Source organism: Rattus rattus, chromosome 1, assembly GCF_011064425.1.
Source record: "Rattus rattus isolate New Zealand chromosome 1, Rrattus_CSIRO_v1, whole genome shotgun sequence".
Lineage (NCBI taxonomy): Eukaryota > Metazoa > Chordata > Mammalia > Rodentia > Muridae > Rattus > Rattus rattus.
This window is the reverse complement of record NC_046154.1, coordinates 28,889,518-29,019,377: the sequence shown is the minus strand read 5'-3', so window position 1 is coordinate 29,019,377 and position 129,860 is coordinate 28,889,518. Positions and strand designations below refer to the sequence as shown.

Below are 129,860 nucleotides of genomic sequence, written 5' to 3'. Positions count from 1 at the left end.
GGAGCCAGATGAACTGGGGGCTCTCTAGGGAGGAGGGAGAGCCTATGCCTCAGTTCCAAGGTCTTCCAGGGGCCAGACACGCCCCCTGCTACCTCCGCCGCAGAGAGCCCGACCCCCTTTCCTGCCTACTACACTGAATGTCATCCCCCAGTCCCTCTAAGAATTAATCCCACCTCCCACCATCCATGTACCTAGCTCTTCCCAGTACTCCTCCAGGCAAGGTACTGTATCCTCTCTTCCTGTAGCCTAGGCGAATGCAGGCCAGTACAGAAGCATGTCTCCACCTTGGGAGGTGGGGGTTCTCAGGTGGGTATGCCTCTGGTCTACACTAAAGACAGCTGCTCTTAGAGGCGCTGATGGGGTCACAACTCCTCCTGCCTGCAAGGGGGCTACACCCTCCCTCCTCCAGCTCTGGGAACAATCAATCAGTCGCTACATCCTGAGCTTTAATGCTACCCTTCCCTTCTCTAGGATGTGGACTATGTATTGTGTTCGACACTGCAGAGAAGGAAACTGAGCCCTAGAAGGGTCGAGTGCTTTTTCCAGCGTCTGACAGCTAGTGAGTTACTTGAACTCAGGAGGGTTCGTCCGTTTCAAAAATACTTCTCAAGCATTGCTTCCGCACGTGGCACGGCTTCAGACGGGAGCTGCAACCATGCAGAAGAAAACAATGAATGACATAACAACATGCAGAAGAATGTAACACGCATAGTCAGTACTGGAGTGTGTTAGGTAAGCAACTTGGAGAAAGGTTGGAACAGTGGTAGAGCGATGGGCCCTTCAGATGGCATTCCAGGTGAGACCGGAAGCCTTTATCGTCTTGAATAGAGAGTCTGACTTCCGTGCAGCAACTCACTGGAACATTCGGTTAAGAAAAGAGAGACAGACTCTGCCCGGTTTCTGAACCTCCTTAGAAGATGGAATTGACTGTTTGCCACTCCCTGGACAGCTCTTCCCTGTGTGATTTCTTTACCTGTAGTACACATTATCCTGGTTGCTCAAGATACAAAACGAGAAGCTCCCCTCTAGGGGTCTAGACCAGGTCTCTTAGGTCATCAGTCTAGCCTTCACCTCTTGTGCTTGGAGGAAAAGTGGGGTGCACAGTGACAGAGCTGGAGAGCCAGACCCGGATGGAAGAAGGACAGCTGGGCTCCCGGGAACACCGGCTCCACTGCGAACACCGGCTCCACTGCGTGCCTTGGCTCCTGTGTTGGGACCCCCTGTGGAGGCGTGAGAGACGCCAGACGAACGTGGGTGGTTCCCAGCTGCCTTCTTCAGGAAGACCTGCAGGCTGTGTAGGGAGTACCGATCTGCTGAGCCCCCGACTCAGACCCCTCGGATGACAGCCTCCTTCCTCTCTTCCCGATGGGTCCAGAAGGACAGCCATGCTTGGGACATGGAAAAGAGCCAATTTCAGAGTCACTCCCTGCCCCCCACCACCTCTTACCCCTCTCTCTTCCTTGAGGCAATCTTCCCCCTCTCCATCCTTGGGTGGAGGGTCTCAGTGTATCCTACATCCTCTAGACTGACTCTTGGCTGAGGCACAAGTTTGGTTGCCTATGGTGCTTCTCTTCTTTGGGAGGGTGATTCTGGAGACTTCCCTCAGGACCCCTGTCTCCATCCTGCCTCCACAGTAGTGTGTTTGGGAGTGGGGGGCTGTGTCTCCTCCCTCAGCCAAGGCACCTGATTTCTTAGTTTCTGCACATCAATCAAGCAGAGTCTGGGCCCTCAGGGGCTCCTCGGTTTCTCCCATCAGCCACCTCTACCTTCCCAAGGGCCTTAGAAGCGCTGCGGAGGCTCTCGAGCCAAAGAGGAGGCCCAGAGGCTCCCCGCACTCTATAATAAAACCCTGCATCCAGGACAATACCCTGCAATGTAGCTCAGAAAAGGCAGGAGAGGGTTTGCTGCTCTGGAAGCCTGGTTCCTCCTGAAGCAAATCTCTTCCCCTTGTTGAGCAGGTGACATGGCAAAGACAGCCGAGGCAGGGGTGTCCCTGGGCCCCGGGTTGCCTGTTGTGTGTCTGATCTGGTGTTTGCTGCTGATGCCTCATCCTCTGTCATCCCAGAGGGAGGTGTCCAAGAGGGATGGAGAGTCTCAGCCTGAGGTAAAGTAGGGCCGGGAGAGGTGGAACAGAACAACAGGCAGCCCATGGAAGAAGGAGCGTGTGTCTCCAGAGCAGAGAAGTGAGTCAGGGGCTTCAGAAACCTGGGTAGCAACCAGGTGGGGATCCCAGGCCGAGGGAAGGGTGGGTAGATCTCTGAGTTCGAGGCCAGCCTGGTCTACAGAGTGAGTTTCAGGGCAGCCCAGGCTACACAGAGAAACCCTGTCTCAAAAAATTAATTAATTAATTCTTTCAATTAATCAATTGAAAGAAACGAGCCCCATCCTATTCTCCCACGATGCCGGGACATCGCTTATCGCCTGCATACCTACTGTGTGTAGAGTGCCCTACCTAGACAACTCTATCTCGTGACCCAGCTCCCTGAGTCTCTATAATCCTGCCACCATTTTACAGATGTGGAGCCTGAGGCTCAGAGAGTTGAAGGCTCTACCCTGAGATACAGCGGCAATAAGACAGATCTGAGCCCAGCATTGTGTGACTCTCGGGAGCTGCTGGTCCTGAGGTCTGCCCCTTCTCTCACCCACTCAGAAGACCAACCCAACCCCCGTTCGTTCCGTGTCTCTTGGGTCTCCAACGGTTTGGAAAATCCTGATGAAAGCAGATGGTGGGGACAGATGGAGGGGAAAGCATCTTGGGGGCGGAGTCACACAAACAAACATTGATAAAGTGATTAAAACCTCAAGCCACCCCTTTCCAGAGAGTTCTACCCACCCAGCCTGGAGCACGGTGAGCTGTGAAGTGGGGCTTGGGAAGGGGTCTCCCGAACGCCCTGGGTCTCGGCTCATTAATCCCAGTTTCTGCCAGCTTCCCTTGACGCCAGGGACCACCCCCGGACCAGAGCCCAGGGTGGCAGAGCTGCCAGGAGCACAGCCCGGGAGGGGGCGGGGCAGGCCTGGCAGTTCCCCAGGGAGCTGGCCATGAGGAGGGAATGGCTGGGGAGGGGTGGGAAGTCTGGGGCTCTGAGCTGCAGGCCTGAAATCAGGGCCAGCAGGGTAGGTGCATGAATACTGGGGCTGGGGTCTCTCTGGGGAAGCCATGTGGGACCCAGTCTTTTCCAGCTCACAGAGCAGCCAAGCTGCCCACAGAGCAAACTGAACCCTGAGCCTCTTCACGGCTTGAGCTGGTTCCCCTCTTACATGGAAACAATGTCTGTACCAGCCCTGGAATGGAGACTATAAGATGAGGAGAAGCGGCCTAGACACGCTGCCTGTGTACACACAGTCCCAGCACCTAGTTAACAAGAGGCTGGACTGCCCGGTGCAGCTCCCTACAGAGCAGAGGTCTGGGCATGAATGCCTCCTGCAGCACCCTGTAGCTGGTGGGCTCAGTAGTAGAGAAACAACGGCTGCATTTGCCCTCAGGAAGAACAAGGTTTCTGGACCAAGGCTGCTAATCCATTTCAGGGTCTGAGTGACAGTGTTAACCCATCCAGACCCGCATTCCAATCCTGCTTTGGCTCCTCTTCTAGCTATGGAAAGCTGACAGACATCACCCCTCTAAGCTTCTGGTTCCTCCTTTGTAAAGCCAACATGCCCAGCGGCTTGCTGGACTTGCTCCCAGAAGCCCCCCCAAACACCTCTGACTCAAGCCAGTGAGTAACCAGTTCATGGCCTTTGAGTCCTCCTCCCGCCAGCAAGCCTGAGACTCCACCGTACCCCGGACCCTCCTTCCTGCTGGTCTAGCATCTGCCACCTCCCCAAGTTCAGCTCATTCTACAAGAGTGGGTGGGGTCTCAGCCTGCCCCTCCAGCTCATTCCCCCTCACTTCCGGTCAGGTCTGCTTCTGATCCCACAGCTCCTCCTGGCGAGATCAGTTTCTCTGATCTGATTAGAATCCTCACTGCTAAACAGACTCCCATGGCTCCCACTGTCTTCCACAGTAAGGAGAGCTGAAGCTCACAGGTCCAGCACCCTCTCACCCGACTTTGTGACTCCTCAACATAACCTCCGTACCACGTGACCAGCCCCAACCCCACAGAGGGAAGCTGTTCCTGGCCCTCTCCCAACCCTAATCTCTCCACATGGGCTTGAATCTAGATGGGGGTGGGCAGAGTGACTCTGGCAGCTGGAGACCCATCATCCCAGCCAACTCTTGGCCAATACAATAATTGCTCTTCCCTCTGCCGAGAGAAGCTGCTCTCAGCCAGAAGCCAGAGGGGACAGTCCTTTGCCTGAGGCCACTCAGCTGGGCCTGCTGACCTCTAGTCACAGTTTCAGATGGCGGAAACACTGGGATCACTCTTAGGCCGTTCATGACCTGGGCACGCCATCTTCCTGTCTTTGGGTCTGACTGGTCTGTCTCAGGTCAGCTCCTCACTGTCTTCCTGGGGTCACAGCAAAGGCAATGGTCACTTTATGAAAAGTGGGGAGGGGACAGGGAGATGTTTTCTTTAGTAACTTTTTCCTCCTTGAGACAGGGTCTCGCTATGTAGGCCAGACTGAACTCATTGTAATTCCCCTGCCTCAGCATCTTAAATCCTGGGATTATTAGCACGTGCCACCACATCCAACCTTTTCTACTACTTGTAAATGGATACACATTTCTGCATGCATGCATTACATACAACCCACGTGTAGATCATGGGAGATCAGAGTCGAGATCTAAGGGGTTGTTGCTGTTGCTGGTTTGACACAGGGGCTCATTAGTTAGCCCTGGCTGTCCTGAAAGGAACTGTAGAGACCGGGCACACAGTCATCAGAATCAGTGTGATCCACCATCCTCTGCCTCCCACTGCCTCCCAAGTGCTGGGATTAACAGTGTGCCCTAGGGCTGGAGAGATGGCTCAGTGGTTAAGAGCACTGACTGCTCTTCCAGAGGTCCTGAGTTCAATTCCCAGCAATCACATGGTGGCTCACAACCATCTGTAATGGAATCTGATGCCTTCTTCTGGTGTGTCTGAAAACAGCTACAGTGTACTCAAATAATAAATAATTCTTAAAAAAAGAGAAAACTGTAAAGGTGTGTCCTATTCCCGACTGGGGTTTGTGTGGTTCTCATTGTTTGTTTTTAAGTTTTAAATTTTTAAGTGGTATATACCTGGTCACGGTGGCAGACGCTTTTAATCCCAGCACTCAGGAGGCAGAGGCAGGTGGATCTCTGTGAGTTCTAGGCCAGCCTGGTCTACAGAGTAAGTTCCAGGACAGCCACGGCTACACAGAGAAACCATCTCAAAAGAAAAAAATTTTTTTTTTTTCTATTCTTTTTTTTTTTTGGAGCTGGGGACCGACCCAGGCCTTGCGCTTGCTGGCAAGCGCTCTACCACTGAGCCAAATCCCCAACCCCGAAAAAGAATTTTTTAATGTGTCAAGTGTGTGTGTGGGTGTGTGTGGGATGTGTAGTATGTGTGTGTGTGTTATGTGTAGTGTGTGTTGTGTGTAGTGTGTGTGAGTGCATATGTGTGTATTATGTGTAGTGTGTGTATGATGTGTAGTGTATGTGTATATGATATGTAGTGTGTGTGTTATGTGTTGTGTGTTTGTATAATGTGTAGTGTGTGTGTGATGTGTAGTGTGTGATGTGTGTATATGATGTGTAGTGTGTGTGTGTTATGTGTAGTGTGTGTGTGTGTTATGTGTCGTGTGTGTACAGATGCATATGGACTAATGTGCTTGTGGAAGCCAGAGGACAACTTTGTGAGCCTGGTTCTCCCCGTACATGGGTTCCAGGAATTCCCAGCAGGCTTGTGCAACAAGTGATTTATCTGCGGAGTAGTCTTATTAGCCTGAGTCACGATTCTACAGGTATAATGGTGTTTGTTGTAACTGCAGCATTCGAGAGGAAGAGGCAGGAAAGAGTCTCCTTGACTATGTAGTAAGTTCGAGCCCAAGCTGAAATATTGAGACCTTGATTCAAGTAACAGTTAAGATAGTGGCTGGGGGAGAATGCTCAACTAATAAGCTTGAGATCCATCCTAGGTTCAAACTCTGATATGGGGTGTGTGTGTGTGTGTGTGTGTGTGTGTGTGTGTATATGCGCACACGCACACACATGAAAACATCAAGCTTTTTTTTTTCTTTAAAAGTCGATACTTTGAAGAGAAAACCCCTCCTGAGCTAGAGCCTGCCTCCCAAGCAGCAGCTCTGCCTTGGGGCCTGGCCAAAGCTGAATGCTTTTTCCATGTGGCTGGTCCCGGTGACCATCTTCCTGGCCAGCTCCACATTTAAAATCCCCAGCTGCCTCTATGGCTGACTCTGTGGAGAGGGCAGACTCAGGCTCACACTGAGCAGCTGCGCCTCAGCTCTCTGTGGACTGTCCTCTTTCTAGAGCCTCGAGGCACCTGCAAGACACGCAGGGAGGGGGTGCGTGCGAAGGGGCTGCTGGGTGACTGAAGTGTCACCACAGGCCTAGGAATGACCACAAAGGCCAGAGGAGGGTGTCTCAGAGAGGGGACAGTGCACACCCCTCCTCAGGACTTGCTTCTGCAGCCACTTGCTAGACTCTCCAGTTTCACAGAAGTGGAAACTGAGGCATAAACAGGTCACGTTCTCGGCCTGAGACTTGACTGGAGTCAGAGTAAGATCCAAGGTGAGCTCTAGCTAGCTCTGCCTCTGGGAGCCAGGGAGCCAGGTTTCCAAAGGAATGAAGGTCTCCCAGGAATTCTAGAGGCACCCAGAACCCCAGACCCCTGACTCAGGAATCTCCTAAGCTGTGTCTTTCTGGGAAAACCCAGCCAGATCTCAATTCTAGCACCTCAAGTTCTCTGGAGGCAGGCCTGGGATTGCCTCCTTGTTTCCATAGTAACGGGGAACAGAGAGCCTCCTGCAGCAGTGTGGGGATACCACAGACAGCAGTACCTGCAAGTCCACACGTGCCCTGGGAATCCTTGGAATGGGGCAGCCTCTAGCTCGTGTCCATGCACGTGCGTGCCTTTGCACAGCATGCACATCCGGGGCTGTGAATGCACGCTCCTCCGTGATACACGAACACTCTTGCATATGCAGATACACACACAGTGACCCAGGCCTTGGCATGCTCATCCACAAATGGCACGGGGATCACGCTGCAGGATGTGACCCACTCCCACAAACCACCCAGTCCACCCTGGTGCAGAAAAGGTTTGAGGAAGGAGAAGATTCCATTTTGCAACACCCACTGCAACACAGTTAGCTGATCACGTGTTGGGGATCGCAGGTGGCGTCTCCTGCAATTCTTGCACCACCACGGGGATAAGAACCAGATAAGGAAACAGACTCAGAGAGGCAGGGTAATTTGCCTGTGGTCACCCAGCGAGGGTGGATTGCATCATGGTTTTAAAAAGCGCAGGACTGTTGGGTTGCAAGCATTTGGAGTCTTTCTTTCATCAGAAGACCTCCCCTCAGTGTCAGAGTCAGGAGCACTCATCTTAAAACACACACACACACACACACACACACACACACACACACACACACACACAGGGCGGGGTAAGTTATAGTCAAAGGCAGGACAAGAGAGGAGACTTCCCTTCCCAATCAAAACGCCAGTAATAATGAGCTCTTCGCTCCCAGTCATCCCTCGCTTCTGTGGCCTTTGGCTGTTCCTGGAATGAAGAGTGTGGGAGTCCAGGTTATATCACAGGGCTCTCCAGTTCTACCAAGTCAGCTGAAAGGAATTGAAACAGCGAGACCTGTGAAGCTACCGGGGTCACTAGTCAGTTCCCGGTTACTGTTCCCACTTTGGCAAATCCAAAGCAATGCCTGAATCCATCCCTGCACTTGTCTCTGTCACAATAGCTACCACAGACTGGACGCCGCGGTCACATACAGCAGGCGCCTTCAGGTGCCTTAACTGGGCTAGGGTGTGGCTAAGTGGCAGAGCAAGCACCTGATGGTGTTACGTACAAGGACTTGGGGGCTGGAGAGATGGCTCAGTGGTTAAGAACACTGACTGCTCTTCCAGAGGTCCCGAGTTCAAATCCCAGCAACCACATGGTGGCTCACAACCATCTGTAATGAGTTTTGATGCCCTCTTCTGCTGTGTCTGAAGACAGCTACAATGTATTTATACAAACAAACAAAACAAAACCTTAGGTACAAGGACTTGGGTTCCATTCCCAGCCGAACAAGTAACAACAATTAGCTTGCATGGGGTGGGGCGCAGGCCTGTGATCTCAGCACGTAAAAGAGGCAGGAGGACCTGGAATTCAAGGCCAGCTACATACAAGCCTGTCTCAAAATAACAAAATACATAAACAACGATAACAAATCGAAGACCCATGTACCCCAACAGCCTCTACGGCCAATACTTGGATAGCTTCCACGTCACCTTTACTTCACGTTGAACCCTCACAGCACTGCCTGAGGCTGATGTTATGGAGAGGCCCTTTTATTGACAGGAAAACTGAGGCTTGATGACTTATTCACAAGACCTTCCCTGGGACTAGTGACTGAGTCTTTAATGGGTTCCCTGAGGACTGCCATGACCCAGCCAGCTCAGTCAGTCAGCAGGTTCTCCAGGGCAGGCGTGAGGATTGAGAAGAAAAAATGATAATTAGACAAAACTATAACATGACACCAGCCAGTGCTGAGGCCGAAGCAGATGTTTTATTTTCCAATCTGCTTTTATCCCACTTTAATTACATGCAGAATGATACGATCAGGAAGAGCAAGGTGATAATCAAAATCCTGTAAACACCTTTCTGCGGGCTGGTCAGGATGACCCAGACAAAAGGACTGCCACACCGGCTTCCTGAGCCTGCTCTGAGCTTTGCATTAACTCAAATGTAAATGTTCTTAACCAAGGCCCATTTCCTGAGCCCAAGCCCAAAGCCAGATTCCTGCCCTGGGCTTCTTTCTTTTGTCCTGTTAAGGTCAGATTCCTGCCATGTGTCTAGAAGCTAAGCAAGTGGCCCCGAAAGGCTCTCTACAGTGGCATCCTGGATGGTGGCCGCCAGTTTCACCCGGGTCTCTTGTTCTCTGGGGTCTTCCTGTTTAGAAGAAAGCGTGGATTCACTATGGCCCGAGTGGGCACCCTCTGCTGGCCATACCCTCGCTCTGCAGGGCCATCTTCCCTTGCGGGGAGGGGGAGTACCCTCAGAGTAGGCCATGTGAGAGGAGGGGGGTTTCTGGAGCCTCAGATCCTCACTCTGTGCGGCCCTACTTGGTCGGTGAAAACAGTTGAGGTGAACCAGACAGAGGCTCCGCTGAGGAGAGGACAAAGGGTGCTGTCCTCCCCATCCCTGTTAGGAACAGGGCCTTATCCCTGAACCCGGACTCCAGCACTGCAGTACGTCTTATGATAGGGCCTCTGGCCCACACTCGAGAGATCTGGGTAACTGTGATGCGTGGCAGAGAAACTGTATCCAGAGGTAATGCTAGAGCAGAGGTTTGAGGCACAGAGCAAACAGGAACTGGCTTTGTGAGCCTAGGGCAAGATGGCCTTTGTCCCAGAGCACCGTGAAATGGTAAAAAAGATCTGAGGAGTTCGAAGGATTCCTTCACCTAATTACAAGGCTCCTCCTTCTCCTCCTCTTCCTGCCTCCGTTCCTCCCTCTCTCCTTCCCTTCCTTCCTCCCTCTCCCTCCTCTTCGCCCCAATTGTCAGATTCCAACCTGCGGCCTAAGTACTTATTATCCTTCTCTAAGAGACTACATTGGTGGCTCAGAGAGGAGGAGTCACAGACCCAGCATCACCCAACCAGGTGGACTGGGACAGCGGAGCCCCGCCCAGTTTCCTGTCCCTCCTCCCCACTTTTTTTGCTCACGGCTCCTTTGAGTCCCATCCACCCGCTCCTCCAACAAAAAATAGAAAGAAAGTCTCGGCTACTTCCCTACTGAAAGTCCCTGTCAGTTCGGCCACGCTCAGAACCAGACGGTCATTTCTCGTACAGCACCAGCCTCCTTGGCTCTTTACAGGTCACCTGGTCCCAACCCTGTTTTCTGTGGTCTGGACTGCCGGCACCAGGAGCCTTCTAATGTGTAAATCCATCACACCACAGCTGGACTTCCAGCTGTGAGGCTTCCGGTTGCTAGAGAGCCAACGAAACCTTTCTCCCATACCCTGCCCTCCCCTGCCCCCGCCCCACTTCCTCTCACTTTGCGAGTAAGGCCCCTTTCCATCTTCCTGGTTCTTTTAGTCTTCTGAACATGCCAAGCACACTGCTGTCCTTTGCACTTGCTGTCCCTACAGCTGGAACACTACTGTGGTTGGCTATACCTGCCTCCCGCCTTAGCTCTTGGGTCAAATGCCACCCCTTAAGCCACGTTAGCTAATCTTACCAACTCGGCCACCTCTACCACATCATCCCATAGCCCCTGTCAGCCTCATATGTGGGTATGTGAGTTTGAGATCGTCTCAGGAACCCAGGCTGGCCTCAAGCTCATTATGTACTCACGGCTGATCTTAACTCTCAAACTTGTCCCTCTACCTCCCTAGTGCTGACATCATAGGAACTGACAATCACATCCAGTTTGTATAGTGCTGGGGACTGGGCCCAGGGCCTCGTGGGTGCAAGGCAGACACTACCAACTGAGCTACATGTGTAGCCCAGCCTTGGGGTGTGTGTGTGTGTGTGTGTACCTCTGTGTGTATGTGTATATGTGTGTGTGTATGGGTATGCCTGTGAGTGTGTGTGTGTGTGTGTGTGTGCTTGTGTGCCTCTGCGTCCCTGTGTTTGCATCTGTGTGCCTGCATGTGTGTGTGTGTGTGTGTGTGTGTACCTCTGTGTGTATGTGTATATGTGTGTGTGTATGGGTATGCCTGTGAGTGTGTGTGTGTGTGCTTGTGTGCCTCTGTGTCCCTGTGTTTGCATCTGTGTGCCTGCGTGTGTGTGTGTGTGTGTGTGTGTGTGAGAGAGAGAGAGTGTGTGTGTGTGTGTGAGAGAGAGAGAGTATGTGTGTATATGTGTGTGTGTGAGAGAGAGAGTGTGTGTGTGTGTGTACCTCGGTGTGTGAGTATGTGTATATGTGTGCCTGTGTGTATGGGTGTGCCTGTGTGTATATGTGTGCCTGTGTGTATGAGTGTGCCTGTGTGTATGGGTGTGCCTGTGTGCCCTGTGTGTATGCATCTGTGTGTGTGCCTGTGTGTGTGTGAGAATGTGTGTGGCATGTATAGATGTTTTCTCTGCCTGTATGTCTGTGCACCATGTGCATGTCTTGTGTCTTGTGCCTGAGGAGGCCAGAAGAGGGCATTGGATCTGTGTCTCCTGGAATTGGAATTCACATGTTTGAGGGCTGCTAAAAGATTGCTGGGGACGGAATCCGGGTCCCCTGAAAGAGCAGCCAGTGCTTTTCCTGCTGTGCCGCCTCCCCTGACTCTCAGAGGTACTTAGTCATTAGTGCTCGCTTAGCCTGTCTTCCTGAAGTGTGAGGCCCGGGGAGAGCCGGCCTTGTTCACAGTATCTACTAGGTTCTCGGCAAGTGTTGAATGAATGAAGCTTCCGTAGCGCCATTTTCTCTTGCACGCTGCTCAGAACGGTCTCTATTTTAGCCCAGTGCCAGTAACTCTCCTGCCCCTCACGTGCACCTCTCCACACTATGCTCTACCCCTGCCTCCCCTCCACACTATGCTCTACCCCTTCCCCTCCCCCTTCCTTTGTGTTCTAGCTCCCAGTTGGCATCAGTGCTCATTAAGCACACACATTGCCCCCTCCTGGAAGCCCTCCTTGCTAGGACCTCAGGAAATATGAACCTGACCTAGCCTCGCCATAATGAGGACATCAGAGACAATCTCAGAGACAAGACAGACCAGTGTCTCCTGGCTGTACAACTCACAGCAAACCATTTTCTCTTTTTGAGCATCAGTTTCTTCAGCAATAACATGGGCGTAATGTTCTCAACCATCAGTGTTGTGAGGACAATGGGATGTGGAAACCACTGGTAAATGATTGGTCCCTGGGTTTCACCACTGCCCTGGGAGCATTGAGCCCCTTGTGTCCTCCAGAGAAGAGTGCCCTGATCTGTAGAGGAATATTAATCCAGCAATATGGCTGCTCTGATCTCATCCAAAGACCTTCTAGGTCTGTGTGATCTAGAGGGAATGCAGACAACCCCTTAGTACACACTTTTAATCCCAAACAATGTAGGTAAAGTTAGTTTGTAAAAGGAAGCAGCCATGTTTGAAATTGATGTCTAATTGAGTGTCAGACAAGGTGACAAATCAGAGAAAGATCTGACAGAATAGGATACGCCCAACTCTCTGGAGAAGAGAGGGAAGAGAGGCTACTTAAGAGGGAGCTGTGCAGAGAGAGAAGAGGAGAAGGAGGCGGTTTTACCAGGACAGTTATAGAGACAGATTGAAGAGAACGAGCTAAACACAGGTGAACACAGAATGAGTCAGAGAACGAGGAGCTAGAAGATAAAAGAGATTGCCAAAGTTAGTATGAGGTCAAGCAGAGCAATTCAGTCAGAGGATGAGAGAGAGGTCAGATTGAACCAGTCAGCTGGGAGAGGAGTTTGAGCCAGAGCAGTTGAGCTGAGCCAGCCAGGCAGAGCTCAGAAAGAACCAGGAAGGGCGAGCTGATTCAGCGGCAAGTCTCAGAGGCCTAGGGTAGACTGCACGGAGGCTGGAAGCTTCCAGGACTAGGCCTGGGTTAGCAGATGGCGGCCGTAAACCTTGGAGATTACTTACATCAATCAAATAAAAAATATGTTTACACCGATCCCTGTCCTGAAAGGTCCCTAGGGGAAAAGGGAAAGGTCACGTCAGGTCCTGAACTTGAAGCCAAGAATTTTAAACACAGCTCCGTAGTTCACTGTCTGTGTGGTTGCAGCCACGCCCCTCGCTTCTCTGAGAACTAGAACGGAGGTAAACAGTGCACATCAACCTTAAACTCCCAGTAATGCAGGCCAAGGATGAGCTCTCCCTTACTGTACTTCAAAGCAGTCTTCTGCCTTCTCCTGAGTCTCGAGTCTTCCTGTGACTTGGGGCTGTGCCTACAGACCACGCTGGCTGAGCAGTGTTGGCACAGGCCTTTAATCCCAGCACTCAGGAGGCAGATGCAGGGGGATCTCTGAGTTAGAAGACAGCTTGGTCTCTACAGAGTAAGTCCCAGGACAGCCAGGGCTACACAGAAAAACCCTGTTTCAAAACACCAAAACCAAAACAAACATAGATCAGAGTAGACTCGAGCCAAGTCTGCTCCAAGATCGGATAAAGAACCTTCTAGATGGCAAACTGTGACCTGGTATGGGGGACCTGCGGCCTAAGACAGGCTCTGAGACTCCGGACAGCTTTGACACCAACCGGGGTCCAAATGTTGGTGAGTCCCCAGGCGTCAGTGACTTCAGAGGTCACTTCCTTCCCTCCAGACTCCCCGTTCCTCTTTCCAGTTCGGCTGTTTGTGAGTTCTTTCAGAATGTTGCCTGGAACCGGGTACATAGTAGGTGTTCAATAAATATGTGCTAGAAGAATGAATTTGTTCCACACAGTCAGCAAACATCACTGAATACCGACTGTGTGTCTGGCTCAGGTAGAAAGCCCTGGATAGCGTGTGTAAAAACGAATGGTGCTGACAAACCCTTTCCCTGGCGCCTCAGGGCACCTCCAGGTCCTGCCAGTTCTTCCTGCTTCTAACCAGCATCTATTCGGTGCTAGATTCCAGGTTAGGGCTTCTTCCAGAACTGAGATAATGCCCAAGTACCTCATGAATCTTAGGAAGGCTACACCCCATGGCCACAACTCTCCAAATTCGCCTTTCCTCCTTGCTCCCAGACGGTGAACACGCACTGCCCTTTCCCCCTCCTAACGCCCTACATCCGCCTGGGGTTTTTCCCAGAACTGCCAGCAGGTGGCGCAGAGGCTCTCCTTCACCCATCACTGGACTATAGGCCAGACCCCACTAGGACCCTCTCCTTTTTCTTCAGCCAGGATAAAATTGGATCCTATGACCTCTATCTGACCCCTCTTTTTCCTGCCGCTCCTGCGATAGCCAACTGAAAAGATTCCAGTTGCTCCTGCCGGCCCCCTGGTAGTCTGGGGAAGGCAAGGAGGTCCTTGGGGGTTAAGCTGCAGCTGGTAGGGTGGGGCTGGTAGGGCAGAGCAGGCAGCAGCTACCAAAAGAGAAAGAGAAAAAGAAGGGAGAAGGTGCCCTGGCTGGGCTTCCATCCGGGAAGGTCCAAGTCCTAACAAGGCCCTCCAGGACAAGGTATGTGGCCAAGGAAACAGATGGTGCCGGGTGGTAGGGGCTCAGCCTGCCTATCATGGGAGTTCTGGGGATACAGAAGGCTGGGTGTTGTGATTGGATAGAAGAAACCCTGAGCCCCTTCCCATCTCATTCTTCCCCCTGGACCAGGTAGAAACATGGGGGGAAAGAATCCTTGGGTGAGCATTAGTACAGGAGAGTTCTGTGTTTGTTTTTGCCTCACGGCAGGGGGGTGGGGGAGGGGTCGCACCAAGCCCTGGTTTCTCTATCCCTGTGCCTCAGTTTCTTATTCTAAAGCCTGGGGAAGGATAGAAGATCTCGGAGGCTTCTATGAGTGCCTTCTCCGGGAAGGGAGCCGCTGGTCAGGATCTCTAGAAAACCTTTGAAATGAGTACCCCACCCAAGGGTGAACTTTCAGAAGGGGGGGTGTTTAGTATGACCAAGCATGGCCCTCTCTGTGTCGCAAAGCCAAAGGGCTCTCTCTGGTCAAGCCTCGATCCTCAACCTTGGCTCTCTGACTGGGACTCCAGCCAAAGAAAGGAAGAGGCTGGGATTGAGGAAACTCCTGCTGCCCTGTAGTGATTCTTCTTAGGGGAAGGATAGTGCGTGTGGGTCGAAGGCTCCTCTCTGCCTCTAAGACCATCAAAGGAGCAGACAGAAGAGTGTATGAGGACAGGCTGGCATCTGGCTGCTCCCAAGGTGACCAAGAAAGGGTTATCAACGTGCACTAATTAGCTGGCGCTATCTGCTACATCGCCCAGCCCCTACTGCTTTAGAGCCATTAGCTAAATCACTCCTCAGCCAGGCTGGAATGGGCATAGTGGTCCCGGAAGCCTCCAGAAACCACAGCCTCCGCCCCTCTGATCTCAGAGAAACATGGTTCCAGATTGTTCTTTTAATAATCTAGAAGGTGCCAGTTCTATAGAGAGAGATCCTAGGTGCTGAGGTGTTAAAGTCACTCTGGGTGAGGAGTCTGTTGAGTCAAGCCCAGCTTTGGAAATCGGACACCTTGAATTCAAATCCTGTCTGTGCTGGCTCAAAACTATTCAAAACTGCAGTGTTCACCTCCACGAAATGCCCGCAGCCGAGTGGACCTTAAGGGGCTGCAGTGAGAACGAAGTCCCAAACCCAGGCCAGGCCTGTGGAGTGTCTGCGCCTGGCAGATGTTCGCAGTGCTCTCGAGGGGATTAAAAATAGGCACAAGAAAAAGCCAAGACTGGTCTGAGGTCTCAGCTAGACCTCCGGAGAGGCAGAGGAGAGCCTTTTCAGCCCCAATGCACACATGCTCCCCAGAGTACCGGGTCTGTACCCCCTCCCCCTTACACTCTACAGCTCGTGTGTGTGTGTGTGTGTGTGTGTGTGTGTGTGTGTGTGTGTGTGTGTGTGTGTGTGTGGTGTGTGTGTCTGTGTCTGGGGTGTGGGCTGGAGTGAGAGATGGGGCACAGATGGACATCTCCCAGGCACTTGTCCTCCCTCTCCCCTGGAGAAGGGCCAGACCGGGCCAGGTCAGGGTTGAGGCTGGGATCGACCAAGGCGCGCTGCTGCGGCTCCTGTACCGGTCAGAGAGTGTGAGCCGCGGGCTCCCCGAAGCCCCTGGCTTCCTGGTAGCGGACAGACAGGGAAGCGGGGACAGGAGTGGGGGCGCCCTCGGTCCTCACCCCGCCCCCGCCCTCTCCCCTGCAGCGGGGGGCGCCCCGCCCCCAGGCGCCTGACGTGGACGCGGCCGCTGCTGCCGCCGCCGCCACCACTGCCGCCGCCGCCGCCGCCGCCGCCGCGCGGGAGTCACTGTCCGCGGAGCCGATATGCAGGCGGCGCGGGGCGGCGGGGCGGCCCGGCCGGGAGGGGGCCGCAGGCTGGAGCGAGAGTGCGAGCGGTCACCGGGCGCAGGAGCCGCCATGCCCCCAGGGCCGTGCGCCTGGCCGCCCCGCGCCGCGCTCCGGCTGTGGCTGGGCTGCGTGTGCTTCGCGCTGGTGCAGGCGGGTAAGGGGGCCCGGGGCCGGGGACAGGGGAGGGGGGCAGTTCCCCTCCCACGCTGCCACCGGGGAGTCCTCGATTCCCTTCCTGCTCCCTGAAGACCTTCTGTGTCACCTGGTCCCGACTCTCCTAACCTGACCCTAGCGCCTCCGAACCTTCTTGACCCCTAGACCCGTCCTTCAGCTCCCAAACCTCTTCTAGTCACCTCAGCCCTGAGTTTTTAAAGCATTTGCGTCTCCTGCTCCCTTCAGGCCATCCCCCAACCCTGAGTCTTTGCCTCAGCCACCTTTTCTGGCCCTGAGAGCAGCTGAGGACACTAGTGCCCCACCTTGGGCCTCCGTGTCCCCAAAGATCTCTCAGGGACCCGCACGCAGCTGCACCTCGCTGTGCAGGAGCCACTATGAAGAGAACTGGAACCTGAGGTTGAAGGGTGTGGGTGGGGGCGCGCTAAGCCTACTGCAGTCAGTGTCTGGCCCACCCCACGGGGCCCTGCCTCCCCAGATCACCCCAATCTTCTCTCTCCTGGCGGTTGCTGGCTGCTTCACTATCTCTTTCTCACCCTGCTTCTGTCTCCGTGTCAGTCTCTACTGCTCTACTTGTCTGATCTCTGGTTCTGTGACCTCAGCCACCTGTCTGTGTCCTTCTGTCCCTTTCCATCTGCATGTCTGGCATAATCCTGGGGCCTTGAGTCCACTCATCTGAGGCGTGTGGTGTATGGCGTTACTGCTCAGGGCCAGGGCTTCCAATCACAGCACCTACTCTCTTGAGAGACAGAACCCCGTGTGACTCTATGCCCCTCTCCTGAGAGGTCCTTTTTGCCTGCTCCCCCGCTGCTCTCCCACTTATCTCTGACGTTTCCCCATTCATCTTCTTCCTTCGTCTAGAAGGTCTCGCGCTATCTCCGTGTCTCTCCACCAAGGGACCCTGTTCTGAGTGCCCCCTCTTCTCTAACTTCCTCCATCCCTAGCAAGGGAGGACACACGGAGCGTGGAGAGGCTCGAATAGACCCTTTCCTTTAGGTGCCCTTTGCCCAGCTCACTATGTGAGGCTGCCTCTCATTCCCAGGACAGGGCTCAGCTCCTCCTGGCTCTTCACCTCGGGGTCTGTCTCCTTCCTTCAAGGTCACTCACTTGACATCGTGAGGCTATAGAAAGAGCAATGGACCAGGAGTCCTTGTGACTGTTCTTTTTATCAGACTAATCAGTTCCTGCAGTTCCATGCCTAACCACCTATCTGCTAGCTCTTCCCCTGGTTCAAGCCCAGGTCCCTCCATTTTATTTTAGGGCCCTTGGTTTGGCCAGTTGATTAGCCACAACAGTTGATTAGGAGTCACAAGAGCCTGGGGCCTCTCAACTGAGGAGCTGAGAATCATGTGGCCCAGCTGAAGCCTTGGTTCCTTTGCCCTCTCCACATAGCCTCCCCCAGCTTTCTCTTCATTATATACGGTGGGTCTGGGCCTCACAGCGGGGCATACATGCTCATGCTCAGACACCTCCTTGCCCTGCAGACAGCCCCTCGGCCCCCGTGAACGTAACCGTCAGGCACCTCAAGGCCAACTCGGCAGTGGTCAGCTGGGATGTCCTGGAGGACGAGGTTGTCATCGGCTTTGCCATCTCTCAGCAGGTAACCCTTGAGGGTGCTTGAGGGGAGAGGGCATATATATCAAGGCAGCGGCTGGAAACTGGGTGCATATGGTATTCCATGCTGTAATCCCAGAACTCAGGACTTCGAGGTCAAGGTCAGCCAGGCAACACAGCGAGACCCTATCTTAAAAGAGAAAGAAAGAAAAAAACCTCGGAAAAGACAGGGTCTGGATGGGGATGACAGTAGAGAATCAGAAAAGGAAAAGAAACACAAGGCAAGAGAGAAGGTGGCAAGTCGTACAGTTAGCTTAGGATTAGGGTCACAGAAGGTCCTTAGTCCATGGACAAGGGCTCAGGAGGTCTTGGCTGGGGCGTGGCAACTCAGAGAGCATGGGTTTGACCTCAGATATGCAGGAGTTTAGGATATACTTGCATCCTCAGAAGATGTGTGTCCCTGGGCAACATCCTGACCTCTCTGAACCTGTTTCCTTAGCTGGACTGTGACAATAAAGACGCCCGGGGGTTGGGATGGTACTAGGCATGAGGAGGACTTATCACTGTGAAGGCGGCAGAAGTGGGCCTGCATGCTAACACACCACGCTCTCCCCTTTAGAAGAAGGATGTGAGGATGCTGCGCTTCATTCAGGAGGTGAACACCACCACCCGATCCTGCGCTCTCTGGGACCTGGAGGAGGACACAGAGTACATTGTCCACGTGCAGGCCATCTCCATCCAGGGCCAGAGCCCAGCCAGTGAGCCCGTGCTCTTTAAGACCCCACGTGAGGCCGAGAAGATGGCCTCTAAGAACAAAGGCAAGCCCCGGCCGGCCGGCTGGCATGCTAGAGTCCTGGGGTGAGGGAGGCTGGGCAGAGCAGGAGGAAAGACCGGCAACTCGAGAGATGGAGAAGGTTTGCTTTGGGCCCCCAGAAGGAACTGGCCCGCACTTTCTCCTTTGGATTCAGCCCAAATGCTGCCACCCCATACAGCCTTTGCCTTGTTCCTGGATCTCTTGTTGGGTGTGTTGGCCCTGACAGAGACACTTCTTGTTGTGGGCTTGGCCCTGGAGGACTGGTTAGGGAGGAAAGGAGCCCCGGACTAGCTTATCTCTCCCTGCAGATGAGGTGACCATGAAGGAGATGGGGAGGAACCAGCAGCTGCGGACGGGCGAGGTGCTGATCATCGTCGTGGTCCTCTTCATGTGGGCAGGTGAGTCAGGTCTGCAGGTCCCCCTTGACTCACCCTTGAGGAAGCGCGAACCTTAACCAAGCCAACCGTCACCAAGGGTAAGGGGCTTGGAGATGTCGAGGAGCCGGTGAGATTCCTAAGACCAGCCTGTGGTGGCTCTGGGGACTAAATGTAAGCCCTTCTCTAATCCCCTACACCCCAAACACAGCATGTTACTACCATCTTGTATGCTGTGGGCACTTGCCTTTTTCCTCTTGGAAGTGGTCCAGCCTTCCAGGGTAGCCATGGCTACACTCTATGTACTTTTTGGCCACAGTTTCCTCCTCTCCTGGGATGCTGGACCTCCAAGGGTTTTCCAGTCTGGGAAGCTCAGGGGCAGACACTGCCTGACTTCAGGCTTGGAGCACTCTTCAAGATGCAGCTGAGCTGCAGCCATGCACATCCCCCATGCACTCATAGGCATGGCCTTCCTGCCTTTGTGGACCCACAGTGCACTGTCCCGCCTTTAATCTTTGTGTAATTCGGGTGGGCTTATGACCTAGGGGGATCCAACACTTCTGGTCTCTGTGGGTATCTGCACCTACATCACACACACACACTTAAAAATAAACCTAAAATAGTATATTATGAAAACAGAGGAGGGGGTTGGGGATTTAGCTCAGCGGTAGAGCGTTTGCCTAGCAAGCGCAAGGCCCTGGGTTCGGTCCCCAGCTCTGAAAAAAAAATTAAATTAAAGAAAACAGAGGAGATGAGATCAATTCTGGAGCTAGAAGTAGGGGAAAAATGACCAAGGGCTGGAGTGAAGGTGTGGGTCAGTGGTAGAGTGCTTGCCCACCATCCATGAAGTCTTAGGTTTGATTTCCAGCACTGAAAACACAGGACCAAAGACCCAGGACAGAGGTAACGTGAGGGCTGAGCTGTGAAGGCTGAATAGACGCTCACCAGGCAGGTTGTTCGGGGTAAGAGGTTCCAGAAACAGCAAGTGATGCTCACAGACTCACTCAGTAGCTGCAGCCTAGGGGAGACGGTGGACAGGTCAGGAAGAAATGGAGGGGAGGCCGAAGCCTAGAGTCTTTTGAGAGATTGGAGCGTCATGCTCAAGCCTCGTTAGCATGGTGTTTAAAGGCAGACTCTGTTGAAGAAGCATTTTGAGGGGTGGGGAAGGGTTTCTTAGGCACATAGGAAAACAGGCCCCTGAGGAAAGGCAGGACGGCAAGGGCTATGTGGAAAGGGAGTTTAAGTATGGTACACTATTAGACTCGGCACAGACAGTGTTTATGTAATCATGACGAGATAAACAGAATTAACCCAAACCTGTGGCAGGAATCTGTTAGGATGTTAGAGAGAGAGAGGTGGGGGCTGTAGGGCTTTATCCACTGTGCTAGGAAGCTGAGAGCTATCCAGCCAGGACCAAGAGAGAACATTACAGTGGTACACACCTCGAACTGGAGTTAGCAGTGGGCAACACTATCCACGCTGTTAGTAGACAGAGAGCCGGCTCTGCGTAACACCTCCTAGCCGCACCATGGTGTGACCTTGAGTTACGTACGGCAACCGCCTCACCACTGTGCTCCCTTGTACCCTGGGACTGATAATAATAGGTTGGAGTTGTGAGGATTAAGTGAGATTGGCTACGGCAGTGCAGAGCACAGGGCCTGGCATGTGCTCAATAAATGCTGTTCCGATTTCTGTGGTAGCTGTCAGAGGCTTAAAGAAAGGGTAGCATGATCAGATCCGTGCTGTTGGGGAACCAGCCCTGCAGCAGTGAGACGGATGGATGGCTGAGGGCCGGGTAGGTGGGAGGAGGAGCCGGAGGCCGGAGGGAAGCTACAGCACCAGTGCAGAGGTCATTTGGGGATGGCAGCAAGCACAGGCAAGAACTCAGACTGCTCCTGCCTGACTTCCTAGGTGTCATAGCTCTCTTCTGCCGCCAGTACGACATCATCAAGGACAACGAGCCCAATAACAACAAGGAAAAAACCAAGAGTGCATCAGAGACCAGCACCCCAGAGCACCAGGGTGGGGGTCTCCTCCGAAGCAAGGTGAGGGTGACACCTTGGCGTGGTGGGCGGCCTTGTGCCCTAAACCTCCGTAGTCCCTAGACTGCAGAAGGGAAGGGGTCAGCTCAGGGCCTGGCATGGCAGCTCTGGGCAAAGCCAAGCTTGGCTGCTGCCTGTGTGACACAGGGGACACTGCAAATTGATTTTGGATCCTTGCTTTTGCAGGGTGCCAAGGGCCAGGTTTTTGGTTTTTTTTTTTTTTTTTTTTTTTTTTTTTTTTAGACAGCCAACGGAAAAGACAGAGCTCCTGGCTTGTGTGGTTGGGATGGCAGGAGTAGGGTGCTGTGCCTGGGGCGGTGTTTTACCTCTGTACCTTCACTTCCTCAGATATGAAACCCTTTCAGTGCTTGCTCTGAGCAGCTCAGAAGTAGAATGCGAGAGGACCTCACTGTTCTGACGATGATTGTCCAACACACATCCGGCCCTCTCCGCGTCTCCTCCCACCTCCATCTTCTCCTATCACCGGGCTTACTATCTTCTCTCCTGGCTTTCCTCTATCTGATGGCGGTTCCTGAAGCCTCCAATTAACCCCTAACTCGGGGAGCACCTCGACAGTGTCCGTGGCTGAGGCTACACTCAGAGACAGAGCTGCAGAATGAGGGAGACCCAGCCCGAGGGACGCCATTGCTGGGAGGTAGACTGGGTGCGAGGGCCCTTGGCACAGGACTCACATCTGGGCCGTTCAGCTTGACCGAAGGCTGTGTGTGAAAGGGGAAAAAGACAAGACTGCCAGGCGGGGCTGTTGTTTTTGTGGCTTCGAGGGACAAGAACCTGGCTAAAAGGCAGCAGCCCTGCTGTTCTTTTTCTCCTGTTTCCTACCTTACAAGAAGTCCATGCAACCAACCGGGGCTCTGGCATTTTTCTTGTTTATTTCCCTCCTGGCTTCCAAACAAGCCCTCTGTGGACATCATCAAAGCATGGATAACCCCCTCTGCAGGGGTGGGCTTCATTCTCCGCTGGTCCCTGTATCCTTCCTGGACACAGGGTGAAAGCTGTAAAAGTGGTAGGAGTGCAGCTAGCCACAGGTTCTCCTTTTCCCCATCTCAGTCTGACGAAGGAGGCTGAACTACGAACCCAAATTCAGCAAAAAAAAAAAAAAAAAGTCACAAAGTTATTTGCACAAGGCTGCACCCCATTCTGAAGAAGGCACAAGTCCGTGAGACAGAGCCCTGCCTTACCTCCCCTGGACTGGCTTCCTCTTTGAGAAAAGGCACAAAGCCCTGGGAGAGAGCAAGCACCAAGACTGGCTGGAGCTGTGTCTGTCAGACTCATGGCACTAGGGAGGCTGCAGGGCCACCTGCTTTTCAGGGTCCCGACTCCATCAAGCACTTCCCGGACTCAGCCATCGAGGGCATCTGTGGTATGAGGTCCCCTTTGCAAATGTGGATGATGCCGGTCATTTGACTCTTAGAAAACACAACCGGAGGGCTGCTCTCCAGAACGCAGACGGCTCTGCCAAGGCCTGAGACGGCTGCTTGCATCTGTCTCGCACAAAGATAGATCTTTGTGGTGAGATCATCAGTGTGGAGTTTTGAGAAGATCTGGAAGGTACTGCCCACTTTTAAAGGAAGTGCCTCGGCTGTGGATAACTGAAAACATCTACGTCCTACACCCTGGAGGGCAGAGAGCAGCCACTGTCACTACTGGCCTGGGGGTCTTTGGATCTTGCCATCTCATTCGGGGTCCTCTGAAAGCTACCCAGGGTTCTCATCTTCCCTAGAGCTTGTAGTGTAAAGTGACAGCTAGTGTGTGACACTCTCTCTCCTTCTCCCTCTCTCTCTCCCCATTCCCTCCCCTCCTCTCCTCTGCCCCTTCCTGGTTTAAAAAAAAAAGGTGCTTGATGAGGCAGCAAACTTCTTGGGGAATGAAGCACCACGGCTGCCAAATGCCTGTATTGGGAAAGGTGGATTCTACATCTTCCGTGGGTGGCCAAGGTAGTGTGGGAGGCTGTTCCCAGCACATAGTAGGTGCTTGGTAAAATACCTGTGGTACTGAACGACGAGCACAGGTGCCCAAGTCAGAGAGCTGAAAGCCATCACCCAATGACTGCCCCTTCATTCGGGTCTCTAACAGCTCTCAAAGCTGGGTCAGCCACCACCCTGCTCGCTCCGACTGTGGCAGCACAGGAGAGGAGAGGCGGGGAAGGGCAGATGTCAGCAATACTAAGGGCTTCCTCCTGGGAGGGAAGTGAGGTTCCACTCATTGTCTCGTGACTTCCATCCCTGCTGAATGGGGCTGCACGGCCCAGGCTCCTTAAGGGAGGTCCGTACCTCCGATCCAGTTAGAGCAATAACCACTTTTTAAATGTAAAATAAAGACAGATGAAAAAGGCACATCCTCGTCTTTTGGTAAATGCCCAAACGTTGCCCTCTTTTTCTGGCAATTGGCAGCAAGTCAGGATGTGTGGAGGAGGGAGTCAGTTCTCTTCCATTCTGGCCTGTAGCTTCTTAGGGACGCGCCTGCCAGCCAACCTGGAGTTGGAAGGGAATTCTCCAACAGATGGGGGTGCACGTGTAAGAGAAGAAAATAGCTGTTCTACCATCGTCTTTCTGAGGCTCCTCTCTAAGCTCAGCTTGGGCTGCCTCACCACATAGGTATGCGAGCGTCTGCTCAGTCTCTTAAAACAAAGGGTTTTCCTCTCTGGATAGGGCTGGGTGCCTATTCCTGCCAGAGGGCTGTGGTTCTTATCTGGGGTGGGGGTAAGGAAGGAGTGAAGAACTGCGAAGGCAGCTTTCTGCAGAAATCATTCAGTATTCACTCTGCTCTTCTGGGCTGTTAAAGGAACATCATTAAGATTCCAACCGCAGGCTGAAAGGCAGGCGGAGTAATGACGCCATTAGCCAATGAGCGGACCAGTAAATGGGGCACCTCAAACATTCCTGTCCAGAGCCAGGGGGAAGAATGTCAGATGTGCGGGTTCTGAAAGCAGAGGGAGAGGAAGGCCTCGGAAGCCTTTCAACAGACAGAGCTCCAAACCAGACCTCAGAGAGGAGCTTCCTAGGCTCCCTCTGCCCATCTGCTTCCAGGAAAGAAGCCGGGAAGCATTGGGGAGAGGTAGTTAGTGGTGTTTGGAGAGCCTGCTGGTTATGGGGCAAGGTTCCCGGTTCCTCCACTCCGTGGTACACCATAATGGATCTGAAGAGAGCAAACTGTCCTTTTAGCTTAAAGGTTTGTCCTTTCTCCTGAAGTAAGGACTGCATTCTTCTGGAATCAACTGTTTCTTCAGTCGCTCTATTCCTCTCAGGTGACTCCAAAGATTTTTTTTTTAATATTTGCAACTTGAGAAAGGTACAGGCAGCTCTGAGACCAAGCCCACAGCGGGCCTGTGAGAAGAATGCTGGACGGAAAGGTCCCTGACACCTTGGGCAGTCATTTCTCTGACGGCGGAATAGGCCTCCTTTCTACCAAGACTGGATTCAGATTTCCAGAGCCTCCCCACCCAGGATCATAAATAACCACTGTCCTAAAAACCTGAGTGGAAGCTGAGGAGGGAGCGTTGCGGGAAACATGAATCCCTTTTCCTGCCTTCAGTTCAATTGTCCTCTGAAGTCATACGCAGGCCTTTACAGATAGACATTTCACCAGACCAGCCAGGTGAGGCTTCAGTAAATGATTACTGCATTTACTTACTGAATTTTGTTTGAAGTGTTGCTTCTATAAATGAGATTCTGACTACCCCCAGGGCCAGCCCACAGATTTAAAAACAAAAACACCAAACATGAAACTACAACCTGAAGCTAAGTTAGGGACACCTCTGTATAAAGCTAAGTTAAGGACACCTCTGTATACAGATGGCAGCCTGGTGACACACTTTAGGATTGTCACTGGGCTGCCTCTGCCTTTAAAGGTTATCCCAAAGATCATACTCCCCGTTTCTGGCCGAGTCTAGGGAAGGCCAGCTTCTCCATCTACGACATGTTTCAGCTGTCATGGAGGAATAAATGGGTTGGAATGACAAGCGGGTGCTTATTTCTCAAGGAATTCCAACACCCGCCAGTTGCCTCTGTGACAAATGGAAATAGTTACCCGACAGGTGCTCCCAGTGTGCGCTCTCTCTCTCCCTGTCTCTCTGTCTCTCTCACACACACGCACACTCTTACTCTCTCTTTCACACACACACACACACTCTCTCTCTCTCTCTCTCTCTCTCTCTCTCTCTCTCCCCCACAACCCTTTGGATTATTCAGAAAATAAAGGAGGACATTAGTTTCTCATCTTATAAAAGCCTCAAGATAGGCTTCTCAGAGAGGGAGCCTGCTCCACTTCTCTCTCTCCCCACTCTAACAAGATGAATGAGACACCATTATCTCAGAGAATTTACCCTGGTCTTTGAAACCTTCAATATGTATGGTAAAAACTAACCCTGATAAACAGGAAGTCATTACCGAAAGGTCCTCTACACTTGACAGGAACAATACAAGTTAAGAACACCACACGCGGAGACAAGCTATCAAACAGCTAAGTGTTTACCACATTTCTGGACAGGCTTTTGCCTAGAGTAAGAACGCCTCAGACGAAACAAACTCCTTTCTTTAAGGAGATGGAGGCAGGACTTCAAGTTTGAAGCCAGTCTGGGTTTCATAGTGAGATCCTGTCTCACAATACCCGCAAAATGCGAAGAACAGCGGGTCAGAGAGCCGGTCCAATATGTCCATGCTATCTTCTCAGCAGGAGCTGCGGTTTTAAGAGCACCGGCTACGTAGGTGACAATCTATTATTGCTGTCCTTGTATCCTTGCTCCGCGGAAGCTTAGGTCCATAAAAGGGATCTAAAGAACGCTCTCTCTCCAGCATCTACCCACATTCTCTAATCTTCACACCAGACAGTGGCTCTTGGAGCACAGTTTCTGGGAAGCTGGGTTTAAGAACCACCACCAATTTCAAACCACTGAATCTGGTTTCTCCTATTTCCAAAGGGTGAATGCTCTGGAACAGCATGGTTTCCTAAGCAGACACAGTGGCCAACCAGGGAACTATGGGAAGGGAAGCAAGGCACTGCCTGCCTGCTGTCGGCAGCCTGGTCTTCCCCCTCTGCAAAAACAGCAGCACAGGAGTATTTCGGGCTCCCCCAGTGTCAGGCTCCTGACATGCACCATATGTAGCTGCAAATCCCAATCAATTCCAACATTTCTTAGCTGCTGGAACGCCTTCCTCAGCACTGTAATTTACCCTCAAAAGAACAGGGAGCAAGCACTTTCTCCCTCCCAGAACCAGATTCTACTAAATGCCGCCACCCTCCCATATCCTACTGAACGACCTACGCAGAGGAAGGCAAGAGTACTCCTCCAAAGCCCGAGACAGACGGCCACAGTACATATGCCACTGACGAGAACTTTTATTTCTTTTTAATGACATTAAACACAACCGCTACAAGGGGAAACATGATAAAAAAGGAGGCACCAAACGTTTCATAATTGACCCTGACAACAATGCAAGTATATCGGAGCCCAGGTTAGATGCAAAACTATTGTTATTTAGACTCCTTACTTACAAGTAACTATTTACAAACACACTTTTTTACTTTGCTGTGTCAAGACCCCTATGGTAAGAATGTCCTGGGGATGATAAAAGACAGGTACACAGTTAAATGCACATAACCCTCACTCAAATTTAAAAAGACAGCAACAATTTAATCTGCAATACAAGACTTAGAGGCCAATCTCAAACGTACAAGATGTGCAGCTCTGAAGAGATTAAACCCAGGTTCTGCCCATTACCATCTTAAAGGCTAAGAAGCCAGACGAGTTCTCTTTGGCTTTTTTCTCCTTAAAGAATACCATGTTAACCACTACAGAACAGCTCCCTCCCCACCCCCCGTCCAGCAGATTTAATTAGGCTGCTAACACTTTGGAAGAACAGAATCATCTGAGCTACAGGAAATGTGATTGTCACATTTCTAGTTAACCTGTCACTCATCTCATTTGGCAAAGGCGATGCTCCCATTATACATTCAGTCTTAATTCCTCCTGGTGCCAGGAGAGCAGGAACATCTTAGAGTTTTGCCTACGCAAAATGCTGTCCCTTCACTCTCTGGGGCACCCGTGGGGAACGTCAGCCACCAGCGATACTGACTTTGAGTTTGTTTTGGTCCCAAAGTGGATTGTTTGGCATATGCCATTCTATCAGGCTAATTACAGCAGCTTGGACAAGTGACCACTGAGGCCAAGGACAACTGTGCCCACCAAGAGAGGCAACTGGACTATTTTGCCTTTCAAACTCTAGTCCCAGAATCTAAACCAAAGAACTAAGGAACAGAAAATTCTTTCTGGGGGAAAAAAAAAGTCAAAAGCAGGGCGTGCACACCTTTAATCCCAGCACTAAGGAGGCAGAGGCAGGCGAATCTCTGAGTTCGGAGGCCTGCCTGGTCTACCCAGTCAGGAGGGATACACAAAAACCCGTCTTGGGGTGGGGGCTGGAGGGAGGGCATGATGCTGCTCACCTTCAATCCTAGCACTTGAGAGGCAGGGCTGAAAAATCAGAAGTGCAGACCATCTTGGGCTAAATAGTGGGTTGAAGGCTAGCCTAGGCTTTACAGGAGACCCTGCCACAAAAAAAGGTAAGTAAGGAAGAAAAATCCTTCACTGGATAAAACTAACAAACACTTGGGAACATTTATCCAAACCTACTAAGGGCTTGAAAACAAAACAAACAAAATCAAGATTTTCCTAATCACGGTCACTTATTTAGCCAAAGAGTAGTGATCCACGCCTTTAATCCCAGCAGTCGGAAGGCAAGGCAGGCAGATCTCTGTGAGTTAAGACCAGCATGGTCTACAGAGTGAGTTCCAGGGCAGCCAGGAGTATAAAAAGAAACCCTATCTTGAAAAATAAAAACAAAACAGAACAAAAAGATCACTTTTCTGAAGTGGAGTAGACTACTTAGGGTGGGTTAGCCACATATACGATGAGACTACAGAAAGAAAAGCAGACAGAGGCTAGGCTACTCTGAGTCACTTCAGAGTGACGGCCACAGCAGCAATGTCATACAGTCAACCCTCTCAGAATGTCGCCTAGAGCTGCCTGTAAGAAGTACAGATCTTCTAAGACATCCATTAAGACAGTACACAGAGCCTGTCAGCTTTGGCGGGAACACCACACCTTACTCTAGAGTAGGTGAGGTTGTGGTGCAGGGCTCAATCATACTTTGCCCAGCTGCTCCGGTACTAATGTGAAACAAGGGACCAAAAGCCACAACACCAACTAACACGCAGGGTATAAAGGGTACCTGTACCAACAGGAGAGGCAAGCGTGACTCCCGAAGGATTTCATAGGAAAAGGTCCCTTGATTAGCAGCAACACATGAACTTGGGGCAGAAGAAACCAAAGATCCCTAGGCGCCTCTTAACTCTGAAAAGGGGCAGAGATCAACCAGTCACAAGACCACGGAGAACCACAAGGATTAGTCAGCTGTCTTCTGTCAGTTAAGATGTATAAGATTTCAAACATTATGAACAAAAGATATTTAACAGAGAGTGAAAGGAGCCATTAATAATAATTTTTTTAAAGGCAGCTAATAGGTACAGAAAGGAGAGGATTTACATTTTTAATCTATCCTTGCAACAGGACTTTTCTCCCTCTCTATCCTATTTCTTTTTTTTTTTTTTTTTAAGTTTCTGGCTCAGAGGCCAGCAGAAGAGCCCCGCACCGCGGAAGCACAACCACAGATCTATCCTATTTCCAATGTACTGAATTGGCAACATTAAAATACTGACAAGTATTCAAGAAACTCAGATTTAAAAAGAGGGGCTGTTAAAAGTGACCTCTATCTATTCACAAGTCAACAATACTAACACCGGCCCTTAGCCTGCAGAACAACCTCCTCCTTACAGCAGACGGAAAGATACTTCCTTCCGGTTGAACAAGACTGCCTGTGCTTACAGCTGTTCTGACTTGTCACAGGCCTTCAGAAGGGAATCACCTTCATTTCAAATTTTAAAACAGCAGCAGCAACAACAAAGAACAAACAGAAAAACACTGCTTAACATTGCTGAACATGTACAACAGACAGACACAAACCAGGGATGCGGAGGTGGCCTCATTAAAAAAAAAAAAAAAAAAAAAATTCAAGACAGTAATGGGCACTTCCAAAAGTTGACAAATTCTTTAAATAAAAATCTTGTGAAAAATAAAACTCAAAATATACAAACACAAATGGCAGAGGAGTACGGTGCTGCTGTGGAGAGTCCTGGGTGGGACGGTCACTGTGGATGGGGTGAAACATAGGGACTGTATGAGAAGTCTGGGAGGCGCTGGAAACGGTGGTGGCTCCGCTTGTTTCTGTCAACCCACTGACTCAGACTGTATCTCTGCAGAGGTCGCTGTCGGAACCGGGCATAATTTCTATTGAGAGAAGGAGAATGAAGACAGGAAGGGTTTTCAGGCGGAACGGTCGTTTGTACACAAAATAGCTAGCACGACTACTTTACAAGGTATGTTGATTTCAGACAGCAATGGTGGCACACAAGGACTTGGGAGGCAAAGGCAGGCTGATCTTTGTGAGTTCAGGGCCAGCCTGGTCTACAGAGGAGTGAATTCCAGGACAGCTAAGGTTACACAGAGAGACCCTGTCTTGAAAACCCAAAAAGATATTTTTACTTCTAGAAATCAAATCATATGTTGTTGCTGTCTGAGACAGGTCTCTCTGCACAGCTCTGGTTTCTCTGGAACTCACTCTGTAGATCAGGCTACCCTCAAACTCACAGAGATCTGCCTGACTCTGCCTTCTGAGTGCTGGAAGTGTATGCTACCATGCATGGCTAATATAATATTTTGATGCTATAATTTTAGAAATTTTACACTATTTTAAATATAAGCAAGCCATCAAAAAGGCTATTTCCTTCCAACTCTCAACGTCACCTCATTCCCACATAGGTATTATGATATGTGCCATGCCCTCATCTGTTCTAAGGAAAGCCAGCCGTGAGTGTGTTAGAGCCAGGCCTGGTGTGTACACCTGTTATGGCCGGCACTGGCAAGTGAAGGCACCCTCAGCTGCATGAGTGCAAGGCCAGTGTGAGCTACACAAGCCCTGTCTCAAATAAACAAAATAATTAAGTGAGAAAACAATGTCTCCTTCTAGAAGTGTCTGTAATTCATTGCTTCATCAGACCCGTGCCTCCAACAGGACAACACAGGTCAAGGTTACTTAGGCAAAAAAAAAAAAATTCCCAGAGAAGGCAAGTCATCGTGTGAACATCACACGGAAAGTGGAGAGACTGAATAACCAAACACCACAAGCAGGTCTGCGAGTCACCTGTAAGCCTGGTGGGGGTGGCGCACACCTTTAATCCAGCAGACAGGAGGCAAAGGTGGATAGATCTTTGAGTTTGAGGCTAGCCTGATCTATACAGAGAAATCTTGTCTCAAAAAAAAAAAAAAAAAAAAACAAACCACCCCCCACCAAGACAGAGACACAGACAGAGAGGAGAGAGGGGAGAAAGAAAGAGGAGAGAGCGGAGGGCCAGAGTGTGTGGGGGGGGGGGCGGGTGAGCAGAGAGAGAGAGAGAGAGAGAGAGAGAGAGAGAGAGAGAGAGAGAGAGAGAGAGAGAGAGTGTATGTGTATGTGTGTCACCTTTAGTCATGTTCTGGGTCTTGGTTCTGAGAAAGACCCTTAATAATTTGACACAATTTCAATTTCAAAAATGTTGCTAATAACCACTCAGGGAGCTTGTCAAAGACACAAATTCTTAATCAGGCGTGGTGGGATCACACATGTAATCCCAGTATTGAGGAGGCCAGGGCAAAGGAGGGTCAGCAAGATGGCCCAGTGGACAGAGTTTCTGAAAGTAAACTAACACACTTGACTTCAGTGCCCAGAAGCCACATGTGGGAAGGAAGAGCTAACTCCTAAGGGTTGTCCTCCGCCCTCCATGTGCATGCTGTGTACAAAGGGCCAGCTGGGCTTTGCAGGGACACTGATTCGACGGATTCTTAGATCCTCTCTCCCCGAGTTAAGGCTGGAACCGACACAGGTGGTTGTTGAGAAGCAGTACTGAACGTTCATCTATCGCTGTATGAGACTACCTGCTGAATTCTTTAAACACCCATGTAAGCTAATAGCGAAACCCTACGCGGAAAGTACCAGAGTAACTCATGCACTGGGAAGTGAACTGAGCCTCAGGGTAAGTAACTTCCCTAAGGTCATACGGAGGGGTAGGGAGAAAAGCCTAGACTATTAATTCATTCTCTGACTCCAAAATACATTTAGTACACTTTATATTACACGCCACTTCTTCTTTTCTGAGATGCGTGTCTGTATTGGGGATCAAATCTAGAGCGTACATCAGAGCTGCATTTCTACCCCGACACCATCTGAGAACTCCTCATGTTGTCTTGTTTGTTCTTTATTTCATTGATTTTGAGAGAATCTTGATATGTATCCTGGAATTTGCTATATACCCCAAGATAGCTTAGAATCTATAGCAATTATCCTGCTTCCGCTTCCAGAGTACTGGGATTAACTGCTGTGATTTTGATGAAGCCAGTAAAACTAGAACAGAGTAAGCAGTGACGTGGTAGGTGAGGCCAGCAACCAGGCAAGGCACACAGTCATTCTTAGAGGACTGAGGATGGGAAGCTGGAAGCCAGTGCGACAGAGAGAAAAAGGAGAACCCAACTTGTGCTTTAAAACAATCTCCCGGGCTGGAGAGATGGCTCAGCAGTTAAGAGCACTGACTGCTCTTCCAGAGGTCCTGAGTTTGAATCCCAGCAACCACATGGTGGCTCACAACCATCTGTAATGAGATCTGATGCCCTCTTCTGGTGTGTCTGAGGACAACGACAGTGTACTCACATATAAATAAAATAAATAAATCTTTAAAAAACAATCTCCCTGGCTTCTGAGTTAAGAGCAGTAGTCCAGCAATGACAGACACAGAAGACTTGCAAGATTATTATGGAATAACCCAGGTAAATGATGAGTTCTGCTCAGCTTTAAGTACACAGACAGACCCTGTGATTTCCCGATGCCCTACCTAATACAGAGTGTCAGAGAAAAAGTTGCAGTGGCACCAAGGCTTTAGTCGAGCGTGCGTGCGTGTGTGTGTGCGTGTGTGTGTGTGCACACACAGGGTAGCCTCAAATTCACGGAGATCTGTCTACCTCTGCTTCCCAAGTGCTGGAATTAAAGTGTGTGCCACTACGCCTAGCCTAAGGTTGTTGAGTCACTGAATTAAATTTAAATTTAACTAATTAATCAAATAATTAATTATGTGCACACACATGTGTGTGGTGCAAGTGCCCATGTGGAAATCAGAAGAGAACTTACAGCAGTTCATTCCCTCCTACTGCCCGGGTTCTGGGGTGAATGCAAGTCGATAAGCTTGGCAGTAACTGCCTTTTCTCGCTAAGCCACCCTGCCAGCCTCAAGCCCCGGATTTTAGGTCAGCTTTAGGTGTACAGGCCTGTAACCTGCGACCCAGGAAACAGGAGGAGCATGATTCTGAAGACAGCCCGGCAACATAAGGAGACCCTATCTCAAAACAGACAGACACATGCTCTACACTTCCTTACTTATTTTGAAGCACAGTCTCACTATGCAAGCCTGGCCAGCCTGGAACTTGCTATGTAAACCAGACTGGCCTTGAACTCACAGAGATGCACTGGCCTCTGCTCCCAAGTGCTGAGATTAAAAGTGTGTGCTATCCTGCCCAGCCTATACTCTGGGTACCGAAGCTGGGTACATGACTATGTAATATGTAAGACTCAGAGGGCTAAGGCTGGCCTAAATAGAAAAACCTTGTAACATTGAAGAGAGAGGAAGGTGAAGAAAGAGGAGGAGGAAGGGGCGATGGTAACATGATTTGGGGGCCAGCAAGATGGCTCAGTAAAAGGAAAAGTATTTTCGGCAAAAAACTGACCACCTCAGTTCAGCTCCTCGAAGCCACGTAAAAGCGAAGGAGAACTGACCCCACTAAATTAATCTCTGGCCTTCACATGTGTGCCACAGCACGTGAGCACCCCCCACCCCCATGCACAATGCACTTACACAGTAATAAATAAAGAATAAACCTGAGCTTTGCAACCAGAAAATTTATAAGCATATAATGAAGTGAACTGATCAAAATTATACAGCTAGTTAGTTAAACACTGTGCATCTAATATTAGAACCTGAGTTTTAGTCCCCAATTTTTGGTTCAGTCTAGGGTCATGCTTCGTTTTCTGGAAATAAACAAGTATAACCAAACTACTCATCTCTCTTGTAACCCAATTCTAGTCATTCCTTCTTCAAAGAAGGAAGCCTACTTACCGTGTGGTAAGATCTGAAGGATGCTGCCAGTCTGGGTTCTGCATATGAACTTGATCCATCAGAGCATCGAGCTCTCCCAAGGCACCTGCGATAGAGGAGTGTGTGCTTAGTAAGTAGTTGAGTGTACTCTGTTTGCCTAGATCAAAGCAAATCACAGGCTTCAGGAGAGGAGAAATGGGCGTTTGACCTGATAATACCTGCTCCGGTTATCACAATCAACCAGCACAGGAACTGTAAGCCAGACTGAAACACTGCTTTTGGAGGATGTGCTCACTCCTTTAACGCCTATCCTATAAGATATGAGAAACGTCACAGGCACCTAGGACATGACAGGGAACAAGACATTGTGTCTGTCCCTGCCTTCACTCAAGCTAATTAATGTGGGAGATAAGTGATTTTGATGTGATAAAGAGATATTCGAGTGGCTACTCAGCCTGGATGTGAGAACTAGGGAAGGCTTGTGAGGGGTCTGAATGATGCAGAGAAATCAGGGAGGTGAGCAGGTTGTGGGAGGCCTGTTTAAGAAAAGTAGATGACAGGGTTGGGGATTTAGCTCAGTGGTAGAGCGCTTGCCTAGGAAGCGCAAGGCCCTGGGTTCAGGTCCCCAGCTCTGAAAAAAGAAAAGAAAAAAAAAAAAAAAAAAAAAAAAGAAAAGTAGATGACACGAAGCTGCAAAGACAAAGGAATAGCAAAACCCAGGAAGGGAGAGAGAGCATTCAGAGAGATGCAGACAGGCCCTCTTTACTAACAAGATAAACTGTTAAGGAGACCTTTGACGATCTGACAATGTCCCAGACATTCCATGTTATCTTAATTTAAAAACCATACGGTATTCAGAAGCTACTCTAACTTGTCTTGGATAGTGTTTTTTGCTGAAGAGACACAAGCAAGGTAACTCCTGTAAAAGCACTTCGTTAGAAGCTTGCTTAGTTCTAGGTTAGTCAACATAGCTGGGAGCAGGCAGGCAGCAGGCAGAGAGACTGGGCCTGACACGAACTTTTGAAACCTCAAAGCTCACCCTTAGTGACATACTTCCTCCAACAAGGTGACAGCCCAATCCTAGAACAGTTCCACTAACTGGTGGGGGACCAACCATTCAAGCACATGAGCCTACAGAGCTTATCATCCAATCTTCCACACGACTGTTCACTGAGATATACAGTACAATTTGGGAATGGTGAATTTCACTGTGTGGGTTTTTAAATAGTTTTTATTCCTTTTAATAGATTGTATTAAAATCATATATAGAGGGAAATGTTCTAATACCACTTGAAAGATAAAAAAACTATAGCTCAAGGACGTGAATTGCCTTATCTATTTAATAATCCAGAACTTAGGTTGTTGTTATGTGAGACCATGCTCTTGTCATGATGTGTAATGCTTTTTAAAAAAATTTTATGGGGGGTTGGGGATTTAGCTCAGTGGTAGTGCGCTTGCCTAGGAAGCGCAAGGCCCTGGGTTCGGTCCCCAGCTCCGAAAAAAAAGAACCAAAAAAAAAAAAAAAAAAAAATTTTATGGGCCAGATGTGGTGGTGCATGACTTTAATCCCAGTACTTGGGAAGCAAAGGAAGGCAGACCTCTCTTCCTTCAAAGACATCCTGGTCTACACAGTGAGTTCCACGGCAGCCAGGACTACACAGAGAAATGCTGTCTCAAAACAAAACAAAAACACACAACAACAATCCACTTTAGATTTATGCACATGTATGTAAACATATGCATGCCCAGTGTCCAGGGAGGCCAGAGTTCGTTAGCCACCATCTGAGTGCTGGGAACCAAACCTGGGTCCTTTGCAAAAACATTCAAGTCCTCCCCATGGCAGGACAAAGGCTCCTCCATCTTGTCTCAGCTACAGCCATCTTTGGTTTAACCTGAAACTAATTCCGTCTCACTTTCTACAACCCACCCTCCCCCTGCTCTATGAGAAGTCCCACAGCTAAGAACCCAACGCTGTTGCAGAAATGCGCTGATCAGCAGCGTGCTTTGGCTTCTGGTAAACTGCTTGCTTGCTTACTTCCTTCTGCAGGATGCCCTGTGAGACGTGGTTTCAGCCTCCATCTGGTCTGACACAGACTCTCAATTCAGGCGTTGGCTGAGCTGGCTGACCTTTGGGTCTCTACCCTGCAAACCTAGTAGCCTCTGAACCATCTTTCTTCCCTGAAATGCTTGTAACCGTAACACTTGGGAGGCTAAGCTAACATGGGAACCATTTAGATCCCATCTCCACGGCTTACAGACATTCTCACTTGGCAATAAATCCACAGCTTCTCTATCAACGCCCTTCGGCTGTGAGCTTAGGGCGGTCAGGACTGATCTCCGCTGCAGAGGCTGTGGACAAACTTTCATAGACTCTGCCATCTTCTGTCTCAACACAAGACTATCGGTCTTTCATTATTAATTTGGGAATAAATTAGAGTTGTTCTAATTTTAACTCTTGTTCTCCCAGTCATCTTCCAAAGACTAAAAAATGCCACACAACAAGATCCGCAAACCTTTAAGTTGACCAATCAGAAAGGGGGACATGCAGTCCACTGGAAATGGTGACCATGAAGCCAGCCCAGCTCTTTGGCACAGTTCCAGAAGGCTGAGCCGAATGCTGCCATTGCTGTCATCCTGTCTCTCACTTTTAGGTTTTGTTCTCTGCATCCTTGGGAGTTTCCTGTGTTATGATTTATTTTATATCCTTCCCTGAGAAAATTATGTCTGAGTCTTTTTAGCAAAGTCCTAAACTTACTACCCCTTCTGCTTTTAGGGAAATAATTTTATCTGGTCCTATCTGGAAGCCTCCTTATGCCCTAGAGACTGTGATAAGCATAAAGACACTAGACACTTCTTTTTTTTTTTTTTTTTTCCGGAGCTGGGGACCGAACCCAGGGCCTTGCGCTTCCTAGGCAAGCGCTCTACCACTGAGCTAAATCCCCAACCCCTCTAGACACTTCTTTATGAGGCCATGACTCCAGAATCTTCTCACTGTATCCACCCCTAAGCAAACTCAAACAGTATAATTAGAACAGGCTAAACTTAGAGATAGTTGACAAACTGAGTAGCCAGGAGAACTGGCAAAGGATCAAAGGCTTCTTCTAACAATAGAGCTAAGAACTCTCTGAAAATGTAGTTTAAAGATAGGTAGGTAGTTGTATGGGGTATTCTCCTAGAGGAGTAGAACACAGTAATAAAGACAAATCAATTAAAAAACCTTTCTAATACTAGAGATGATTAAAATATTTAAGTAAAAGGAGTTTGGTATCACGATTTCCCATCCATAAAAAGACTGGCTCAGAAATTTTCTATTTGTCTGGAGTGCTTTGAAGCCGCGGCTGCTGCCAGCCTAAAATCAGGCTGTCATACATTAAACATGTTTGCTTTGGCAGAGACATCCTTTAAAATGGAGTTATGGGTCTGATAAAAAATGAAATCTGCTCTATCTGTACTTGTTGGCTGTAATTGAACCTGTAAACCTGGACATGCAATGAAAAATCAGACACATGTTCAGAGACAAAATAATATGATCTGTACCTTCTTGGGAAATGGAGTCTGTCTTTGTTTTATGAAATCTGTATACATAAGGAAGCAGCCTGGTTGCTAGTCAGTCAGAACTGCAAGGTTTCCGACCACCATGCCTGACTCGCTCCTTCCTCACAGACTCCTTATCTCCTCTTGGGGGCCTGTCAACTGCTGGGGCTGGCCTACTGCAGCCATGGGTTCAAGGGTACCCTGAGCTACAGAGGCCATGCCTCAGAAATAAACAAACAAAAACAAAATCCCGAAAAACAGAAAGTAAGAAAGGAAATCAGTAGCAACAACAGTGCTCTGAAACTCGGAGCTGGAGAGATGGCTCAGTACTGACTGCTCCTGCAGGGGCCTGGGCTCCGTCCTCAGCGCCCATATGGCTAACAGCTGTTTGTAACTCCAGCTCCAAAGGATCCAACACCCTCTTATGGTTTCCACAGAACTAGGCATGTATGTGATACACTGATGTATGCAGTCAAGATACCCATGTACATAAAATAAAAATAAATCTTAATAAAAAAAAAAAGGGGTTAGATTTTGGCTCAGTGGTAGAGCTTGCTTCTAGCAAAAGGCCCTGGGTTCGGCCCCAGTCTCAAAAAAAAAAAAAAAAAAAAAGAGAGAGAAAAAAAAAAAAAGAAAGAAACCTGAAACTCGCCACACTACACAAAAACTACACAGAAATAAAAATTATATCTAAGTTAGGAAACAGTTTACCTAGACCAGTAGTTCTCAAATTTTACTGTGTATTCTGATTAGATGGAAATTACAATACACACTGCTGGTGGCTCATGTATACCAAGGTTCCCAATCGTGTAGCTCTGGGATTTCATATTCTTTTTTTTTTTTTTTTTTTTTTTTTTTCCCGGGGCTGAGGACCGAACCCAGGGCCTTGAGCTTGCTGGGCAAGCCCCCCACCCCTGAGCTAAACCCCCACCCTGGGATTTCATATTCTAAACAGTACTCACACCGTTGGTCTAAGACCTTTCTTTCCACTTTAAAAAATGCTAGGATAAACAAGCAGGTAGTCTTAAACTCAGAACTGAGATCTGCCTGCCTCCCTGCCTCCCCAGCGCTGGGGTTAAAGGTGTCTGACATCGCCACCCAGCTTCACTTTTTTTTCATTTAGTTAAGTTTTGTGTTTGTTCTTTGGAAAAAGAAAGAACACAGAGTTAAGTTAGGTGGGTAGGAAGTTTTGAGTGGAAAGTATATGATCAAAATATACTGTATGAAAAAAACCAAAGTTCTTTATACACACATGCGCATACACAACTGCTTCTGCAGGTTTAACCATTCCTAGAACAAGGCAATGAACACGAACTGAAACGAAGGTAAATCGTGCTCAGTTCTGAGGCAGCAAAGATTATCTTCCTAGTTTTTAAACATATTCCTATAACAGTTATATAAATCTAAATAGAAAACTCAAAGAGGTTTTGGGGGTATTCCCCATCTTTCTGAAAAGTTGAACATTACTAATTACATTCAATCATATCTTTTTTTTTTTTCCTTTTATTTTTTCCCTTTCTTTTTTTCGGAGCTGGGGACTGAACCCAGGGCCTTGTGCTTGCTAGGCAAGCACTCTACCACTGAGCTAAATCCCCAACCCCCAATCATATCTTGAAAAAGGAAAAGCGATGAGGCATTAGCTACTCCTCTGTCACGAGGCCTTACTATGTAGCCGCAGTTGACTTGGAAATCCATTCTTAGGTCAGACTGGCCTCATATTCACAGAGCTCTGTCTTTCCCTCCCTCCAGAGTGCTGGGATCAAAGGTGTTACCACACTGTACCTGGACTGGATTAGTTTTTTTTTTTTTAGATCTTTTTTTTTCTTTTGCATTTTTTTTTTTTCCCGGAGCCGAGGACTGAACCCAGGACCTTGTGCTTGCTAGGCAAGCGCACTACCGCTGAGCTAAATCCCCAACCCCGGATTAGTTTTTAAAGATACTACACTGCAGAGAGCTGAGCAACTGAGGCAGAATGTGAGATGCTAGTAGCCATGGGTCCTACAGGCTACCCTATTCCATCTGTTTTTTAATTACATGAAGATGGGTTTTGTCATCATGTGTTCCTTGAACATGCCACCTTGGCAGCATTGGGAGAAGGGATGATACAGAGTGGCAGGACTTTGGGGACATTCATGACCATCAGAATAGCTACCCAATGCTAATCAAGACCAAGGCTGTCCATTACACATATTTCCTGTGACATCCTGACACTTGTACTATAACAGAATGAAGTTTTTACAAAATGGGTTTGCAAGATGGCTCAACAGGTCAAGGCAGTTGCCAATGTCCCTGCCAAGCTAAGTTTGGTCCTCAGAAAACAGAAGACAGAACCCACTCTACCAAGTTGTTCTCTTATTCACACACACACACACACACACAGAGACACACAGACACAAGTGTAAAAACATATTTACATGTCAATCTTACTTTAAACAGGACTGTTGAATACAACTACTTTGATTAAAAAGAGAGTGAGGTAGTTTTCCTAACCACTAGTGATCCCAGCGCTAAGGAGGTAGAGGCAGGCAGATTACTAGGGTCCACTGGCTGAGCTTCAGGAAAATGAGAAACTTCAAACAAAAACTAAGGTGGATGCCTCCTGAAGAATGGAACCTGAGGCTGTCCTCTGGGACACACACACACACACACACACACACACACACACACACCCCATGAGATGTGTCTCGTTAATAAGGCAGTGGCTTATTACTAGTAATTGTCTGAGACAGAGTTTCACCATGTAGCCCTGACTGGCCTTGAACTGTGCCTGCTTCTGCCTCCTAAGTACAGGAATTAAGGGCTCGTATTGTCATGCCCAGCCTAAGCTTGTTTTACATATAAATTCTTTATTCTTTTCATTTATTGATGCAGGGTCTCATCGTAGGCCAGACTTAGGACTATCTTGCCCCCCCCCCCACCTCCCCTAAGTACCAGAACCACAGGCATGAACCACTATACCTTTCTTAAGGCCAGAAAAGAAAAATCATTTTTTCCCCAAGGATATACTTTTGAGGTTGTTCCATTACTCTGTTGTAGGAAGCAAGAAGTCCTCAGTGAAAGTGTACTGGTGACTTGGTCACAGCCATGTCAAGAGTCAAGGCCTCAGAACTATAGACTGGCAAGTCTTCCTGGGGTGAGGCTCAGAGGGACGGCAAAGCTTTCTTGTCCAAGTGCCAATGTTGACAGTCTGTGCAGAAAATATCCACTGTAGCTCCTCTCCCACCGATGTTTATGGCCTGAAGATTACTTTCCTACTGAGATCTCCCTTCCTGGCTCAGTTGTAGCCAATAGCCTGGCCTCCATACTCACTGCATAGAATAAACATGCTGAGCTTCCAAGGTGCTACTGCTTCCTAGCGGGGAGCCCAGTCCACCTGATCTTGGCTTTTTGTATGTCTGTGTGTGTTTGTCATTTCTTCATGCCCCTGCCAGCTTAGGTCAATCCCTGGAGCTGTGCAGAGAATTCCATCAATGTGTCCTCTCTGCAGGTGATACCTTGTTTTTGCTGGCCTTTGTACAAGAGAGGCCATTAAAGGCATGAACACAGCACCTGAGAGGCAGAGGCAGGCGGACCTCTGAGTTCAAAGCCAGCCTGGTATACAGAGTGAGTTTCAGGACAACCAGGACTACATAATGAAACCCAGAGAGAGGAGGGGAGAGGAGAGAGGGAGGGAGCTCCAGAGAAAGGGAGGGAGGCAGGAAGGGAGGGAGGGAGAGAGTATGAATACATCCAATGTCAAAATCTCTTCCACTGAGAGAATCGTGGAGATTTGGACTAGTCTTGTGCTTGTATCCTATTTCAGTGTAATATTGGGCACATGTATGCACATAGCCCATATATACATAAACACAATAAATACATTTAAAAATTTTGAAAGAATATATTGCCAAGGCAGGTGTGGCATTTAATTTCAGCACTTGGGAGGCAGAGCACTGTGAGTTTCAGTCTCATCTAGTCTACAGAGTGAGTTTCAGGACTATATAAAACTCAAGGATCTAGGGGTTGGGGATTTAGTTCAGTGGTAGAGCGCTTGCCTAGCAAGCGCAAGGCCCTGGGTTGGATCCCCAGCTCCAAAAAAAGAAAAAGAAAAACAAAAACAAAAACAAACAAACAAACAAACAACTCAAGGATCTGAAGCAAGCCCCCCAACCACTTTTTTATGACACTACAATACCCAGCCTACAATACCCAGCCGTGAAGCTACCATAGAGGAGTCACTTGGACTCAGATGCTTCAAGCCTGGGCAATATTACATAAACTATTAAAAAAAAATCAAGGTCCAGAATTGTTAACTAATTTGTCTAAGGTCCCAAGCAACAATGTACTATTATCAGAGTTGGGTCTCCTTGAAAGCAAGAATCCTATTACAGTATGTCTTACAATCTGGGCAGTACCTTAATACAGCACTGAGTAAAGAAAGAGGGTGCAAGAATTTTGTTTCTGTCGCTGCAACAAGAAATGTTATTTTTGTTCTTTTGTAGGTTTGTTTTGTTTTGTTTTTCCTGAGATAGCTCCTCTGTATAGCCTTGACTGTCCTGCAATTCATTCTGTGCACCAGGCTGGCCTCAAATTCACAGAGATCCACCTTCCTCTGCCTGCTTCTATCTCCCAGGCACTGGGATTAAAGGTGTATGCCAGCACACTCTGCAAAATGCTAATTCTTAGAGGTTGTGGCACATGCCTTTAATCCCAACACTCAGGACAGAGATATCTGTATTAGAGACGCAGATAGGCCAGCCTAGTCTACAGAGTGAGTTCCAGGACAGTCAGAGCCTTACAGAGAAACCCTGTCTCGTAAAACCAAATAAATAAAACAAATAGAAAGATAGAACAAACTTGTTTCTAAGAGTGACTTTTATTAGGAGATTTACGAATCTGGAGATGACGGTAGCTACATTCACCAAGCAGACATGCACCAGGTTCTGCTGTATATACATCATTGATGTTTTAACAATTGCTAATAAGAATTTGTCTTATTCTTGAGAAAACAGAAGTTTGGAGAAGATACTCAACCACCATCTACTATCTTGATTGGTAAGCCAGATCCAAATTCAGGTGAGGCTAATAACTCAAAACCTTATTTTAGTTCTTAGCTCCAACCTCTTCTGCCTCCAAATTTAGAGATTCTAACAAGAACTGGAACATTTAAATGTTCTTTTCTCTTCATAGTCCCTAACAGATGGGTTTTCTTGGACCAACAATCAGTATCATGATTTTATTTTTAGGTTGTGGCTAAAAGGTAGTAGAGATTGTCCTTTGTTCTGTGGCTAAATTGAAATTCATCTAACAAAATTTGTAGGGGAAATTCAATCACTAATATGAACCTTAACTTATAAATATGAAGCTGGTGTTGGAAAAAAATCCATTTAATAATTTGAAAAGTGGGGGCTGGAGAGATGGCTCAGTGGTTAAGAGCACTGACTTGTGGAGGTCCTGAGTTCAATTCCCAGCAACCACATGGTGGTTCACACCATGTGTAATGGGATCCGATGACCTCTTCTGGTGTGTCTGAAGATACCTACAGTGTACTCACATACATAAAATAAAGATTAAAATAATAATAATAATTTGAAAAGTGGTGCTGCAAAGATGACTCGGATTAAGAGCACTGGCTGTTCTTGCAGGACCTGGGTTTCATTCTTAGCTCCTATAGCAGCTCAGTCATTTGTAACTTCAGTTCCAGAGGATCCAATGCCCTCTTCTGGCCTCTTACTATCACCAAGCCACACATGGTACACATGCACATGGTACATACACATGCATACATTTAGATAAAACACTCATACACATAAAAAAAGTTGAAAAGTAAGTTGTATCAAAAATGAAGAGAATAGAGAGATGGGTATCTGCTATTCCAATTCTGACAAGTTTTAGAGTTCACCTTATTTTGTACAGTATAAAACCAAAGAATAGGTAGGGCTCTAGAGATGGCTGAGTGGTTAAGAGCACTGACTGCTCTTCCAGAGGTCCTGAGTTCAAATCCCAGCAACCACATGGTGGCTCACAACCATCTGTAATGGGATCCAATGCCATCTTCTGGTGTGTCTGAAGACAGCAACAATGTACGCATATACATAAAGTAAATAAATCTTTAAAAAACAAAACAAAACAAAGAATAGAATCTGTCATCTGTCTAGTAACTAGATAGAACATATCCTAGCACTAACAGGTTATTAACTGAATCAATTTGATCTGTCCTTAGGAATGTGACAGGGTACAGAAACAGATAACAATTATACACGAGACGGATGGGGCTCTAGAAGAGAACGATCAATTTAGATAGTTACAGAGCAGCGGCAGCAGCACTCTTCGGCCGGTGACATAAGATTAAAGAGAACCTCAATAGAAAAAGAATGGCCTATTTTTAAGGTGTTTTTGAAGACAAGAAGCCTGGCTCTATGTTTGAGTCTTTCTTCACTATGAAACCTACTTATATGATTAAGAATCTCCTCTCCCCAAACCTAAGAAATTCTTTTGTATATCCAGACAGGCCAAAAGATAATGCTGGGTGACTTTCCTTTTCTTGAGTCAAAATCTCTCACTGAATCTGGAGCTCTCCAACTGGCCACGCTGACCTGTGAGCCCCTGGGATCTCCCTGTCTCAGTCTGTCTCAGTGCTAAGACCTGTATGCACAAACATGCACAAAACAATAATAAAGATGTAAATAATTACAGGACTACTTTTCTAATTTAACTGACCAATTATTAAGTGAAAAAAAAATCACAAGAAAATTAGAAAGTACTTTTAAGGACTGCATTTATGGCTTGATGATATATTCAATGCTTAGTACATGGGAGACCCTGGGGTTCAATACCCGGTACAGAATCAGACAGAAAGACATTGATTTTAACCTTTTAATTAAATGAAAAGGGATCATGAGAAGTTAAGGGTTTTGCCGGGCATGATGGCACACATCTTTAATTCTAGCATGTGGGAGGCAGAGACAGGTGGATCTCTAGGAGTTTAATGCCAGACTAATCTGCATAGGGAGTTCTAGGCTAGTCAAAGCTACATGGTTGAGAACCCGTCTCAAAACAAACAAAAAAAAACAACAGCAACAAAAACATTTTCACAAATATAAAAAGATTTTAGGGGCTGGAGATATGGCTTAGCAGTTAGCCCTCGCTCCTCTTCCAGAGAATTCAGGTTTGATTCCTAGCATACACGTGACGATCACAACTGTCTGTAACTCTAGGTTCTAGTGGACTAGAACCTTCATACAGACATACGTGTAGGCAAAACACCAATGTACATGAGATAAAAGTAAATAAATTAAACAAAACGATTTTACATAAGGAAAAACTGCAACTTTAAATTTTTAGAGAAAACAGATTTAAAGTTAATGATCTAAGCCTTTATATTAAAAAATTAGAAAACAAGAAAAAAAAAAAAACCCAAAAAACTAAATGCCTAAATGGAAAGAAAGAAAAGACCAGCAAATAAAGGTACTTGTCACCAAGCCTGATGACCCGAATTCAATCCTGGGACTGACATCCAGCAAGGTGTCTTCTGAGTGCATACATGCTGCAGCATGTGCACATATATGTGCTGCTCGCACACATATATGCATACACAAACCAACTTTTTAGACGTATGAAAATAAAACCTTATTTGTGGGAGGAAATACCAGTAAGTTTGATAAATGCCTACATAGACTCGCTCAAGAAAGTAAAACGAGACAAACACAGCTCCTCTCACAGATCACCAGCATCAGGTCTGAAGTTGAGAAGCTCTACATATTGATACATAGAGTATCAATAGAGAATATTACAAATAGTTTTACTTTAATAGCCCAGGCTATTCTGGAACTTGCTTCGTAGACAAGGCTGGCCTTGAACTCAGACAGGTCTGCCAGCCCTCCCTTGCCCCCCAAGAGCTTGGATTGAAAGAGTATGCCAATATTGCCCAGCTAAAAATTCTTTTAAAAATTGTGGTAGGATGGTTCAGCAAATAAAGGTGCTTGCTGTTTAAGTCTGATAACTCAAGCCCTGGAACCCAAGGAAAGGTGGAAGAGAATGAATGGACTCCACAAAGTTGTCCTCTGACCCCACAAGCATCCCATGTCAAAAATCCACCTAACATCATCTGACTGACTGTCTCTCTCTCTCTCAACCTCTCAACACACACTCTCTCCTTCTCTCTCTCTCTCTTTCTCTCTCTCTTTCTCTCTCATACATACATACAATTTTAACACACTTAAAAAAAAAAAAAGCATTAGCAAACGAGTAAAGGTGATTTAAGACTAAGAAAGTTTATGCAAGTTGGCCTAACAGAATAGAAGCATATGCAAGCCCTGGAATTCAGTTTCTAGAATCACAAATCTCAATGTATCAATCAATGTAAAATAATATAATACAGAATAAAAGAAAAATACTATTAGAGCATTTGTAAATGCAATAAATAAATGTAGAAAATGCATTTAACAAAATTTGTTACTTATTCATGATAAAAATGATCACATCATCAGAAGGGAATTTTCCTAACCTGCTAAGAGCATATACGATAAACCTACATCACTTTCAATGTGCTCAGGACCACAGGCAGTACAGTAAGGCAAGAAAAATAAAAGGCTTATAAATTGGAAAGAAATCAACTGTTTTTATTTACAGATATCAGAACACAACAAATTCTAAAAACATCTATAAAAAAGTTCATAAAACATGAAAATTCAGCATAATTTATATAATATATATTCAGCATAGTTTATATAGCCAAAATATAAAAATCAGTATTTCTATATTCCAGCAATAACCAACTAAATAATAAAAAAGTAAAATATTTAATACAGCATAAAAAAGCATGGAATACTTATGAATGAACTTAACAAAATGTGTACAATACTTATAATAATAAAAGCCAAAATATTGTTGAGAGAATTTTAAAAATACATTAGTAAATGAAAAAAGCTATCCCAGATGTTCATAGATGAAAGCAGAGGAGGATCAGCAGCTCAGGTCATCCCCAAGTATGATGAGTTCAAGGCCAGCCTGGGTTGTAGGAGAGCCTGTCTCAAAAAAACAAAACAAACAAACAAACACAAACCCTACCACAACTACACCAAAGTGCTATCTGTGAAAGAGAACTCCAGGACATCCAGGGCTACACACAATCTCAATCTCTCAACCTCTCTCTCTCTCACACACACACACACACACACACACACACACACACACACACACACACACACAGACTATCTGTAAATAAATAATTATCAATCCAACATATATTAATATATTAGGCTAAGATACTTGGAAATATACATAAAACCAGAAATAAAAAAGGTTAACACTGAAAAAAGTAAAAAATCAACTATAACTCTATATTAGCAGAATTAACTACTATGTGATCATTTCAGTAGGCACATTTAAAATATTTAAATATATCCATTTTCAATGAAATATTTCCAAGGAAACTTTCAAACTATAACTGAAGGACTATTTTTAAATTAATAAGGTATACTGAAGAGAAACTTACAGAAAACTCTATAACTGGTAAAGATTCAATGTTTTCCCCTAATACTGAAAACAAAGATTTCATTACTTGTATTAAATGTTGTATTTAGATGCAGTATGGTAAAAAAGTAAATAAAAAGCAAATAAAAGCACAGTTGCTAACAACGTAGTTATCTGTATAGCCCTGATAATAGCCCAGGCATGGTGGCATAGGCCTTTAATCCCAGCACTCCAGAGGCATAAACAGGCAGATCTCTGTAAACCTGTGTTCCAGAACATAGTTAAGATTGAAACTCTGTCTCAAAAGAAAACAAAAAAGCAAAAAATACCTGATGAAGGGCAGGGAAGAGGACCTAAGTTTAAGTCTCCAGCAGCCAAGCTAGGATCACGTGTGGTAGCCTACACCTTTAGCCCTGGCTACTGGGAGACAGAGGCAAGCAGATCTCTGAGTTCAAGGACAGCCTAGTCTACATATAGCAGCAACCCAGGACAGCCAGCACTACAAAGAGAAACAAATAAAACAAAATGTGTGCGGCCACGCATGCCTAAACTCCAGAGCTAGAAGGGACTGATGGATCTAGGATTGTGAGAGATCATTTAGCCAGCCTAACCTAACCCAGAGGCTTGAAGTTTGATGAAGTATGGCAGTGTATGAAGAGTATATTAGCAGTCTTCCCCTGCCTCTGCACAGTTATATGCATACACAAACACACACGCAAAGAAAGGAGGGAGGGAAAAAAGGAAGGAAGATTCTTCCACTATTATTGTGACAGGGTCTTTCTACATAGCCCTGGCCCCAGTTTTCAGAGATCCGCCTGCCACTGCCTCCCATGTGCTGGGATTGAAAGTGTGAGCTACCACATCCAGCTCCTTGATGAAATCTATTAAAAAACCTAGCAAGCAAGTTTTGATTACTATATAAGAATCAACTGAATTTTTATATACTCTCACAGGACAAGTACTTATTTGTGTGTGTGTAGGAGGTGCTTTTCTTTTTTTTGAGACAGGATCTTATGTATTCAGGCTGGTCTCAAATCCCTTATCTTCCTACCTCAACCTCCTGAATGCTGAGATCACACTTGTGTGCTATCATACCTAAAGAGACACTCAAATTCTAAAATATTATCTTTGACAAAAGCATTACCATATAAAATGCTAAGGGATACCAAAGATGTGCTAGGGTGTACATTAAAAGCTATAAAACAGCTCTACATAGAGGCTCAAACCTGTGAGGCTAACACTCAGAATGCTAAAAGCAGGAGAATAAGTAGTTTAAGGCCAGTCTGGGCTACAGAACAGCTTGAAGACACTGGAGGTTACAAAATACTGCTGAAAGAAACTAGAGATTTGAATAATTAAGGATCAAAATGCTCATTCTTGCTAAATTTTACCCAATTTCTATAAATTCAATGCAATTTTAATAAAAGTCCAAGCAGGCTTTTTAAATAAATTGAGAGGCTGATTCTAAAATGTATCTGTTGGGAGTGGAACTGATGGCTCAGTGGGTAAGAGCATTGGCTGCTCTTCCAGAGGATCTGGGTTTAATTTCCAACACTCCCATGGCAGCTTATAACCATCCTCTAACTCCAGTTTCAGGGGATACAATGCTCTCATCTAACTGAGGACACATGTACACATTCAGACAAAATACACCTATACATAATAAAACAAAAATTCAATAAAATGTATGTATCAATACAAAGAAAATAATGACCAAATAACTGCAAAATAAAATTAACAGAACATATTAATTTTTTTCCCTATAGCCTTGGGTTAATTGACTTTCAACAAAGATACAGAGGTAACTTGGTCAAAAGTGAGTTGTCCTCATAATAGTAAAGAAACAACTAAAATTCAGGCCAACAAAATAGTTCAGAGATACAGTGCTGCCTGCCAAGCTGATGAGCTGAGGTCGCTCCTCTAACACCGCACGGTGAGAGTAAAGAACTGACTCGAAGTTGTTCTCTGCCTTCTACACTCATGCTGTGGCACATAACTACTCAGATAGAAAGTCAAATGTCATTTTCAAAAATTAAAAAAATAAAGAAAAAAGCAACAAAACCACTGTGAACTATGTATAAAATAATTTTAGAATTGGTAATAGATCTAACTCTCATAGCTAAGGCTGTAAAAGATAAGGCAGTAATTCTGACTTTGAGTTAGACAAAGATTTCTTAGCACACCAAAAGATATAATTCATAAGATAGAAGAATCAATGACAAAAATTAGATTGAATGGTAGGGAAAGTCTTCAAAACATATAGAAATAAAACTACCACTTGATCTACTTTTAGATATGTATCACAAAGAATTGAGCTAAACATGGTGGCTCATTTGTAATCTTAGCTCTCAGGAGGCTAAGGTTAGGAGAATAACCACAAATTTGAAGCTGACCTGTACTATACAATGAGTTTCAAGTCAGACTGAACTACAAAGCGAGAGCCCCATCTTAAAACAAACGAACAGACTACAAAAACAAACCAGGGCAAGCTCTCCAAAGGACACACATAGAGACCTATGTTCACAACAGCATTATTCACAACGGCCAGGCCAACGAGTTGTACACATACACGACAAAAGACGCTGAAAGAGTGCCTGTCGGGTTGGGGATTTAGCTCAGTGGTAGAGTGCTTGCCTAGGAAGCGCAAGGCTCTAGGTTCAGTCCCCAGCTCCAAAAAAGAACCAAAAAAAAAAAAAAAAAAAAGAGTGCCTGTCATGTGCCACGTGAACGAGTCTTGAACACATTAATTGTAATAAGTCACTTCTAAGAAAACAAAGTTTGTATGTTTTCATCGATATCAAAGATCTAAAGTAGTCAAATTCATAATAACTGAAAACAGAATGATACTGACCAGGGACTAGGGTGTGCAAAGAAGGGAGCTGCTTATTGACAGGCACAGAGTTTCAGATTTGGAGTATGAAAAATTCTGGAGACTTCCATGACTGACTACCTGACTTGCATGACACTTATAAGTGGATTTAGGAACTATAAACATAACTATAGATCCATGAGGCTGGAATATAGCTCACTGGGAGAATATATATTTAGCATGTATGTAAGGAAATGAGTGAGCTGTAGGTGGATACGATCAAAATACATTATACACATGCAAAAAACTGTCAATAAATACATATTCTAAAATAGAAGGACTAAAGACTATATAGAGAGAGGTGGGAGTAAAAACACTATATCTTGATATAACAGCTAATTCAGATAAAGATCATTAATGAATGCTCAAACCATTAGGTGAAGTTAGTTTGTAGGGGAATAGGATATTCATCTGATATGGTACTAAGGCATCACCCCATAAACAATGGTAATTACAGGGTACAAATGTACCTGATAATGGAAAGTCCACTAACACCTTAACAAACTCCGTAACATTAGCCTCCACTAAGTGTCAAGGTTTACAGAGCACAAAGGCACCTAAGCCCTCTAAACTAGTTCTGCTCAGAATGTTGAATCTAAATCTAATCCTGTTTCTAGTTTACAGAAATAAAGGAAATGAAAATCAAACTAAACGGCACTAAAGAAGTGATCAAAATTCAGAATGAGAAAAGAGACTGAGATGACAACTAAGGATGGGAACCTAACCTTCAACAGATTCTGCCTCAAGTTACCTAGGGACACTGGGAACGATTTCAGAAACTGGAATGTGGACCAGACATTCGATGGTCGGAAGAAGTAATATTGAGCTGGGTGTGGTTTCATACACTTTTTTTTTTTTTTGGTTCTTTTTTTCGGAGCTGGGGACCGAACCCAGGGCCTTGTGCTTCCTAGGTAAGCGCTCTACCACTGAGCTAAATCCCCAGCCCCCGGTTTCATACACTTTTAACCCAGTGCTCAGGAGTCAGAAGTAAGTGGATCTTACAGCCTTGTCTACAGAGCTTCAGGACAACCAGAGCTACATACAGAGAAACCCTATCTAGAAAACACAAACAAACAAAAAGTATTATTTAAGCCAAGCAGTGGTGGTGGTGCACGCCTTTAATCCCGGTACTCAGGAGGCAGAAGCAGTAGATCTCTGTGAGTTCCAGGATAGCTAGTGCTACACAGAGAAACCCTGTCTCAACAAAACAAAAATAAATAATCAGTGACTATAAATTTAACCTTACTAATTAAAAATATTAAATTTACCTATAAATATCGATGGCAATAAAAATTCAGTGTTTTGATCAGGATGACTGGTAACACATAACAAGAGTTATTAAAAGGTTTATATACTTTACCTAATAATTCCACTTCTAGGCATTCATCCTATAGAAATAAGAGTTGTACAAAACATTTATTGACCAGAATTTTCACTACAACATATCAATGAAAACAGATACGACCTAATTATCCAAGATGGACTACTTTGTAGTTACTACAGAATTTATTTTGGTATTTTGAGACAGGACCTCATATAACACAGATTGCCCTCAAACAACATTTTTTAAAAGTTTATACTTATGCAGTCAAAAGGGGAGGGGAGGCACTCAGACACAGAAGTCTAGCTCTCTTCTTTCACCTTGGGACTCTGCAGATCAAACACAAGTCATCAAGTTTGGCTGAAAGGAGCCTTTTCTCACTGAGCTACTTCAGATTGCAAATTTAATTGAGGCTGGTCTCAAGTTTCTAATATTTCTAAGTACTGAGATTATACAGGAGAAGCTAAAAATATTTTTTTTGCTTCATTTGGAGACAGGATCTCTCATCTTTTAATAAACCAGATTCCTGGCTCCTGAATGCTGGGATTACAGGTATGTGCCACCGCCCACCCTTAACTATATATTTTTGTTTACTTATTTACTTATTTTACTTATTCTTTAAAAGTTTATTTGTTTTTAGCTCATGTGTTTGCTTACATCAGTGGTCCTCAACCTGTGGACTTTGACCCCTTCAGGGATTGAGTGATCTTTTCACAGTGGTCGTTTAGATCCATTGGAAAACATAGCTATCTACATTAGGATTCTTAACAGTAGCAAAATTACAGTTATGAAGTACAATGAAAATAATTTTAAGGTGGGGGGGGTCACTGCAACATGAAGAACTGTGTTGAAGAGTCATAGTATAGTAGGAAGGTTTATAACCACTGGTCTTCATGTACATGCATGCATGCCTGGTGCTAGCATTGGCCAGAGAGGGCACTGGAACCCCTGAACTGGAGTTACAGAAAAGGTTGTGAGCTGTCAGGTACTGGGAACCAAACCTGGTCTTCTGCAAGGCAATAAGTACCCTTAACTGCTGAGCCATCTCTCAAAACCCTTGTTTTTACATTTGTAAATTACTGGATGCGTGTATGACGTGTGTAGGTATACGACCTACACTGCACATGTTGAGGTCAGAAGCTCCTTCAGCTCTCTTCTTCAATTTTGATTTGGTTCTGGGGACTTAACTCAGACAATCAGGCTAATACAGCAAGCACTCTTACTTGTTGGGCTATCTAGCTGGCCCTTGACTAAAAATCCTAATGTATTGCCAGGTGGTGGTGGTGGTGCACATCTTTAATCCCAACACTTGGGAGGCAGAGAAAGTCGGATCTTTTGAGTTCAAGGCCAGCTTGGTCTACAGAGCAAGTTCCAGAACAGCCAGGACTACACAGGGAAACCATCTGGGGGAAAGGGATAAAGCAATTTACAAACTAACATACTCCCTTTACTTTATAGGGCAGACTATATCAAAAAGTTAATTTTTATATTTCTAGGTGGTAGAGTGGATTAAGAAATTGAGAGGGTTGCAGTGAATTCAAGGCTAGTCTAGGAAGCACTATGAAACCTTATCTCAAAAAGAAACAAATAAGGGGCTGGAGAGATGGCTCAGCAGTTAAGAGCACTGACTGTACCTCTAGAGGACTCAAGTTCAAAAGGGAAGGAAGATGGTTCACTGGGTAGTGCCTGCTACACAAGCATAAAGGCCTGAATGTGGATGCCTGACACGGACATAAAAAAACTAAACAGTAAATGACTGTAAGTCCAGCAGTAGTGAGAAAGCAGTAAGTAAATCCTAAGGGTTTGCTAGCTAGCCAGCCAGTCTAGCTAAAATGGCAGTCAGCTCCATGTTCAGTGTGACAGCTTGGAAAAGAAAAGTACAGACACTGGATTATTAATAATCCCCCCTCAACACACAGAGAGAGGGAGAGGGAGAGAAAGAAAGAGAAGCAGAGACAGAAAGAAAGAGGCAGGTAGATATAAAGGGCTGATGAAATAGCTCACTGAGTAAAAGCACTTAATCATTATTTACATAACAATTTATGTATGTATGTGTATGTGTATATATACATATATATACATATGTGTGTATGTGTATATATATATATATTTTTTTTTAAACTACACACACAATATATATATAAACTTCAAATCCCAGAAACTTACATAAAGGTGGAAGGAGAGGAACTCCATAAAGCTTTCAGACACATGCATGCCATGGTATAGACATCCATACAATCGTAATAATTTAAAAGCAATAACAATAAACAATACTAGATTACTGAAAGACAAAAATGTCAGATGCAAGAAATCTTTAGAATAACTAGACATGAAAATATTAATAGATGTCAAAAAGAATTTCCTATAAATCGATTTTTAAAAATCTCATTATAGAGTGTTTCCAATGTATGCAAAAGTAAAAATCAAACAAAGCCATATACTCCTATATATTCATCATTTAGCTTCATTTATCAACATTTTTGTCCAAGCTGTTTCATTTTATTTTACAAGGTTTTTGTTTTTATGTTATTTATTGAGGCTTAAAACACTACCTCACCTAAAAAAAAACATAATGAGCATGGTAGCACACACCTTTAATCCCAGCACTTGGGAGACAGAAGCAGGAGGATTTCTAAGACTGAGAGCAGCCTGGTTACACAGTGTTTCCAGAAGAGCTAGGACTACAAAGAAGACCCTGTCTTTAAAAAACTTAACAAAAATACTTCAGTATGAAAAGGATGAACTTCCTTAGATTTGTTTTGTTTTACCTGATGTGTATGAGTGCTTACCTGAACATATGTGTGTACTAAATGCAAGTCTAGTCCTGGCAGTTGCTAAAAGAGGATATCAGATTCTCTGGAACTGGAGTTTCTGGTTTTTTGTTTTGTCTTCCCACAAACTAGTTTGTAAGTAGTCACGTGGGCTCTGGGAAACCTGGCCTCTATAAAAGCAGTAAGTGTTCTTAACCACTAAGCCATCAACCCCAGCCCTAAACTTTCTTGTTAATATTGGTATTTAATAAATTCTATTAGCTAAAATTGTATTAGCTTGAGCTAAATACTGCCCTATACACTATATGTATATTTGAATATATAGGTATGTTTCATACAAACTAAACTTCATCATTCTTACTTTGCAAACAAGTTTCCAGTGGCTCAAGATTCCATCTAGTCACCAATGGTGCCAGGATATACCCCAGAAGTTGTGCCGTTGGGATGGCTCAACGGGTAAAGGTACTTGCATGCCTAATGACCTAAGTTCAATATTTAGGACCCACATGGTGGAAGGAGAAAACTGACTCCTACAGGTTGTCCTCCACACATACATTGTGGCTGCACATGCCCACATACATGCACATGTGCACAAAAGAAAATATAGCAAAAAATAAAATAAACCTAGAAGTCTAAACTTAAATTTTTTTCAACTACTAAAATCTGTTGCTTTCCTATTGTATTTCTAGCTATTCCTTGAAAATAGGATATAAATTGCAGTACTTTTGAGAGACAAGATTGCTGAATAAGATAGCAAATGGAAGTGCTCGCTTCGGCAGCACATATACTAACATTGGAACGATACAGAGAAGATTAGCATGGCCCCTGCGCAAGGATGACACGCAAATTCATGAAGCGGTCCACATTTTTAAGAGCTTGAAGGGGCTCGAGACCCCATATGAACAACAATGCCAACCAACCAGAGCTTCCAGGGACTAAGCCACTACCCAAAGACTATACATGGACTGACCCTTGACTCCAACCTCATAGGTAGCAATGTAATAGCCTAGTAAGGGCACCAGGGGAAGGGGAAGCCCCTGGTCCTGCCAAGACTGAACCTCAATGAACGTGATTGTTGGGGGAGGGCGGTAAGGGGGGGAGGATGGGGAGGGGAAGCCCATATAGAAGGGGAAAGGAGGAGGGGTTAGGGGGATGTTGGCCCAGAAACCGGGAAGGGGAGTAACAATCAAAATGTAAATAAGAAATATTCAAGTTAATAAAGATAAAAAATAAATAAATAAATGGAAAAAGATGCTAAAATGTGAACAACTGTGCCTTGCTTTGCATGATAAATTTTTCTTTGAACACCTCAAATGAAAAAGAAAAGTATAACTAGATACCAGTGCCATCTCCTAGGACAAAAAGGAAGCCACCTCAGAGGGAGAAGCAAAACATGCAGGCTTTTTTGTGTGTTTTAAAACAAGCTTGAAGATAACAATGAACAATCTCTTAAGTCCGCCTTCCAGTGATATGGTGGGAAAATGTCTTTACTACCACTAGACCTAATAGTTCAAACAAATAGGCCTCAGAAGCACAGGGCTGAAAAATGAACACCAGAGATATTTGCTCATCACCTGTCCTATGGACCTTCTAGGACACCTTTCTCAATCATCTCCATTCTTCTCAAACGCCAATGGAAGAGCTCCTCCCTGGTTTCTACATTAATCTACATGTATTTCCTTAGAAAACTAACCAGTAGTTTAGTATAATGATCTTCTCTAGACCAGGCCAAGACCCTTTATGTCTCCAGTTCCTAATTTCAAACTGAACAGTACACTTCACTACTTAAGTCCTCTACAAAGTTTGCTGACTAAGGAAAGAAGCCAAACAAAACAGAATAGATCGTGACCTTTATGGGAAGAAATCAGTATGAAACCTCCCAACATTCCATGTCTTCAATTCTGCTCCTTTCCCTTTAGAAATTTCTCAACAGCCACTGGTTCAAACTGAATAAAACAGTAGTAATCTCTACTTTGGTTTGCAATAGCTTCTAATGAAGTACAGGGAGCTTAGTTTGAAGAACCCATAGTTCAGACTCTCAAGAGCGTGTGTTGATGTAGGATGAAATCCGAAATACTTACTTTTTCCATTTAAGAGCAGAAGGAAACAAGAAAATAGCTCATTTAAAAACCCCTAGTAAGCGCAAAGGCCCTGGGTTCGGTCCCCAGCTCAAAAAAAAAAGAAAAAGAAAAAAAAAAAAAACAAAACAAAAAAAACCCAAAACAGTGGTTAGTAAGGAACTTCATTTCATCCACTTCTACTACTTAACCATCAAAACAACAGCAGCAGCAGCAACATCCCCCAGTTCACAGCCCTCAACTACAGGGGAGAGATTCACTGGCCTAAACCCTTCTCTAATACTTGTTGTCTAATCACTTTGCATAATCATCTGCTTAAAGAACCTTTTAAAGTAAATCGTTGGATAAGGAAGTTTTTTCTTCTTCGCCAGATTAAGAAAATTCAAAACCACATCCCAGTTTAAGCTCATTAGCATGGAAAGAAAACACCTCAATCCGTTTTATAATAAGCCATTCTTTGGTTACCGTGTTACCTTGGTTAGAGTCCCCTGGGTCTTCTATATGCGCAATGACTTTGCTGAGATAAATGTCCTTCTGTTTTTCTAGATCTGATTGTGAAAACATCCTTGAATAAAGCAAACCAGAAGAAAAACATCCATTAGAACCGTGACTACAGTGCTTTGTAGAAAAGTCACATGTTGATGTCAGATAAAACATCCAACTTTCAGAGGCAAATTCTCTTCTAAGACCCAGTGAGAGAAAAGAAAATTGTTAGTTATAGTACAAAACTGAAATCAAGTATAGAGTTTAGAAGTAAAGGAAGAGGGGCTGAGGATTTAGCTCAGTGGTAGAGCGCTTGCCTAGAAGGCAAGGCCTGGGTTCGATCCCCAGTCCGAAAAAAAAAAAAAAAAAAAAAAAAAAAAAAAAAAAGAAGTAAAGGAAGAAAAATAAAACTCCAGCTAACAAAGAATAGAAGGTAAAAATGAAGTAGCTCCTAGAGAGAGAAAGCATTTGTTGAACAATTCAGGTTTAGCAAACTTGATTGAGTCACATGGGAAAAGCTGAGTAAGATTAAAACTGAGGGAAACCCCTCCCACCCAGCTAAATCTGACAATTTAGGGCAATCACATATGACCTCGGTCCTTGCTCATAACAATAGTTCTGTATGAAGTTAATGGACGAAAATACTGACATTGTCCTCTATTAGTGTTTCAAGCAGCCTGATTTGTGGGTTTTGGCATAATTTCACTCCAAGGAATTTGCAAAGTGGGGCTGGAAAGATGACTCAGCAGTTAACAATAATGGCTGCTCTTCTAGAGAACCTGAGGGTTCAATTCCCATTATCCACACAGCAGCTCACAATTTTAACTGCGGTCCCAGAGGATCTGACGCCCTCTTCTGGCTTCTATGGACACATGGCCCACAAATATAAATAGGTAAAACACCTATATGTATAAAACAAAAATAAAAATCTCAAGAAAAAAAAGGAAGAAAATTGATGAAACTTCCCTCAATTATGTAGAAAAATAAATAAAACAGAACCCAGAAAACTATAATTTAGTGGCAAATAACCTTATTTGTCATTTTAAGTGCTTGAATAATACACAAGTGTATAATAAAAGTTTTTTTTTAATTTTATTGTAATTAATCTGACTTGACCTATAAAATAGCTTTTCTAGTATGCTCTACTGAAAATGCCCATGTATAGACACTGCCATCTCCTGGCAACAAGAAAGTAAACTAAAAAGATGCCTCAAAACTGCAATCTTAACTAGCATTTGTCCCCAGTAGTGCAAGAAGAGAGGGGTTGGATTTAGCTCAGTGGTAGAGTGCTTGCCTAGGGCGCAAGGCCCTGGGTTGGTCCCCAGCTCCAAAAAAAAAAAAAAAAGAAGAGAAAAACTAATTATCTAAATAATTTTAACCTTTTTTTGGGTTAAAATTCTGACTTCCTATCAAATATGTAATCTGCCCTCCCCTCATACATAATCTTGTGTTTGTATGGTGTTCTACTAGTATGCTTTTCTAAATAACCTTACAGGGCAATAGAGAAGGCTCTGTTAGCTTCTTTTTACTGACTCCGAAACTGAAGTGAGAGAATGATTTGCTTTAGGTAACACCAACAGGTAGACTCAGAATTTCAAGTTTGCTTAGTCCTCCTGCAAGATTTCATACCCTACCCCCCAAACAGAGTAAAGAAGACACGGAGAAAGAGAAGAAAGAAAAGAAAAGAAACCACCAGAGACCAGAATGGTTCTCCATTACATTACCTAGTCCTGGTTTGTAGCACAGGGATGACTTTGCCTAGTCTTCTCTCACCTTTCGCCTCCCCAGAATCCTTGTCAAAGGCATGCTGATTTGTTGTTGTTGCCGTGGTTGTTGTTTTCCAGAGCAAAAGGCAGGGATACAATAGGACAGATAATTACTAGTTATATTTTTTAATTTGCAGCTGTATCATACAACTGGAAGATCTCAATGAGAATTTGTTTTTTTTTTTTTTTTCTTTTTTTTTGGAGCTGGGGACCAAATCCAGGGCCTTGCGCTCGCTAGGCAAGCGCTTTTCCGCTGAGCTAAATCCCCAACCCCTTGTTTATTTATTTTTGAGACAGGGCTTCTCTGTTTAGCCCTGGATCTCTCTAAGAACTCACTTTGTAGACCAGGCTGGCCTCAAACTCAGAGAGATTCCCCTGCCTCTGCTTCCCAAATGCTGGGACTGGAAACACTGCCTAGGGATTTTTTTATACAATACTCATTTAGGAGACAAGGACTCAAGCTCAGAAGCTAAGTAGAGTCTAAAGATATAGCTCCCTTCCCTAATATGTTCAAGGCCCTGGTTCGGATCTCCAGCATTCAAAAGAAAGTCACACATCGAAAAGTTAAAAAGTACTTAGGAAGCACAGGCAACATTGCTAAAAGATCTAGGCCAATCAGGCTTACTGATTGAATTCCAGGCCAGCCATGTACCAGACACTATAAATACATACTTCCTTAATTCTTGCTGTAATGTGAAGTAACATTTACTCAATCTATAGTTAAGAATTGTCAGGCAGATGGGCACAGCTTAGCAGTAGAGTATATGACTAGCATGCACAATGCACTAAGTTTAACTCCTATTATCAAAAAAGGAAAAAAGTTTGCTGGGTGTGACGGTGACACTTGACTTTAATCCCAGCACTCAGGAGGCAGAGAGAGGTGGATCTCTGAGTTTGAGGCCAGACTAGTCTACAGAATATAAGTTCCAGGACAGCGGGGACTACACAGAAAAACCCAGTCTAGGAAAAAGAAAACCGAAAACACAAATCAAAGGTTAAAAAAGAAGTTTGAAGAAACATCAAAGGTTGAAAAACTAAAGGAATGGTGTCAGTCAGGATTCAAGCCCTAATTCCCTTGAATACAGAGTTCTGCTAAACTTAAACAAAATTGTCATCATGGTGTATGACGTCCACAGGGGAGGTTTTATGTACTTATTTTTTTTTTAAAGATCTATTTATTTTATGTACACGAGTACATAAAATGTCTTCAGACACACCAGAAGAGGGCATCAGACCCCATTACAGATGGCTGTGAGCCACCATGTGGTTACTGGAAATTAAACTCAGGACCTCTGGAAGAGAGTCAGTGCCCTTAACCACCGGTTTTATACATTTTATATATGGGAGTTAAGTACATAAGAATTCTTTCTGACTGAAAATAACTTCATTTCTACTATGTCTTGAAAAAAATGTACTTACTCTGTTTGATGAACTGGACACAACTGGAATTCTCACTTCACAACCTGATTTGTGTGATCCACTATTTTTCCTGTTGGGTACTTCTGAATGGTTGGAGATCTGAGAGAACACAGGGGTAGGTTTCTTACTTTCAGGTATATTTTTATCTGAGGCAGTTTGTTCGATGTTATTGTTTGAAGGAGAAGAAAGCAGGGGCCCATCCCAAGCAGAGTTATTGGGACTGACCCCTTCAGGTTCAGTGCAACGTTTACTCTCATTAGGATGAAGATCGTCTTCTCTCGTCTGTTCCTGAAGGGAGGCAGGTTTTTCCGTTTCTTTGGAGGAATCGATCTTGTCTTTATCAAGCACAGGATCACAAACTGTTGGATTAAATGGTGCAACAACAGTTACTTTTATAAGATTCTTTTCAAGTACAAAGTGTCTGTTTAATGATTTACTAGGAGTTGGCCCATGACCAACTGATGGACTTAGTTGAGGTAGTTTGAGGAAGCCAGGGGTTTCAGCTGCTGGTCCCAAGCTGTACAAAGAATTTTCTTGAGGAGTATGGGGTAGAATTTGACTCTTTCTCGCTCTATACTCATTATGCCCACCATCATCGTCCTTCAAGAGCATCTCAATCTCTTCTTCTGTGAAACTGAAATGGCCATCATCTTCTTCTCCGTCAGAAAACTCCAACAAGGAGTCATCCAACTCATCTTCATCCGAGGAACCCCAAGAAAATGAGGCATTGTCTTTAGGCAGAAAAGAGGTACTAGAAGACTGTTCAGAGGGTAATAGTGAGCACGTCATATCTGGAAAAATATAAGGAAATTTTGTTGAAGAACAAAAATATCTTAAACCTACTCCAATCTAAATCTCAAATGTTGTGCTTGCACTATGATGTGTAACTTGAGAAATAACTAAGATATTTAATCTTACTAGCATTATGAAAATAAATTGTTTGAATAAGATACTTAGTTTCTGATCAAAATGGAAAAAATTAAAATGAATGATAATCTGGGTTGGTGAAGCCGTAGAGACAAGCACTTAACTAATAAAGCGTAAGCTAATATACAATTTTGTGAAGAAGAGTAACTTGGCAACGCCATCTGATCTACTAATCTCACTTCTGGAAGTTTATCATACTGAACTACCTATTACAAATGCTAGAGGCAACCTAAATGGCCACCTCTAAGAGAAACGTTCAATAAAATCATGAGACATTTACATCAAAAACATTTTTCAACTACTTAGAAGTTCATTAGATTTATACGTACAACCATAGAATGACTATAATATTCAAGCAAACTATGCTTTGTGAAATGTTTTAGACATGAAGTTTGTCCTTTTAAAAGAGAGACATGCATTACTCTCCAGTTCTGGGAACTGTATCTGGAGCCTCATGCATGCTATGTAAGCCCTCACATCCCCAGGCTGTTTCTTACTTTTTAATTTAGGGTTTTACTAAGATGCCCAGACTAGATCTAACTTGCTCTGTAGCACAACCAGGCCTTGAATTTGCAGCCCTCCTGCCTCAGCCTCCACAGAAGCTGGGATTCCAGGCTTGTGACTCAACTGAAACACACACACACACACACACACACACACACACACACACACACACACACACACACACACACTTTTAATTGAAAATGAAATTTTTAAAAATCAGGAGACAGAAGTATATGTGGTACATGCCTTTAATCCCAGCATTCAGGAGATAAAAGCAAGTAAATGTTATAGAGAAGTCAGAGCTATACAGTGAGACCCTGTTTCAAAAACAAAAATTAAAAAAGATGTCTTGCATACTGTGTGGAGCTGCTGGAGCAATCTCTGCCTTTGCCACGAGACCAAATGGAAAAGGTTTCAGCTCCTGCTGGCTGTTCCTTTCAGGAGACTTGTCAAAGTGATTGACTCCCACCTTCCTGCAGGCACAAAGAAAATTAAAGGATCTTCTCATCACTTTCAACCCCAGTAATTACAAAGTCAACTGCATTATGCTTCAAGGTGTTCCATCTATTAATTTTGATCTTGATTTTTTTTAAATATCAGCAAGTTGGATTATTTTCAGTGAAGAACACCAAAGAAAAATCTTTAGAGGAAAAAAATTATGCAACTAAGAACTGGTTTAGTTTCTCCCAACAACTGGCACTTTCTTATGACTACTGTCTGCTTTAGCTGGGTAAATAACAACGAGGAGTCCTAAGACCTAAGATCTGGACTCTGTCACTAACAAGTCCTAGCCATTTAGTCACTTAACCATTTGGACTTGCTCCTTGTAAAACAGAAAAGGGTTAGAGGAGGAGGATGAGACCATGTCAAAGATCTTACCAAATTCTTAAATTCTTTTTTTTTTTTTTTGAGCTGGGGATCGAACCCAGGGCCTTGTGCTTGCTAGGCAAGTGCTCTACCACTGAGCTAAATAAATCTCAACCCCTCTCACCAAATTCTAAAAATTGTAACCACTCCAAAAACCAATCGAGCCTCTTCCTCATTTCCAATATATATAAAATACAAAGAAAAAGTCAGCAAAGATATAAATACAAACATTGTTGCTTATTATCCATTAGAGTCAAGTGTCAACATCATTCAACTCTCTCTCTACACGAATGTTTACTTGTGTAATAAACCCTGGTGTAGTGGTTAGGGATGTGACTGAGTAGTGTTTGCTTAGCATACACAGTGGGCGGGGATTCTTGGCTCACACCACTCTACCTGCTTTATGTGGCACTGGGGATCCAGTGGAGGGTTTTCCTCATGCTAGGCATGTTTTTAGTCTCATACAGTTCAGGCTGGCCTCCAAATCATTATGTAGTAGACTGGAACTCCTGATCCTCCTCTACCTCCCAAGGATTATAGGAATGTACCTCTTCACTTGGTTTCCTTTATAGCTGGTGCCTTCATTCCTTTGTTTGTTTTTTCGAGACAAAGTTTCTCTGTGTAGCCCTGGCTGTCCTGGAATTCGATTTGTACACCTGGCCTGAAACTCAGAGATCCACATGCCTCTGCTGTTAATAGCTTTTTAAACTAAAACTTCTTTCACTTTACTACCCCACCCCCAAGAACACAACTTAATTTTCAGTAACTTTTCAGCTTTAATTCATACATTCCTTTAGCAGTAATTTTCTGAGCCACAACCATCAAACAACTAAACTAGATACTTTGTCTCTATGGTTTTTAAGAGGTAAAGATATGATTCCCAATCTCCCAGCACATATAATTCTTCCCGAGACAGGATTTTCTGTATAGCCTTGGCTGTCTGGGAACTTGCTCTGTAGACCAGGCTGAGCTCAAACTCACAGAGCTCCACCTGCCTCTGCCTCCTGAGTGCTGGGATTAAAGGCCTGCTCCATCATGTCTGGCAACATGTTAGCAAGAAAACACTACTAAGTCTAATATGAGAGAATATAAGATGGTATAGACAGTAAAGCACTAAAAAGAAAGGATGGAAAATACAGCATTTTATTCGCAAACATACCCTGTATCTTTTTTTTTTTTTTTTTTTTTTGACAACAGTAACAGTGCTTACTTTTAGAAAAGTGCAGGATTTATTTTTTGTTTAAGTTTAAAAAAAAAAAAACAAAAAACAAAAAACAAAAACCTGTGCCAGCTGTAGTGTATTTTACTTGCTTCCAAGGTCATTTAGCAAATGGCAAAAGTATAGTCCGAAACCTAGAGCATCTAAATTTAGTATGCTTGCTAATAAACTATGGAGTATGCAGATACTAAAGACAGATTTTTATTATTTGGAAAAATAATTTAACCTGCCCTAAAGTGCATCAGAAGATGCCTGAGGTCTCACAGATATCATCCATCATCCAGACACAAAACTGGCTCTTTTGAGCTCCTCTCAGAATGTCTCAAATGGCAAAAGCATCAAAAACAGTATCATATTCATACACACAAAGAGACAAATACATTTTAACTCATACAAATCATTCTCTTTGCAACTTTAGTTCCTGAATTTCAAAAACTCTTTTTAATAAATAAACTTAAAACATGTAAGCAAACCTGGCATGGTAGTATTATGCTTTAATCCCAGAGCTCAGGAGGCACAGTCAAGTAGATATCTGGGAGTTCAAGGCCAGTCTGGCTTACACAGAGAATTCCAGGACGGACAGGACTATAGAGAGAGGCCTTGTCTCAAACAAACAAACAAACAAACAAACAGACAACAAAAACTAGTAAGTAACATAACTAACTTCCATGGCTACCACTCAGCACCCCCAACCCATCTACCAACCCCACTGCTAATTAATCTCTTACTCTATCTTCACCTTTACTAGATTATTTTGAAATAAATCTCAAGTATCACACCATTTTATTTATAAACAACAATTCCTTATCCTAAAATATCCTGCTTAGGGGCTGGAGAAGTGGCACAATGGTTAAAAGCAAGCAGTGGCTGCTCTTCTAGGGACCTGGGCACCATTCCCAGCACTCGCATGGTGGTTCTCAACTATTGTAGCATAATGCACAGACATACATGCAAGCAGAACATCTACACACACACACAAAATAATAAATAACTTATACTCAATTTTCCAATTATCTTATTCATATTTTTCAGGCTTAAGGAAAAACAAATAAGCCATCATTTAAATAAGGTCCATAAAATGCAATAGGCTGAAATGTCTTTTAAAGATTTCCTACCTTTTCCCTACTGTAATTATCTGTTAAAGAAAGCTTCTATGAATATATACAGATACCACAAAATTATTAAAAAATTTTAAAAAATTAAAAAACACCAAATTGAGGATAGCAATAACTTCTGGTAGTGGCAAGGAGAAATGAATAGCTTCAGTCTATCTGTAATATTTTGGTTTCATTGAGTCAAGGTCTCATGTAGCCCAGGCTATCCTGAAAATTGCTTTATAGCCAAGGATGTCCTGAACTCCCAATTCTCCTTCCTTGTTTGCCACACAAGTCCTAGAACTACAGGCACCATACCTGACTTTTTTTTTTTAAATCAGTAGAAATGGAAGATAAACCTGGGCAGTAAGTATAATGGTAATTATTACTATGAAATTTTTTGTTTGAAATATCTAATTAAAAAATACTCTTAGAAGATGGTAGTTGTCTCAGTGAGTAAAGGTTACTCACCCCACAAGCCTGGATATCTGAATTTAATCTCTAGTAACCATATAAAGATAAAAGGAAAGAACTGATTTTTTTCAGACCTCCGCTCACACACCACACACATGCACAAATGTTCACACATCATTCATGCATATACACAAATTAGTTTAAAAAAAAGTTTTGGTTTTGGTCTTTTTGAGGCAGGGTCTCATTATGTATCCCTGATTGGCTTGGTACTCACTATGTACACCAGGCTGGCCTAGGTGGACGTGATGACATGCATACACCTTTAATCCTATCCTATTACTCAAATGGCAGAGACAGGTGGATCTCTGTGAGTTCAATGACAGCCTGGCCTACACTGTCAGTTCCAGGCTCGCCTATCTCAAAAACCAAAACACAACAAAAATTAAGTTATAAAGTCATAGTGAAAGATATACCAAATATACCCTAAGTCTCAAATATTTTCCACCTATAAAATAGGAAACCTCACAGTTCAGTAGTCACATGAGGTTTTAACAAATATTAAGTAAGACATGAACTTCAGGCACTTGGTATATATACTAGCTATGGTTATTTCATCCAACCATCTACAGCCATCTCACCCAAAGAGTCTTAATCTGAAACCTAGTAGGAATAGTAGGAAAAAGGCTAAAGTGGCAAGAAACTTCCCCAGACTCGATTTAGAAACTATTCGGTATGATCTACTTAGTGAAACATTTAACCATATTGTCATTAAACTAATTTAGGACCAGACTGGATGGATAACTGAAATATCAGGTAAATTCTTTAAATTAATGGCCCATGAAGTAGCTTATATTAGAGGCACTGGGCTAAAATTCAAAGACCTCAGCAACTCATTTGAAGTCTCTGAACTTCAATATAAATGAAAAGACTCATCTGAAAAAGGCAGATATAATGGAGCTCACTTATCTCTATTTCCAGAATGTTGGTGGGGGAGGCAAGAGGATGAAGAGTTCAAGGCTACCTGAGGCTCCATTTCAAATTCCAAACCAGTATAGGCTACACATGCCAAAGGTGGGAGAGAAAGGGAGGTGTTTGAGATAGTCAGTTTGAATTTTCAAGGGAGGGAAGCCTTCATTAAAATGAAATTCTTGCAAGACACGGAGGCATTCACCTTTACTCCCAGCATTTGAAAGGCAGAGGCAGGCGGATCTCTTGAGTTCCGGGCCAGCCTGGTTTATACTGCAAGTTCCAGGCTAGTGGTACATAGTGAGACTGTCTCAAAAAAATTCATAATCACGATAATAAAAATAAACATCTTGAAGCTCTTAAGTGAAGTTTCACAATTACTTCTCTCCCATACTACCATCACCTGCCATTTTTGGCACCTGCCTGGTAAATCTTTTAAATATGGAAGCTTCTTTATTTTTTCGGGGAAGAATATTTTCCTATTTCCAAATTCTCTTAGTTCTGCTCCGCATCTCTGTGTGACCCTATTCTGTCCTTCCACTTCCCTCACCTGTCCACCCCCTTCTTCACACTTTAGTGTACCACCCCCTCACTGTTCTCTAACCTCCTGGTTGCAACCTCAGAAACTGGTTCCCCATCTATTTTTATCTTACCTCAAAAAACCTATTCCCTTAGTGCACAAAGGCTCATTCTATTCAGGACAGTAAAACACCAATGCCAAATGTATACTACACATCCTCGTTCAAGGCTCATAAAACCAAAACCACTACTACCAAACTGGGTCTGATATACAGGGCCAAAAGCAGGGATCGTTTTTTTGCAAAGGAGGGGACTTCTCCTTGGCCTTTGATTTCCAACCTCTCCTAAACACAATACATGTGAAGCAAACAACACACACAAACGGAGGCTGTTATCATCAAAATGAGCACCTTCCAAAAAAATGTTTTTAAACAACGCGAACTGACATTATCAGAAAGAATTTTGCAACTCCCTCTGTGCTAACAGCAAACACTGTAAAATGGAAAGACAACCCGTCTGGAAATCTGGAAATCTCTGCTTTAGGTAACAATTCCCCCAGACCAGGGAGCCAAAAATCCCACACAGGCCCAGGCAGCAGATTTTTCTAAACTGAAGCAACAGGTTTCTTTTATAAGAATAGTCTATTAAAGCCTGGGGCTCCTAACAACCACGGGGAGAAAAAAATGAAAAATGAAGGCAGCGGGTGAACTACGTCCTCATTTGGTGGCCCTCTCCAGGGCTTATGCTGAGGTGTCTGTAGCATTCCCTGCGGCCCTGGATGGCCCAGGGATGCCTTTCAAGGATGCCGCGGGCCTCCCCCTCAGGAACGCTGCCCGCCGCGCCCAGGGTCTTTGCACTTCCCTCCTCCCACTCGGGAGAGCGAGTTCTCGCCTCCCCGCGGATAGCGGGAGAAGCGCGTGTTTCCTCCGTGCCCCTCCCCCCCAAGGGGCGACACAGGTCCCCGCCGGTTCCGCCAGTGCACCCAACCTCAGGGGGACAGCGGCCGACAGCCACACCTCAGCAGGCTGCGGCCCACTGTCGCCCGGAGTGGGTCGCCCTCTCCCGCCACGACGCACCGCGGGAAGCCCGCCATCCCCGCTCTCCCTAGCGACATCACCCTCCCGTGGCGAGGGCACTGGGAGAGAAAGACCCCCTTCCCCCACTGGCGGGGCCGGCGGACCTCGCACGCAGCCCGAGGACCTGACAGCTCCCTTCTCCTCAGCAGGATGAGGGGCGTCACTCGCCCACGGACGTGGAGGTGGGGGGCAGGGACAACCTCCCCGCCCGCCATCACCTCAGGAGCGAGAATCAGCCCTTCCCTCAGCGAGACGAGCCTTCCCTGCTCCTCACGGGGGAAGACGACGTACGCGGCCCTGTGAAGAAGCAACAGGCGCCCCCGACCCCTTGCCTAGACGACGGACGCCGACCCTTCGTCCCTCCCGCTCTTCACCTCCGGAAGCCGGGCCAAAGCCTGGGCGAGCGGCAGCACCTCACTCCGCCCCCTGCGCCATTTTATCGCCCCCTTCACGACCTCCCCCACCCCGAGGCAGCGGGGCCAACACCAGGGGGAGGGCAAGCAAACAGTGATTGGCAGGAAACCGCCCCGCCCCTGAGAGGGTTGTGTCCTGGGCAGCCTTCCTAACCCCGCCTCCCGTCCCACCTACACTGTTTTTTCTGGCTCCGCCCCTTCCTGTTTCATCGATTCTTTCGGCTCTCTGCTGCTCCTGACTCGGGGCTACTCCGGGGGATGAGGGAGAGGATCTAGGCCTATCAAGCGGAGCTACGAGCTCAGCTGATGCAACCTGACGGGACTAGCGTGACAGTTCCCGGCACGCGGAGACGGCGGCGAACGAGGAAAGGGCGCGGGTGCCGGCTGAGCGCGGGAAACCGAGAGAGCGGAGCCATGGGGGATGCTCCAAGTCCTGAGGAGAAGCTACACCTTATCACCCGGAACCTGCAGGTCGGGCCTTGGGGTTGGGATGCACCGTTGGGTACTGAGTTCCGTGATTCCCGAGACCGATCCTTAAATGTGTAGAGCCGCGGTCTCCGTCCCTGGGCGGCTCTAAGGCCCTCTCTGCTAGTTGATCACTAAGTCAGTCAAGCAGCCATTCTCAGGGTGCAAAAGAAACTACAACGGGCTCACTCTTTGTGAACCCTTATCTTGTACTATAGTCATTCTGGGGCTGGGAACCTCATATTACCCATCCTATTACATTCCGGGAACATTGCTAGACTCTAGGGAATCAGGGCCGTGTTCTTTCTCCAAGAAGTCTGATTTACGTGGAGTAGAGGGAGCACAGTGCTACCCAGCCACCATAGTGTTCATTACTTCACCTTCCTGCCTTCTCTGAGCCATCTCTTCAGCCAGCCCGCTCGCTCCCATTACTTTTCAGAACTCAGGTCATAGGAACTTTCTGAGAAAGGCCTTCCTTAAGCATTAAAACAAAAACAAAAACAAAAAAACAGAAAACAAAAAAAACCCCCCTCCCTACCAGCAGAGCTGTCTCCATCCCTGTCTGCTGGGCCTCAGATGTTCCTCCACAGAACCTATTACTGTCTCTCATTTGTGCTTTTAGGAGAGGCAGGTAGGAGCCAAGTCATGAGGCCTTGTAAACTTTGTTTTACAAGCCAGATAAAGACTGAACTAGAATTAAGCTAAAGGCGGTTGCACCACCAAACTTTTTAATTTACCTGTCCTGGGTGTGGTGGTACATGCTACCTGTAATCTCAATATCTGAGAGTCAGAGACAGGGGGATAACTGCAACTTGGAAATCAGCCCTGTTCACATAGTGAGTTCCTGGCTAGGTAGAGCTCTATACGAAGACCCTGGCTCTAAGACCGTTCACCTCTTTGAAGGGTACATTTTAGTCAGTTCTTGTATATTCACAAGGTTAAGGTTCTAGAATGTTTCTATTCCCAAGCCTCCCCCCAGAGTGATGTGAACCAACCGGAGCATGGTGGCACATGCCTGTAATCTCAGCTGTCAGGAGTGGAAGCATGAAGATCCAGAATTGAAGGCCACTTTCGGTTACGTAGCTGAACTCAAACTCACCTCCGGCTGCACAAGACCCTGCCTCAGTGAAAAAGGAAGAAAAAACTTGTACCATTAGCTATACCACCCCGTTATTCATCCTTATCCCCTAAGTACTGATCTGCTTTCTGTCCCCAAGTGTATACCGTTCCTGGGCAGTTAAGATGAGATCAGAGTCAGATAAGATGTGCCCATTGGTGTCTGCTTCTTTCACAGAATAGTGTTACACAAGCTCCTCTGTGATTTTGTTTTTCTCAGAATTTCATTCCTCATATTTTCTTTTTCACTTCCTTCCCACCTTGCCTCCCCTCCCCCATCGCCCTTCTCTCCTTTTCCCTGTGGCCTCCTCACTTCCCTGCTGCTCATTTCCCTTTCCAGCCCCCCTTCCTTTTCCAACATCCTTTCCTACGACGCTCTTCCTTCATTCTCCTCCTCCCCAGGCTTGCTGTGTCCCTTCATGCCACTGCCTACCCTGACCTTTGGTCTCTTCCAGGAAACCGCTTCCCTTATGGGAAAGGGCTCTGGTGTGTGGGAAAGAATTAGGAGAGGGAAACGGACACCCAGGAGCAAAGGCACCCTGAAGGCACAGAGGGAGAGTGAGCAGTGCCCAGACACTTAAGAGACAGAAACATGGACACAGAGACAGATGTCTCTGCTATTTATTTATTGTATTTTGGCTTGCTGGTTAAGAGCACTTGCTACTCTGGGGGAGGACCCAAGTTCAATTTCTAACGCCGATATTAGGTGTCTTGCAGACACCTACAGGGATCTAAGGCCTCTGGCTTCTGCAGGAACCTGTACTCATACACACATACCTATACACAGATACACATAACTAAAAATAAAATAAGTCTTTAAAAAGAAAAGAAAAGAAAATGATCCCTACTACCAGCTACCAAGGCTCAGGTCATATATCTGGGACCAAGGAATCTCTTGTCTACTCTCTTAAGCCTGTACCTCAGGCTAGCAGAAGTTGGCTCTGGTCTACCTTCGAAATAGATTCAAATACAAATCTGCAGCCTGCCTTTCTAGTTCCTTTTTGAGGCTGACTAATATTCCATTATATGAAGATACCCACTCATCAACTGGTGGACTGGAGTTATTCTGGCTTTTTTTAAATTATCTTTTATTTTTTTTCAAGACAGCTTGCATCAATGATTGAATTAAGGAATTAAAAGAAAGATACTTCTTCCAAGAGTAGTTTAGATCAAGAAAGAAGCCAAAATTTGAGTTCTCTACTTCCTACCCTGTGTTTTCTGTCTGTCTAGGTTGGGGTCCGTGGCCTGTCTGTCATCTTTCTAGTGTGCATCTGATATCTGTTCCTGTCGCCTGTCCCTGTTACTCTCTGTTTACTGGACAGCACAGAAATGTGGCACAGGAAGGGAGTGAGGGACTCTTTACTAGAGAGATCTTTATCAGAGTTTTACAAAGGGAGATTTATTTCATTGACTCAGAAGAGTGCTCAAAACCTTGCACACTTATTATCCACCTATAGCCGTGTGCTGCTTGCAACATTTGTGGGGCTTTGTCGCCTCGCCTTCTACTGACTCACATTCAGCAGATGACAACCACACACGCACACACACACACACACACACACACACACACACACACACACACACACACACTGTTCTGGGTCAGGGGCATGGGAGAGTGTAGAACTTAAGAGTAAAGCTCTGAGGGGTTGGGGATTTAGCTCAGTGGTAGAGCGCTTGCCTAGCAAGCACAAGGCCCTGGGTTCGGTCCCCAGCTCCGAAAAAAAAAAAAAGAGTAAAGCTCTGAGTTTAGCTTGGGTCGTGAAAGCTGACTGCATGGGAAATTCGGTAAGGTTGGTTACATTGTTCTTAGAGACAGGTTAGACTTAGACAGGCTGAGTACACAGTAGGACAGCAGAGTGGGTGCACAGTGATCTCAAGGCAGTCCATTGCTAGGTCTAGAGAAAGGTCTGTTTGAGAGCAGGCGGTATTTTCAGAAGCAGTTAGTATTCCGTGGTCTTGCTTCATAGTTTCAGACACCTGGCATTGCTTGAAACTTTTGGGGCACAAATTGTTGAGACGGCTCAGCAGTGAGGAGCATATGCTGCTCTTGCAGAGGACCCACATCAGGTAGCTTACGAACTCCCTGTAACTCCCAGCACCGAGGGGCTGACTCTGGGCTTCAGAGACACTTGTACACACCAATATACTCACATACATGCTTACATATGTACATACGTACAAACATGCATTCTTACATACATATGTACATACATACGTATATAGTACGTACATACATACAATTTAAAGAAATAAGATAAATCATTAAAAACTGAAGCTAATACCCATTCACCATTCCTAAAACACTAAGTAGGCATGGTTAAATTAATAATTGTACTAAAGTCTTTGTTTTTTCCTAACGTTTAGTATTTGAGATAGTTTCTTATATAATCCAGGATAGCCTCCAGGAATTACAGGTCTGTGCCGTACCACCACACCTGGCTTTATGTGGTGCTGAGACTCAAACTCCGGCTTTCTCCATGTTAGGCAAGCATCTACCACCCAAGCCACATCTCCAGCCATGGTTAAAGCGTACAGAAGCCATACAGCAATGCAGACCTGTGATGCTTCGAGGCAGCAGAAGGGAATAATTTGGGCAGAATGTAGGATTAGGGACTACACCTGATAGAGCTGTGTTGATAAGGACTTGTCTAGTGTGACAAGCAGGGCTGATAGACTATGAGACACTCAGCAGTTAGAACATCCACATGAGATTTGCCTTTCTTAGTTCCAGCTAACCAGCACCAGTTGTCCCAGTAGTCCCTTTTATTCTGGACTCTAAAGCCAGAGCCACATGGCTGAAGCTGCCATGTTCTGTTGCTTGCTGGGGCTGGAACATGCATTCCCCCAACCTCCTTATTCTATTACCAGCTTTGTGTTTTCTAACTCCTTCACGACCTAAGCGTGGCTGTCCTGGAACTTGCTCTGTAGACTGACCTTCGACCCAGAGATCTGCATGGCTCTGACTCCTGGGTTAAAGGACTGTACCATCATGCCTGGATTTAAACTTGTCTTCCTCTAGAACTTGCTTTGTCCCAAGCTGGCCTTAAACTCAGAGATCTACTTGGCTTTGTCTTCTGGGATTAAAGACATGTAACATCATGCCTGGATCTGAATTTAGCTGGGTGGGATCTTACCCCAAGGTCAGAAGTCCCTTAATTTAATATCTTGGAGCACAGGATTCAGCTCTATTCCACTTCCTGGTGCTCCTTTAATACTCAAACCATATATTTTATATTTTTCCTTTCTAAGCTTGCTATGCTTATTCAAAACCCTTTTCATGAGACTTAACCAGAGAACAAAGTCTAAGATGGGCATTTCTGAGACTTCCTTTGTCAGTGCAATTAATCTGAGTCTCACCACCTTAGCCTTAGGCAGACTTTGCAAACCAGGGTAAAAGCAGCAATGTTCTTCACCAAAATACTACAAAAACAGTCTGTAGGCCACATACTGAAGTTCTTCTCCTCTGAAACCTCTTGGGCCAGGTCTGCACTTTCAAATCACTCACAGCAACAAAGTCTTCTATATTCCTACTAGGATAGCTCATTAAGCTCCACTTAAAACATTCCATGGCTTTCCAAATCCTAAGTCTCCAAATCCACATTCTTCTAAACAAGAGCATGGTCAGGTATCCCAGCAATACCCCAGTCCCTGGTACCAGCTTCTGTGTTAGTTTTACTGCTGTGAACAGATACCATGACCAAGGCAACTCTTCTAAGGCCGACATTTAATTGGGCCTGGCTTACAGGTTTAAACCATAACAGACTTTAGGAGCACGCTTGACCTGAGTCCTTAAACTGTGGGAGGCTAGGAGATTGGGACTGTTGGAAGTTCTAGAAGGTCCTTTAGAGCTTCAGCCATCAGCTAAGACTGACAGGCAGACATGTGTGAACTCAGCAACGATGCTAGAAATTCCATGGTCCCTGCAGCCAGAGTCACACAATAGCCAGTCTCAAAGTCACCTTGTCTGTGGGGGACCAGCGAAGAGGGTGTCTAGGGGGATAGCAATGCAATCCTAGGGTCTACAGTCTAGTTTCAGTTGTTTTTAAAAAAAGATGTGTGTGTGTGTTTATCTGTGTTTTCTCCTCATATATGTCTGTCTACACACCAGAAGAGGGCAATAGATCTCATGGAACTACAGTTATAGACAGTTGTGAGCCACCGTGTGGGAACTGAACCCAAGACCTCTGAAAGAATATCCAGTACTCTTAACCACTAAGGCACCTTTCCAGCCCCTAATTATGGTTCTTAAACTCTTTTGGTGTGTCATGGTGGGGCTTAATAGGCTCACTATTTAAACATAACTATTTCTGTTAACAGTCAAAGAGTTCTGTTCCTATTGTTTGTAAATATTTTTCTCTTTTTACAACAGCTTCCTTCAAGTCAAAACATGTTATATTCATTTTGTCAAAACAAACTTAGTTCAAAACAATGTAACCTGTTTTCAACATAGTTTCCAGGTTACACAAAAAATGGTTTCACTCACCTTAGCATACACAAAGGTTTGATGCCCAGCCAGGCATGGTGTGGTGCTGCACCCCTGTAATCCCAGCACTCAGGAGGTAGAGGCAAGAGGATCAGAAGTCTGAGATGAGCTTAGGTTATATGAGACCCTGTCTCAAAACAAACGGAACGTGGAATCAGAAGAGACTTGCTGATGTCTAAGCAGGAGAAGGAAACTAAAGAGTGAGGAAGACAGGGGTTGAGGATTTGGCTCAGTGGTAGAGCGCTTGCCTAGCAACTGCAAGGCCCTGGGTTGGGTCCCCAGCTCCGAAGGAAAAAAAAAAGAGTGAGGAAGACAAAAGGGCTCTTTTCAGCCTGGAGGGCTAAACAGTGTTCACCTGCCTTGGGCTCCTCTGAACCTCCAGAGTCTGGAGCTCACTGGAATGGGACTTACACAAGTGAGTCTAGAGGAGACGGCTAAATTGAGAAGATGCCTTTAGGGCTGATGAGGTGACTCACCAGCTGCTCTTCCAGAGTACAGGGGTTTGATTCCTGTCTCCTACAACCATCTAGAACTCCTGTTCCAGGGCATCTGACACCCTCTTCAGACCTGCTGGGTCACTGTACTCATGTGGTGTACAAGCATATATGCAGGCAAAACACCCATACTCATGAAACTGAAAAGGAAAAAATATTTGTTGAGGTGTCTACAAAAAGAAGCGGAGGGTAAAAGGTAACTGCGGGGGTCAAGAGGGGAAAGATGGGTAGACCTGTGTGTGCATCCATATCCTAACATCAGTGTCATTCCTAGAAGAGACTAGCAGCAGCAGGAAGAGCTTAGGTTGGCTCTCAGCTCTGAGAACGTTTGGACTCCAGTGACATTTGCCTACAGGCTCCAAGTTTGAACTCCCAGTGACACTCGGCTTTGTTTGCAGGGTAAAGGATGAGCAAGGAGGGGAATCGGCATTAAACCAGCTCTTTGCTTCTACAACAGGAGGTTCTGGGGGAAGAGAAGCTGAAGGAGATACTGAAGGAGCGGGAACTTAAAGTTTACTGGGGCACGGCTACCACCGGGAAGCCACACGTGGCCTACTTTGTACCCATGTCCAAGATTGCTGACTTCTTGAAGGCAGGGTGTGAGGTGAGAACCAGGGTTGTGAACCATGCAGTTGTCATTGTTAAATGACCAAAAGAGATACTTAACGGGGTGGGGGCAGGGAAGTGGGTGGAAAGTACTGGGCCAGTTTACCCTTTGGTGACCTCTTGATGTTTCTGTCAAGGTAACCATCCTCTTTGCGGACCTTCACGCATACCTGGACAACATGAAAGCTCCCTGGGAACTTCTAGAACTTCGAACCAGTTACTACGAAAATGTGATCAAGGCAATGCTGGAGAGTATTGGTGTGCCCTTGGAGAAGCTCAAGTTTACCAAAGGCACCGACTACCAGCTCAGCAAGTAAGCTCTTGATGGCTCCCCGGAGATCTGGTGTTCCTTGCTAATTACAGGGCTGGAGTCCAGGCTCTTTTTAAATTTGGGTTGCAAGCTACTTGATAATACCTGTTATGGACCATTAAACAGTTTATACCCTTTGTTGGTTTAATCGGCCCAACAAAAATATACTGGCTCGGAAACGCCTAGTTACTGTTCTGTTTGCTACAGATACAAATGTAACCCTAAGAAAGCCTCCACCTTGTAGTGCATAGCCTTCGGGGAAGGGGTGGGAAATACCCAGCCTCCCTCTCTTTCAGCCTCATCAAATAATGATGAAAGAAATGTGAGAGGGCTTCTTTGTCTTCTTCCAGCAGTTCTTACTGTGATGGGACATGGGATGCTATACCATCTCAGGTCAGGGACATGGTACATGGGATGCTATGCCATCTCATGTCAGGGACATGCTACATGGGATGCTATGCCATCTCATATCAGGGACATGGTACATGGGATGCTATGCCATCTCATGTCAGGGACATGCTACATGGGATGCTATGCCATCTCACATCAGGGACATGGTACATGGGATGTTATACCATCTCACATCAGGGACATGCTACATGGGATGCTATACCATCTCATGTTAGGGACATGCTACATGGGATGCTATGCCATCTCAGGTCAGGGACATGCTACATGGGATGCTATACCATGTAAAGTCAAGAGCAGATTTGGGCATTTATGACTTGATACAGAGGAAGGCATACTAAGATATCAAGAGGTGTCTATACCTTAAAATAACTGTGGTCATGTACACACCATTGTGTGAGTCAGTTTTCAAGACATAAATTTTGAGTGTTAAAATATGCTCTTAGGAGTATAGAACAGGGGGCTGGAGAGATGGCTCAGTGGTTAAGAGCCCCGACTGCTCTTCCAGAGGTCCTGAGTTCAATTCCCAGCAACCACATGGTGGCTCACAACCATCTGTAATGGGATCTGATGCTCTCTTCTGGTGTGTCTGAAGACAGCTGCAGTGTACTCATATATAATAAATGAATAAATCTTAAAAAAAAAAAAAAGGGGGGGGGAGTATAGAACAGTGTCCAGGAAGTGGAGCACAGGTGACTGCTTGGCCCTGGGAGAGTTAGAGCCTCAGAGCAGGTGCAGTGAGACAAGGTACACCAAAGCACAACCACAGAAGACGAAAGAATGAACTGCTTTGAAATGAAGGCTTCCTAAACTAGGCGGTGGCACCTGCCCTTAATCCCAGCAGTCGGGAGGCAGGGGTTGGAGAATCTCTGAGCTCAAGGACAGCCTAGTCTACAAAGCAAGTTCCAACAGGCTTCTGGGGGTGTAGAGATGGCTCCATGGGTAAGAACACTTGTTTTTGCGGAGGAGTTGCAAATTCCCAGCACCTACATGATGGCTACATGATGGTTCACAACCATCTGATCCAGGGGTCTGGTGCCCTCTTCTGACTTCTGTGGTACCAGGCATACAAGTGGTACATATATGTACATATATGCAGTCAAAATACTCAGATGCTGGAGAGATGGCTCAGTGGTTAAGAGCACTGACTACTCTTCTAGAGGTCCTGAGTTCAACTCCCAGCAACCACATGGTGGCTCAAAATACTCAGATAGATAAGATAAAGTAAACCTTTGAAAAAATAAAAACTTTCTGGGCCAGAGAAATATATCTGTAGTTAAGAGCACTTACAACGTGGTTGGGGATTTAGCAAGCTTAAGGCCCTGGGTTCGGGTCCCCAGCTCCGAAAAAAAAGGAAAAAAAAAAAAAAAAAAAGCACTTACTACTCTTTAGTTGTTAAAAAGCACAGGACGTAAGCCAGGCATAGTGGTGCATGGTCTGACCACACCACTTGGGAGGCAGAAGCAAGCGGCTCTCTATGAGGCCAGCTTGGTCTACAAATCAAGTTCCAGATCAGCCAGAGCTATATAATGAGACCCAGTCTCAAACAATCAAACTAACTCACTAACTAATTTAAAATACAGATTAATTAGTAATTAGATGCTGAGTTTGAAAGGATGGCAGTAGAGCAACAAGTGCCATTTATAAAGTCCTGAGTAGAATTTCCAGCATTCTCCCACTCCAGACCAAGACCTCCGCTATATCAAAGGTACATTTAAAAAATAGCAAGCCGGGCTGGAGAGATGGCTCAGTGGTTAAGAGCACTGACTGCTCTTCCAAAGGTCCTGAGTTCAATTCCCAGCAACCACATGGTGGCTCACAACCATCTGTAATGGGATCCGATGCCCTCTTCTGGTGTGCTGAAGACAGCAACAGTGTACTTATATTCATAAAAATAAAAAAAAAAAATCTTAAAAAAATAGCAAGCCATAGACTGGGGTATAATTAGCAAGATACAGAAGTCCTTGGTTTCAATCTCACACATGCACACACATACTCACGCATATATACTACAATTGGCCAAAATCCTTATGATGTAGACAACTGGCCAAAGATTAATATCCAATATTTCAAAAATTATAGAATCTGTGGGGCATAGTAGTACACGTCTTTAAACCCAACACTCAAGAGGCAGAGACAGGGTAATTTTTATGAGTTCAAGATTACTCTGATCTACATAGTTCTAAGCTAGCCAGGCCCTTTTTGTGAAAGACCCTGTCACAAAAATGAATAAATATTACAGCCAATGTTTTTAATTGAGCCAGTGCAGGGGAAAAAAAGATTCAGTTGCACATTTCTTAGAATTCTCAAGTGACTAGTAATCATGTGTGGGGAAAAATAATAGCTCCTGGTTGTTAGTCAAAGAAATGGAGATTAAAATCCTAGTGAGAAATCACAATGTAATAACTAAATGGGCACATTTTTGAACAGCAAAATTTGGTAATAAAATTGACAAAAAACACTTTGGAAAATGGTTGGGTTTTATCCACTGGAGTCTGAGATGTGAGTTATCCTGGGGCCCAGGCCATGTGCCATGTATGTGCCCATGTGTGTGCCCAAGTACAGGTGCCCTGCTCACAGACACAGCGCAAAGCTGGGAAGCAGCCTCAGGCTCACTAAAGAGGGCGAGTCAGGAGAGGACGTAGGCGCTGCAGGGGATTCCTGGCCATCTTAAATGAGTGTGAGCGTTTTGTCTGCATGTATATGCACACAGCCCTTGCATGATGCACAGAAGTCAGAAGAGGGCGTCAGTGCCCCCTGGTATATATGGTTGTGAGCTACTGTGTAGGCACTGGGAACTGAACCCAGGGCCTCTGCAAGAACAAGCGCTCTTACCCACTGAGCCACCCCTCCAGCCAGTTCATTATTCCTTACACATACTGCACAGCACTGTTTTAAGGTCTGGAAGGAAGATTGGGAAATTGTAGTATTTTTTTATTAGGGATTTCAGAAGAGAAAAGGGAGTGGGAAAGTTGCAGTGAGCCACAAGATAATAGCTGAACGTTTTTCAGAAGCAAAAGGAAAAGTAGTAGTTTGGATGAATGAATGGATCCAGTGTTGTAGAAGCAACGTGATGATGCTATCCTTACACTGTGCTAATGTCAGAGCAGTGCTTGAGGAATGTTCTGGGACACTGAGGCCTGCCTCACAGCTCTCTCCTTCCTTTCTTCTTCAGAGAGTACACACTGGATGTGTACCGGCTGTCCTCCCTGGTCACACAACATGATGCCAAGAAAGCCGGGGCTGAGGTCGTGAAGCAGGTGGAGCACCCTTTGCTGAGTGGCCTGTTGTATCCCGGTCTGCAGGTAGGTAAAGGGTGGGGGCGGCACAAACACACACACACACACACACACACACACACACACACACACACACACACACCACACAGGCACACACACATACATCTGGCACACACACACACACACACACATTACACACACACACGGGCATACATACACATACATACGGGCACACACACACATACGGGCACACACACACACACTCACACACACCCATCTTTCCATCCTCTTTCTGCACTTTTTCTTTCTTTCTACTTTTATTTTTTATGGACATTGCTGCTTTGCCTGCGTGTGTGTCTGTTTGAATGTGTTGGATTCCCTTACAACTGGAGTTACAGGTAGTCGTGAGCAACTATGTGAGCACTGCAAATTGAACCTGGGTCCTCTGGAAGAGCAGCCAGGGTTCTTAACCACTGAGCGCTCTCTCCAGCCCTCCCTCTGCAGTGTGCCTGAGGACTGGATGCAGGGCACTGACTACTCATGCACTTACTCTTCAGGTAGCACAGTGCCTTTTCCTGCCTCTCTTCCTTCCTGGATACTTCTTCCATTGTAAGTTCCTATCTCCCCTCTTTCATTTCTGTTCTTTTAAAACTGCTCCATTATGAGTTCAAGATCGGCCTAGGTTACATAGCCAGAGTCTGTTTCAAAAAAAGAGCCAGGTGGATCTCCGTGAGTTGAAGGCCAGCCTGGACTATGTAGTAAGTTCCAGGACAAGGACAGCCAGAGCAAATAGTAAGACACTGTTTCAGGGGGAAAATGTAAGGGTTTCAAATATCCCACAATGGTAGAATGCATGCCTAGGCTTGGTCCCTAGCCCTACAAGGAGGGAAAACATTATTAAAATTTTATCTGTGCAAAGAAGCAGCTGGGTGTAGAAGCTCATACCTTTAACCCAAGCACTCAGGAGGTGGAGGCAGATGGACTTCTGTGAGTTCTAGTCCAGCCTGGTCTACCTCATGAGTTCTAGGACAGCCGCAGCTACATAGAGAGACTCTGTCTTAAACAAACAGCCAAGAGAAAAATAAGATAAGTGGGGGAATCACTTCAGCCAAGACTTTCAGGCGAACCTGGGCAGCATAATGGGCACAGTTTTAACGTCTAGCTCAGCTGACTGGGTGCTTGCCTGGCTCTCTCGGGACTGTGAGTGTGATCAAGTTTCACATAAGAAAGTCTGCGTATCTGCCCCCTACTCATCCTGGGCCTGTAGTCTGAGCACTAGAAAGGTAGAGGCAGGGGGATCATGAGTTCAAGGTGATGAGGCCTTGTCACTAGAGACAGTTGTGAGCTGCCAAGTGGGTGCTAGGAATTGAACCCGGGTCCTCTAAAGGGACATCCACTATTCCCAACTGCTGAGCTCTTTCTCCAGTTGGTTTGGGTTCTTTTGAGAAGATGCCACACTATGAACTTTTGCCTGGCCTTTTGTTTGTTTGTTTGTTTCTTTTGGCCGGTGCGATAGTATACACTTTTAATCCCAGCATTTGGGAGGGGCAGAGGTAGGCAGAACTCTTGTGAGTTTGAGGCCAGCCTGGTCTACACAATGAGTTCCAGGACAGCCAGAGCTGTTACACAGAGAAACCCCATCTCAGAAAACAAACAAAACAAACATTTAGTTCTTGAATCAAATCGTTTAGTTTTCTAGTTCAGGGTGACCACATGTGGCTACGAGTGGCTACAATCTCGGGCAGCACTGACACGGAATGTAGTCATCACTGCACAGAGAGTTCTGTTGGACCATTCCTACTTAACCTCCACATTCCCTCTTCCTCTCTACCCTCAGCCAACTGTGAACTAAATTTTACCAATTCTGCTTTTTAAATTTAGGTCTAGGGAGATGGTTCCATGCATAAGGTGCTTGCTGCTTCAGACCCCCAGCACCCACACTAAATTTTTAAAAAGGCAAGCAGATGTGGGAACCTACCTGGAAACCCTGCCCTTGGGAGGCAGACAGGGAATCCCCAGGCAAGCTGACTGCTGATCCCATCAAAGGAGAGGAAAGACCACCAAGCAGTTTTTATTTGGTTGTAGTAAACAAGCTTTATTTTTTGTCCGACAGGACTGTCACCCTAAAGCTACATTTGAGGGAATGGCCCCACAGGAGGAGTGGGATTTTTGTAGCCCCAAACGGCAAGGCTAGGGGGTTCCCAAGGGGTTTTGGTTACATAGGAACTTGGCAGAACATCTCACAATTATTTAGCAGAACATCTTATCAAAGTGGAGGTCAGATTATGGGGTGCAGAACATGTCAAATTCCAGAAAATGGGTCAGGACCTACAGAAAACAATAATGAATTTATTTTGACCTTGTAATATGATAGCTTCTAAACTTAGGATAGACAGGCTGGTCCATCACTAACTAGCAAGACTAGCCAAGTTAGTGAGCTCCAAATTCAGTGAGAGATGCTGCCTCCAGTGGGGGGCAACAGAAACGTCCAACACCCATCCCTGGCCGCTGTATACATGGGGGCACACACGCTTACATACACATATCGGCTCTTACACTAGCAATTTTTTTCTTAATATTTTAATTTATTTTATGTACATTGGTGCTTTGTCCCTGTGAGGGTGTCAGATCCCCTGGAACTATAGTTACAGACAGTTGTGAGCCATCATGTGGGTGCTGGGAATTGAACTCAGGACCTCTGGAAGAGTAGCCAGTGCTCTTAACCTCTGAGCCATCTCTCCTGCCTCTTGTTCTTGTTCCATATCTCCATTGCTTTGGATCAGGGGTGTTTTCATCTAGACTCTTAAAACAGCCTGCTAGTGACGTTCTCTGTCTCTAGTCTACATAGGCCTCCTGTCTATGCGCTGCCCTGTCCGTAACTAGTATCTTTCTTCAGTCCTGGTCACATTTTCCTTAAAACTCACCATTGGCGGGGTTAGGGATTTAGCTCAGTGGTAGAGCACTTGCCTAGTAATCGCAAGGCCCTGGGTTCGGTTCCCAGCTCCGAAAAAAAGAAAAGAAAAAAAAACCAAACTCACCATTGGCAGAACAGTACTAAAGCACTCTATAAACAGTACTAATATGACACTCATGGTCTTACCAACTTTTACTATTATTACTGTGGGGTTTTTTTTGTTTTTGTTGTTTTGGTTTGGGTTTTTTTTGTTTGTTTTTTTGTTTTTTGTTTTTTTGTTGTTTTTTTTTTTTTTGAGACAAGTTCTCACTTTGTAGCCTTGGCTGGACTAGAACTTATTATATGAAGGGAGCTGTCCTTGAACTCCTACCTCTGCCTCAGTGGTAGGACTACAGGTGTATACCACCTCCCCCAGCTACTTTAATTTTTTTGAGACAAAGTCTTTGTAGCTCTGTCTGGGTTAGAACCCACTGTGTAGGGCTGGAGAGATGGCTCAGCGGTTAAAAGCAGTGACTACTTTTCCAGAGGTCCTAAGTTCAAATCCCAGCAACTACATGGTGGCTCACAACCATCTGTAATAGGATCTGATGCCCTCTTCTGGTGTGTCTGAAGATAGCTACAGTGTACTTATATATAATAAATAGATAAATCTTTAAAAAAAAAAATAAGAAAGAACCTACTATGTAGAGTAGGCTGGCCTTGAACTCATGGAAATCTGCCCACCTCTGCCTCTCCAGGACTGAGATTACAGTCACAATCACCATACCTGGCACTCAGCTCCTTGTCTAACTTCTCCACTCACCAGCACCACATATCTTAAAGTTTGCTTTCTCAGACTGAGTCACTTACACATTCCTAACACACTCTCTGCCTTCTCACTCTGTCTCCTGTTAGTAATCGAAAACCTCAAGTCCACCCACAGCCTGATTCTAGGAAAGACTTCCCCACATGCCGCTGACTAGAGCACAGGGATTTTCCTCCTCAGTATTGGCCCTGTTTCTAATGTGAGCATGTAGCTAGCCCTTAAATGCTGTGCTGAAATGATCTGTTTACGTGTCTCTCTCCAGGCAGATAATTGAGCTTCTTGTAGGGAGGAAGTGGGTCTGATTCATCCCTGAATCCACAGGGCTGGCACCAGGCCTTGCAAGTAATGTGTGATAGGCCGTGTTCACTTAGTAGTCCTGGTTTACTGGTTTTGGGTTTGGGGGTTTGGTTTGCTTTGGTTTTGGTATTTGGGGAAAGGAGGGGAATTGATCTGTAGCTCCCTGTATAGCATGGATTGGTCTAAACCTCATAGCAATCTCTGTGTTTCAGCCGCTTGACTGCTGGGCTTGCAGGCACGAGCCACTGTCTGCAGTTCAGTATTTCCTCCCCATGCCTCCAAAGAATCAAGGAAACTTGATTCAAAAGCAAAGCAGTAGAAAGGATCTGAACCTCAGCCAGCAAGATGGCAGTTAGTGCACTTGCCACCTAGCCTGATGACCTAACTTCACCTCCCAAGACCCGCGTAGTGAAAGGAGAGAAGCAGTTCCTGCACATTGCCCAAGAGCTCTGGGCCTCATGAGTGAAGACCCTGCTTTACCTCTTCTCTAAAGTCATAGGCCTTTTTGTTTATTTGGGGTGTGGTGCTCAGGGCTGAATCTAAGACCCAGTGCAAGTTAAGCAGTGCGCTTACCACTCACACAGCCAACTTTGAGAGTCTTTTTCCCCAGTGTCTTACCGTGTTGTCCAGGCTGGTCTTGAACTCATGACCTCAGTATGACCTCCTGCTTCTACTTCCCAAGTACATGTAATGGCTGGCAGGCAGGCAGGCAGGCAGGCAGGAGTTACTGCTCCATGCCATCTTCGATGTGATGTGCCTTATTCAGCGGGAGACCTCTGGCCTCACTTCCTCCCCCGCTGAACTAGACTGTTAGCGTCCTGAAAGCAGAAGCCACTCCATATGTGGTGTTGTTCACACAGGCACTGCGTGGTTTCTGAGCCACCAGGGAGGCTCTGTGTTGCTTGTTTCCCTCCTGGCTCCCTGTGAGAAATCATGTGATTCAAAATTTTCTGTCTCAGACCCATAGGGGCCAATGACTGTAGATGTCTCCATTCCTTGTTTCTTTCCACAGGCCTTAGACGAAGAGTACTTAAAAGTAGACGCCCAGTTTGGCGGTATTGATCAGAGGAAGATTTTTACCTTTGCAGAGAAGGTGAGCGTCCACTCCCCGTTCATACCTCTGGGGTGTGCAGCTGAGTTGGCTCAGCTATAATATGCACTGGTCCTCAGCACACTGGCTGGTGGCTGTCCTTGTCCGTGCTAACACAGGTGTGACTGAGCCCGCTCTGTCTGCCTCAGCAGCCCACACACCCTTGGTACCTACCCCCAGGAAGGTGCTCTGCTGGATTCGGTTCCGTCCTGTTCCTACCAGTCAGGACTATTCTCTCCTAGAGCATTTGGTTTGCACCCGAGTTTTGTAGAATCCGCGGTCGGTCTCGGAAATGAAGTTTCCCAGGGTCTCAGAGGACATCAGCACAAACACACAGTTCTTTCCCTGGAAAGAGCTTGAATACATTGAGAAGGCTGTTGTGGTTATGGTTTCAGTTTGGGGGTTTTTGTTGTTTTCTCTTTTTTTTTTTTTTTTTTTTTTTTCCGGGGCTGGGGACCGAACCCAGGGCCTTGGGCTTCCTAGGCAAGCGCTCTACCACTGAGCTAAATCCCCAACCCCTGTTGTTTTCTCTTAATGATTGTGGGAATGCTATTTACATATATGTCTATGCACCGGAAGCCAGAAGAGGGTGCTGGTGAGCCCCTGAACTCAGTGCTGTTAACTCTCCAGCCTCTGTAGTTGGTAATTTTTCAAAGCTTCTTGAAACCTGATTTTGGCAAGGTGTAAAGAAAACAACCCAAGCAGAAATATAAATTCCTAGAGTACTTTGCCAACTCTAAAACTGTTCCTGTCCTTTGACCTAGTAAACTCTGCTCCCGGAGACCTGACCTAAGAATATAAGGACAAGTAAATAAAACTCGAGCTGTGGGTGAGAGCACTTACTGCGTGATTCATTTCAGGCAAACATTTAGAAATAAGCCTGATAGTGGCAAAGAACTCGATAAGTGTTCTGAGGGCTGAGGAGATGGGTAAGGTGCTTGCTTTGCGATCAGGAGACTCTGAGTCTGAATCACCACCTATCACTTAAACGCCTGCTCTGAAGCGTGTGTCTATAGTAACGTCTAGGAAGGGCCAGGACCGTGGTCCCGGGGCTCGCTAGCCAGCTAGTGTAGTAGTCAAGACATCGAGGAACGCTGTCTCGGTGTGTACAATATTTTCCTGTGTAGGGTGGCACCATTTGGGCTTTTTGAGGGGAAAAGAGTTAAGGAGGGGTGTTACTGTATGACCTTAGATGGCTAGAACCTCCTTTGCAGTTCAGTTTGCCTTACAATTGTAGCTCCTCCTGCCTCTGCCTACACCTTCCGAGTGCTGGGATTAAAGGTATATGTCACCATACCTGGCATAGCAGGTTGGCTTTTCTGACACAGGATCTCTTGTAGCCTAGGCTAGCCTCTAACTTGCTGTGTAACCAAGGATGACCTTGAGTACCTAATTGCTTCTACCTCCCAAAATCTGGGATTACAGGGCCCATGCCTAGTTTATGAGGTCCCAGGGATCAAACCCAGCACTTTGAACATCCTAGGCAAGCACCTACCAGCTGAGCTATATTCCCAGCCCTTGTGCTTTTATCTCTGAGACGGCGTCTCACACCTGGCTAGCTTACCCTCAGTGTTTTATTTTTTTTTTTTTTGGATCTTTTTTTCAGAGCTGGGGACCGAACCCAGGGCCTTGTGCTTCCTAGGCAAGCGCTCTACCACTGAGCTAAATCCCCAACCCCTATTATTCTTATTTTGTGTTTTTCGTCCTAGTATCTCCCCACACTTGGCTACTCAAAACGAGTCCATCTGATGAACCCCATGGTTCCTGGGTTAACTGGGAGCAAAATGAGCTCATCAGAAGAGGTAAGTCGCTAACCGCTTCTTCACACTCGCGTGTACATACATGCTTGTCAGTCTGAATGTCGGTGCCATAAGGATGACCTTATGCCATTCAGCACATCACCCGCCAGGCGGCATCCATCTTGTTACCAGTGCTGCTGGTGACCAGGAGTGGATCACATTTCTTCCTTCCTAGGGCTGTGATAAAGTCAGCCCTACAGTGCTGGGCCTAGTGATGCTGTCTGCTTGTGATGTCAGCACTCTGAAGACCAAGGCAGGAATGTGGGAACTACAAGTCAGCCTTGGTGGCACCTTTACCTGCTTAGCCATCTCTACAGCCCTGGCTTCAAACTGTTAATGAGTGTTGTGCCACCTCACAGAACTAAAATCTTTATTTAAAAGTCTTTCTTGGGGTTGGGGATTTAGCTCAGTGGTAGAGCACTTGCCTAGCAATCGCAAGGCCCTGGATTCAGTCCCCAGCTCCGGAAAAAAAAAGTCTTTCTTTTGCCAAGCGGTGGTGGCACACATCACACACTTGGGAGGCAGAGGCAAGCGGATCTCTGAGTTTAGGCCAGCATGGTCTACAGAGTAAGTTCCAGGACAGTCAAAGTTACACAGAGAGACCCTGTCTCAAACAAACAAACAAACATCATTTTAAGAATTTATACGGAACTAAAGAGATAGTTCAGTGGTTAAGAGCATTCGTTCTTGCAGAAGACCCAGGTTCAGTTCCCAGCACCCACATCAGGTGGCTGAAAACCACTTATAACTCCAGTTTGAGGGGACCCACCTCCTCTTCTGGCCCTGCAGTCACGTGCACGTGGTACACATACATGCACTCAGGCACACACACACACACACACACACACATATTTTTTTAAAAATGGATGGGTGGGTGGGTAAGGCATGAAGGTAGTTTAATTGATAGTGTGCTCACCTGCTCACCTAGCATACATGAAGCCCTAGGATTAACTCAGCGCTGCATAAAGCAGGCCCAATAGTACATACCTACAATTCTAGCCAGGGAGGTAAAGGCAGGAAGATCAGTTCATCCTTAGCAACTTTGACGTCAGCCTGGGTTACGTGAGATCCTAGCTCAAAAGAGAAAAGGTGTGCAATCCCAAGGAAAAATGGATAGATTAGACTTCATTAAAGTCAACTTTTAAAAAACGATATAATGTGGGTGTTAAAGCTAGTTGAGTGTGTTCTCATTTCCAACCACAAGAGGTCTCTTCCCTCCTGACGTCTAGGAGTCCAAAATCGACCTCCTTGATCGGAAGGAGGATGTGAAGAAAAAGCTGAAGAAGGCCTTCTGTGAGCCCGGCAACGTGGAGAACAATGGGGTGCTGTCCTTCGTCAAGCACGTCCTCTTTCCTCTCAAGTCTGGTAAGGTTCTCCCCACATGATTCTTACGGGCCAGGCTCAAAGATCCAAGTTCCTGCTGTGACTGTGCTTAAAATTGTCATAGGCTCCTCCTGCCGGGACTGGCTGCCCTAAATCTCTGCCCTGATTTCATGTATACAATGTGTGTTGTGAGACCGGGCTATCCCATAGTTGTCTGTGTGCTCACTACCAGCTGGGGTCTTAGGGAGTTGTCAGGCAGCGGAGGCAAATCTGAAGGAGAATAGAGGCAGACACGTTGAACTGGAATACAAGAGTTGTGAGCAGCGATTTTTGCTGATGCACAGTGTGGCTGCTGATCTATTAGAGGCCAGGAAAGCTCATCTGTCGAGAGCGTGCTTAACATGCACCAGCCTAAAACATCAAATGCCAGGGCTACTGAGATGGCCCACCTGGTAAGAGTGAAAGGTGTTAAATATGATACAGGCACACACACAGACACACACACAGAGGTACATACAGGTATACACACAGATACACATAAAGACATACATAGGTATACACACACACAGGTACACACAGGTATACACACAGACACAGAGATACACATGCAGAAATACATAGGTATACACACACATACAGGTACACACAGGTATACACACAGGTACACACATGCATGGGTACACACAGGTATACATACAAGTATACACACAGGTATGCACACAGACACACAGGAGGTATACACACAGACACAACACACACGCACACACACATAGATACACACAGGTATGCACAGAGACACACACATAAGTATACACAGGTATACACACAGACATATACACACATGGGTACACACACAGGTATGCACACAGACACACACACAGACACATACACTTCTGCACTGGGCTAAGGAGATACTAACAGGTGGTTCCTGACTTGTCTGTTGCTATGTTGTAGAGTTTGTGATCCTGAGAGATGAGAAGTGGGGTGGAAACAAAACCTACACCATTTACCAGGAGCTGGAAAAGGACTTTGCTGCTGAGGTAATACTAGAGAAAAACGAATACCACTGAAGTCTAGCAGCCCTCACCCTCCTGGCTGCCAGCTGCGTGAATGAACCATACAGCTCTGTCTTGCTACCCACCAAGGCTGGGTTTTGTTAATGACTTAGATGCAGATTTAATATTTAAAAAAAAAAAGTAGTCATGTTTAGCCAGAAAGTAAATAGATATTCTGTCTTCGGGTATAAGAAGCGGGGTTCTCTTCTCATGGCTCCAGAGGGCTGATGTAAGACTGTGGACTGGGAGAGGAGGGACGAGGGCGCACTTCCTGCTCTTGCAGAGGCTGGGGTTCAGTCACCAGGACCCACATCAGGAGCTCATACCTGTGACTCTGGCTCCAGGGACTCTGATGTCGTCTTCTTGCCTCCGGGGCAGTAGTGTACGTGTACCAGGCCCATAAATATACGTGTAACTTTTAAAATTTCAGAAAGATTTATATACATATATCGGGTTTTTAGGACAGGGTTTTTCTGTGTAGCTCTGGTTGTCCTGGAACTCACAGAGATCACCTGCTTCTGCCTCCCCAGTGCTGGGATTAAAGGTGGGCACCACCATGAACCACCTAAGAGAAACTTTCTAATAATCTCAGTAGTTGGTGAAGGCAGGCTGACTCGCTTGACTTTGCCATCCCTTCCCTTAGAGGTGCAGGGTCAGCAGCTGGAGAGCCAGCTTGGAGGCCATACTAGTTGTAAGCCGGTTTGAGCAGCAGCTGGAGGAGACGCTGATCCCTGAGGTGGGAAAGGCATGTGGCTCCTTAGGGAATGTGTCAGAAACATGGCTCTGAAACTTTCTCTGCTGTCTGAGGCAAACATCAGTACTCACATCCCTGAAAGCAGTTCTCTGTGAGAATGCTGAGCAGAATTAGAAGGAAGCTTCTGGAAAACTCTGCAGTCTCTTATTCCCATAACTCTTGCCACGGTAGGATTTCAGTTGGGTGTGTCCATGTATTTTTGATCTTCATTGCCCGAGACGGAAGTCACTCACTGGTGACAAGTGGCTGTAGGGCACTTGTGGCATGGATACCGCAGCCAATAAACCAAATCTTAATTCACCTCTGCATAGCACAGGCCTAAAGCTTTGATTCAAAATCAGCCTGTCCCAAGGAAACGAAGAAGTAGCATGAGAAACAGAAGTGTCATTAATGTATCACACCTAAGACTTCAAGGCTAGATTTAGGTCCAAAAAGGTTACTGCAGGACACAGACAACGTGAAATATGAATTTCTGAACCACGGGTTGAATGAATATCCCTTATCCAAAATCCATAAAGGAAGACAAAACAAAACCAGGCAGAAGTGGTACAAGTCTTTAATCTCAGCACTCGGAGGCAGAGGCAGGCAAGTCCTTGTCTACAGGACAGAAAAACCCTGTCTCAAAAAAGGAAAAGCCAGGGGTTGGGGATTTAGCTCAGCAGTAGAGTGCTTGCCTATCAAGCGCAAGGCCCTGGGTTCGGTCCCCAGCTCCGGAAAAAAAAAGAAAAAAAAAAAAAAAAAACCCCAGAAGTGGTTTAGAGTTCACATTTCCTCAGCTCTGGAATTTGTACACATGCACTCTGGCGTTTGGGAATTTGTACACATACACTCTGGTGTTTGGGGTGTGACCAAACACAATTCATTGCTTCATATTCATACACCTGGAGGGGGTTTTTGTAGGGAATTTTTAGTGTGTCTACACCTTAAAGTTTTGTTTGTTTTTTTTTTTAATTTCATGTGCATGGATGCTTGCTTGCTTGCAAGTATGTATGTATGTATGTATGTATGTGTACCCCAAGCACACTTCATGCCCACAGAACTTAGAAGAGGATGTGGGAGGATCCTCTGGAATCAGAGTTATGGATGGTGTAATCCACCATGGGAGGGCTGGGAATTGAACCTGGGTCCTCTGCAAGAGCAACAAGTGCTCTTTTAACCACCGAGCAGTCTCTCCAGCCTTTGTGTGCCTGTGCTTTGACTGTAGCATTTCATACAAGGCCCTGTGTGGAATTTGTCTTGTATCCTATCAGTGCCCATACTTGGGAGCATCTAGACCAGCCTTGCCGATGCGGGACGCTCAGCCACACTACTAGGCACCAGCACCACTCTCCATTACCACCGTGTCATGTGGCTCTGTGCTCATTCTGATGCCATCATCCCCATTTTTGTTTTTGTTTATTGTTTTCTGAGTCTTGCAGATGGCCTAGGCTGGCCTCAGACGCTAAGCAATCTTCCTGCTTCAGCCTTTCAAGGACTGAGACTTCTACAGGTGTGAGTCACCAGGCCCAACCTGTTACTCTCATTTTGTAAGTGAACCAAGACTGGACTGAGATTGTAGCTCAGCGGTAGAAATTCACCTAGCATTTACCAGACACTGGGTTCAATCCCAAAAAAATAAAAAAGAGAAGGAATAGAAAAGAAAAAGTTGTGAAAGTTGTCATCATCAGAACCTACAAAGACGGGGCTGGAGAGACAGCTCAGCAGTTGGGAGCACTGGCTGCTCTTCCAGAGGTCCTGGGTTCAGTTCCCAGCACAAACATGGCAGCTCATAACTGCCTGTAACTCCAAGATCTGATCCCTCACACAGATATACATGTACGCAAAACACCAATGCACAGAAAACCTACGAAGGGGTTAGGCATCCAATCACACCACTAACCAGAACTTTATTCCTTGTGTGTATAACTCAGTCCTTAGGCCCAGGGTTTCCTGTGTGAACATTGTCAGTGACTAGCGTCTGGTTTATACCTCAGAGCATGACTGGAAAGACCTAAGAGAATCAGAATAATGAGCACACTCTGCCTACAAAGCCCATAAGCTAGGATAGAATTCAAAGTCAGGAGACATGGATCAGGCTGAACGCAGCAGCAAGCATTTGTGATTCCAGCATTCCATATGGCTGAGCAAGAAGATTGTGTGTTTGAGGGTAACCTAGGCTAAATAGTAAGACCTTCCTGAGAGGCAGGCAGGCAGGCAGGTACCTGCCTTTGAGACCAGCTACCCTTCTCTGTCCTACGTTGTCTCAGAAGAGTGTTGTGAGGCTCAGGGCTGCTGGGAACGTACTTCTGTTTGCCGTGTCACCTTTTTAATAGACTCTACTCACCAGGCCTTGTTTACTTCTGCAGGTTGTACACCCTGGAGACCTAAAGAATTCTGTTGAAGTCGCCCTGAACAAGTTGCTGGACCCCATTCGAGAAAAGTTTAATACCCCAGCCCTGAAGAAGCTGGCCAGTGCTGCCTACCCAGATCCTTCAAAGCAGAGTAAGTCCATGGGAAAGGAGCGGTGAGCAGCTCCTGAGGCTTTGACTGACACCGCGAGGCGGTTACCTGCTAGTACACCAACACTGCCTTAGGAGCCTGGTTGGGTTTAGCGACCTTGTCTGCAGCTGTGTTCACAGTGGCCGTCTGTTCACAGCTGCTCGGCTTCTATAGAAAGCTCACCTTAACCGCCTCCTGGTTCCCATCTCTGCTGCTGTCTCGTGAGTTAGCCGTCCAGTTGCCCATGATGCTTAGATACTGCCATAGATAGTCTGTATGACCCTTCCAGAAGAGACTCAGCAAATTTACCATGGATTTTATGAATAGAAATACCCAAAGGTGGCCAGACTACTACAGGCCCTGCCGTCCTGCCTAACAATGGAGAAAAGGCGTGGAGGGAAGTGGAATCCCTTCTGCAGGGTTTGAGCCTGTGTTAAGTATGACTCAGTGGATAGCTTCTGGGGTTCCCTCCTAAATGCTGCGTCTTTCAGAACCCTCCTCTGGTGCTATCAGTTCTGACCTGCCACTGGGACTGGGGAGGGGAGAGTCCTGACTCCAAGGAGTTCTTCTCGTTCTCAGAGCCTACTGCCAAAGGCCCTGCCAAGAGTTCAGAACCAGAGGAGATCATCCCATCCCGGCTGGACATCCGTGTGGGCAAAATCCTCAGCGTGGAAAAGGTAGTCATTCCTCACCACATCCCAAAGAGGAGAGGAGGGCTAGGTTTGTGTGTTTCCATCTGTAGGAAACCTAGCTGGAGACTGGGGATAGCATCCCTGGGCTCATATTCAAGTCAGAGCCCAGGTGTCTAATTGCAGGCAGCCTCTGAGCCTCAGACAGCACAGCCAGGAACCTGGAGACAGGGACAACTTAGCCATCAAATATGGCTTGATGATATACGCAACTGGGATGGACCAGCTTGCCTGGACTAGCTTTAGGCCTTATCTTAGGTTGGCCACTTCTAGACAGTGGGGGGTGGGAGTGGGGCTTCCTTTTTTGTAGACAGGTCATGTGATCAGTCATTGGCTGGAAACCATTGTTCTGGGTCTTTTCCCCATGACACTGATTTGCTTGACACTCTATGGGCCTAAGCTTCCCAACCGTGACCAACTTTAGTTCAGTCCCAGCCACTGGAACCCCTCGGTGTAGTACCTGGGATGTAATTGCAGTCACCAACAGTCCACTCTTAATCTCTGTTAAGAGGTCGTTCACAAGCCACTAGGTTTATTTTCTCGGATCTAGACCCTTGAGAAGTAAACATCCCTAAAATGCTTGTTCTCAGAGCCAATCGAGATAAGCACATGCCTGCGATTCTAGAATTCCAGAAGCTGAGGCCTCACAAATTGGAGGCCAGCCTTGGCTATATAGTGAGGCCTTGTCCCAAAAAATGAAAAAGGGCAGTGCAGGGGAGCTTTGGGAAGAGCAGATGTCCCTCTGGGGACAGACTCACCAAGCACTTAATCCACTCTGCTGTGGTCACCTCCCATGCCACATGTGTGGAGGTTAGAGAACTCATTTTCTCTCCTTCCATATGGGATTGGTGCTCAGGCTTGGCAGCAAGCACCTGCAGCCATGGAGCTCTCTGGGCCTGACTAGACTCTCTTTTGCTGGCAGCACCCAGATGCAGATAGCCTGTATGTGGAGAAGATTGATGTGGGGGAAGCCGAACCCAGGACTGTGGTGAGCGGCCTCGTGCAGTTTGTGCCCAAAGAAGAACTCCAGGACCGGCTGGTGGTGGTGCTGTGCAACCTGAAACCCCAGAAGATGAGAGGAGTGGACTCCCAGGGCATGCTGCTGTGTGCTTCTGTGTGAGTGACGGCTCGGTGGGCCAGGGCCAGGGCAGGGCGCCTGTCTATGCTGTGTGCAAGCCTTAAGAAAACTGCTCCCTTCATTGTTGATGCTAAAAGATGAGCATAAAGGGGTTGCTGTGCAAGTCTGCGGATGAGACATGTTGCATCCAGATACACTGTGAAAGTAAAGTAGATGGTAGTCAGGTGTGGTGGCACTTGGGAGGCAGAGGCAGGTCTGGTCTACATAGTGAGTTCCGGAGCTACATAGTAAGACCCTGCCTTAAAAAAAGACAAATTGCCGGGCAGTGGCGGTGCACGCCTTTAATCCCAGCACTTAGAAGCAGGGGCAGGAGATCTCTGGTCTACAGGAGAGCAAGGGCAACACAGAGAAGTCCTGTTTGGGGTTGGAGGGGAGGGGGTTAATTAAATAATTAAGAGTAAAATAAAACTTAGTGGATGCTGGGCCCGACAGCACCCACCTCACTCATGACATGGGAGACAAAGGGGAGGGGAGGTAGGGGCTTCTGTAATAAGCCAGGCTTGCATCTCCAGGTCCAGCCCAGGCTGACCACACAGTGAGAGCGTCTCACCAAGACAGAGGGGGAGGGTCGGACACAGCTCAGTTGGTGGGGACTCAGGCTTGGATGGCACGAGGCAGGGGTTTGATCTCTAGCACCTCATGAATGTGAGCACACTGACCCACACCCTCAGTCCAGCACTGAGTTATAAGCAGCCTGAGAATCAGTGTAACTACATAACAAGTTCAGGGATAGCCTGGGCTACATGAGACTCTCCAGACAGACAAGCATAACTGAAGGTGTCCCACTACTAGGAAGAGGTGGAACCAGGATGCAGGCATGCTGTAACTGTGGACAGAGCCCTTGCTGGAGACTCAGATGTAACTTCCCAGGAAAAGGAATTTAATATGGTCCTGGTTTAAATGCTCAGAGATGGACCTTCTGGGCCACAGCGCTGAGGGCGTCCTAAATCCCGATAGGTCCCAGCTCACTGTCCCATCCACAGCTGTTGGAAATCCACCGCATTGCCTTCTCTTCTCTTGTCTTTCCAGAGAAGGGGTGAGCCGCCAGGTGGAACCTCTGGACCCTCCTGCAGGCTCTGCCCCTGGTGAACGGGTATTTGTACAGGGCTATGAGAAGGGCCAACCTGACGAGGAGCTCAAGCCCAAGAAGAAAGTCTTTGAGAAGCTGCAGGTAAAGCGCTGTTGCCCTCTGTTGTTGGAAATAACGTCCTAGTAAGGCCGTGTAAAAGACACAATCTAGATGCTTTATTTATAAGCCAGATGCCTAGGTTGAGCCTATTCCTCCCAGCCACGAGGTTCTGGTCCATGTCGGCCTCCTCCTTCATCTACCCTCCTCTTCCCCCTCCCTGCAACCTCTTCTCAAACCTCCAGTCCCACCTTACTCCCTCCAGTGCCCAATCATAGGCAGTCACAGTCAAACTGGGGAGAAGGTTCACACGGCATCACTTGAGTGTGTGAGCATCTGCTCAAGGGCAGCCCACACCTTGAGAAACCAGTTTTAGCCATAGGATACAAGCAGCATCCTATCAACCCACTGCAGTCCCCCATTGCCCAGGCTACCCCAGTGTGCTGTTCCTCCTTGCCCAGGCTACCCCAGTGTGCTATTACTGAATCAGCGGCTGCCTCTTTCTCAGTCAAGACTTCCTGCATCTGAGTCGTCTGTCCTCATTCAGTGTGAGTGTTAGGAGCTTAGTCTGAGAAAAGGACCTTACATATGCAGAGCACTGACATAAAGCACTTCCTTGTCCATTGATCCAGTCTGAGAGAGCAGATGGGAGGTTATCCACATCTTACCTGGCAAGACGCCTCCTGAGACAGTCAGGGTCACCAGAAATCATGGAGCCCAGGGCAGCTGTGGCAAAGGGTCTGACCCTCTATCCCACAGCATGTAAGTGAAGGAAAGGAAGCAGAGCGCTCACCCGTGGGCAGCAGCTGCCCCGTGGTCCTGGCTCACCTCCCCATTGCTTCTTCTCAGCATCAAGCCCAGAATGTGTCAGGCCCTGTCCTACATACCTAGACTGCATCCGTGTAGCACATCAGCTCTCTCCACCGTAGAAGCTGTCTTAAATACAGGACCAAAAGTGGAAAGACGAGCCACGGTCCTGCTGGGTGTGTTGGTGCCCACACTGTAACTCCAGTGCTTAAGACACAGGTAGGAGGGCAGCCCCAGTTCATGCCAGTCTGGCTTACACAGGAGGTCCAGGCCAGCCAGGACAACACAGTGACCCTGCCCCAAAACCGCTAAAATAACCCCCGGCTATTTCCTTCTGCTCTTTGCTGGATAGAGGGGCATTCACGTTCATCTGCTTCTTATGCCTGAAGACGCCTCCCCGTGTTAAGTAGCAGGAGGGATCATGTCCACAGTGTACTGCACTCCATAGTGTGCTGCACTCACTGTTAGCCTGCTGCAGCCGGCCTGGGGGTAGCACACACTAAGCGTAGGCATCAAGCAAGACTCTAGGTTTGCTCTGTAGAATCACAGTACACACACCGGTGCCGCAGTGGGTACCGGCAGTCCAGAGGCCTTTGTCCTGACTCACGCACGTACAAGTGCTTATTGGAAGATAAGAACACAGAAGCCTTAGGGAGCTCTGCTGGGAAGTTGGGCCCAGGTGTGATGGTGCACACCTTTAACCCCGGCTCTCAGAAGCATGGGGCAGGCAGAGCTCTGTGAGTTCTGGGACCAACCTGGTCTACACAGCGAGTTACAGGACAGCCTACTCAGGGAGACCATCTCAAAATCAAAATGGAAGTTGGGCCAGCTTATGCTTATGATGTGAGAGTGTTGTGTCCCTCCATCGTGACTTCTACTTATTTGTCTGTCTTGTTCAGGCCGACTTTAAGATTTCTGATGACTGCATCGCACAGTGGAAGCAAACCAACTTCATGACTAAGCTGGGGCTCGTCTCCTGTAAATCACTAAAAGGGGGTAACATCAGCTAGCCGCTCGGCTGCTCCCACCATCCTGTCTGCCGGCTCTCCTTGTCCCACCTCTCACCCGCTCCCATCTCAGGACACTGAAGCACCGGTCTGGACTGCTGACTAGACGCAGGACTTGGAAAGGGACAGCTCACCTTCCTACCATGTGGGCTCATCCCGCCTGGCTGAAAGGAGACGGAGTGCCTGGGCTAAGGATCTTGCCTTGCAGCAAACAGCTCTACCTTCTTCCCTTGGCAGCTGACTTGAGAAATCTGGTTTCAATAGAACCCACAGAAAAAGTTTATTCCTCGGTCCTTGTAATTGGAAAACACTGGTTCCCAAGATTCCATGGGGTTTTCCCTGCAGCTGTACCTCTAGCTGAGATCTGTTGCCTGGTCTGGGCTAATTACAGCTTCTCCCCATCAGGAAATTGTGGGATTTGAAAAGAAGGGAAAACAGCCTAGAGGTCTCCCAAGCTTCCCAAGGCTGGCAGTGTTCTCCAGGATTGCCTGCCCTGAGGCTTGGCACCAGAGGCAGGATTTGCCCCTGCTCTCTTGGGGTTCCCTTGATCTGGCTAAGTTGGGCACTCCCTAAGCAAACCAGCTGTGTTAGCAGCAGTGTGGGAACGGACTGACACAGTGTGGTGCTTTATTCAGAATGCGACTAGTCCATAAGTCATCTCAATCAAATCTTTCACCACCACTGTCAAATCCAAATAAAGTGTGTGAACAAGGCTTTCTGGACGGATTCTCGTGACCTGCAGCATCTCGGGGGCCAGTGTGAGTGCAGGGCAGCCGCTACGCTCACCTTACCTGAGATCACTGACTACCCATATGATGGGATGGGATAGGCAGGGCCAAGTAACAGACATCCTGAGTGTCCCCTTGGTCAGTACTGAAAGGTCTCCTTGTGGGTCAGAGCTTGCAGCAGGACGGACACCAACTCTTGTGTGGGCCACAGCACTAGCTTGTCTACCACAGCCCGGTCCTTCTGTAGTTCATTAGCCTGGGTGTTAGGGTCATGAGGTGTGCATTCCTCAGACCTTGGTACTGCAGATTACCAAGTATCACCTGCTGCCGATGTCTGGAAAACAGCAGTCACAGCCAAGTTTCAATCATTTAATTAATACCTTTTAATGAAACACAGCTTTGTCATGTGTCTCACTCAAGCTTCAGAGGAGAAGGAATAGGGAAAGGATTGTTTATATAGACATATCAAAGACTCAAAAGTAAGGAAATATATATATATTTCTCTCTTCTAACATTTTTATGCAAATTAAAAATCAGAGGCTTTTGGTCTCTCCATTTGCACAAGGTCAAGCTCATTTACCCCACAGGACAAAGAGATTGTCCCTTAGACTCTCCTTCCTTCTTTGTACTCTGGCCCACCCAGTGGGAAACAGAAGATCCCAAGGCAGGGCAAGAGCTCCTGTGACCCGGGAGGAGGAAAGACAAGGCAGCTACTTCCCCACCCTGACAGCTCCCAGACTACTGCCAGGGCCTGCTTCCGTGGGGTCCTGACCAGTCCTGGATCCCGGGGCAGAACAGTGCTTACTTTGATTGTCCTTCCTCCCAGTAATGTCCACCCAGCAGCAGCTCCCCATCACACTGGACAAGGAAAAGACAGAGCAACAAACAAGCAGCCCTAACAAGAGGGCTTAGGGAGCCTGGACTCTACCCTGCCTCCCCAGTTCTTGACAGCAAAGTCAATAGTGAGAGCATGTCGCTCTCTTCTTGGTAGTAGAGAAGCTAATGGCAAGGTCTCTTGCCAGGCTCAGGCTCCTGTTGAGAAGATTCAAGGGGTGGCCCTGAAGGAGGCACAGTTGGAGGCTACAGACACTCCAGCTTACCTCAGGGTGGTACAAGCTGAAACCAAGCCATGAGATTCCAGGAAGAGAGATTAGTACAGCAGAGGCTGCTATGGGGGGGGGGGGGTAGCCACGCGCCTGCTCGAAAGAATCACCACTTATCCCCTCTTCTAGAGACAAACCTGGGCTAACCTAAGCCTTTGGCTTCCCATCCTGGCCACAAAGCCTCAGCTCCCTCCACCTGGCAGAAAGGTAGCTTCAGAAAGGACATGCACCAAAGAGTGAAGACAGGTCAGAGAAAGAATCTGAGGAACAGGCCTGGGCCCACTGCCCGGTAAGTCCCTGCCAGGCTCTCCCCACACCTTGGCAGTGTCTCCTGCCAAACTGAAACGGACACATCCCATGAGCTCCTGTCTCTGAAGCCGTGCCCATCCACCCAAACACAATCAAGTGTCACAGGACAGGTGCCAGTGTGCCAAGATCCCAGATGGCTCCCTACTCTAGTCTGGTTTTTGGTCTTTGAGTGCAGTGCCCAGAGGCCCCCTCTGGCTTTTCTCTCCTCACCCATGAGTCCCCTTACAAGGAGCACCTGACAGAACTGGAAGGCAGGAGAGTGGTTGGTGGTAAGTCGAGGCACAGGAAGGACAGCCTCGACAGTACCTTTTGTGCTTTGGAATTCCACAGACCCACTCCTGCCAGCAGCCTGGGAAGCCTGTGGGGATGAGAGACTTGCCCACCTCCAAGAACTAAGGAAAGGAGTGGGCTGGATTGGCAGAGTGAACAGACTGGTCCCAGCTGGGGGCTGGCTACCAAGGACTGAAGCCGCCACCATGTAAACAGGCTCTTGGAATAGGATTTCATGAGCCCTAGAGGATGGACATATGCAGCCACTTTGCAAAGTGCTTTGATGCTGGACTATAATAAACATGATTCCAGACATGAAACAAAAGAAAAACGTATTCTGTTCCCTCCCACCTCTGTGGCCTTGAGGCTGGGGTGGGGGATGGGGCACAGCCACCCACTCCCCCAGGTACTTTCTTCAAGAGGAGGCTAAGGCCAAGGGCTGAAGGGCTGCTGGAGGTGAATCCTTTCAGGAAAAGGCATGAAGGGAGGGGTAACTTGGAGGATGGGCAACACCAGGCTTGCATAAACATGGAAGGCTGTGGAGATTAAGGCCGCAGGCATCCTGTCTTAGGTTGTGTCTGCCAGATCCTCTCTTCCTTGGAGCTGCTCGGGTCCCTGAGAGACTGAATCCCTGGGATGGATCAGCAGTGCCAGTTGAACGATGATGGTCACACCAGTTTCTTCTGTGGATCTGTAAGGAAAAGGACATTCAGAAAGCCTCCTAGCTTGGTTCTGACAAAGAACCCAAAACACACTCCACCCAGCCTTTCCGTATCCCATCACTTTACAGAAGGGCTAGACACTTTATAGACAGACAGTAACATGGGTGTCTATGCCCCATGTTTATCCTGAGACGGGAGATGTGACAAAACTGGAATATACTCGGGGCAGCTGCCAGAGTGTGTCCATCTGTCCGTCTGTCCCTCTGGGCTCAGATTCCTATCAGTAGTCTGAAGACAGTCCACCAGATAGCTCAAAACCAGAACCTTCTTATACATCCAAGAACATGCCCGCCTATGGTGGGCCCTCAGAACTGACTTTGCACCAGTGCCTACAGTACCTGAACCATGGGGGCCCATCTTCTCTGTAGCAGCCAGCTGCACACCTCCATTCTCTGTCAGCTCCCCCTTAGTCCTGTCCTCAGCGTGAGGGAGCCCATTGGTGGATGGAGCATCAAGAGACTCCGCCCTGGGCAAACTGGGGGAAGGAGGGACTCCCACAGAGGGTTTTCGAGCCACAGGTGGGGGAGCCTTGGAAGGCTTCTTCTGGGCCTGGGAAGGCCGCTGCTCTGAAATGCTCCGAAGTTCAGCCACCAGATTCCGCTGGAGGTCCGCCTGGGCCTCGGGGGACACGGGTCTCTCAAGCTGCAGTTTTTTGGTGCCCTTGGAGAAGATAAAGCTGGCCTTCGAGGCAGGAGACTGTGGGGACCGTGGCTCTGTCTCTGGTGCTCCAGTGGGCAGAGCATTTCCAGGGCTCTCACTGGCAGCCAGGCTGGAGGCCTTGAGTCGGACGGCAGCATGGAGCCCAGAGGAGGCAGCAGGCACTGGGCTGGCCCGGCCAGACAGGGCTCTTCGAAGAGGCTTCTGAGGGGCTGATGAACCTGGAGGAGGATTCGGAGCCCCTGTGGAGGCACCCACAGAGCGAAGCCGGACCATCTGCAGGAGCGAGGGTGTGACCAGAGGTGTGCCAGCATCCTCCCTGGGAGTCCCGCTGTTCTTGCCGCTTGCCGAGTCCTTCTGAGGGAGCTTGGCCAGAGGTTCCGACACAGAACTAGCTGGAGGGGGAGCTGGGGGGGCTGGGGGAGGGGTCTGGGACAAGCTAGCCGCTGAGGGGATGGCAGCCTCTGAGCTACAGGGCTCCAGGGGACCAAGCTCAGGGCCTGCAGAGAAGAAGACCTCCTCAGGCGGGGGAAAGTCGGCCATCGACAGGTCCTGTTCCTCCGGTGCAGGTGGGGGTGGGGGTGGCCAGCTTGGATCTGGAAGGATCTCGACAGTTTCTGGAGGAGGTGGGACCTCCTCAAGCACCTCTGGCTTCTTAGTAGGTGGTGGGGGTGGATGATAAGATGGGGGTGGGGAGGGTGGGGGTGACTGGTCTTTGGAGGCAATAGGAGATTCCTGGGCTGGAGTCAAGGTTGTCTGAGGCATGGAAGGGGATGCGGGACTGATGTCGGCGGTGGAAACTGGCCCAGGAACCACAGCAGGGGCAGCCAGAGCAGGAGCAGCTTGGTTAGAGCTCTTGGACTTGGAAGGTGGTGGGGAGAAAGGAGCAGGCACCTTAGGATGAGGAGGTATGTCGAACCTGTCACTCAAGGGGTTGGACGCCTGTGGGCCAGAACGGTCTAAAGGAGTAGGGTCTGAAGAAGAGGAACACAGAGATGTGAGCGAAGAGGATACAGAGGCCCCAGGAGATCGAAGGGATGTCACTCGATCTGGTTTGGGGGGCTGAGCCTTGCCTGGGGAAGCAGGGGCAACTGCCAGACCCTTGGGAGGGAGAGTTGGGGTACCACTTTGGCTTGAGTATCCACTGGAAGGCGAAAGTGTCCGTTCTGGGGAACGTGGGGGACGCCTGGAGCCACCTGGGGACAAGCCAGAGCCCCAGGTACCCCCTGAGCTGGGTGGACAAGACACTGCCCCCACCCCTGAAGACCCACCAGTGGTGGGTGGGCGAGGCAGCTGTGGCTGCTGCTTCCGCTCAGGTTTAGGCGGCAACCCTAAGGGCCCATCAGGGACCGCCGAGCCCCGCTGATGGAGGGAGTAGGTCCGGCGCGGAGGCGGGGGAGGCCGTTTCATCTTACGCAGGGACACACTCCTGCCGGACAACTGCCCACTGCTTCGGATGCTGGCTGTGTCTGAGACCTCAGCAGTGCTACCCCCGCTGGGGGAGCCCCTCCCACTACCCCCTGGAGGAGGGGGTACCACACTATTGCTAGCTACAGAGCCCTCTGGCTGGCCCTCAGAGCCCCCCTTAGAGGACAGAGTGGACCCATCAGACACAATGGTCTCGGAGGACTGAGAGTGGCTCCAGTTGTCACTGGACGAGGAAGCATTGCGGCTGCGGGGCCTTGGACTGGAAGCTGAGGAGAAGCGGCCCAGTGAGCGAACTGAGGCTGGGCTAGCAGAGAGCAGGCTGCATCGGCTCAGAGTGCGCAGGCTGCTGCGGCCCAGGGCCACCACGTCCACTGTGGGCGGCAGCACAGCATGCGGGATCAGCTTCGACAAGTAGGTGGCCTGGGGTGAGATGGACATGGCTGGGCTCAGTGGCTCTGGAGATCCTGCTCCTCCTGTCAGCCCAGGCACTGCGAGAGACACAGGCCTTATCAAGGGTGGTGGCCGCACTCCCGTGGATCGGCCAACAAGCGTGTCATCACGGTAAACACGGTCGATGTGGCGCTGGATGATAGCCTCTGTATCGGTGCCAGCCTCTGCTTCTGCCTCCAGAGCCTGCAGGGACACCCGGACCCCTGTCCCTAAGGCCAGGCCCGCTGGGCGACCATCCACCGTGGGAATGCGGACAGCGTCCCGTGACCCGGGAGGCTGTGGAGTGCCCGGAGCCTCGCGGTTGTTCCGCAGGCCTGAAATAGACAAGGAGATGGGGTCAGAAAAGGGGCTGGCCAGGCTCCCTGTTGTCCACCACCACTGCCCACTAACAAAGGCTCACCCAGCTCCTTCTGCACGTGCTGAGGCAGTCCCAGCACCGTGCTCCTCCGCTCCCTCCGCCGCCGGCCTGACCTTCCAGATTTGGGAAATGAGTCATGGGGTCTGAAGGTGGAGCCTAAAGAGCCAATCCAGGGAGGGGAGAAAATCCGTTAGAGCAGAAGGCGGCCTCGGAGCACTCTACAGACATGGCTCCGTAGTCATAAAGCTTTAGGACTTCTGAAAATCCCCTCGCTAATTCAACAACGGCCTTTCCATGCAGCGAACAGTTCTTATACTCAGTGAACAAGTAATATCATGTTAAATGGTTGATCCTCCTTCCAATGAGGTAAATGTTAACATCTTGACTTTCTTGGAGCAAGCAAGGGCTACAGGCGCCTTCCACAGGCTCTCCGAGGCAGCCCCTAGCCAATCCTTTGGCTCTTGGTTTGTTCTGAGATAGGGACATCACACACTCCAGGTCAGCCTCTAGCTCACTACGTAGCTGAGGAAGACTTTGATCCTCCTAACTCTGTTTCCCAAGCGCTAGGATTACGGGTGTGTACCACCACACAGGGACACGGGGACAGGACTCCATGAAAGGGCAAACATGAGCTAAATCGAAAGTCAGTCACTTTATAGAATGTCAGTCAGATGCTCGAAGACATGGAGGGTTTATATTCCTGGTCAGGCTGCAGCTAAGTTTCCACAAATCAGGGTTCCCAGATCTTTCACCAGCCTGATAAAGGTCCTGTCTCCTAACTTCACTGAATCACAAAGCCTGGGATTAGGAGGAAAAGGGGAAGCCACGGGTACTAGGACATAAAGCGATGTGGTGGTGCCTGTCCTCTCTCTCCCCTGCCTAGGAATCCCAGCAGACGACGACACACCTCTGCGCTGGATCATCTCCGAGCGAATGGAGAGCGCATCTTCCGCCGTGGAGCTCTCCGTCATGTATGACTTCTGACTGCAGAAGGAGATGGTGTCTTCATCCGGCCCCATCCGGGAAGACTGTTGGGGGAATAAGAGTAGCTGAGATGGGCTGTCCTAGGCTCCCACTGGATTCCCCCAGCAGCAGCCAGCACTGAGCAGGTACCAGATGGAGCAAGCCTGAACTGGCTGTCAGAAGTCATTTCATCTACCTCTTCAACATTCAGAAGAAACTAGTCCAGAAAGGCCCAAAGCCATGCATGCCAGAGGCTAAGCCAGAGGGAAGAGCAGGGCGAAGCTGGGCACAGGGCTCACCTGGATGCTCTGGGTGTCTCCATGGTCCCAGCCACCCTTGCTCAGTTTCTGTCTTTCTGGAAGACACCAGAAGGGTCTGTTGGCCTAGGCCCCTGACCCAGAACCTGAGAATAGCACTCAAACGGGGCAGGACTTACCTTGCTGCTGGAGGGAGCGCAGCCCCTCCTGGGCCTGCGTGTGCAGCTCTTCCAGATGAGGAGGTCTCCCACTGGGGAAGAACACGTTGTCCTGGTGTTCATCTCCTACAGATCCTGGCCCCTGGCTGGGCCCTGCGCCCTGACGGTTGTCACTCTCGGCCTTGGCAGAACCTGATAGGATGGAGAAGGGAGTGAGCCCCAGAGGCTTGTGGGTGCTGAGATTCACGAGCGCAGCGACGAAGGCGTGCAGAGAGCGCACATCCCTTTGATGTCTAGACACACGTTTACCCCAGGTGCATACACTAACTACACCTGAGGGTACACATATCTGAGTAATCCCATCACACAGTGGGACCACACAACGTCTATACACGGGCCCTTTACATCCACACAATATTTACAGGTTTCGGCAGTGTATACATACAAACAATACCCAAGTATAAACCAGCAAACGTGGCTCCACCAGCTTCCACAGATCCACCTGACACCCTTCTACATACACCCAAAATACACATAAAAACTGCACCCACGGGTCACTCAAGACGCCACACAGACACCCCGAATACACGCAGAGCCCACAGCAAATACATTCCTTGCCTCGAGACCTGAAGCTTCACTTTAAAGGAAAACAAACCACCTTCTTCAAATAGCCCTTTGGCCCAAGTCCAAGAAGATGCCATGGAACAACCACAGAGCTGTCAGTCACAATCAGATTCCCAGAAAACCCTAAGGGAGGAATAGGCCAGGGACACCCACTTACTCATATGGTTGCCCTCTAGAAGGATACGCAGGGGAGGGGAGAAGAGGGATCAGGCCCCTCAACTCCCACAGGGAACTTAGGCTCTCTTGGGGGAACAGGCCAGGTATGGCCTCTCCTGGAAGCCCTGGCCTGGCCCCAGGTACAGAAGAGCCAGGGCTCCATTACAGAGGATCCTGTTACAGGCTCTGCCCACAGAGGGGCTAGTCATCTAATCCTGAGGATGGGGGCTGTGTCAGCACTTTGCAGTCCCAGCCCCTCTTCAAATGAATCCCACAACAGAAGCAAAAGCGCTGGGAAGGTCATGTGACCTTGGCAGTCCCCTGAAGAGGAGCAGTAACAAAACAAACCCTTTAAAGGGCCCCACCCCAAGCCCCAGGAACTGGGTCTCCAATGCAGACACCTACCATCTTTCCTCAGTATGCTTCAGTGCCAGAGGACCGGCCCCCAGAAGCCACAGGAATCCCACCGAGGCAGAGCTAAGAGGTGCCCCAGGAGGTCTTGGGTGTTTCCCCTCCATCCCATGATTTTACAAGTGCAGAAACAGGCTCAAGTGGAAAATGTTTTCCTACAGTCACAGCAAATGGCTCAGACAGCCAGGACTAAACTCTGCATTCCCAGAAGGGACCCCTGCCCTCCAAGAGCACAAGAAACTATAGCTCCTACCGTCAGCATCTAAGTCTAAAAGTCAGGCTCCCAGGAAAAAGAGTGCACCTGGTCTCTACCTTCAAAACTGCCCTCTCCAAATGTGGTTCCCAGGTCTACTTTCCTTGCTGCTCTGAGAGATTCTCCCACTGAAGAGATGACTCCAGCGAGGGCCGGCTGTCCTCTCTCTGAACTGCACTATACCCAGTAATCAGTGGGTATCCCAGCAGGAAGGCAGTCTGACCCTAGGACAGCAGACTCCAAGGTCAGAGACACCCAGGTCCATCCTCCCGGATCACAGGCGCAGCACTCAGACAAAGGCAGCCACAAAGCCGACCGGACAAAAGCGTGGCTGCAGACTCAGACCGCAGACAGCCTGGTAAACAGCACCCCCCACCTCATCACTCTTCCTAGCCTTGATCCCCACCAACCTACCGGTCCCGCAAAGGGAGCCGTCACCCTTGGCTACCCCCACAGCCACACCCACTCACCCTTCTTAAAGACCTCAAGAAGCGCTGGGAGGTGTCGACCCAGGAACACTACCATGTCTGCAGCAGATGGTCTCCACCTTACCCTCCCCAGAGCACTAGACAACACCTTCTATACAGCGCAGCCCCAGAGGGACTCGGGATGCAGGGATGCTAAGCAAGCTCGCAACCAGCTGCCTGGCAGAGTTCGGGCAGGAGGGGGTGGGGCTGCTCCAAGTTCTCCTCCCACCTTTGCCACAGATCCCGCCCATCTGCTAACTCCACCCCCACCCCACCCCCAGGCAGGATACAAGGAAACTGAGGCCCAGAGACCCGGTGCTTTGCTGCTACTGAGTGCGACTGGAGGTACCAAAGAGAAGACACAATGCTAGCTGTGGGTCACTGACTTTGCTCCCAAGTTCTTGTCCAAACATTTGGGTGCCGGAGCCGACGGAAGGGTCCCAGCTGCCAGATGGTAGGTGGAAGAGCCACCAGACCAGACTTGGCATGATGCCCGTGCCCAAGACCCAGCCATCGTGGCTAATTAGGGTAATTGCCCGAGGAAAGAGTTCAGTTCACAGAACAACCAGGCAGGAACCCAGGGCTGCCTGTGAGTATGACAGGGACAGAGCTGGCCTCAGAATACAACACATACCTGAGGCCAGCGAGATACCTGGAGAATCAGAGTGGCTGATGGTAGTAACAGTCACCCCACTCACAGACTTCAGCCCCACACTTTCTTTTTTTTTTTTTTTTTTTTTTTTCGGAGCTGGGGACCAACCTAGGGCCTTGCGCTTGCTAGGCAAGCGCTCTACCGCTGAGCTAAATCCCCAACCCCAGCCCCACACTTTCTACAGAACTTTCTTCCCACTTGGGCGATGTGACCTCAGAAAGGCTGAGAAACAGCAGAGGCAGGGGGATTCAACACAGACCTATTCTTTCAGCCTAAAGTTCTTCCCAGAGGCCATCCTGAATATGTGCTCACCATGCACAGGAGTAAAGAATTAGCCCAGAAACAACTCAAAGGTGGAATTCAGAAGGGGGGAGGGGGGAGGAGAGAAGAAGGGAGGAAGGGGGAGGGGGAGGAGACAAGAAGGGGAGGGGAGGAGAGTCAAGGTTCAGACACACCTTCAAATCCATCACACAAGCCATGACCTCTGACCTCGCATAAAAGCAAGGCCAACACCTGGCACACACCTGTAATCTCAGTACTGGGACATTCAAGGCTACACGGTGACTGCCGGGCTAGTCTGGGCTACCCAGCAAGGACCTCTCTCACAAGGAGGGAGAAGGAGGAGGATGGAAAGATGGCTCCGTGAGGAGTTGGCTTCCAGAACTCACACTGGATAGCTCATAACCAACTTGTGACTCCCTCCAGGACCAAAACCCCTCTTCTAGCCTCCTCAGGCACCAACACGTGAGGGGCAGACACATAGGCATAGGCACATACAAAAATAAAATGAAGAAACACGCCAGGTGTGGTGACGCATACCTGGTTCCTCAGCATACGACAGGCATATGGTAACAAGTTCTAGACTAACTGGTCTACAAAATGAAACCGTCTAGAAAAAAAAAAAAGCAAAAAACTGAAAACCACCACAACAAAAGAAGCTGGGGAGGTGGCTAAGCTGGGTGAGCGTTTAAGAGCACTGGCTGTTCTTGCAGAGGACACGGATTCCATTCCCAGCACCCACACAGTGACTCAACCCTCTGTAACTCCAGTCCCAAGGTGGAACTTCCCGAGTCACGAGGCTCTAGCCAGGCACAGTGCTTCAGGTGAAGCGTGAGTTTCTCTACCGTGGAAAAGAGTGAGGAGGGGTGGGAGTTGGGGGGCTGGCAGGCACCAGGCCAGATGACCCCCGGACCTGACCCTGGGAAGTCAATGACGGTTTCAGCTGGGTAGGGTTTACAATGATACCCTCCAAGAGGTCCACCATAGCTCAGAATAAAGGGTCTGTGAATTGTGTCGTGCTGGAACCCACGCTCCTGTGATGGGAAGCTGCACCCCTCCATGGCTGCACCCCTCCCTGAAGAGCCAAGAATTCGGTGACTCTAAAGTTTCGAGACCCCCTTTGCACCTCCTCCACTTAGCTCTGGTCTCTCAAGAGACTGCTCAAGCACTAGCTAGAACCTCACTCTAGAAAACAAACATTTAGCCAGCCAGGAGAACTCTATGGGTTTGAGGCCAACCTGGTCTACAGCGTGAGCTGGGGACAGCCAGGACTGCACAGAGAAACCCTGTCTTGAAAAACCAAACAAACATCTATGGGGCAGGATACGCAGCACTGAAGCAGCAGTGTCTCCACAGCGCTCTGGAGAGGCAGGCACTTCTGATTGTTTTCTTTTTAAACAAATAAAGTAGGCCTGGCTGACCTGATCTATATTAGCTGAGGCTGGCGTCAAACTTGTGGCAATCCCTCTGCATCAGACTCTCAATTGCTAGGATTAACAGGTATGTGCCAGCACGTGTAGTAGAAACAGACACTTTCCCCCGCTTTTCCTTCTTTTGGTTTTGTTTGGTTTTTTCAAGGCAGGGTTTCTCTGTGTAGCCCTAGCTATCCTGGAACTCCCTCTGTAGACCAGGCTGGCCTCAAACTCACAGATTCACCTGACTCTGCCTCTTGAATGCTGGGATTAACGATGTATGCCACCAGCCTACTGTTTTCTTTTTTTAAATACAGGGTCTTTGTAGCCCAGACTGACCTCAAACATGCTAGCTGGCCAAGGATGACTTTGAATTTATTTTGTAGTTATTACATTACTTTGCGTGTGTGTATAGGTGGGTGGGTGCACACACCACAGCACGAATGTAGAATTGGTTCTCTCCTTTCACCGTGTGGACCCCAGGGACCCTACACAGGTAGTTCTGTGACTGCAGCACTCTGCCCACTAAACGACCTGACCGTGAACTTCTGTCACCTCCCAAACCCTGGGATTACAGACCAGTACCTTAACCCCCAATTTCTGTGCTGCTGGAGAGCAGACCCAGAGATCCCTGCATGCTAGGTAAGCACTAGGTGACCTACCTGCCCAGGGTAGTGAGCTCCATCCCCCGCCCAGAGTATGCACTTTCACCCCATTTTACAGTCTGGAAGCCGCTCACTCTGCGTAAGTGACAGAAGCCTTTTCACTGAGAACAATCTGAACCGATCAGTCACGTTCTACTGACTGTGTCAGCTTCAAACTTGACCTCTCCCTGCTCGGGAGTGGGGGATGGGGGGGACTCAATAAACTGGAGGCCTTGAAGCACAGGCTACCCCGGTCTCTAGGCAGGACCCATCAGCCTCTCCTATCTAGACACCAGTGTGGTGACTTCCGCATAGCAAGTATTGGTGAAAGGCAAAAAGCTGCTCCTACCCTGCGGATGTCACACAGTCGTGGGAGGGAGGAACTCTCCTAGTAACTCAAGGACCCAGGAGGCCTGGGAGCTAGGAGACTTCCCAAGCTTTCAGTTGCTTCCTGAGCCTTTCAGGGTGCAGAGCAGTCACCTTCCTTCAGCCTCTCCTCAGAGGAAAACAAAGGGCTGGGCTTGTGCTAAGTTGGGGGTAGGGTGAATTTAGCCCAGAGGTCCTAGACTCACCACATTCAAGGTCACGGCTGCAAAATCCCCAACTCTGTGTTTGGGAGGTGACACAAGCTCAAGGTCAGGTCAAGACTCTCACCTGATAACATCTGGTTGCCCCCAATACCTCTCCTCCTACCCAGAACCTGCTGAGCTACCCCAGGAATAGGTCTCCGGACCAGTGGCTTAATTAGGGAGGGGCCCTGCAGCCTGAGTATCTGATAGGGAGGGACACCTCGGAAGCAGAGGACAACCAGAGAAGGGAGAGGGACTTTCCAAGGCCACACTTAGAGCCCCCAGTTCGGGGCACATCTCACAGTCCAGAGGTGCTGCCTGGGCAGAGACCTGGAGGTAAAGGCCCCGCCCCACCCCCACCTGCCTGAGGGAGGGGTTTCTGCATCCAAGAGCTCCTGCTCCTGCCTGAGGGAGGAGGCCTCTGGGTCTAAGAAGACATCCTGCTCCTTGACATGGCCCACCAAGCATGGTACACTGGGAAACAGCCAGGCAAGCTCTTGAACACAGACAGGGTCCATGGCCAGGGGAAGAGGCATGTGTCCTGAGAACGTTCCACTGTGGCCATCTCCGACCGACAGACACATCCAGGCCTACACCAACCAAGCACACACGAGCCACCCCAGCCTACAGCCACCTCACCTACTGGCAGGACTGCAGGCCCACACAGGGCCTGCCAAGTGGCTGCCTGTTCAGGAAGGCAGGTGTGTGTGTCTACTACCCAGGGGCTTTCCTGAGCCTAGGGATAGGGACAAGAGCCTGTCTCCCTCCAGAGCCATGCGCACGTGTGCGCATGCGTGCGTACTCTCTTGGCAACATCCTCTATGGGGTGAGGCCTCAACCTGCCCCATTCCAGAGCAAGGGGCGGGGGTGCGCGGCGCACCCACAAGTGAACAGGCCTGACTCAGGGGAGAAGAATGAGGGGGGGAGGGCACAGCTGGCCAGGTGGCCTTGCTCGGGATCTGGCACCCTCCGGCCAACCCTCTGCTCCCGTCTCTTCTGCCCTTGGCCAGCCGGGATTCAGGGTGTTTAGAGGCTCTTGGTCTCAGCCCCAGAGAGGGAGAGACAGAGAGTCTCGAGGCAGAACGGAAGTGTCAGAAGCGGACAACAGAGGGACGGAGCATAACTAGCTCAGAAGGATGTGCATGGACGTCCGCACTTTCTCCTCCACCGCCCAAGGGCAAGGGGAAGGCTGCTTTTTTTACAGTGGGGCAGGAGGCGACTCAGGGGAAGGAGACTTCACTTGCTGAAGGTCACCCAACCAGGAAGTACCAGGTCCCCATTTAAATCTGGACCTCACGTAAAATGCCACAGCTCTCCCAACTCTGTTAATGAGTAAAGGGTAGCTAGAACCTCGGCCCCTCCCTGACCAAAAGAAGGTGCACCCCACCTCTGAAGATGAGAAATCTACTTCCCTTCTCCCAGTGTCCAGCCCCACCTCAGCAGGAGCAGAGTGGACAGGCCAGGCAGGTTCTAATGTAAATATTGGGGGGGGGGTGACTGGAGTGAAGGGGAGGATTCTATCCCACAGGGTGCCTGCCCTAGGGGGACAGGCAGTAATGCAGGGAGGAATTAGTACAATAACATAGCAAATGTCCTAAGGAGTTTCCAGGTCAGCATTTGCCCCAACAATGGCATAGTAACCCCAGGGAACACTGAATTTTTCAAGTCCTTTCCTTTGTGATTAGCCCCACTTTATGGATGCCAGAGAAGCAGCCAGCATGAATCAGTAGGGGAAAGGGATAAGAACCAGAAGAATCGAATTCCAGGCTTTGCACAAATAAACCAGGTCTGTCGAAGCCTCTGTCTGCTCTTCGGTAAAGCAAGAGTAATGTCCACCTCACCTCAGCGTGCCTGAGGACGCTCAATAAAGTCACTCAGCTAGCTGGTGTAGTGACCACATCTATAATCTCAACACCTGAGAGAGAGGCAGGAGGACTTCTACACGTTTGACCCTGTCTCAAAGAGAGGGCTGGAGAGATGGCTCCGTGCCTAAGTCAGTGACTGCTCTTCCAGGGAACTGGGGTTCAAGTCCCAGCACCCACACAGAGATTCACAACCATCTGTAACTCCAGTCCCCAGAGGATCTTCTGGGGACACAATATACATAATGGTGAACAGACCTACAAGCAGTGTCCATATCTACATATAGTCGACCACTCCTAAACATAAAATAAGTAAATTAATGATTGGAGAGAGAGAGAGAGAGAGAGAGAGAGAGAGAGAGAGAGAGAGAGAGCGCTATGCTGAGGATATGGCTCACTGCTCAGAGCATCTGGCCTAGCACACAGAAAAGGCTCTGGGTCTGACACACAACACTGTCCAGAAAGAAAGAAAGAAAGAAAGAAAGAAAGAAAGAAAGAAAGAAAGAAAGAAAAAGAAAGAAAGAAAGAAAGAAAGGAAGGAAGGAAGGAAGGAAGGAAGGAAGGAAGGAAGGAAGGAAGGAAGGAAGGAAGGAAGGAAGGAAGGAAGGAAGGAAGAAAGAAGGAGCGGATGGACGGAGATGGCTCAGTGGTTAAGAGCATTCACTGACTGCTCTTCCAGAGGTCCTGAGTTTAATTCCCAGCAACCACATGGTGGCTCACAACCATCTGTAATGGGATCTGATGCCCTTCTGGTGTGTCTGAAGAGAGTGGTAGTGCACTCATACAGTAAGTAAATAAATAAATCCAAAAAAAAAAAAAAGAGAGAGAGAGACAAATAGTTGATTGGCTGGGTTGGAGATTTGCTCAGTTGGTAGAATGCTTGCAGAAAGCCCTGGGTTTGATCCCCAGCACCCCATAAAAGCAGGCACAGTTGGCCTCTGTCTGTAATTCCTGAAGGACTTGAGGCCAGCCTATACTGTGTAAGACCCTGTCCAAAAAGAGAAAGAGAAAAGGAAAAGCTACATAATGAATGCAGCATAAACACACAGAACTGGATCAAAGCTGGCCCTGCCCTATCACAATGCAGCCTTCCACTCACAACACAGCAGCAACGAGTATTGCTGACGACCAGCTGAGGAGATCCCCATCTCCCTAAGGCACACAGCTCAAGGGTCAGTGACTTTCTCGAGGTCACGTGGCCAGTAAAGATAGAGGAAAGTCACGCTCTGAGCCAGCTCTGACCGGCTGCAAAACCATGTTCTTCCTTTGCATGCAACCGGCTGCTCATTGCCCCTGTCCACTTCCTGCCCCTGCCCACTTCCGGAGCTCTCCTCCAATCTCAAGTGGAGTTAATGGCCATTAAGATAAAGTCTGATAAAGCACACTTAACATCAGCTCTGTATCCCTCTTCAGTGACCTCGCCCTATCTGGCCCAGGAACAAGCCGAGTCCAACCCTGGCTGCGCTCCCGCTGGCCCTCAACTACCATTTAATCACCATCTCGAGGCCTCAGTTTCCCTAAGTGTAGTGTGGGAAAGATAATCTCTAAGAAGCCTGCATCATGTGTCACACACACACACACACACACACACACACACACACACACACACGCTCACACACACACACCCGTTTAGGATCCTTCATGGGATAGAAAGGTGGTTGGTGGGTTGGGGATTTAGCTCAGTGGTAGAGCGCTTGCCTAGGAAGTGCAAGGCCCTGGGTTCGGTCCCCAGCTCCGGAAAAAAAAAAGAAAAGAGAAGACTCAGATTATCACGGACATCTCAGATCTACGACAGCTGGATAAGGCCTTATCTAGAAAGTCCAGCACTTCCACACACAAGTTCAGATATCACACAGTTGGTCACAAGTCTCCCCCAAAAGAAGAGGGGGCAAAGAGGGAGTGGGGGCCCTCAGGCCTCCTTTCTAGTCTTGGAACTTGGAAGACCTCAGGCCTCCAGCTTTAGATTCAAGGAGAGGACACGAGGAAGGGATCCCGGGCAGTCTGACCCCTCAGCCCCTTCCCTCGGTTTCTCCACCTACAAGAGGGGAACGGAACTCCAACAGGCCTGGTGCCTGACAGGACAGTGTGAGGGAATGGAAGAGAAGGTAGATGGCTCTCTTGAACTCTTAGTTTGCCGTGTTCATTCCCCAGGACCATGCACCCGACCGGCCTGGGAGGACATGCTGGGCTGGACGCTGAAACAGCAGGATGCGATGTCTTGAGCCCAGGGGACGCTCTGCCTTCCTCACTCAGACATTTGAGGAACACAGGACACCATCTTCCCTTTGTCGGTGCTTCCCTTTCTGTCTATTCATGCTCTAAGCCCTGGGGCTTCAATAATTCCTGCCCCTCTCCCATGCTGCTTCCTACTCTTGTGCTCACCATAGGGTCCAGGCTTCAGGGTTATCTCAGACCTGTGGACCACAGTTAGGATGTGAAGCCCATCCACCCATGAGCTGGTTAGGGGCACGGGCTTGGGCACATGGCACAATTTAGCCATCTTCTCTATAGCACTGGGCGAGTGACCTCCCTTTGCTAAGCTCTCCCTACCCATGTGCAAAACAGAGACAACGACTTAGTTCTAGTTACCGGCTACAAGAGAAGAGAGTTAATGAAGGGGGTGTGCACTGGGCCTGATTCTCACTACACTAACCACTGAGACAAGCCCACACCCAGGCAGGCCTCCCTAGCCACTGCTCCCGACATCCCAATAATCCCAGGCCTTTGTCAATTCTGCTGCTTCCTCTCTCCACTCCCCACCCTGCCGAAGCCCTCACCCCATCACCTCTCCCCTGGATTACTGCAATAGGCTCTGAGCTTCCACTCTCGCCAACCCCACCCCCACCCCCACCCTAACCTGCCCTACCTGCACCTGCCTAGGCCCTGGAGCCATCTTCCTAACACACCAGTTTTGTGGGCTCCGCCCTCTTCTCAAACACCTTCGCTGGCTCCCAGTGACCTGGATACTTCAGCCTCTCTGGCTGTCTTACACTTCCTCAGCCCCACAGACTAAGAAAGTGAGTGAGCAGGCTTTCCGACTCCAGGCCTACAACTCCAGAATAAAGGGACTGAAACTTGGAGGGATCTGGTGGCCCATGCCTTTAATCCCAACACTTGGGAGGCAGAAGCAGGTGGATCTCTGTGAGTTCAAGGCCAGCCTGGTCTACCGAGTGAGTTCCACAGGACAGTCAAAACTATAGTGGGACCCTGTCTCAAATAAATGAGTAAACAAACTACTTCTCCCTAACCTCCATGCCCAGTCCCAATTCTATGCCACCCCACATTTCACAGTTGCAAAAAAGCTGTGCCCTCTAGCCTGCCAACACTCCAGGGCTGCTTCTGCAGCTCGTCCAAAGACCGACCCCAGGACAACAGGTTTGATGTACAGCCTGGGACAGTTCCCAGCCCTGGCCTTGTGTTGCCTTGACAATGTCCAGGGCCTCTTAGCAACACCTTGGAGCCTGAGTGGCCCTGCAGCTGCAGCACTGGTCAGAAGAGTCCCTGAGAGCCTCAGAGTGAAGCCCAATGTCAGAGCCAGGCCTGGGGGCTCATGTCCACAATCCAGCGCTTGGGAGTTAGGTGAGAGGCTGCAGCCTCAGTGAAGTGAGACCTCTGGCTCAAACTCTCTCTCCTCTCCTCAGCCCTCAGGCTGACTGTCCTGCCCAGCTGTAAACGCCGCCTTCTTACCCTCGCCTTCAGTGGTAAGTTTGCACCCACACTTGGTTCTCAGGAAACAAGCCCATGAAATGAACCATCAGGGAGCAAATGGAGAACCCTTCCCTGGCCCAGCCCTGCTGACTTTGAGATCGAAGGAGATAGAACCATAGCCGGAACTTCACAGCTGACAGGCGGGGAGACTACGGGAATTTCTCATCCACCCACCCACCTTCTGAGGAATCATCGTCAAGAGTCCACCTGAGCAGGATTAACCCCTCCTACTGTCTGATCACCATCACGACAACCCAAAACCATCCAATGCAAACAACCTTGAACAAGGCCCTTCTCTCTAGACCCCAATCTCTTCATCCTCCAAATGGCGAGTCAAAACTCTAAGGGTCCCAGGTCAACTGCACTGAGGTTTCCTTTCAGACAGGCCCAGTGTAGGAGCCATGGAGGTCCAGGAAACAAAACAAAACAAAATCCCGACCAAGGTCACCAGTGCCTCTGGCAGTGCCACTCTGAGAACAGACCCCCTCTTCTCCCTACCCAGGCTTCCCATCACCCCTATGTGGGGAGCTGATAGAAGAATGAGATCATCAGGATCCACGCTGTTCTCTCTAAATGTGGGCCATCCTGAGAACAGAGGGAGATTTTCCCACAAGGGCCCCCATCATCCCACTTCCTCCTTGATACTCTCCTTACCCCAGACCTGCAGGTACCATACTTATTAGACCTGCCTCGGTTGAAGCCCCACCCCCACCCCGTTTTGGAGGGGTGCAGTTTTAAATCCACCTTGCCCCTCCCCGGTCTGCATTTAGAGGGTGAGAAAACCAGGCACTCCCTCCAGAACCCCTTGGGACTCTTCTGGGATATCCAGAACTGTCGCACTGACAAGGGAAGACCAGGAATGCCATCTCAGCCTGGGGATTGGAGGCCTTCCTCATTCCCTAGCCCCCACCCTTGGAGACTGGAATGTGACCCGCGGAGGGATCCCGCAGCACGCCGGGAAGGACTGCAACAGCGTTCCAGCCCGATGGCTGCATTGAATGGGGGAAAATGGGGCGGCGACCTCGGAAACTGCGGGGGTCTAGGGGGACGGAGAGAAGGTGCAGTGGCGTGGTGGGGGTGGGTTCGGGGATCCAGTTGGACTCCCGCTCGCGCACGGAGGAAGTCCCTAGCCTTCAGCCCTGGTTTCCTGCTTCTTCCTCCTACCTTTGTTGTCCCTCTCTCCTGCAAACTTTCAGACTGTTGGGGGTAAAGGTTTGGAGTACAAGTGTGTGTGTTGTGTATGCATGTCCATGTGTATTGTACACAGCGCCTTAGAATCTACCTATGACCCTGTGTGTACAGCTGAGTGCCTAAGACACTGGACAACTGTACCTACATGACTCATATGTGTGCCTGTGTGTCAACCTAAGCGTGGGTGTAGCTCATGTGGCCATGTAAACCGTATGCACAGGTATATGTACCTGTGCCTCAGGATCTGTGTCGGGGTGCCAGTGTGTGGGTGTGACTGTGTATGCGGTTTTGGTCTCTGCACCGACATACATGAGAACGGGTGTTGTGTGCAAGATGTGAAAATGTACGCGTGCCCGCCCGCGGGTATGAGTGGGTATGTGTGTGTCCGTGCGCATGTGAGGGGTGGGATCTGAGCGGATTCCCGGCCCCCCGACTCTCACGCCCACCAGGCCCCGGGAGGGGACAGCGCAGCACCGCCGGCGACTGCAGGGACCCTCCTCCCCGCCTGCCCCGCCCCCACCCCTACCTGCGGGCCGCTTCGCCGATCGCCCGAAGCGCCAGAAGCTGCGGGTCCGGGGACCGCTGGGGGCCTTCCTCTTGTGGTGTGAGTTGCCCATGGTGAGCACGGGAGCCGGCACAAGCACCCAAGCGCGGCCCAGCCAGCCCGGCCGCCGGGCCCGCAGCCCCGGGAGGGAGGCAGGGAGACGCGCGGGCGGCCACCGCGGGCGCCCCCAGCCCCAGTCCGGCCACGCCCCCTAGCACTGCGGCCAATGGTCATGCCGGGGGTGGGGCCAGAGGAGGGGCGGGGCCTGGCGCGCGGCCTGCCCGCTCCACCCCTCCAAGGGACCAGAGAGACCTGCTGAGCCGCCCCGCCCTGAGCGCTCTGGGAAGGGCTCTGATGGTCCAGGTTGGGTAGGCGGGTGGGGGGAATCTCCCAGCCCAGCTGCCTGCATCTCAAGGACTGCAGTGGAATTGGGAGACTAGGGGCGGGCCTCCAAACAGGCAGGACTCTGCTGCTGCCCGGCCAACCGGCCACCACCCCGTGAGTGTCACGTGTTTGTGTATTTTTCTTGACTGTTAACCTACACATGTATGGAACTAACTGTATCTCTGTACTTGGGGAGCTGAAAATAATAGTAGCATCTTTTTACTAAGTTCCTAATGTGTACGACACACTGCGCTCCCTGCTTTTATGCGGTGTTTCAACTTCATCCACAAAATAATTCCACAAGGTAGGTACTTCTGTCATATCCATTTTTACCAATGGGGAAACTAGAGTGACTGACCCATATTCAAGGAGCATTAATTTACAGAGCTAGACGTCACATCTAGGCTCACCTGTACCCACATTTTTCCTTGCCTTTCTCTATCTGTCTCCGCATGACCTTGAAGGATGAGTGCCTGGATGTCTATGTGGAACTGTGGGCATTAATACACCTATGCATTTGTATAGGTGGACGTGATGTGTATGCTCCATCCTGAACATCTGGATGGCCTCTGACTAGCATAATCGTGTGTGATGAACATGTGCCTGTATTCAGTCTGTTTTCCACGTCCCAATGTGTACACCCAGTAATTGCTTAGCATTGTGACTGTCACAATGTCACTCAGGATCAGTGATTTGTTCTTATTTAAGTTTGTAACCACCTGTGTGTGTATGTGTGTGTGTGTGTGTGTATACATATATATGCATAATGTTTATCAAGAAGACTATGCTTTTGTGTTTGAGTCTGACTACAATTGTTTGCTGTTTGTGTGCGCGTGTACATACGTGCTAACATCCGAAGCCACCCATGTATCACACTGTAGAGCTGTGTGCCCTTCATGCAAGTCTCTCGCTAAGCCCTAGCACTTCTCAAAGTCTTCTGGGCTGCCCAAGGGCCCTCACCTCTTTGTCCATGAGCACAGCATGGCCCTACAAACCCACTGCCTTGCAGCTTCGACAGCAATTCTCCATCAGCATCACTTTGCCCGGCCTCTCAGACTGGGCTAGGAGTCCAGAACCCTTGGTTCTGGTTTCTAGTAGTGTGGCAGCTACCAGCTGAGCACGTTTCTCTGTGACACCATCCTGCTGGAGTGCCCAGTAATTCCAGGACACTCAACCCTCCCTGAAGCCGTTCTCTTACTAAGAACCTGAGGCTAACAACGGTGCCATCTCTGAAGAGCTGATGTGACAAGCTCGGTGTACCAAGCAGTATGCACCAATCTGCAAAGGGAATAGAATCCTGAATCAGAGCTAGGTGAGCTGGCTGGCTGGCAGGCAAAGGCACTAGCTGACACGCTTTACCAACTGAGACCTAATCCCACTAGGTGACCTCTGACCTCCACACACATCTGCTGACTCCTGTCTTCGCCTGGAAGATCTCTTTCCTCTTCAACGCTTTGCATGACCCTCTGCTCCTCCATGTACCCTTCTCTCGGGCTCAGCTCTCTACACTTTCACAGGCCTTAATGCTGCCCTGTGAGTTGCTGATCGCACCTCAGGACTGCCCAGTGCCCTATCCTAGCACTTGTCTTAAGACGCCAAACTATTTGGGTATCTGCCTGACGAACCACAAAAATATCCACAAGGGTAGGAACTGTGTGTATCACCCTGGACGACCGAGGCTCAGACGTGCCCTGTGTGCTGCTGAGTCAGGTGGAGCTGGAGAAGGTGAGACCTGTGTGGAAGCAATAACAACTCTTGTGTCTGTCTGATAGTGGGAGTGGTGGCACTGGTCCGGGTGGTGGTGATGGCACTGGTCCACGTGATGGTAATGGCATATGCACGTAGGTGCTTTCTGTTTTGAAGACTGAACTTACTACAGCATCCTGGAGAAGAGATTTGGTCCCTGGATGCCAAATATGGGAGAAGTGGTGTGATCTGGGAGTAAGAGGGACCAGTATGGTGGGCCAAGCCCCCAGGAACCGCATGGTTGTCAACCTTGGGTACCTCGGGACACCATCCCTGCTTATGGAATGGTGGTGACGTTTCCACTGAGCTAGAGACTTGCAGGAGAGACCATCGTAACCAGGCAGAAGGCCTGGCCCGGGTTATCTATCTCCTTCCACTCCCAGGAACCTAGTAGGTATCACAGACTTTGCCACAAGATTCAGGTTCAGTGCCGGTGCAGGCAGAGCTGTTCCAGTGGCAGTCATGCAGCCAGCTGTGAACAGAGCAATGAGCCCTTTGCTGGGCAGCCCTGAGAGCAGTGCGGCACGAGGAGTGGGCTCTAACAGGAGGCAAGGTGGAAGATTTCATTCCTCCAGCCCAAGGCAGCTGCCTTCACCTCCTTCCTTCCCGAATTCAGCCAAGCAGCTGGCGGTGGCCTTGGGGACTGTGGACCCACTCTCCCCCCACCCCGCCATGCTCCTTGTGGGCCAAGCCACTATACAATGCTTCCTCTCATTCCAGTCCTTCAGCATGTGACAGGCCAGGAGCAGCTGAGAGGGCCTTGAGTATTCGGGGAGAGGGGATTTCCAGGGGTGTGGAAGGGTGTCCTGCTCTGCTCCCTGATGACAAGGGCACTGTCGTGGGGGTGGAGGAGCCTGGGGGTCTTGGGGGGTGTGTGGATGTGTATTTTCCTAGTCACAGCTCAGGCTACCCCCGTTGTGGCTAGTGCTGCTTCCAGGGATTCAGGGGATAGCCAGCCACAGACGGCAGGCTCTTCCAGGCCTGAGAGAGGTTCCAGCACAAGGCAGGATCCATGCATGAGGCAAGAGACCTGGAACAAGGCCTAAAGGTGTCTTGAGAGAGGGAAGGGGAGGTTCCCTTAGCTGCTCCTGGCTTCCTTCCTGCTCTTCCCCCCCCCCCCAGAGGCACCTCTCTGGGAAGGGCTTTTCTGTTTGAAGTCTGAACAAAAGAGTAGGGGAAGCTAAAGTCAGCCTGGCCCAGCGAGAGTGGGCTCCAGTCCCACAGAAGGATCTAGCCAGCTCAGGTCAGCTTCCTCAAGGAGCAGGACCCTGAGCAAATCACCCCTTCTCCGGGTCTGTCTGTAAGTACCGTGGATGTGTTCCCTATGGTATCCGTTTTGACTATCTAGGATTAAAGCTGTCCATGCTGGATCAACTGTGACCCGAAGTCATGTGGTGCCAGGCCCTGCGCTGGGCAGCATCAAGGGAAGAACCATTTAACCCAGCCCCTGGCCTCAGGATAGTAGAGTGATGCAGACTGACCCCACATAATCCCAGACAGACAGACAGACCCAAACCCAGCTAATGCCCACCTGCCCAGTGCCACAAGTTCCCTGACTCCAGTTTCCTCGCACCCCTCAATTCTTTTGCACATGGCCCCCCAAGGAAGCTGTCCTCGACCTCCCCCAAGCATCTCTGTTGCGCCTTTTCTTCCTTTTGGTTTAGCTTTTTTCAAACAAGGTCTTAGGTAGGCCGGGCTGGCCCCCAACTTGCCGTGTAGAGAAGATGACTTTAAACTGATCCCCCTGCCTCTACCAACCAAGGGCCGGGATTGCAGTCCTGTGCCACCAGGCCTCACTCTGGTCTGGATTCCTAACTCTTCCCAGCTCGCGCGCTCCGATTCTGAGGTTGGAGACTGAGACTTCTCTCTTCGCCCCCACTCAGTGCCTGGCATGCAGCAGGTACTTAGCATTTCAGATATTCGTTAAGTCTTCCTTTTCTGTCTAAACCCAAGGCAGGCAGTACCCAGGATGGACAGAAGGACCACTCTACTGTAGCGGAGAGAACACGGCGTCCATTACATGGCCCGGGCCCCAAGTTAAATATCTGGGTCGAGCCGCCTACCCAAAGGAAAGAGGGTCACAAAAACAAATTCTCGGGTTGGGGATTTAGCTCAGCGGTAGAGCGCTTGCCCTAGCGAGCGCAAGGCCCTGGGTTCGGTCCCCAGCTCCGAAAAAACAAAAAAAAAAAAAAAAAAAAACAAATTCTCCCAAGCTTAAATCTCTTAGGCAGAGTGCTTTAAAGTCTAGGCGTCCCAAAGATAAGGACGGTGGGGCCTTACGGGATGAATAGGAACTCACTGGGTAGAAAAGTACAGGCAAGCACATCCTACATAGAGGAAATGCGCATCAGACGACAGCTTGTGAACAGTCGTGAAACGCTATGAAAAGCCAGCAGACCCAGCGTCAAGCAAAATGCGCCCGAAGCCTGTGTTTTAGAATGATCTAGACTAATTGGTTGCCAAGCATGAGGGTGTGTACCTTTAATTCCAGCACTTGAAAGGCCAACCTGTTCTATGTGGCAAGTTCCAGGCCAAATGGGGGGCCAGGGAGGACTCATTGAGATTGTCTCAAAAAGGGGAGGAGGGCCGGAGAGATGACTGGGTGGTACTTGTTGCTCTCGCCGAGGTTCATTTCCTAGCACGCACATGGTGGCTCACAAACATCCGCCACCCCAGTCCCAGAGGATCTGACACCCTGACACCCTCTTCTGACCTCCATGGGCACCAGGCACACCCACATCATACATATGCTGGCAAAATAGTCATACACATAAAGTAAATTGAAAAAGTTTTTTTTTTTTTAAATTTTGGTTTGTTTTCTGTCTTTCCAGACAGGGTTTCTCTATGTAGCTCTGGCTGTCCAGGAACTCACTCTAGACAGCAGGCTGGTCTCAAACTCAGAGATCCATCTGCCTCTGTCTCCCAAGTAATGGAATTAAAGGCACCACCACTGCCCATCTAAAAAAAATTAAGGATGTAAGATAGACCCCTCCAGGGGAGTGAAGGGTCTACTTTAAAAATAAACAAGGGGTTGGGGATTTAGCTCAGTGGTAGAGCGCTTACCTAGCAAGCGCAAGGCCCTGGGTTCGGTCCCCAGCTCCGAAAAAAAGAAAAGGAAAAAAAAAATAATAAAAATAAACAAACAGGGCTGGAGAGATGGCTCAGAGGTTAAGAGCACTGACTGCTCTCCCAGAGGTCCTGAGTTCAGTTCCCAGCAACCAGATGGTGCCTCAAAACCATCTGTAATGGGGTCCGATGCCCTCTTCTGCTGTGTCTGAAGAGAGTGACAGTGTATTCACATATGTAAAATAAATAAGTCTTTAAAAAATAAATAAATAAAAAGCAAACAAAACCCACCCTAGACTCTACAAACCCACACCAAGGACAGCCCTCTGGAAGTGGAAAGGAGTTCTTAAATTCTCAGTGTCAAAGCCTATCTATCACAAGGACCGCACGGCTCTCCCGCAAAGCTGGCCCTTTTGAAAGCTCTTTCGCAGACTCTCCAGGTGGAAACTCATCTGCAGTAACATTTACTTTAGAAAGTGTGACCTCTGAAGATGGTCGCTCCTGACACCCCTTCCACAGACAACGCATCCCGGGCTGGCCTAACCTCCCTAGGTTTGAAATGACCTTGAACTCCTAACACCTCGGGCCGCTACCTCCCAAGTTCTAGGCCTATAGGTATGTGCTACCACACCCAGTTCTTTCTGTGCCAGGGACAAGGGACAGAGATCAGAGCCAGGGCTTCATGCATGCTGGGTAAATACATCCCTAGCCTCACGATGCCTGTCTTAGCCTCAGTACCCCCATCACTCTGAGCAATGGTTGACTGCGGACCAAGGCCAACCGACCTTGAGCATCTGTTTTTCATCCTGAGGACTTTTCCCTGTCCCTCCAAACACGGGGGAAAGCCTAGTCTATCTGACTCAGGTCAACTGTCCTGTGAATTCTCTTCTTCCACAAACTGCCCACTACCTCCAGGAAGTCTTCCCTGGTTGGTCACTGGACCTGTCCTGGCACTGGTCCCAGAAACACTTCGTTCCTACACACTCATCCGGGCGATCTTTCCGGAAACTAGGGACACCTGTTTGCTTTTGCTTTTTCAACTTCCTCTTATGTCTGCCTCCTCCTGGGAGACAAGGTGAGACTCCGCCTTCTTTGATCCACATCAGAATCAGCATGCGCATCTGAGGTGTGACTAAAACATGGATTAAAATGAACTGAACTAGGGGTTGGGGATTTAGCTCAGTGGTAGAGCGCTTGCCTAGCAACCACAAGGCCCTGGGTTCGGTCCCCAGCTCCGAAAAAAAAGAAAAAATAAATAAATAAAATGAACTGAACTAACCAGTGGATGGGGAAACCCTTGGTCCTGCCAAGACTGAACCCCCAGTGAACGTAATTGTTGGGGGAAGGCGGTGGGGGAGGATGGGAGGGAACACCCCTAGAGAAGGGAGGGGAGGGGGTGGGGATGTTTGCCTGGAAACCAGGAAGGGGAATAACAATCGAAATGTAAGTAAGAAATACTCAAGTTAATAAAGATGAAAAAAAGAAAAGAAAAAATGAACTGAACTAATTCCCAGGTCCTGGGCACCACACATCGGAAGTTTGCCACCACCGGGCCGAGCTCCTCAGTTCATGAAGGGTTTGCATATCTGATATCTGATTGGATTCTTGAACACCCTGGTTTGACAGATAAGGAAGGGCAGGCATGGAAGGGTGAATGGGCAGCCTGTGTCCTGTAGCTTGAGAGGGACAGAGGAATTGTCCCCATGAGCCAGACTCCTGCCAGACTGGAGCCCACTCTTGGCAGACTTGACTAAGCTTATATGCCCAATCTAGCAACCCCAGGCATTCCATGTCGACTTCTCCTTCCTGTGAGTTTTATATCATCCCTCATGAGAACCTTGGGAAAAGGTCCCAGGTCATCACAGCTGTGTCCCCTCTCTTTCCTATGAGGCCATGACAGAAGCTGTGGTGAGCTCACAGTGAACTTGCTTCAACGGTGTCATGGATCTTTGTAGCGATACCAGAATTAAACTCATGGGGTTGGGGATTTAGCTCAGTGGTAGAGCGCTTGCCTAGCATGCGCAAGGCCCTGAGTTCGGTCCCCAGCTCCGAAAAAAAAAAGAAAAGAAAAAACAAACAGAATTAAACTCATTTTCCTGCCCCTCGATACTCTGCCCAGGCTATCCCGTTTCTGCAATTCTCTCCAGGCTGCCTCTCTGTAGAGTGGGCTGTGTGAGACCTTCGAACCTTCCCTCTGTGTCTTCTGAAGAATCATGTTGGTTTCTGAAGCATCTGACTGTGAATATCAATCTGAGTTTTCTCCTCAAATCAGTCATTCGCCATCACTAAGTCTCGGGGTTTTTTCCCCATGGGATCCCCCCCACCCCTACCCCCATTGAGAAGAGGTGTTGATATGTAGTCTAGGCTGGCCTCAAATGTATTCTCCTACCTCAGCAACTCCAATGCTGGCGGTGTGCTGCCACCACGTCCAGCTCTGCAAATGGGATCGAGTGAGGAAATGGATGTAAGTCTCCTGACACATTCAGAGTAATCCATCAATGTCAGGTTTCCTCCTTTCTGCTAAGGCTATGAGGGGAAGAAGAGTGTGGGAAGGGAGGGGGGGCCACGGGAGATTGCAGCTCAAAATCACATTGTAAGCACCATCTCCCGGTTTACAGAAGAGCAGTAAGGGGAGCCGAGACCTGTGTCTCTCCATCTCTGGTTCTGAGACTGTGGCGGACCCATTGAGCTTCCCACAAAGGCCTCTCAGTCCTTCCAGAAAAGCTCCTAGTAGATCCCTCCTTCCCCGGTCTCCGTTCTGATGGTCATCCGCCCTGAAAGAGTTAAGCCTCCAGCCTCCCCTTCCTGGCCAGTGGAGATTAGAAAGATCGGATTTATTTCTCTTAATAAACAGAAAAGAAGCTGGCCCAGGCAGGTGACAGGGAAACAATCTGAACAATTGGAGGCTGGATTGAAAGGGAGCAGGCTGCCCTCAGAAGTACCTGCGGCCACCTCGGAAAGACAACCGCTCAGGGCAGAGGGTGTCACCCAGGCACGTGGACTCTGTGAGGCCGGCCTATTGCCCAGAAACCCCAGTGCTACTCAATACCAAACACAAGACAGGAGGCTAGGCCGCTGACCTGCCAACCCTAGGAGGTTCAAGTACTGACTTACCCCTATAGCCCTCTGCCTCCAGGCTGGTCACCTGAAAAAGAGAGTCACCTCCCTAAGATAGCCCACTCAACCACTATCCTGCCTGACCATCTGACCACAACCCGTATTGCTGTCTCTCTGACACAAGCTCTCTGTGGCAGAGGGGTATAACTTCACCCTGAATTCCAGTGGGGAGCCGTGGGACACACTCCCCTCCAGTTAGGGACTGGAAAACACTTGGAAACACCACCCCAAGCAAATCTTCCCTCAGGGCTTGGCCCATCCATCTCAATCTAAGCGCCCAAATTTCTATTTGTGGCTGGGCCGCAAGGGAGCGGGGCCCTTTTCCAAAAGGAAGATGGGCCGGATGCAATCATACAAGAGGCTTTACACCCTCTTCCTGACCCCTAACGTTCCTTCTAACTTGCCAGAGGTAGTTAAAGGACACCGAAGGGAAACACAGCTAGATTGGAATGGGCCCCGATCCAGGCCACTTCCTCACCTTCAACACTTTAACTTGGCGGTATAGGAAAGATAAACTTCAGCAGCGGCTGGCCTCTCTACCCTCTAGCAGAGACTAAAGGTCTCCCTACCAAACCGAAGGTAGAAGCAGGAGATGAGGGGAAAGCCGGACAAGTGGCCAAAAGTACAGTGACCTTAACAGGGATAGAAGACTCCCTGTTCCTTCCCCGTTTCTGTTTCTCGGGCCTCCCATCCCTTAGGTTCCAGGGAGAGCCATGGGCTCAAAACTTCCAAAGACTCGGAAAGGGCTGCTGGAGTTCACCTGGAGAGCCCATTTCACTTGCGCCTCAGTTTCCCCACTTTCAACACAAGCAGGTTCCTACGGGGACTAGGGAGAGTACTGAGAGAGGAGGAGCGGCCTCTGGTTCAGGATGGTGATCTCACCACTCAGGAGGTGGATGCCTGTGGTTTGGCCCAGGTAAGGGGGGTGTGGGGTGTGGAGATGGGAAAAGCTAACACTGCTAACAACCTAAGGCAAAGGACTCCGCGCTGAGTACTTTGTGGAGCTGGTAACCAGGATCTACCTGGAGGGCAAAAAACCTCCTTTTTGAGTAGGCTGACCTTAAAGACCCAAAGAGACTGCCATTCCAAGACCCAAGGCCACCTGCCTCTCCCATTGGCCCCGGGCCAGTGTCAAATCTCCGACCCCCTGACTCAGCAGAGGGCAGAACCTGGGAGAGGGGAAGTGTCTTTCCACCAGGAGGGCCAGCCAGCCAGCACTTCCTGCTTAAACCGAGGGACCCCTGCCACAGACAGGGGTCTCTGCCCCTCAAAGTTGGATAGACTGTGTCCCTGGAGCGGCGCAGGTCTTATCTTATGGTATCCTGGGCTCTTCACTTCCTCCAAAACCACTGCCTAGGGAACAAGCCATCCACATACAGTAGACCCCCACCCACCCACCCCAGAGGACCCACCCTGCCACACCCTTGGCGCGCTCAACCCAGGTGCCAGGCCACCTCACCTCGGCTTTTGCCCTTGGACCGCTTGGCCTTGTCGTCCGCTTTCTTGGCCCGCGGGGCGGCGGACTCGGCGCCCTCGGCCCCAGCCGCCTTCTTCTTGCGCCGTTTGCCCCGCAGCCAGCTGAAGGCGCGGCGGAGGCCGGAGCGGGACTTCTTCCTGCGCGGGGGGCCGCCGGGGCTCCCAGGCTCGTCGGCCGCAGGTGCGGCGGGGGTCGCGCGGGCTGCCATGGCGCGGGGCTGGGGACGCGCGGTGCCAGCGGCGGGGGTCAGGCCCCCTGCAGCGCGGCGCCCATGCGCGGGGGCGGCCGCCGCTGGAGACGCGCCCGGAGAAAAAAGTTTGGGCGGCGGAGGCCGAGCGAGCGCTGCGGGGGCGGGGGCAGCTCGGGCGGGGCCGCGGGGCGGGCGGGGCACGAGCGGCGGGAGCGGCCGTCGGGGGCAGGGGGGGAGCGGTAGCAGCTCAGCGGCAAACCGCCCCTCCCCACCGGCCGTGCCCCGAGGGCGAGGTCCGGCTGCAGAGAAGGGGTTCCTCGTCCCCACTCCCCAAATTTCCAGGATCTGTCTCTCCGAAGAAGTTTGGGATCCGTAAGGCAGGAAAGGGCTCAGCGAGGTGCTGGGCTTGAACCATGCGGTGTCTCCTACGGTTGGGAAAGACTTTTGCCCAGATACCTAGGACCTGTGGCAGGCATTCCCCTGGCTCAGGACCACAGCGGGGGCCCCAGCCTCCAGCAATGCTCTGTGTTCCTGATTGATCCTGATTCATTCTTGAGCACCTAGAGTGGGATGATCCGGCCTCAGTTTACCCTTAACAGGGCTGTGATTCCCCCAGGGCACTCATATTAAGACTCGGGCTTTCCCATGGAGATGCTCAACTAAGATAAATTAGGGTGGGACTTAAGGTAGGTGACTACTATGGCCTGGGGAGGCTGGTAAGAAAGCACCTTTAGAAGTCTTGAAAATGCTGTGTTCATTTCCTTGCAGGCCTCTGGTGCTTTATTATAGCTGACCAAGCCCTTTTGTATCTCTGAGTTTACAAGCTGTGAGGAAAGCAAGGTAGGGAATGTTTCCCTTTAGGACAGAAGGGAGAGTGAGGCCAGGAGGAGATCAAAGCCAGCATTCTGAAGCTCATCTCTGCCTAGAGGCTAGCAAACCTCCGTGGTCCCCGGAAGAGTCTTGTGTGTCCCATGGTTAGAGTTGAGAGTTGTCTAGCATTATCAACTTGACACTTGTCACACAGCTTTCTCCTGGTCCTTGCCTGCATAAGGAAACGAACAGGAATTGATCAATCTGCCCTGGCACACAAGAGACCTCACTCTAACGTTGTAAGCGGACCACAGTGCAGAGTGTGATCTGACCTGCTCCAGCCCCTGAAAGTCCCCAAGGCTTCCAGCTGTGGCGAACCTGGGGACCAGGCAGGTCACCTACTGTCCACGCTGAGCCTCAGGCAAAGGGATAAAGTAAGTCTGCACTTCACGCATTCAGAACTGTGAAGGCAAATACTTTCTGTTTGTTTTCACTTATAAACAAGTCTTCTCTTAATGCCAGCCGCTCCCAGCAGGAGGAGGGGAAGGTGGGTAGGAAACCAAACAGCCAGCCTTGCCCTGGCTTTTGGAAGGGGTGGTCAGGTGGTTCAGTATTCCTGCCCAGTACCCACTCTTTCAGTACTGTCTTCCCAGTGGCAGAGTTTGGCTAAATAATCTGTAAGTCCTCTTGTTACATAGGATGGACCTATATAAGCTGTTACCACCACCATTCCCGGCTACAAAAATTGTTGCTCTCTGGCTTGAGAGATGGCTCAGTGGTTAAGAGCACAGGATGCGGGCCCCAGAGGACCCAAGTTCAATTCCCAGCACCTACATAGCACCTCACAACTGTAACTCCAGTTCCAGGGGCTCTGACACCCTTATACAGACACATCAATGTACATTTTTTTTAAAAAGTTGCTAACCTGGGCTCATGGGGACTCGCAGAGACTGGGAGCCTGCATCGAACTGACCTAGGCCCCCTGAAGATGTGTCACGGTTGTTTAGTTTGATCTTCTTGTGGGACTCCTAACAGTAGGAGCAGGGGCACAGCGTCTCTGACTCTTTTGCCTGCTTGTGAGACGCTTTTCCTCATATTGAGCTGTCCGGCCTTAGTAAGAGGGGAGGGGTCTAGTCTTACTGAAACTTGACTGCTGTGTTTTGCTGATAGCCATGGGAAGCCTGCCCTTTTCTGTATAGAAATGGAGAGTATATGGATTGGGGAGGAGGTTGTTGAGGGGAGGGAGGGAGGGAGAGAGGAACTGAGAGGAGAGAAGGGAGGGGAAAGTGCAGCCAGGATATAAAAAAATATATATAATAGACGTTAAAAAAAAAAAGGAATCCTTGACTTCCATGAGCTTGTAGCTGGGGTTATAGCACAGTGTAGAGTGCTTGCCTCTCATGTCTGAGGCCCTGGTTCACCACTGCACAAAGGGAAGAGCAAGGAAAGACTTGAGGAAAATAAAGGGGCTGGTAGGTCAGTCAGAGTGCCTGCCAGTAAGCACAGAGCCCTGCTTCCAGGCCTCAGCTTCCCAGTGCGTTATAAACCCGTGTGGTAGTGCCGTGTGTAACCCCAACGTTCAGGAGATGGAAACGAAGGGTCAGTTCAAGATCATCCAGAGCCACAGAGTGAGGGTGAGGCCCAGCCTGAACCTGGATGGGTGGGGCAACAACACAGTGTTCTATCTAGCCCAGGACCTTTCGGAGTTCAGGGCCCTATGTGACTCTATAAATCCGGGGTAAGCTCCTCTCACACCAGAATTCCCAAGAATTAACCCACAGATTGGAGCCCCTGATTCAGAGGGAAAGGAAAGAATACGGAAAAGTCAAGATTGTATCCCCTCCCCAGCCCCCTCATTCCAGTACACAGCCTCCCCAGTCTCAGAGCTCCCCAGTCTCAGAGCCAGCCTGCGCCCCAGCTGTAGCTGAGTGCTGCTTCTGGACTCAGGATGGCCCAGCTGATTTCCCTTATTTGACTGGCAGGACCTGAAATTGACTTCCCAGAAGTCCCTGTAATGCCAGCACAAAGTCCAACCTGGAGCCAGGCTGTCACCTGACCCAGCAGGAAGTTGCCAACCTGTCCCGGGAGGGAGGAACTAGCGATAACCAGCCCAAGGGCCTTGTAACTTTGCTCTAACACGTTTGAAAAGCTCAAGACAGTTGCTTGGACGATCTGCCTCCCACAGGCATCAGCTTTGTCACAGTCTGGGTTGGGCTTCCTCCTCAGCCAGGCTGAGGTATGACTGAGCCCTCCCTCATTTCAGTGGGACACTAGAAAGGGGGTGGGAGCTCTCTGCCTGCCCCCTCCCCTGTCGGCTTTTGGACCAATCGGAAGGGCTGCATGCAGTCTAAGTGCAGGGCAGAAAGGTCCTGCTAAATTGCCGACCCCGGGTAAACCGGGTAAACCGTGGGAAAAGAAACCCCGCAGAGTCCCTCCCACCACCAGCGTTCCTGTGTCCTCTATTCCTAGGCTGCGGGCATCTAGCTGCTTTGTTAACATTTCAAACAAACTCCCTGCCGAGGTCTTCTTTGATCTTCCCTGCATCTCTTAACAGAGTCAGAGCCCCAGACTAATTCCACCCATTCAGCCTCTCCCAACCCCTTCTGGCATAAGAGGTGGAGTAAACGCCCAGGGTCAGTGGTCTGGGGCCCAACGGAGGTGTGCCCAGCTCCCAGTCGGTGCCGGCTTTCGAGAAGCTGAGGGAAAGGAAGAGGATTTAAGGGCAGAGAGAGAAGAGGAAGTCACTGCGGCTCTTCCTTTGAGGAATGGGTGGTGGGTCCCTTTATTGTTTAGGTAGACATCTCTCCTCAACACCTGCTCTGGGTTCAAGCATCCGAAGATGGACCACAACCGCCGAGTGTATTCCCTCAGTAAAGAGTGTAATTACTGGACTCGTCCGTGTACTGTGTGGCACCTGTAATCCAGCTATTCTGCTTGGAAGGAGCGGGATTTAGGATGAGGTAACACTGAGAAGCCTCTCTCAAACAGAAAAGCTGGGTGTGGAAGGATCCAGCGCAGCCCTCCCAAGGCCCTGAGTTCAATTCTCTGTCCCTGCTGTGTGTGTGTGTGTGTGTGTGTGTGTGAGAGAGAGAGAGAGAGAGAGAGAGAGAGAGAGAGAGAGAGAGGGAGGGAGGGGAGGAGGGAGGGGGAGGGAGGAGAGAGAGAGAGAGAGAGAGAGAGAGAGAGATTCCTTTCTTTTTAGCAATACATTTTCCTCTTTCAAAATCTATGATTTCTACCCTTCCCCCTTCACCACACACACACACACACACACACACACACACACACACACACACACACACCAATATAGAGCTGGGGAGAATGACCTTGAGTTCCTGACTCAACTTGAATTCCTGATTCTCCTGACTCCACCCACCCACCGAGTGCTAGAATTACAGGTGTCTGCCATCCCTCCTGGTTTACAGGGTACTGAAGAGAACCCCCCACCCTACACACACACACACACACACACACACACACACACACACACACACACACACACACACACACCCTGAAAGTGCTAGGTAGATACTCTGTCAGCTGAGCTGTGTTCCCAGGCCTTGTGGGAGGTTGTGGTTGGTTTATGGGTTTTTT

At 48.2% G+C, this 129,860-nt stretch overlaps 4 protein-coding genes and 1 non-coding gene across 13 annotated transcripts; 3 read left to right on the top strand and 2 right to left on the bottom strand.

Moving 5' to 3' along the window:
• The first annotated feature begins 16,031 nt into the window (after positions 1-16,031).
• On the top strand, positions 16,032-23,314 carry Fndc5 (fibronectin type III domain containing 5). The gene is made up of 6 exons (XM_032897355.1): positions 16,032-16,159; positions 17,661-17,776; positions 18,350-18,548; positions 18,853-18,942; positions 20,830-20,963; positions 21,309-23,314. The coding sequence occupies exons 1-6, from the start codon at positions 16,075-16,077 to the stop codon at positions 21,312-21,314; spliced, it is 630 nt and encodes a 209-aa protein (XP_032753246.1). The 5' UTR covers positions 16,032-16,074; the 3' UTR covers positions 21,315-23,314.
• Positions 23,315-26,297: 2,983 nt separating this feature from the next.
• On the bottom strand, positions 26,298-66,953 carry S100pbp (S100P binding protein). Of its 7 annotated transcripts, XM_032897321.1 has the most exons (8): positions 66,860-66,953; positions 60,688-60,803; positions 59,125-59,690; positions 58,900-58,998; positions 57,439-57,521; positions 55,705-55,796; positions 33,227-33,311; positions 26,298-29,319 (listed from the first exon to the last, which is right to left on the bottom strand). In XM_032897321.1, the coding sequence occupies exons 3-8, from the start codon at positions 59,686-59,688 to the stop codon at positions 29,178-29,180; spliced, it is 1,065 nt and encodes a 354-aa protein (XP_032753212.1). In that variant the 5' UTR covers positions 59,689-59,690; positions 60,688-60,803; positions 66,860-66,953; the 3' UTR covers positions 26,298-29,177. The 7 variants fall into 7 exon arrangements, with proteins under 7 accessions (XP_032753212.1, XP_032753189.1, XP_032753198.1 ...); XM_032897298.1 differs by having other exon boundaries at positions 58,900-59,690; positions 66,860-66,952; XM_032897307.1 differs by lacking the exon at positions 66,860-66,953 and adding an exon at positions 66,590-66,711 and having other exon boundaries at positions 58,900-59,690.
• LOC116890325 lies at positions 53,917-54,023 on the top strand. The gene has a single exon (XR_004386548.1). It is a non-coding gene; the product is annotated as a U6 spliceosomal RNA (small nuclear RNA).
• A 162-nt stretch (positions 66,954-67,115) lies between the features above and the next one.
• On the top strand, positions 67,116-96,014 carry Yars1 (tyrosyl-tRNA synthetase 1). Its single transcript, XM_032897285.1, has 13 exons — positions 67,116-67,369; positions 73,914-74,060; positions 74,200-74,375; positions 77,956-78,085; positions 83,048-83,128; positions 84,835-84,927; positions 86,154-86,289; positions 87,202-87,287; positions 90,402-90,537; positions 91,114-91,211; positions 92,146-92,339; positions 93,391-93,532; positions 95,194-96,014. The coding sequence occupies exons 1-13, from the start codon at positions 67,205-67,207 to the stop codon at positions 95,302-95,304; spliced, it is 1,695 nt and encodes a 564-aa protein (XP_032753176.1). The 5' UTR covers positions 67,116-67,204; the 3' UTR covers positions 95,305-96,014.
• Positions 96,015-96,384: 370 nt separating this feature from the next.
• Positions 96,385-125,613, bottom strand: Kiaa1522 (KIAA1522 ortholog). 3 transcript variants are annotated; one of them, XM_032897256.1, is made up of 7 exons: positions 125,249-125,613; positions 102,726-102,896; positions 102,589-102,644; positions 102,234-102,354; positions 101,369-101,482; positions 98,772-101,282; positions 96,385-98,402 (listed from the first exon to the last, which is right to left on the bottom strand). In XM_032897256.1, exons 1-7 carry the CDS (start codon positions 125,472-125,474, stop codon positions 98,380-98,382), a joined length of 3,222 nt encoding a protein of 1,073 aa, XP_032753147.1. In that variant the 5' UTR covers positions 125,475-125,613; the 3' UTR covers positions 96,385-98,379. The 3 variants fall into 3 exon arrangements, with proteins under 3 accessions (XP_032753147.1, XP_032753156.1, XP_032753164.1); XM_032897265.1 differs by lacking the exon at positions 125,249-125,613 and adding an exon at positions 115,459-115,621; XM_032897273.1 differs by lacking the exon at positions 125,249-125,613 and adding an exon at positions 104,619-104,845.
• Positions 125,614-129,860: the final 4,247 nt, after the last annotated feature.

Coding starts and splice junctions, on each gene's coding strand:
- Yars1 (XM_032897285.1), top strand. CDS start 67,205: ATGCAACCTGACGGGACTAGCGTGACAGTTCCCGGCACGCGGAGACGG. Junction 74,376..77,955: donor ACCGACTACCAGCTCAGCAA/GTAAGCTCTTGA, acceptor TTTCTTCTTCAG/AGAGTACACACTGGATGTGT. Junction 91,212..92,145: donor AAATCCTCAGCGTGGAAAAG/GTAGTCATTCCT, acceptor TTTTGCTGGCAG/CACCCAGATGCAGATAGCCT.
- Fndc5 (XM_032897355.1), top strand. CDS start 16,075: ATGCCCCCAGGGCCGTGCGCCTGGCCGCCCCGCGCCGCGCTCCGGCTG. Junction 16,160..17,660: donor CTTCGCGCTGGTGCAGGCGG/GTAAGGGGGCCC, acceptor CTTGCCCTGCAG/ACAGCCCCTCGGCCCCCGTG. Junction 17,777..18,349: donor GCTTTGCCATCTCTCAGCAG/GTAACCCTTGAG, acceptor TCTCCCCTTTAG/AAGAAGGATGTGAGGATGCT.
- S100pbp (XM_032897298.1), bottom strand. CDS start 59,688: ATGACGTGCTCACTATTACCCTCTGAACAGTCTTCTAGTACCTCTTTT. Junction 55,797..57,438: donor GTGCTACAAACCAGGACTAG/GTAATGTAATGG, acceptor GCTTTATTCAAG/GATGTTTTCACAATCAGATC. Junction 29,320..33,226: donor CCTTCAGATCTTACCACACG/GTAAGTAGGCTT, acceptor TTCTCTCAATAG/AAATTATGCCCGGTTCCGAC.
- Kiaa1522 (XM_032897256.1), bottom strand. CDS start 125,474: ATGGCAGCCCGCGCGACCCCCGCCGCACCTGCGGCCGACGAGCCTGGG. Junction 101,483..102,233: donor GGAGATGATCCAGCGCAGAG/GTGTGTCGTCGT, acceptor TTGGCTCTTTAG/GCTCCACCTTCAGACCCCAT. Junction 98,403..98,771: donor GATGGGCCCCCATGGTTCAG/GTACTGTAGGCA, acceptor TTTTCCTTACAG/ATCCACAGAAGAAACTGGTG.